This window comes from Anguilla rostrata, chromosome 13 (genome assembly GCF_018555375.3).
Source record: "Anguilla rostrata isolate EN2019 chromosome 13, ASM1855537v3, whole genome shotgun sequence".
Classification (NCBI taxonomy): Eukaryota; Metazoa; Chordata; class Actinopteri; order Anguilliformes; family Anguillidae; genus Anguilla; species Anguilla rostrata.
The window spans coordinates 38687041-38830112 of record NC_057945.1 but is presented as its reverse complement, the minus strand read 5'-3'; the positions used below and the strand labels follow the sequence as shown (position 1 = coordinate 38830112).

General features: G+C 46.3%; 3 protein-coding genes and 2 long non-coding RNA genes across 23 annotated transcripts in view; 3 read left to right on the top strand and 2 right to left on the bottom strand.

Moving 5' to 3' along the window:
- LOC135238073 (uncharacterized) overlaps positions 1 to 468 on the bottom strand; it is a 2264-nt gene extending 1796 nt beyond the window's left edge. Inside the window, exon 1 of the long non-coding RNA XR_010325005.1 lies at positions 253 to 468. This is a non-coding gene — a long non-coding RNA (uncharacterized LOC135238073). The remainder of the gene's footprint in view (positions 1 to 252) is intronic.
- Positions 469 to 4907: 4439 nt separating this feature from the next.
- LOC135238022 (uncharacterized) lies at positions 4908 to 13378 on the top strand. Its single transcript, XR_010324994.1, has 3 exons — positions 4908 to 5189; positions 11618 to 11915; positions 13180 to 13378. It is a non-coding gene; the product is annotated as an uncharacterized LOC135238022 (long non-coding RNA).
- LOC135238021 (cysteine and glycine-rich protein 1-like) lies at positions 7866 to 14270 on the bottom strand. The gene is made up of 6 exons (XM_064305649.1): positions 14114 to 14270; positions 11674 to 11783; positions 10232 to 10400; positions 9782 to 9911; positions 9193 to 9286; positions 7866 to 8629 (listed from the first exon to the last, which is right to left on the bottom strand). The coding sequence occupies exons 2-6, from the start codon at positions 11780 to 11782 to the stop codon at positions 8553 to 8555; spliced, it is 579 nt and encodes a 192-aa protein (XP_064161719.1). The 5' UTR covers position 11783; positions 14114 to 14270; the 3' UTR covers positions 7866 to 8552.
- Positions 14271 to 31677: 17407 nt separating this feature from the next.
- LOC135238640 (neuron navigator 1-like) lies at positions 31678 to 130561 on the top strand. Its single transcript, XM_064306761.1, has 32 exons — positions 31678 to 32564; positions 34735 to 35531; positions 36509 to 36600; positions 46598 to 47314; positions 62932 to 63034; positions 68334 to 68684; positions 95526 to 95664; positions 99655 to 99964; positions 103817 to 104615; positions 105398 to 105784; positions 107004 to 107045; positions 107622 to 107779; positions 108108 to 108284; positions 109066 to 109118; positions 109916 to 109939; positions 111114 to 111191; positions 114675 to 114758; positions 115886 to 116003; positions 117214 to 117335; positions 117667 to 117851; positions 118394 to 118556; positions 118886 to 119072; positions 119586 to 119683; positions 119937 to 120032; positions 120176 to 120344; positions 121742 to 121977; positions 122290 to 122444; positions 122538 to 122609; positions 123023 to 123219; positions 123554 to 123672; positions 124098 to 124295; positions 124917 to 130561. Exons 2-32 carry the CDS (start codon positions 34762 to 34764, stop codon positions 125010 to 125012), a joined length of 6495 nt encoding a protein of 2164 aa, XP_064162831.1. The 5' UTR covers positions 31678 to 32564; positions 34735 to 34761; the 3' UTR covers positions 125013 to 130561.
- A 988-nt stretch (positions 130562 to 131549) lies between these two features.
- LOC135238641 (myosin-binding protein H-like) overlaps positions 131550 to 143072 on the top strand; it is an 18265-nt gene continuing 6742 nt past the window's right edge. Inside the window, exons 1-18 of one of the 19 annotated variants that reach the window (XM_064306763.1) lie at positions 131550 to 131966; positions 132334 to 132408; positions 132832 to 132912; positions 133120 to 133182; positions 133718 to 133783; positions 133926 to 133985; positions 134203 to 134265; positions 134501 to 134560; positions 134767 to 134895; positions 135003 to 135062; positions 135531 to 135629; positions 136097 to 136165; positions 136342 to 136473; positions 137810 to 137977; positions 141095 to 141183; positions 142084 to 142279; positions 142502 to 142641; positions 142890 to 143049. In XM_064306763.1, coding sequence (XP_064162833.1) covers positions 131651 to 131966; positions 132334 to 132408; positions 132832 to 132912; positions 133120 to 133182; positions 133718 to 133783; positions 133926 to 133985; positions 134203 to 134265; positions 134501 to 134560; positions 134767 to 134895; positions 135003 to 135062; positions 135531 to 135629; positions 136097 to 136165; positions 136342 to 136473; positions 137810 to 137977; positions 141095 to 141183; positions 142084 to 142279; positions 142502 to 142641; positions 142890 to 143049 — 2026 coding nt within the window. In that variant the 5' untranslated portion in view covers positions 131550 to 131650. Of the gene's footprint in view, positions 131967 to 132333; positions 132409 to 132831; positions 132913 to 133116; positions 133183 to 133717; positions 133784 to 133925; positions 133986 to 134202; positions 134266 to 134500; positions 134561 to 134766; positions 134896 to 135002; positions 135063 to 135530; positions 135630 to 136096; positions 136166 to 136341; positions 136474 to 137809; positions 137978 to 141094; positions 141184 to 142083; positions 142280 to 142501; positions 142642 to 142889; positions 143050 to 143072 lie in introns of all 19 variants that reach the window. The other 18 variants (XM_064306764.1, XM_064306762.1, XM_064306766.1 and 15 more) reach the window with 18 other exon arrangements.

Genomic DNA, 143072 nt, shown 5'->3' with positions numbered 1-143072 from the left:
TGCCAAAGTTGTTATAGTAATGCAATGTACATCAGCTTATGAAGTATAAAGTCATATAAACTTGTATTGATTTGTTTAAAAAATCATTATCGCCCTCCAGAAGTTCTCAAGATGAATCCCCCCCTAAAGGTGGGTTTGGGGTCTCAAGATGAATCCCCCCTAAAGGTGGGTTTGGGGGTTCCAGCTGAATCCCCCTAAAGATGGGTTTGGGGGTTCACCCCTGAGCAGAGAGAGAGGGCATGCATGTCCTACCTTTCTGGCTCTGATTCTCCTGCTGCTGCTGCTGCTGCTGCTGCTGCGGAAGATGGAAAGAATGAAGATGAAGGGAAAGAATGTGTCCAGATATATAACCCGCCAGCCATCGTCCCCTCTGTCCGCCACTGGGAGATATTAATAGAACGCACACAAAGACACACACACGCACACACACACACACACACCAACACACGCACACACGCGCGCACACACACACACACACACACACACACCAACACACGCACACACGCACACAGCGCACACACACACACACACACAAAGACACACACACACACACACCACACACACACACAACACACACACACACACACACACACACACACACACACGCACACACATCCTTTGTGATCTAACACTTAAAATACCGGTGGAGACGACGGCTCCATGACCTCGTGTTGGTACTGCTTGCTTGTTGAGAGGGATTGGAGAGGAGATAAGGAAGACAGGCACCCTTCTCCAGCAAGGTTTCACTGGCCCTGGATCAGTACCAGAGGAGGGTCTGAAGAACAGAAGAGGAGAGAAAGGTCCTTTCAGCACACCTGCCAGTAAAGCGGGGAGGTGGGGGGGGGGGGGGTGTTCTTTCACCATCTGCTGTATCTATGTGGAGGAAGCATTTTTTAAAAATCTTTTCATTTTTCATTTCCATTACAGGAAAGGTTAAAGCAGGTTGTGTGTCGTTTAAGGAAAATGTCAGGCTTTATTCCAAGGCCATTGTGTTCTTGTCATTCAGTGAGTATCCTGGGTGTGTGTGCGTGTGTGTGCAACTACGTGTGTGGGTGTGTGTGTGTGTGAGTGTACGTGCATGTGCGTGCTTGTGTGTGTGCAACCATGAGTGTGAGTAAGTGTGTGTGTGAGTCACTAATCTGCATTTACATTAGGTGAATTTCACCTACCTCCCGAATTTGCTGAATTGAAATGGAATTGATCCAGCCCGTGTTTGCTGTGCAGTACACGTGACTGAATTCTCACTGTGACTGTACAGTATGGCTGACCTCTTACAGCTGCTTACATTTCTCACTTATATACGGCAGCCTGGTCCACCAAATTCAGTTCATTGCATGGAAACTAGAAGCCCTGTTTTTGATGTGAAAGCTGGGTAATGTATCTGTTATATAGTCCACATATTTTTTTGTGAAACCATTACTCCTTCCATTCATCCATCCATTACATCCAATTAATAGTGCTGACCAGTGAACTGAATACTGAAAGATAATTATTATGCAGGAAGTTAAACTGACTCCAATTTTCCTCTAAAAGTATTTTCCTCTGTATTCAGAAAGAAAGAGTAAAAAAAAACAAAAAAAAAAACATCCTTAACCATTTGGAATTTGAAAAGGCCAGTTGTGGGATGTACACCTCAGGTGTAGGACACCTTGGAGGGTTCCTGGCCAAAAAGGCTTGGAGGGTCTGGCCAAAGGTCAAAGGACAAAGGTCAAATAGAATGAACAAACCCTGGTCTGGAGTTGAGATATAGTACTTAAAAGCTGGCCATAACACAAGCCGTCAAGTCTTCTCTCATTGTTCCGTTGTAGTAAGAGTCCTGCTCTTTATAAAAAGGCTCTTTCTTTGCTAGCTGGCATCATCCTGAACGTGGCGCAGATTAACGTCATGCCTGTGTTAGATGTGAATGCTGCCCTGTCAGCCGCTCCAGACGTTTTGAATTCTCGCAGGCTCAGTCGTAATGGCCGCTAAGTCCAGCCGTCTGGGTCATAACATTTTTTAAGCCGAGGGGAAAATGACGGGCAAAAAAAATGAAATATGCATATTCATGCACCTCTGAGAATACCCCCCCCCCCCCACACACATAGCCCCAATCCCACTGCGATGACTGATCAAGCATGGCGTGTCTGTCAATCGCGCGTCGCTTCTGTCAGTCCGAACGACGTTGTGGAGGGAGGCCATTGCGACGTGTGGATTCTCTGGGATTAGCGTGGGCTTGGCCGTCCCGTCCGTGACCGGGCTATTCTGAGAGACTGCGTGGGCCTGCCTAAATCCAGACCCTGCGGTCCTAAGGGCCATTTTTACAGAACACCCCCTCTAAGTGGCTTTGGCCATCATATGCGTATGTACGTACGAACATCTTAATACAGAGCTTGACACTACTGTAGTAGGCTTAACGTTGAGATAGCGTTGATGGATGACAGAATAACCTAACGTGTCTCTGTGTTTATACCTCAGCTCGCAAAGCTAATAAAACAAGCTCGAAACTGTCCAGACCCACAGCGCAACTGTACTAACTGTATAGCTAGGCAGCTATGGAATGTTCTCACCTCTGTAACATTATTTGTTGTCCTCCGTGTGTCCATACATCTGTGTGCCCTTAGCTCCTACTCATGCGTGCAGGATAGCATCCGTACGCGCAACTAGTTAACTAAGTAGAGGATCCATACCCAACTAGGTACCTAGTATGCACCTATCTCTGCATCCCGAAACATGACGGCCACTTTGCCTTTATGCAACTACTTACTCCTAACTTAAACAACGAGCACCACCTGCACATGCGTCCTACTAAACGTCCCTCTCAGATCGTCCGTGAGTGAGTGAGTGAGTGACCACAATTTGCCACACATAGCCCACGGCGGCAGTTCCTGCACACCACGGGAAAAAGTACTCATGTTCATAGGCTTCTCCTCATGAAAATCTATATTTACACGAGACCTGGCTTGTATGGTCGATATGGATAATTAATGAGTTTATGGTAATGTAAAACTGCAATAGACTCCTTTCATGCAGTTCAGTGCGGCTGCAGTGCTAAATGCACAGTATTGCACAACACACCATCCACCGAAAATAAATTTCACTGTGTGTGCTATTTATCGGATGCAACGTCAGTCCAGGTGAATTCTGTACCACCACAAACGTAAATGGGCTGCATTTATATAGCGCTTTTATCCAAAGCGCTTTACAATTGATGCCTCTCATTCACCAGAACAATTAGGGGCTAGGTGTCTTGCTCAGGGACACTTCGACACGCCCAGGGCGGGGATCGAACTGGCAACCCTCCGACTGCCAGACAACCGCTCTTGCCTCCTGAGCTATGTCGCCCCCACTCCCTGCTTATAAGAGAGTGAAAATATAAATGAGGGTTTCCTTTGTCCACACACACCCGGTCAAGCAGTTGCATTTCAATTCAGTCAATTCAGAAAATGCAAAAAAAATTGAATTCACAAATTGATTTTCCGATTAATTAAATTTCAGTTTATGCCCTGAATGTGTGTGTGTGTGTGTGTGTGTGTGCATTGTGCATACATGCATACATACTGTAGGAGACAAGCATAAATATCCACAGATACCACGAGACTTCAAATTCAAATTTTTAAGGGGAAAACATTACGCGAATAAAGTGCAATGCAAACCATGCTTTTCACAGCAAAAGTGTTTATACATGATATTTTTCCTGTTAAACACTTTGAGCTGCAGTCTGTATGAAAGGTGCTATACAAATAAAGTTATTATTATTATTATTATTATTATTATTATTATAACATCAATATATGACAAATAGCCTACATATGTTTGTTCCTTCAAAAGTTTTTCTGCTGCTCAGGTCAACTCCTTTCAGTTCATTTCACTTTCAACAGTAGAGCTTCTCCCATTTCAGCCGTTTACAATTCAGCACGTTGTTATTTCTGTTCTGACTGAGTAAAGCTCTTCAGTTCATATACCGAGAGAATCCATTTTTTTCTTGGAATTCACATAAACTCTTGGGTTTCAGTTCAACCCGACCGCACCTATCAGTGACACACCCACTCCACCCACTATTAATACTGGCGGTTTCCTTTATTGTGGCCCGGTTTCTTTAACAATGTTCAGGAAGCAATCATCACAGATTATTCTTTGGTTCTTTAGAAGGACGAACTTCCCACTGTTTATTCAAAATATATATCTTAGCCAGTGTAAATGAACGTGATTTACGAAGTCGTAAAATAACCAATATTCCCACCCATCACATGATCGCTAATGAGATTATTACAGACAAACAAGACCGAAAAACAGAAGTCTTGAAGTTTAAATAAATAAACAAATAAATAAATAAAGTATGCTTAAGTTCTACATTATGTGGGTCAACAGTGGTTAAGGAACTGGGTTTACAATTCTAAAGTTCTTGGTTAAATTCCTCTCATTATTCCTATATAATGAACAGAGTATTTAATGTAATGTAAAAGACCATAAGCTTCTTTTCAGTGTCTACTAAAATCAAACCGTTACTAGAATACATCATCGCTGCTTATTAAACATAAAGATCACGCCTGCATTGTCAGTTAATCCTGTCAAGTCATTTCAATAATCATTGCATAGTGACGAAGGCGCAGTTAATTTTGCCTTGGAAACACAGGAGCGCTGGGACCAATTGCTTCAACTTTGAGGGAACTAGATAGCGTATTTTGGTCAGAAAAGGGGGGTGATTTGAACGGATCCATTCAGTTAATTGAATTATTATTTCCTCGAGAGAATTGTCGATTTGTTTAATCCAACTAATGTGCACGGCAACGGTCCGTGCAGATAACAACCGTTTGTAAACTATTTGACTTAATGAATAGTTGCATTCATTTTAGGTTCATGTTAGATATTGATCATTAGCGATCATCACTATTGCATTTTTATTGGGTCAAAGTGCATTTATAAACGCACGTGCAGGACGCGCTTATTAGAGAGTTTTGAAAAGATCAGCGGCGTCGGTCTACCGCTAGAGACCCTTGTCACGGAATTGAGAATCTCAGTAGCAAACAATCTCAACGTGATATATGTATTATATTTTAGAGTTCAAAACAATTGTTTGGTAATGTGTGGGTTTTTTTTTAAAACAACACAACTAGGAACACATTGGGACGTTTACAGGGGTCCACAAGCGGCTGAACCAATGTTTTCAATGGAGGCATCTGATGGCGTACTCCAGAGACAAACTAAGATAAGTCAAAGGCCGCCTGGTGCACGTTTAGAATAAATATAAAAACACAAACTTTTGCAGAACTACAGCTTTCTTTATGTGCAACCAAACCCTCTTCAGACTCCATCCCTGATCTCAGAACATTGCTCACAAATTGAAGCAGTAATCGATGCATCGTTGATCAACAACCAGAGCTTTTTTTTTTTTTTAAAAAAAAACACCCTTGGACGTCGAACTAGATGGTTAACGAAGAGGGTAATTTGGGGGATCGGATTTGCCCTTTAATGCTAGTTTGGTTGTTTGCTACCTGAAATTTAGGCTCCATCGGGGAAAAATAAAGTATTTTGTGATGCCAGGTAGCTAATTCCATTCAAACGATACACCTACATATAGTAGGCCTAGTATATGTTATTGTTTATTTTGGTGTGTATAAGCCTAGCAGTTTAGCATTAGTTTGGTGGTCTTCTGTAAAGGGCCAGATGCTTGTACGAACATAGGGAAACATGAGCATCACTGCTGTGGAATAAAAATTATGGCCTGTTTAGTTTCTGTGAAGCATATAGGCCTACTGCTGACATTTTAGTTGTTGCTTCACTCGGCATCTTTTTTTTAAATAGGCTATATAAATGAGTTAGAACGAAGACACGTGCGACATTTTATTAATGGATATAACGAACAGTGTTCTTTGTACTTTTTTTGTTTGTTTTTAAACCGCTTATCTTCTTTCAGCAGCGAACCAAATTAACTTTTTATGCGGTACTCGTTTTTCTGGCTAAGGCCCAGTTTATTTGATCCGCTAATGGCCTTTTCACAAGGATGTGTTTGTACATGACTGTTCGGAACAGGTTTTCCCGATGTCAGCCCAACCCTAGAACGTGATGGAAAAACTCAACAAAAAGAAAGGAAAGAACGGGAAAGGCTGATTGGAATGCACATTCATTTCTGTAGTGTATTTTTTAATTCTTATTCCGGGTTGTTTATTTAGATTTTCTGTGCACGGTTTGCAAATACAAAATGGTATAATTGTACAGTATTTGAACTGTAACTAAATGGCATTTTTAATTATGAGTTTGATAATTCGCACGTGCCTGTGATGTGTTCTGTGCGTTCTATGGTGGTGTGCATCAAAACGATCAAAACAGTGGGGACCAAACGGTGCTTTCGTTAAAAAGCGGTACATTTGGTATTTAATCAGGTTTTTTTTTAAATGGACTTCATTTAACCATTGTACCAAAGTAGGCTAGGGATGAGAGCCTACTTCTGCAAACATGTCATCATGGATCAGGGCGTTCATTTTAAAAACAAAAGAATGACATTCTTTTGTAGTCTAACGTGGTCTTGACACGCCGAAAGGGCATTTTGTGTAATTATACGCTTATTTAGGGCAGGTATTTCCGGTTCTTACACCTGTCAGTGAATGAAAGCCATGCCAAGTTGTTTCCACTAGAGGGCGCACGGCTGTTAGTTTCCTGCCTTCCAGTTTCGACTGAAATGACAGGAAAGTGCACAGAATTGTGATCTTCACGCAAAGAATTTCCTTAAAGTTTGTGGAAACTATGGATTAGGATTTCTTTGGATTTGTTTACATTTGTGAGCAACACTGACTTATCAAAATCCTTTAACTAATTTAGCAGAATTGTTTGGGGTGGCAGTGTAGTCCCTCCTGTATCCTAGCAGCCCTACACACAGGTATCTCTCCTGTATCCTAGCAACCCTTCTCACAGGTATATCTCCTGTATCCTAGCAGCCCTACGCACAGGTATCTCTCCTGTATCCTAGCAACCCTTCTCACAGGTATATCTCCTGTATCCTAGCAGCCTTACGCACAGGTATCTCTCCTGCCCAAAGCTCTATCAGTTTTCCTCCGTACAGCTCTCTGATAACTGCTATTAATCCTTCCTTTGACAGCTTTGACATTTGGCTCTGCTGTGCGTTTTATCTCCTTCTCCTCACACTGCTGCCTGATGTGTATCATAGGTCCAAACATCTGTGTCCTACAGTGTCTCGCATGCTTTCTGAGATGCTCCGATACCCTGTGTTTGTGTGCGTGTGCGTGAAGGAAGGAAGGAAGGAAAGAAGGTAGAAAGGATGGATGGAAGGAGAGAAGGGAGGATTGTTCCAGGCGGTGATGAATCGGTTAATCCAGATGTCTCGCTGGTCTTCGACGTGTCTGCGCCATTGTTTTCAGTGCCGGCTGGAGAGAGATGTTCAGCCACCAACCCCCGCCCCTCCCCCAGTCAGTGGCTTCCTTTTATCACCAGTGCACCCCCACCCCCCACTCCAAACAGTACTATCTCACTGCTTCAAGGACAACAACCCATTGTCTGATTGCGTGGTGCATTTGTTGTTGTTGTTGTTGAACGATCATGGAAACTGACCGGTCATAATAGCTTGATGAAGGGCGTTGCCATTTTCTGCTATTTTCACACTTAGTTAATCTTTCTCGATGGCCATACTCAGCTAAACGATTAGCAGGACTGGTTGCATATTAAAGTTTGATCGTTCGGTAGCATTCTGTTTTAGGACTGAATGATAATTGGTTCAGGATTATAATATTCCACCTTGAGCTTGTGCTGCAGTTACCTGGAAACAATTCATAACGTCAGTTTACGATGTGTTTATGCTGTGATAGTGCAGTAAGTGTTCTATATACAAAGACAATAAGACGATTACACTGGGCAATGAGAATATTTCCAGGAGATTTCTTTTTAACACATCGTTCAGTTTTATTTGGCTGTGTATGACATTTGAAAGTTTCTGCATGCCTGAAAAATTTGGAGAAGGAACAGACATAATAAATATAGTTATCGAAGGGGGTGTGATGATGGGCACGTCTAAAGTTAAGGAATGGACAGGGACACAGTAGCTCTACTGAGCTGCAGCTAAAACAGACGGGGGGTTATGGAAATGTGTGGTGTACATTATCTGTAAGGCTGTTTCGATAAGAGCAGTGGCCTCCAGACAAGCTCAGTGATGCAGAACAGCAGTCCTGTGTTAAACTTAAGATTAACTGTCCACGAAATGACGCTTGCTTTACATACTGCTATTGCTCTGCTGTTGAACAGACCGCCCATTAGTGGTAACATGGGGATGGCCAATTTTTTTTATTTTATTAAAATGCTCACACAGTATGTAATACCAGCACGGTAGTTATGAAAAGTATTAGATATTGAATTGAGCGGATGGTAAAATATGGTCGAAGTAACATTCTCTCACTGCTGATTGGTTGGTTTGGTTCACCATCCGCTACAGTGAGTCTGAGCTCTTGCGCCTTGTGTGCTGGTGTGACGTCATGTTCCGCAGAGGAATGCTGGTAGTGAGTGAAGGATGCTGGGAGCAGTAAAATCCAAGCGGGCCAGGCGTCCGTCGCGTTCTGTAGGTCCGGCACCTACTGGGCGTGTGCCAACGCCCCTGCACCCTGACCGAATCCAAACCCTTTGGGGCCGAAGTTTTTGGCATAGCATGCTATAGATTGAGAGGCAAGGGGAAAGCAATGTCAGATACATGCTGTGGTTGACATTATCACGAAACGTACATCTAATTGCATTTTCATGCAGACAAAATAAGTTAACGAGCTTACAGAAATTGGCTTTGGGGAAAGTATTAGGTGTTACCAAGCAAACGGTCATATTAGGCATATTTTCAAATGCTTGGGAAATCCAATCAAACGCTGTCCTGGGGTTTATACAGAAAGCCCTGTTTCTTTTAGACTTTTTTTTTTTTTTTACAATTACAGCAGTGTATAGAGCACACCAGTAGAGTTGGGTATATATGGCTTATTGTACATGCTCTACGTGTCATGTTTGTTCCTGGTCTAAAACGATGCGAGGTTCTGTGACAGGAAGAGGAAGTGGGGTGTGTGGCGGCACTGTGGGAGACAGAAAGAGGAAGTGGGGTATGTGGCAGACAGAAAGAGGAAGTGGCGTGTGTGGCGGCGCTGTGGGAGACCGAAAGAGGAAGTGGGGTATGTGGCGGAGCTGTGGGAGACAGGAAGAGGAAGTGGGGTATGTGGCGGCGCTGTGGGAGACCTTTGCAGTAGATTTCTCCGTCTCTGTCGGCCAGCGTGGTGGACTCCAGGCCCTTCCCGCAGTTGGCGCAGCGGAAACAGGCCTTGTGCCAGGACTGCGGGTAGAAGCAGTGACATCATCAGAGTGGGGGAGCAGGGCGGGGGGGCATGGGGTTTCAAAAATTGGTAATCGGCTGCATACGTATGTTTAAGGACTCGATGGTCAGCGTTTTGTAACTTGTACCTAGTTACCAAACTAGTGTCTTTTTGGCAGTGCGATGTATTGGGAAGGGACCTGGGCTTGTAGCTCAAAGGTTGTGGGTTTGATGCCCAGCTGGGGTGCTGCTATTGTACCCCAGTGAAAAGTGAGTTGCTTCAGTAAAATGTCCAGCTGTGCGAATGGTTTGTCAGTAAAATGTCCGGGTGTGCGAATGGTTTGTCTGTAAAATATAGGCTGTGTAAGACATCCTGTGTGAGAGCATGTGCTGAATGCTGAAATGCAGCATAACTGAACACTGCACTGCCACCCGCAGCCCTACTGCATGACTGGCGGTAGCGGGCCTGTTGCTATGGCAACGCCCAGTGTAGCTCGCCACGCCTCTCTCACTTACGTTTCCGCCCCCCACCACCTTCTCGGCGGCGTAGACGACTTTCCCGCAGCGGGGGCACACGTCGGAGCCTTGGGGCGCGAACTTGGATGCGTTGGGGTTGGGGTTGTTGGTGGGACGGTGTGCGGCCGGCCTGGGGAGGAGAGGGAAAAGAATGAGAAACAGTCCTGTGAAGTCTAGAGCAGTGGCTCCCAAACCTGTTCCTGGAGATCTACCTTTCAGCCCTAACATCCTGACGTCCGGTACAGCCCTAACGAAGCACACTTCATTCAACAGCTAGAGATCTTTTTGAGTAGAATCAGGTGTGCCAATTTAGGATTGAAATGAAACCCTACAGGACGGCAGATCTCAAGGAAGCAGGTTGGGAGCCACTGACCTCTAGAAGCTACATGCCATGTCGGGAGATGGAGCAAAAAACATTTACCAAAAAAAAGAAGGAATTGAGGGAGTTACTCGTCATGTTTGATTCCGAGCGATTCGCCCTTGTCCATGCTGAGGGTGCCGGCTCCTCCCCCGAACCCGTAGCCTTTTGGCCCGTACTTCTTGCCGTAGCAGGACTTGCAGAAGATCTCATCCATGTGCACTGCCACGGTGGTGCTGTCCAGGTTCTTCTTGCACACCACTGAAAGCCAACAGAGCCGCTGTGTTTATCGGAGTGAGTTTATCGGAGAACAGCGTTTACCAGTGGCAGATATCACAGTGTCTGTAAGTTACAGTACCTCCCTGGAGCTGCAGTTTAGAGACTCTGGCCAAAAGGATCCATCAAAATGCTGTTCTCAAAGTTTTTTTTTTAAATTTTTTAATCTTATCTACATCTTAGATTAATCGAAATAAGATGTGCTGTACTTGTGGGTGGCTGCTCCTTGACTTTCCTGTCCAGTTCATCCCAGACTAGCTTGATTATGCTTCACTTGTTGGAAAATGGAAAGAATTTGTTCATCTGTTTATTTTGCCAAATATGCTGTTTTTATTAACTCCAAAATTAGAGTTCACTATCATACTATATGTGAAGTAAAAGATTCTTTAACTGACTTCACTTTGTACCTTATGCCATTTTAGGATATTTACAGAAGTTGAACACCTTGAAATTAATTTAGAACAGTAAGTAAACCAGAGTAAAGTATACTAAAGCTTTTGACCTGTAGTGTCTTCCTTTATATGATGTCTCTGAAAGAAAGCAGCTGGATTTGCTATTTGAGAACATAAGGCAGTTGGACCTATCAGATATTTATAAACAAGCTGTACCAGGTCCGTTTGCTTGGCACGTACAGATGTAACTTTTTCCTCAGGCTTGCTCATGGAAATGCTCAATGACTCTTTTTAAAAAAAATAAATAAATAAATAAATAAAATGCTGAGCGCAGATATTTCAGTATCCCATTAGCCATGTCTCGAGGTGACCTTAAAATATGAATCGGTTTGATTAATGCCGTTCCTTTGGTTTCTGTTTCCGCTCAGTGTCCAGATAATTTCTTCCCGACACAAAGTACCTCCTACGCGGATGGTAATGGATCGCGTTTGTACGTTTTTACGTTGCGGAGAACCTTAATGTGAGAGGGCAGGATCTGCGTCTCCAGCAATGCTCACTTCAGTGATGCGCAGCAGCCAGACATAACCAGCTCACTGCCCAGGAGGGGGAAGGCAGGGGATTAATGAGCCAGGTGAACTGAAGTATGTTTAGATGCCTGGATTAAGAGAGCCAGGTTGGGAATTCTGGATGGATATCGGGGAAACCCCACCCCCACGCTTTCATCCTTTGTGTTTAGTGCTGTGGGATATTTAATAACCTGTAAACTGTTTAAAAAATAAATTTAAAAAAAAAAAAAAGAAATGCAGACAGCAGTCACATCATAACATTTCCTGCTCGTTCCCCATCCATAATGGAAGCACACTTACTGCAGAGGAAGCAGGACTTGTGGAAGCTCTTCCCCTCACACTGAACTTCCTCGGCGAAGTACACCGTCTTCTGGCAGCACCCACACTTGTTTCCTCCCCCAAACGGCATCCTGTGGAGACAAGGGCCGAAACTGCCAATCACCAAGCTCCAATCGCCAAGGGCCAATCACCAAGCTCCAGTCACCAAGCTCCAATTACAAAGCGCCAATCACCAAGCTCCAATCACAGAGCACCAGAATAAGGTCTGTCACACCGATTCCCCATCAGACTTTATTTGTAATTTTTCAGGAAGGGTGCCTTTTACAGCTTCCAGGGGTTCCTCTTTGAAAAATGCAAACCCTGGGAAAGGGCTTTATTGGCCAATAGAGTACTATGCCAACAACCTCAAGATGACATTACATTACATTACAGGCATTTAGCAGACGCTCTTATCCAGAGCGACTTACACAACTTTTACATAGAATTTTTACATTGTATCCATTTATACAGCTGGATATATACTGAAGCAATTTCGGTTAAGTACCTTGCTCAAGGGTACAACGGCAGTGTCCTACCCGGGAATCGAACCTGCAACCTTTTTTGGTTACAAGCCCAGTTCCTTACCCACTGTGGGGAAAAAAGCTTCCTTGTGTGTAATTTCCTGAAATGTTGTTTTTAATTTTTATTTTATTTAATAGCCTGATAACTGATTTAAATTTGCCTACAGTTTAAATAAGGATAAAAGTAAGTTCAGGGTAGCAAGCCAGTTTTCTTACAGACAATGCTCCAACTTTTGCTGTCCTCTAATTTCCAGAATCAAGGGCACGTTGAAAATTGAATTAGGCGGTGTTCAGCTGTGGCTGTTCCTGATGGCTGTACGGCTGTCACTGATGCCCCATAGTGGTGCTCAGGTGGTACTGCAGTGCAGCTCAGTATCCACTACACTAGCGCCTCCCAGCTGTACTCCCTCTCCCCGTCCCACTGCGCCCTCTCTTTAGGGAGGTAGGCTATATCAAACACCCCTGATATGCCCTTATATGGAGGTTATAGCCATTGCCTTGCCAAAGGGAGCCTGCTATCCTCCCACTCAGTAAAACTTGAAGTTCTGTGAGAACCGAATGAAATGTGCTCTATTTACAAACATCTTCATAAACGTACGTTGTGTGTGTATATATACAGAAAGGATATGATTTGTATCCACTGCCTATAGAATGCAGTTGTAACCTGGCTCAGGTCTTTAGTAAAGTGGCTACTCTTTAAACCATATTTCCATTGGCATCGATCGTTTATTAACGGCTATTTTTCTGTCCGTCACAGACGCCAGTGGCTGTAAAAGAACATTTCAGCTGAGTGAAGTTAAAAACGCGGGCCTTTAGGGAACTATTTCCAGATCTCACGTGGGATGCACTATTGCCACGGAGTATCTATAAGCTGTGAAACTCTCGAATGGAATTAGACGGCCGCTTTCCTTCGAATGTTTGAATGTGATGAAGGCTGTTGCTTTAGTGCTTTCCTCTGTGTGTTCAGGAAACTGCCCTCCCGCTTTGGTCTGGCGTGATGACTCGCTGTCCTTAAAGGCCTTGCGCAGATACTGCTGAGCCCTGTGGAAAACTGCTATAAAAGGGAAGGTATTTTCATCTCCCCGCACGAAAGAATGAATCAAACGTTGTATTCTGCAGTCTGGGACTCCTCACAGCGGCAATAAAGCTGCATTTTTATCATTTGATTGATTGGTACGGTAGTCAAATGGATTCTTTTATGAGCGGCTCGGAACAAAATGGCTTTTGTTTTGTCGTCGAGACCATTAGAGAACTCCTGAGCCGAGTGACGACGCCGATGGCTAGTAAGGAGCGTTTCTCTGCGGAAGTTGAATTTTGAGCTTTAACTTTCGAGCCGAGCTGCTTGTTTTCATCTTTTACAGTCATCTGTGCCCGACATTCTGCCAACAATTCATGATCCTGAGCACGGCCCGTCGTCACTCTCTCACACAGAAAGGCTCTGTGTCTCTGGGAGGCTGTTGTCTGTTGCTGAGGCTGAGAGGGGCACCAATATTTACAAAATTCAAGACTGTGTCCTTTCAGCTGATTGTAACCTGTCAAAATGCTTTGTTAAGCTTTAAATCCTCTCCTCTTGCCATTCACATACATTTATATGTAATCACTGTGGAAGCTCAGTGTTCATGTGGCGAATTCTGAATTTAAAATAAGAGCACTTGTTGTCTTAAAAATAATACCTTGTGGTGATGATCATAGACTGAGTTATGTTTGAATTCACACCTACACAACACATCTGTAGTATTGGAGTTGAAAAATAGTTGTTCAACTTTTTTAAAATTCATTTTTATGATTACAAATATTAGTACAATTATTTTAGTACTGTGAACTACATGTGTGCAGCTGCAGTTAGCTGTCATTCACAGGTGTGTGAAAGTGAGGGATTGTGGGTAATTTTGCCCTCTTACCTGTCTGAGGCTGTGGTCTTTGGTGTTCTGTGAGCTTGGTCTCAGTTGAGTGCAGATGTGATGGAGAATGGCAGCACACAGCTACTGCAGATCTCGGTTTAATACCGAGATACAGGGAGGGAGGGAGGGGTTGAGAGAGGGAGAGGGAGGGAGGCAGAGAGGAGAAGAGGGAGATGGGTGTGAGGGAGTGGCTTTGAACATCACATCAAAATAACTTTCCTTTTTTGTCAACACACTTTTTTTTTTTTCATATTTCTGAGTCTGAGTCCAACACCGATTGGATTTAGAGGGTTGGAGAGTGTGAGTGTGTGTGTGAATCTGACACAGGTTGGGTTTAGGAGGAGGCTGGTGGAGTGTGTGTGCGAGTGTGTGTGTGTGTGCGTGCGGAGCCAGACTTCTCCATAACCAAGTGAAGAAAAGCATTTCCAGCTGTCAGCTGCAGTAACGTGTCACTGTTCAGCACCTGCTTCCCGTCGCAAACATCCCCTTAGAGGGAAAGGCTGTAGTTCCAGCTCTTTTCCTCCAAAATTATTTAAAGTACAAAACACCCAGTTTTACAACCGAGTCAGTACAGCCAGGGGTAAAGCAGGCACTGAATACACACTGCGAAGGTGTGTATGGAGTTAGTGACATCATTGTGCAGGCAAATCATGGACTTTGCAGAAAGATAACCTGGCCGTGGTTATAAAAGGTCTCTTGCTCGTGATTGGTCATTTTCTACCTGTACGTCTGATGGCTGTCCAATGGCATGGCGTCTGCGCAGACCAGCTGAGCCTCAAATGAGATTACCTTCTGTGCCTGTATGTTCGCAATGAGGTGTTTCACAGGGCAGTTACTGCTAAATGAAGCGTGTCAGAGACACTGCTGAACACCCCCACCCCCCCACACCCCCCCCCCCCCCCCCCCCCAGTCACCACTGAGGGCTTGAATGGCTCCAGATCAGACGCATCAGTTTCCACCCCCCGTAGTTCCGCCGCTGTGCTGTGGAATGGCTTACTTTCCTGCCCGTCCCCATAACCATTTTGGTCATTAAATAATCTTTCTCTAAAATAGTAATTGTACCCCGTTGTGGGTAAGGCATGAAAACGTGATTCGGGAGCAGTATAAACATTTGCCCGTGTCTCTTGAACCTTGACTAGCTCGAGAAACAGAAGATCAAACAACATCGTCTTGCCCAAAATGGCTGAACCGCTGATTTCATAGCCATTATCATCGTATTTGCACAGATGTTATTTAAATGACCGATCGTAAAACGACTGGTCCGGTTACTTCAGCTGTGAGAACGGATGCTCTTTTGCAGTGAACCTACCCTGGATTAAATAAAGGTTAAATTAAAAAAAATAAATGCATTCAACTGCTGTGATGTTTTTTCTGAGAATCTTCCCAAAAGCTTTTCTCAAAAACATGAGTGATTTTAGCTGAATATTCTACAGGGGCAGTGCCTGCTGGGTAATACATTTTTTAAGGGGAAAAATCCCACTGTTCGCTGTAATACAGATGTAGTACACGTCTCGTCATTCTCTTACTCCATACGCCTGTGACGTGATCAAAAAAGTACACGTTGAAGTAGTTTCTTCTGGTTGCCTCTAAAAGAAGAAAACCAGAAGAAGAAGGAAAAAAGAAGACATTAGTTTAACTAAGAATACAAAAACAGTGAATGTTTCCACTCTTCCTCTCCCAGGATAGCGTTTTGGTCGGAATCACTGCCTCTGATCCATAAGGCTGTAAATTCTGTTGGAACGCTGCCTCGGAGTGTTGAGCCTTGGGGACGGCTTCTCTTCCTTACAAGGTGATTGTTATGATGAGCTGCGTCTGTGTTTCCACAAAGGATTACTCGCCCTCTCTCCTGGGAAGCATCGTTCAACCGACCCGGGACCGATCATAGTTTGCATGCGTGGACCACGGAAAGCAGATAGGATGGGCGTCTGATGTCATAGAACTACTCGGTGTGTTCTGACTTGTAGTGTAGTTTTTTTGAAAGTAGACCTAAGATAAGTATGTGTTGGCCTTCAGCCTTTTCCAAATGAAAATGTCAGTTGTGTGCTGTTGGTAATGCAGAGAACATCAACAAACGTACAGTCTTCCGTGCTAGTTGCATGGTAGGTCTTGTCCTTAGAGAGCTGCTTGTGTTTGTGGTGTTACCTGGAACACTATGCCACTCAACATTACCCTCCACCTGAGAGCTGATTTGAGCGTAGCTACAGCATAAAGTAAATTCATTATATGGCCAGAATACACAGGTGATTCCTGAGCACATGTCCGTCTCCTTTAATGGGTGCCTCTGTCTGTAGATTTGATGGCACTTGGTGCTGGTGGCTCCAGAAGCAACACATCAGTAGTCCCCAGGTCTGTAAATGTGGGAGGAATCAATGAGGTTAAATATGCTTCAGTATCTCAGTTACTAAGCATCATCTCACTCACAAACACCCTGTGGGAAGGGCTCAGAGCACCAGCCCCCTACCCCCCCTTGGGCACTCCCCATTATGGGCCTCCTCCATTTTTGTCTGCCTCTTGTTTTCGGAGAGGGCTGGCTCTGCTGCAGGGGTGTAGTCTGGGGGTGAGGAGGGGTGGCTTGTTCCTCTCTGGTTTTCCCCTGTTAGCTGCAAAACATACCAAGTCTAAAATTCAGGTTGTGCACTGCACTGTAGTGTGGAGTTTTATACATTATATATTGTTTACCAAAAAAAGCGAAGCCATTTGTGTTTGATCACTGCTAGTTACCATAACAGTTGTCATTGGGTCATACCCTTAAAGACTAAACTCACTCACAGTGCAGATTAACTATACTGCCTTTAGGCCAGAGGTTCATAGTCCCACTGACGAGACTAGCTTGATTTGGGATGGCAGTGTAGTATAATCGTTAAGGCACTTGTCTTGTAACCTAAAGATCACAGGTTCGATTCCCAGATCGGACACTGTTGTTGTAACCTTGAGCAAGATACTTAACTTGCATTGCTTCGTGATATATATCCAACTGTATAAATGGATGCAATGTAAATGCTATGTAAATAATAAAAAATAGTTGTGTAAGTCGTTATGGATAACTGAGCCTGCTAAATGCCTGTAATGTAATGATATTAATGATCTTTCATCCCTCTGTCACTATAGCTGCTTCAGTGCATCCAGTGAAACCACAAATTTTGGAGTAACGCTCAGAAGCATATGAGGTGATTTACTGTGAGCTATTTTATTGCATCAAGGTTGGCGCCATTTGTCATGGAGCCACGACAAAGTTTTACTCTCTGTTGTTAACGACGCTTTTGAGCCATTTACCGTTTTGAATTATGTCCTTGTTAATTCCTGAGCTGGTGCCAAGACCTCTTGGCACCGGTGGGGTTGCAGTTGGGTAGGATGGACAGAATTATTGCTTAGCCCATAAATAATTTCTGATGGAGATTATGCCGCCTACATTAATAAGACTGAAGACAGGATTGACAGCAGAAAGTTGTGTTGCATTTTTGATTGACGCCTCTATACTTAATATCTTCATATGACAATGACTTAGCCCTCGGTGGTGAAATATGTGGCTCTTGTTCTCTCTAAGATTCGGTGCGATTGGCTCGTTACCAACACAGTCTTATGTGGACACGCATGGCTTGAGAGGGAAATCCTGGGTTGACAGAGTGAGTTTATAACCAGTGTTGCGATACCAATTATCCCTGGTTGCCATGGTTAGGATTTATTGAGCCGGGTAACTTGGTCTTGGCTTAACTTAACTTAGGACGGAGTGTAGCACAGTGGGTAAGGAACTGGGCTTGTAACCAAAAGGTTGCAGGTTCAATTCCCGGGTAGGACACTGCCGTTGTACCCTTGAGTACTTAACCGAAATTGCTTCAGTATATATCCAGCTGTATAAATGGATAAAATGTGAAAATGCTATGTAAAAGTTGTGTAAGTCGCTCTGGATAAGAGTGTCTGCTAAATGCCTGTAATGTAATGTAACTAAGTCAAGCTTCTTTCAGGATACAGGCCCCACCTAAACAAAATGGTGGGCCCAGGAGAAGGAACACAGTGTCTGGAATTTAAGAAACTGCCGCAGCACAGAACAACCATTAGATGAGACTAAATTTTTAAATGTACAACTGGGGGAATAATAGACAGTCGGCCTCTTATTTTATTTATGATATCCAGATACCCAACCTGTTTTTACCGTGAGTTACTTCGTAAGAAATATAGCGACAATTGCAATTTAAAACTCAAAGGGCCAAATGAAGCCCGAATACTCGTCTCCCGAGACGTTTTCATGAATTTCTAGGGTCCTTGAGGCCTAGCTTGCACACACTGCTGCTCTGTGGCGCTTGTTGATAAATAATGAACACTGTTTCCTCACAGGCCGTGCGCTGAGTACCAAGGACAAGTCAATGCGTTACTGAGAGGAGTCGCTTGCAGTTCTAGTTCTTCACCAGAAGAGGGTGCTGTCTTAATGTCGTCATTTACGCAACGTCTTCATTTCTCGACGGTATTTGTGTTCGCAATACAAAAAACTCTCAGCGTATGTATAGTGTTTACATATATTACGGTCCTTTCAAAATGTGCATTTTAAACACAAGTCTTTTTAAACATTATTTTAGTATTTATGCCCTTAATTTTTGTGAACTAGTTTTTGCTGTTATTGTCTTTTGTGTTTTGTAAATTTGCAGAGCTTTGGCTATTATTTGCCCAGCCTTTAAGGGAAATGTAAAATTGCACACTAGAAATAAATTGGATTAGATCTATATCCTGAAAAATGTTCTACACAAAGTTTAGTGTTATTATTTAAAAATAATAACAATAATAATAAAAATAGTAGGAGAAAGCAGTGGTTTCTTCATCTTTCTAGTCTATCCAATGATCAGTGTTTACAGGAAATGTCGAAGCATGTCATCCTTTTTGCAATTGTTTAAGAATCAAGTGGAGATTTATTGCCGTCTGATCAATAGCCAATCGTAAGGAGTGTTCCTTGCCAATGGATCGGAGCCCCCAGGGACCAGCTGCCAGGATGGCTGGAATGGTTAATTAAATCATTTTCAATGACCCACTCAAGAGCTCTGAATACCCACTGCGTTTAAGGGGGTCGTGTGTACAGAGCCCCCCCCCATAATTACACAGAGCTAAACAGTAAATGTGGAAGTTCGTCTTTGGATGGATGGGGATAAACAATTGATATTTTTTCCCCTCTGTAGTGCCCTCTACTGTGGCTGCTCGCAAATAATTTTATTAATCTATAATGGACAGGAAATGCTGCAATATTGAGCGAATTTATGGTGACTGATGGCACTTACAGCACAGTGTGGGAATGGCTGGGATCAGACTAAAAAGGTCCAATGTCATTATAACTAAGCAGTATCAAAAACATCTACACCAGCGCCACCCGGCCTCCTGTGTCTGAGAGACATTACTGTGGAGTGATTAGGAACCTTTAGCCTGGCTAGTCAAATGGCAACCCCCCTCTCTCTCTCTCCTCCCTTCCTCCCTTCATCCCTCCCTCCCCTCCCGCACATAGAACTGGAGACATGCTATGCTGAAGTAGCTTATTTACAGCCCCTATAGAGCGGTGACACACATTCTCTTCCCTCCCCTTTCTCTCTGCGGGCTGTGAGGCTTTGCTAGCCGTGTTTGCATGCGAGCGATTGATCGATTGAATTTGGCCGGGAGACGAGAAGAAACGGCCGTTTCTTTTTCCCCCTCTTTCTTTCTTTCCACCACCTTCCTTCTCAGAGGCGTTCCCTTGTTTACACTACAGGCACGAATTCTGTGGCAGTCGCAGAATGTTCTCTTCCCGTGTCTCTCCCTCTCTCTCTAAGTGGACGTGAGTGAGAGTCGGCCTGCGGTTGGCAGTCTGGGGTAAGTCTCTCCTTGTTCTGGCTGCATGCCGTCTGTAAGCGGTGCCAAACTCGACCTTTAAGTCTACCCGCAGGTGCCGTAGATTTTATTTAAATTTTTTTCCCCAAATCGTCTGGTCGCAGGAGAGGAGGCCGGAGGTTCTGGGGAGGATGATAGCCCAGGCCTCCGCTGTTGCTTGGTAGTGAGGGATTTTGAACTGTCGCTTTTTAAAAAAAATGTTGCGTTCAGTGTTCTAGAACTCTCTTGCTTTCAAACTACCAGTAGTGATTGTTACATCAGCATTTAGAATGTTCAGTCAGCAACAATCTAATCACGTATTTGTGATCTTACACTTTTAAAGGGTTGAAAGGGTGTCTCTCTGTTCAAGGGGGCCATGAATGTGACTTTCCAGCCCCCTGCGTGTCCATGGCAGAGGTGTCCAGTCATGTCCGAAAAGGGCCGGTGTTGGTGCAGGTTTTTTGTTTTAACCCACCTGACTGAACTAAATAACTGATCGTCATCTGCAATAAAGAACTTGGTAAGTAGAATCGGGTGTTGTAGTGCTGGGGTAAATCATAAAACCTGGACCCACACTGGCCCTTTTCAGATAAGAATGGACACCCCACCTCTATGGAACGGGGTTTTGGTGTCAGCATTAGGGTGCTGTTAGCTCAGTGTATTCCTTGATGACATCAACAGAACAAGTGTATCCTTAAGTGAAGAGATGCCACACTGACTATCACTGTGTGTCATTACATGGTGTCCAATTTTACTTAACATATTTTGGAGTGTATCATTCTTTTCCTGTTCGTGACGTATCCTGTGACGTTTCATTTGTTAACTTCATCTCACGCCGGGTCTCTTGAGAAAATATTAATAGTAATAATTTGACTCTGTGACCCTCAGTGTCGCTTTTTCAATAATATGACTGATGTCTCCAATATCATGGAAGAAATAAACAGTGGAATTCTGAACCCTGTTTGTAGATGTGGAAGATCCATGTATTTTTTTTACATTGTTATTAATGGCCAATGCCCTTTTTCCTTATGTTTTACGTTTGTCTGGTGTGATTAATGCCTTTTGGTCAGATTTTAACAGCTAAAATGTTACTTTTAGGCTTTATATTTCATTACTGCTTTTATTGTTGCTATTTATTACGTTTTATCATTGTTTTGGTAAACAACGGTAGCAAATACTGCAGCGGCTGACACCTTACTTTGTGCTTTATCTAAATTGTCATATTAAATATTTATTCCATTCCACGCACAGAGTGTTTTTAAGCAGGTGTGTTTGCACTAGTTATTTACGCATGGAATAAAGTGAGTAGATCTGAATCGTCTACGTTTCTCATTTTAGGCATTTAGCTGATACTGTTATTTAGAGAGAATTGCAGTTAGTGCTCATAGAACAGGTCTCTGTTCGTAAATCAGCTGCATCTCAAGTAGCAGTTAATGAGAGCGCAATGGTCTGGTCATAACTCACTGGCGAGAGGTAGTCCTTTGTCACTAGAATTAACATGTGGAATGGAAGGTAGAGGGTTTTTTTTGGAAGGGGGGGGGGAAATCTACGGAGGATAGAGAATAATTCTAAATTACGAAGAATAAACCCAGGACAAGTGGAAAACGGCTACTTATCCTGGAGACGGAAGTTCAGTTCTTTCACTAATTACTCTACTTTGCATTGCATGACACCACTATACTGGCATGCTGGCGTTTCCTTTGCTGAATAAATTATGCTGTAGGCTTATGTGCTTGTGCAGTGTTGAGTAGAAGGGTTGATGCAAAAGCCTTTTAATTCCACCAAGGAAATGCATCCTGTCTGAGCTGTGAGTGATGGAGTCAGTGAAGGATTACTGTGTGTGATAGATCCAGTGAAAGATGTCTGTTCAGTGGAGTTAGTGAAAGATGTTTGTGTGTGGTGGAGTCAGTGAAGGATGTCTGTGTGCAGTACAGATAGTGAAAGATGTCAGTGAAAGGTGTGTGTGTGTGTGAGGTAGAGTCAGTGAAAGATGTGTGTGTGCGGTAGAGGCAGTGAAAGATGTCTGTGTGGCAGAGGCAGTGAAAGATGTCTCTCGGATAAATATCTCTTGCTAAAGATGGCCCTGTTGCAGGATGCGTCGTGGTGGGCTTGGCACTTCCTCCATTTTCTGCCGCTGAGCCGCCATTAGCGTAATGGCGGCCCGCATCTGGGTGACTCATCGTGTGGACGTTCCGTCCGCCCCTCCCCACTGGGTGGGTGGCGACGGCTCTGCGGCTTTGTCCACAAAGCTAAAATAAGCTAAAATATATAACGCTCTGTCTCGGTACAGCAGACCCTGAGCTCTGGGTTTGCACCCACAGCGCCACCACACACCTGCACTTCAGGTTTCATGCGTGTGAAAGCTGATTGGCTGAGTTGCCAAATTTGGTGAGTTCTGGGACTTACTCCATTTGCAGGTGGTGGGAGGCGAGTGAGATCGCGGACAGAGTTGCGACCAAGATTTTTGAGCAGGGGGGTGGAATTCCGATATAGTTTCATTTGGCGTTTGGTTGGCGTGAGAGGGTGAGTCGGAGCCTGTTGGCGTATGTTTCACGCCCGAGTAAGAGTTGGCAGCCCTGTGATTGGTCTGATTTGTCACAATGGTGCAGAGCAGTGATTCTCTTGATTGACCAGCAGGGGGAGCACAGTAGCACTGCATCACAGCACCTGCACACTATGTAGAAACTGCAGCGATTTTCTCTCTCTCTCTCACCCACTCTCCCTCTCTTCCTTTAAATTGTAATTACTGTGAGCAAAGAGGATCTATTTCTCCTGACTGACGGACTGACTGAGGCCGAGAGGAAGTGCGGAGAGAGCCATAATCGATAGCCTTCCGGGGGCGGGGGGTTGGTGAGGAAGGGAAGGGAAGGGAAGGGGGGGTCTCATGGCCATGGCAGCTGGGCTGTAACTGATGGGGACTGGAACTCAAGTGGGCTTTCTAAAAGTGAGGCCTGCTGGAATTGTGTCCCCTGTATTCTGCATGCGCCGGTTGTGCTTCTTGCCCTGTTGGTCACGATTGGGCAGACGGCCTGTCACATGACCTTTCAACGCCCGTGTGCACTTTTGCGGACCTTCTTTGAACATCCATGAGTTCCTGTTCCCTGTGAGGAATACGACTGTGCTGCAGTTTCGGGGTCTTAAAAATAGACCAGTGTTCATGTCCCTGCTTTTAGAGAGCTGTAGATTGAAACCTCTGTGCGGCTAGCCCAATGGAAGCTCTTAGAAGTATGTTTTGTGTATTGCTGTCTTCCTTTGATCTGGCCAGCCTACAAGTACTCCAGCTTTCTTAGGGTTCCTTTGGGTTCCCTCCAGGGTTCTCGATTGTGTTCTCTCCCCGCCTCACTTTAATGAGCCCACCCCTTCCTCCCCTGGTACAGGATAAAGCAGAACTCAAGGTCAAGGCATTCGTGTGTGTGTGTGTGTGTGTGTGTGTTGCCGCACGTGTTCACAGTGTTTATCACAGAGATTCATTGCGGATATAATTTAGTCATTTGGCAGATGCTCTTGGCTAAAGGCACTTACAAATGTGCATTTCGCTTCGTAAGCAAGCGGCACTGGAGGTGGGGAGAGGTAGAGTTACGATCACATTAGTGCCGCCATCACGGTGCTTGCTTTTTCGATCCTTTGCTGTGGTTTGCAGACCGTGTTTTGGCCCAAATTCATTGCCCCTGGATTCACCTCGACTCCTAGGAGGGGAATAAATGTAGCAGTGACCACGTGACAGAAGAGAATGAGAGGGCCCAGGCATGCTGGGGGGGAATCTTAAATATAGAACTCAAATTGTAGAGTGTGTCAGCTTGCCCCGTGAATTAACAAATCAGCTCGAACACCGCCTGCTAGCTGGGGAAACTAAACTCTCTGTCCCTTGGATATTCACTGTCCAAAAATATGTATCGATAGTTTCCAGAAATATGAACATAATTTTACTAGTGGCGGTCGGATGTGCAATTTGACTGTCCTGTAAGCTAATAATCAGCGGGAGAGGAGCAGCAGGAGCCAGCTCTAAGTGCTTTTGGCGCAGACGAGCTGAGAGCTCTGTGCGCTGCCCACGGCGCTAATGGTGCAGGTAGCTTCGGCCCGGCGCAGCCTGGTTTTTTTAGCCTTGCGCTGGACGGGAGCCAGCGCGTCCATTTGCGAGCGGAAAGGCGGCCGGTTGCAGTTCGACTGCGGTGGTCGCAAGCGATGCTTGAGGGGCTGCTGTAGGAAGACTGACACACAGCGTCGGGTGGGGGTGGTGTGGGGTGGGGGCTCCTGTCGATCCAACCAACAGGCAGCGAACGGTGGGGGGGGGGGGAGGAGTACTCCCGTCGCTGGATGTAGCATTGAGATGGTCGCCGCTGGCTAGTTCGTTAGCGGTCGTTAGCGAGCAGGTGCTCTCGATGAGCTGGCCGTAGGGCGAGGTCTGTGTTCGTAATCGTTGGTTTGATCGCTCCGGCTCGGCGATATCGAATATCAGTGACTCAGCGCGGATCCTCTGAAGGTCCCGGGTGTGTTGCCAATCAGCCGTCCTCTTCCAAAAAGTCTGGGGGCTCAGTTATGCCAACTTCAACCCCCCCTGGTAAGTGGGTTCCTGTTTTTTTTTTTTTTTTTTTTTTTTTTTTAAAACTTGACTCTGTTCAATTAAGGCGTTGATATAGCTACTTTTGTCGAAATGAGATTTATTTTATACTTGTGTATGTTTTTACTATGAATATGATGTATATATCAGTGTATATTACTGATACCCTGATGCTTTTAAAAACTATGATTGCGTGGCATAAGTCTGTTATTGTTTAATGAGGTCAAATTTTATTATTTTTTTAATGCTCACTTTTGATTGGCTACTTAAGGCAGGTTCTCCGTTTCCTCTGACGCGGCCGGAGAAACAGCTGGGTCCCAGACTCGGCCCAAATTCAGGAGTTAAGAGGCAGAGTTGGCCTGAATCTCTTTGTTTCTCCCAATAAGTTAAAATTGCATCAGCAGGAGTTCTTATCACTTTCTGGGAATGTTGAATAAGTCGAAGAGGTTCGACCGCAGTAAATGTATTTAACTGATGTTGTTAAAACTAAGGTCAAGGGGCCTGGTGCAGTTTGTGTACGCGTGTTTCATTTCTGTGGTAGAATATCATAGGGGACTGACTGCTGTTCTACTCTCAGAAGGAGCACTGGTTCTTGGTCGTCACTTGTGTATCTTGGTAAAGAAGTGCAGTGACACCGGCCATATCGGGCCATATGAATCTGAGGAGATGTTCAGCAGAGATTAGAAGATGGCAGGCTTATGATTGTTGTGGATTTAATTATGCTCTGTCTGTATCTGATATACTCCTGAATCATCAATCACTATCTGCGTTCCTGTTTTTCTGTTATCTCTTCTTTTTAAAAAATATTGTCTCTGAGTTCTGCTTCATGGTTCTTTTGTTTTCTTTGCCTTTGAAAAGAACCCTGTATCACCAACCATGTTGGTGTAGACTTGCTGTAGTAGTTTGGAGGGGGAAAAAAATGCACAAAATGATACTGCTGACGGCTAGCAGAACTGATTCAGAAAAGAGGATAAAGATTTAGCTTTTTAAAAGAATGGTAAAGAGATCTTGGGACGGAACTTAAAAAATATGATGATGGAGAATAAGTATGTGCTGCAGAGGAAGAGGGAAGATCAGATTATATCCGTCTTTAAAGTGGGGGTAAGCAACACACACACACACACACACACACACACACACACAAACGTGCATGCACAGACACACACACACATACACACAAACACACACTAACTTGAACACACACATGCACGTGCGCACACTCTCTCACACAGACACACACACACGAGGTGAATCCCCGTGCCATCAATCAGAAAGGAAGTACCGCTATTTACAGTACCAGTCGAGATCACATCACGCTGCTAAGCAGTTCTGTCATTGATTTTCACTGGCTGTGGAAAGCGTGATTGGTAGTTGCTCTTGGCCAGCAGCAGGTGGCAGCGGAGAGCCAAGAGAAAATCTCGAAAGCATCAGAGGGCAGGGTACTTCTGTCCTTTAGACCGTGTTGGAATTGCATGGACAGAGACGTTTTCTTTTCTTTTCTTCTGAGATCAACATCTTATAATGGAGCCGAAAGAGAACTGGAGCTGGCGTCCCCGCCCCGAGGCAGCCTGGCTAGCGGAGTTAGCTTCTCGCGCTCGACGCGAAACTGGAACGGACACTCCCTCTCCAGCCGACAGACTGGATTCAGCCACCCATCCCAGGGTAGAATATGGGGTTTTCACAAGAATTTGCTGCTATCAAGTACAGCAAATCTGTGCATCCAGGCGGCTCCACGACTGTCCTGCTGACTGGTTTAGTCCGGAGTGTAAAATGGCTGCCGTTGGTCTGATTAATCACTGGGTGGGGGGGATAATCGATTTGGGTCTGTCCCGTTAGAGGTTGGGTCCATCGGGGGGGGGGGGTGTGAGCTGAGCCCATAAGGGACTGAAATCCTATCTTTAGACTGATCTTTGCTCTCAACCTTGCTTACATTCCTTTTTAATAACAATTATCTGTGTAATCCTTCACTCTTATCTGCAGCATTGTCTTACCCCCATAATGTTAACACGGAAAAAATTTCGGTTCCGTAATAGTCATTTAATCATTAAAGTGAAAACTTTTATTTGTTCAGTAACTCATACTTAATTCATATGTTGATCATATGTAGGCATGACATAACTACTAAATAAGCATTTCATAAAGCTGTTTTCTTAATATGTATAGTATGTTATAACCTAAAGGTCACAGGTTTGATTCTCAGGTAGGACACTGCCATTGTAACGTTAAGCATTGCTTCAGTGTATATCCAGCTGTGTACATGGATGCAATGTAAAATGCTATGTAAGAAGTTGTGTAAGTCACTCTGAATAAGAGCGTCTGCTAAATGTATATGTAATGTAGACACTGTAGCACGCAGTGCCGGCTGCATGTGTGGTTTTATGAGCCGATCCTAAGAGAAATACTTTGTTTCAGCAGATATTATTATGTCTTATATGACATGGTTTTGGATGTGATTTAGGAACATAATTCTTCAGTCTTTATGCTGTTTATCCCTCCTGTAATGACATGAGAGGGGAGACGTATGCAACGGCAGAAGCTGCGTAGCCTGTAGTTTGGAAAGTAGTGATGGGTTTGCGGGCACCCGCTAAGCACACTGTAATCTCCCGGAGAGCAGTTTAGGAGGCTCTTGTATACGCACCAGCAGTGTAATTTATTCTAATGTTAGTCTTAAATACCGTTCCGTTTATTGCACAGTTGGTGTTCTGCGGGAAAAACGTTGCCGAGATTGAAACTGGCGCTCCCGAATTTCTTTGGCAAAATAACTTTGTAATGAGACCTCTCCTCTTCCTCTTCCTGCCCTCGTCACCAGTCACCCCACCACCTCCGCTTCCTGGTCGGTGTGGGACCTGCGCCCGCTCCAGCCACCCCACCCCCCCCCCTCAGGGCGGCTGGTATTGGTGGTTTTTTTGGGTGGAAATTTCCGTGTTGATGGCCGAGGAAGTGGACCTGTGCGTTAGCCTTGAAGGGTCTGATATAATTAGGCCTCTCATAATTAGGCCTCTTCAACTGGGGTCCCTGTCAGACTGATACGCGAGCGTTCACACTGACAAGTCCTTTTTTGGCCTGATGACAGCGAATCCCGTGGGGTCACAACTCGGTCATTAGTGGAGCTGCTGTGTGGATTTCTGAGGTGCTCAAACTGTTATTTATACACAGTGATGCTGTCGCGTAGGTCATTTCCTTTTAGTTTATGAAATCAACTTGATTTGGTTAAAATGTGTACTTTGCTCCATGGCCGTTTTTAAAGGACACTTTGTTAGAATGTTCGATTGATGGCTGCAGAATTGTTGGTTTTGGGGTTAATGGAGGTTGGAGATGGATGAGGTGAGACCACATTAACGCACCATAATGAGGTCATTTAGTATGTTGTCGCTCTAGATTTTGACTGCGTAGTGCACAGGACTAGTCCAAACAGGTAGCCGTGCTTGAACACATTTTTAGATTTTAATTTCCAGTTGTTAATGAGTCTATTGGATTTTGATTGCGTCTTTGTCACACACAGCGTTTTTGATCCTGTGCCTTGGCTGCGTACACAGGTTTTTCTTGCCGAGTGATTGAATGGTATCCCCATAATGTCCGTGGAAATGCGATAGTGTTAGAATGTGTGGGAGGGATGCTGGGAAGTCGGCCTGTGTGCGCCGAGTTCAGTTGTGGACACGCGGGGTAAACTCAGTCCAGCTGGTGCTGTGTTTGGAAGAAACACCAGCAATTCCACAACAAGCAAGTCTTTTATCAAAAAGAGAAGCTTCTAAAACTGTGTGGCTCCACACAGATTGTGGACCTTACAGGCTACAGCTCTGATTTGTCTTGGCCATTGTATTTTTTATTATATTTGGGTTTTTTTTTCCTTTTCAGGATGGGTCTGCTGAGGTGATTATTTTTGGCCTTTTCTGGAATATTCTTTTGGACAGTGAAGAAGATGCTAATGCATACGGCACAGTGTGTTTAGTGGTGGAAACGGCTCTGTGCTCAGACTGACTTTGGCTCATGTTGAAGGAGAATAGCATCTTGGCTTAAGGCAGCAGCAGCTCTGAAATGCTATATTTTCCCATGGCCGTCTTATGACCAGCCAGTGCGGGAGGAGATTACAGACTTTCAAACTACAGATGCGATGTAAGAGCCAGGGAATATAAAACAAAAATGCAGAAGACGAACACAGCCGCTTGGCCATTTGACAGACCAATCGGATACAATATACCTCTGCTTGGCCATCTGATGGACCAATTGAATACATTATACCTTTGCTTGGCCATCAGACCCAGCAGACGGACCAATCAAATACATTATACCTCTGCTTGTCCATCAGACAGACCCAGTTGACGTGCCAATCAAATACATTATACCTCTGCTTGGCCAGACGGACCAATCCGATACATCATATGTCTGCTTGGCCATCTGATGGACCAATCGGATACATTATACCTTTGCTTGAGCATCAGACAGACCCAGCAGACAGACCAATCAAATACATTATACCTCTGCTTTGCCAGACGGACCAATCAGATACATCATATGTCTGCTTGGCCATCTGATGGACCAATCGGATACATTATACCTTTGCTTGAGCATCAGACAGACCCAGCTGACAGACCAATCAAATACATTGTACCTCTGCTTGGGCATCAGACAGACCCAGCTGATGGACCAATCAAATGCATCTGCCCATTGGCTCTCTCAGCCAAGCTTATTCCATAGTGTTCCAGCAGAGGGCTGGTGATTGGCTACCAACTTCATCTCACTTCTTGGGGGGCGGGGGGGGATCTGAGATGAACTGCATAACCTAGGGGTATAACCTGAGCTGTATAACCTAGTGACACTGCTTCTAGGGGTGTTTAGCTATGCATTGATACATTGATTGGACCGAGAACCTGATAATTGGATTGAGAACCGGATGATGAAGACCGATGTGGTCGAAATTGGCTAAATAAATACTGTGTTTTTTGTTTTTTTTGGAGCGTCGAGCGAGTGTGCGAGTCTTTTCTTCTCCGATTCTGAAGACAGCGCTGCGCCTCGCAGGAGTCCGCTCAAAATAAACCTTTCACCTCCCGTCAAACGACACGACTGTGTAATTCCCGTCAGTCAAAGGAAAGTACCCGCCTCTCGACCCCTCAGTCAATCAATCAATCAATCAATCAGTCAATCTATCTGTCAGTAAAGACTCCGCCAGTTTAGGGCACAGCGGCGTGACTCCAGAGAGATGATGTGATTGGACGTGCCGATCTGTGGCTTGCTTGCCTCGCCGTGGGGGGGGGCTGCGCTGAATCTGATCTCGCTCCGTTGACCTACATATCTGCCCACGTCCGCCGCCGCGGCTGCAGCTCCTACGCCTCTCAGCGCCGGCGCATGCAGGAACGCGGCCCCCCACGCCTTCCGCATGCGGAGAGAGAGAGGAAGTGTGTCTGTTGCGTAACCCGATGACTGGAGGGGTCCTCCAGTGCTTTCGGTGATGTCAGAAGCTGGCAGGGTGTCACCTTCGTGTGGTGCCTCTGTCCTCTATCGCAGCCTGGGCTGTTTTATGCTTCTCTGGCTGTCCTCCCGCGAGGAGCTTTCATCTCAGTGTCTCCACGGAGATGTAAAATATGTTCCAATATAAAGTTCTTTTTTTTTTTTTTGTTTTTTTTTTAGCCTTTGAAGAAATAAAAAGAGGTTTGAACCACAAGAGAGCTAGTTGTGTTTAAACGTCAGCACTCTGAGAAACTGACGAGAAATGTAGAAAATAAGTCTCCACTTTCTAGACTTCGCCGTATAGCGATTTCATACAAATGGCCCATGTTGAAGTTTTATATTGATTGGCAGGAGGCTTTCATTGCGGTGGTAGGTGACTCCCTCCACCTCTGTTTCCTGTACCCAGCCCCACTAGTGGTGTGCTTGGCATGTGATTCTACCTCAGTGGCGCCCCCTGGGGGGAAGGTAGGGAGTTACAACGTCCCCCCTCTAGCCCCCCCTCTCCAATAATATAGTGTGATATTTTCTTCTGGTATGATGCCCCCGGTCCCACCTAGCAGGTTGCAGCTCTCAGGGTTTATGCATTTCAACCCCGGCAGTATTAAAACTAAAGTTACACCCTCCGGTGTGATTCATCATATGGTTCTGTTCCTTATGTTCTGTACATGGGCCTCAGGTATTGGGGTATTTTGATTGGCAGATGAGGCCTTATTGCTGTGCTTCACTGTGGGGGAAAAAAAAAAAAAAAAAGATCCAATAGAAACAACAAACCACAGTATGTATGTAAATGCGTAACCCACCCCGTTCATACAAGATTGTAAAAAATTAAGTAGCAGAATCATGGCCCGTGAAGAGTCGGATGGGCGTGCGTGCGTGCTGCATCTCCATTATTTCTCTGCCTCATAAATGAGCACGCAGCTCTTGCGCGAACGGCAATAAATTCGCTTCGAAATGTTTTGTTTTTGTCCCGGAGTCAGGCAGCTGGCGTGCGATTTTCAGCACGGATCTCACAGCTTAAACTAAAAGCAGCTGTTTACAGCGCAGCGAAACCATCTCCTCCCGTCGCTTCTTTTTAAAAATTTTATTTTTTTATTTATCGCCCCTCGCAGAGCCTCTGGAAGCCGCGAAGGGCGGGTGACCCGCGCGTTCTTTACGCTCCGCCGTGCTCCCGCTGAAAAGCCCGCTGAGGAGCTCGACCGCGGCGCGAGGCGGGCGTGTCAAAGCAGCACCTGGTGCTGGAGACGCAGCTGCGGTCTCGGGCTCTCTCCCAGATCGCCGCTCTCTCTCCCCCAGATCGCCCGCTCTCTCTCCCTCATCACTGCTCCCTCTCCCAGATCGGCCGCTCTCTCCCTCTCCCAGATCGGCCGCTCTCTCCCCCTCCCAGATCGGCCGCTCTCTCCCTCTCCCAGATCGGCCGCTCTCTCCCTCTCCCAGATCGGCCGCTCTCTCCCCCTCCCAGATCGGCCGCTCTCTCCCTCTCCCAGATCGGCCGCTCTCTCCCTCCCCCACATCGGCCGCTCTCTCCCTCTCCCAGATCGGCCGCTCTCTCCCTCCCCAGATCGCCGCTCTCTCTCTCCCAGATCGGCCGCTCTCTCTCTCTCCCAGATCGGCCGCTCTCTCTCTCTCCCAGATCGGCCGCTCTCTCTCTCTCCCAGATCGGCCGCTCTCTCTCTCTCCCAGATCGGCCGCTCTCTCTCTCTCTCCCCCACATCGGCCGCTCTCTGTCCCCCAGATTGCCGCTCTCTCAGGAAGGACACGGGGACTCGCCACTGCTGTGTCATCACTGTTCAGAGGGAGGAGTGAAGCAGGGAGGGAGAGAGAGAGGGATGGAGGGAGGGAGGGAGGGAGGGAGGGAGAGAGAGGGGAGAAATCTGCGGGGATTAAATCTGTAATGTTTCAGTAATTCTTTTTTTCACATTCTTGTTTTGTCGTCATTCCAAATGAAAAATGTGCCCACGGGTCATTTTAATGAATGCCCTGTGCGCTTTCTCTGTGCGTTCATATTTCTTGGAGCCATTTGATACAGAATGTGCTAATGTTGAAGTCTGGGTTCGTGAATGATATGCACCCCAGTCCTGTTTGAGGAAATGTTTTCTAAACCTTGGGAAATGCACTTTTTGAAACTATTGTGATGCAATGGAAGGTATTCAAAATCTGAATTAACATCATACTCTATCACTTTTTATCACTGAACAATGGCATAAATAACCAAACCTAATAATTAACCTGTATATGGTGTAATGCCGTGGGAAACTGGGTTTTTACTAATTATTGCTTGGTGATAAAGGGTATTTATAAGGACTTCACAAATGTGTGAAAAGGAGGTTTCCATTAGAACTGGTGTAGGTCATCTCCTATGGCTTATAGTAACTCCTGGCCTCCTGCATTGGTAGAAATAGCTCTGGGTGATTGCAGTAAATTTCTGTTTATACTGTAAAGCACTGGATATTTTTTGTAAAGTATTTAATGTAGCATTTTCAGAACTTTAACTGTATTTTTAAAGAACTGTCCGGACAGCTTTTATGTCATATGAATGTATTGCTTTTTCGATTTTCTCCTTGTTCAGGTAACATCATGCATTTTGTCTGAGAGCATTTCGACACCCCACCAGTTAGGCCCATTTTAGCGGTGAGTAGGTCCTGCTAATCTGTTGCTTTTGTTTTTTGAGCATGCACATGCGTCCATGTCTGTGTGCGTGCACTTCTGCGCATGCATGCAGGTGTGTGAGCATGCATTTCTGCACATGCATGCATGTGTGTGAGCGTGCATTTCTGCACATGCATGCATGTGTGTGAGCATGCATTTCTGCACATGCATGCATGTGTGTGAGCGTGCATTTCTGCACATGCATGCAGGTGTGTGAGCGTGCATTTCTGCATATGTGCACGTGCGCATTTCTCTGCATGTGTGCATGTGGATGTGCATCTGTTTAGGTGTTCGTTCTAAAACTGTCATTGTAGTCTAAAGAACACCATTCAAACATTGCAGCCATTTGAACAACGTCCGATATCTTTGCAGTTAAATGCTATTCAGCTGTTGTTTACCCATCTTTCCTAAAACTTGTGTGGTTGGCATGGAGATGGTGGAGACCCAAAAGGGCGCATTGATTGCCCAGTGCTGCATGTGTGATGGTATATTTCAGAGTTATTCAATCTGAATTTCATAATATTTTAATGATGTTCACCTAATAAATAAAAACACTAGATGTGTGGAAGGTGTTCTGCAGCCTTGCTGTGGATTCTATGCAGCAGTAAGTAAAATTATATGCAAGTAAATTGCATTGCTATTTCTGGGAAGCCAAAATGGCGTCCAGTTAACGGCTTAATGCAATTTCAGGGGAAACTGAACAACATTTGCTTTCATGAAGCAAATAAACCCAAAAGCTGGGAAAATGCTGACCTTGCATGCTGAATTGGGTAATGCTCAGTCTCGCTGAAGTTTCCTCAGCTTATCTTCAGATACTTCACAGAAGGTAACTAAAATGTCCCAAGCTGTTTGATTGGATGCCAAAATAATGGTTCGGTGCAATCCATATTCTTTGTAACTTCATTTTAACATTCTGTGGAGCACTTGTGAATTGCATTAAGAAAATAAACTTTTTTTTCTAGCAACTGCTTGTACGCATCTCAAAAGCAAGTGAATAACCCACTGATATGACTTATACCATCACATTTTGTATTCAGGGTTCCCGTTTCAGGGTGGCTGTCCAGTCTTGCAGTCGTTCCCCATGCAGAGATCTCACATGCAGGCCTAGTGTGTGTAGTTACTGGCGGCCAATCACATGGCCTGAGAGGCAGATGCCCACTGCTCTGTTAGCTCTGCCAACAGCGGTATGCTCAAGAGAGAATGACGGGCAGCATTGCCATGGTCCCAAGTGTGGAACTTTGGGGCGTGTGTCATCTCTTTGACTGCTGTATGACATCATAATGGTGTTGGCCCTCCACACCACCGCATACTTCCCTCAGATGCAGTGATACCTCATTACTTTGCACTCGTTTGACGGACGTAGCAAAGCATGTGAGTGTGTGCACCGACGCAGACACACACACACACATGCACCTACACGCACGCACGCACACACACGTGCAAACACCCACACAAAATAGCCCCCCCCCGCCCCCCAAAGGGACTCGGAGACCAGGTGCAGACTGAAATTTTGGCCCGTGTGTCATCTCTTTGATGACCAGTGTATGACATCATAATGGTGTCATTACTTTGCGTTCATTTGCCGGACAAAGCAAAGAATGTCAGTGCGTGCAATGGGAATTAAATAACATCACATTGATGGCACACACACACACACACACCATACCCCCCAAAGTGACTCGGAGACCAGGTGCAGACTGACACTGTGCTATCGTAGCCTCAGTGTTTGGACATTGCTAAAATCTGACCCTCTCCCTGCTTGTACTGACCTTCTTAACCGTGAACCATCTCATTGTTCAGAGGGAACGGATATGAGATCATAAAACCATATTAGATGTACCAGGAGAATGCGTACAAAATGGTGCCCATATATTTTCTGTGCAGATTATACATATGAAGATTTGCTGCAGTATAGACCCATATTCAGACTTTTTTTTTTTTTTGGCACAGCGTGACCCGCGGCATGCTAAGTTTAGAACTGATTTCAAGGCTCTGATTGCTGGAGCTGCTTCTGTGTGAAGTTGGGGTTATTTAGCATTCGTGACTTTAAAAGTGAGAGTATTTAATTTTTTTTTTGTCCTGTTATGCGGTTATGGGAGAGAGCAGAGCTGGTCGTCGCTCACGTTGGCGCCGTTGGCGATTTCTCTTCCAGGAAAGGTGCGGGTGACGCTGGTTAATCATGGACGGTGGAGTGAACGGGAACACCACGGTACGACCTTTACCTGGATCTGGCATTCCAGCCCCGCAGAGTCTGCTCAGATCCTCAAAACTCGGCCTCAAACACCCGGACAGTGGCCTACGTCCGGACGCCACGCACCTTCCTGCCTTCACCAGGGTCTCCTCCTCTTCCTCCTTCTCCCGAGGCCCATCCAAGCCCAACCAGCAAAAGAGTGGCCCCTTCCTAGGTGTCCCCTCCTACAGAGCTGCCAGTGGGTCAGAAAATGGGAGCCAAACCCACCCGGCCTTCAGGAAGGAGGTACCCAGTGAGACCCACCAGGCCCCCCTCTCCTGTGGTGCCGTGGGAGAGCTAAGGAGGGACGTCAATGAAAACTGCCCGTCGGGCTACTCCGGGCACGGAGGGGTGGACAACGCTGCCTCCTGGGGGTCCGACGGACTCGGCACGGGGGGACCACCCCGCTCCGGCGTGAGCAGATTCGGGGAGACCCGTCCCTCCGGGCTCGGCAACCGGAACCGGACGTCCGCTGAGCCCGCCTCGTCCCGGCCGAACGGCGGTCAGAACCGGGGAGCCCGTCTGGGGTCCCGCGAGGAGTGCGGCTGCGTCTCGGATGAGGAGATGGGCAGCCCCGGGGACGCGTCCCCCGAATTCCGCCCGCCCCCGACCGCACCCCTTCCCGCGGGTCCGGCGGGTGCAGGTGTCCTCGCCGGCGGGCACAGAGCCGCACCCCCACCCCGGGTAAATATGGCGGCTGTGGCACCTTTCAGGCACAGGTGAGTGCTGTCGTCACCGTGTACTTACCCACCGCCGTCCTGATAGTCAGCCTGTCACATTCATATTCAACCTGCTTAACAGCGATTAGCATGCAGACAACAAGAATACACAGAATAGTTTCAGTGTATTAATAAACTGCTTATTTATTGATCCGCTGTTTATCATGGCACTCTAAATGAAAGAGCTTATGAATGTCTGAAATCTGAAGAGCATATTGTGAATATTGCTTCTATTTTTTCCCCCCATTGCGCAGTCCAAGAAAAATGTTTTCATTTCAGTTTTCCCTCACTCAAGATAAAAATAAATCTGGAGAATACTCTCATCAGCGTTCGGTTCTGATTTTCTACTTTCTGTTTTACTCTGTGCTCACTGGCCCTGTTTCCCACCCTGAATCTCTCAAACATTAAGCCAAGAGGACGTATTTAAACTTTTTTTTTATATAGCTGCTCTAGGCCATTGCTTTCCAGCAAAATAAAAACCCCTTTGTTCCACAAAACAACTGCCAGCTGGGTTCTGCCAGCCCATATTTCAAATTTTCCCTGTTCAGATGAGAAGAGTGCTCCTTGATTTGTAGGCTAATTGGCCTGAAAGAGTTGTTCTCTTTTCTCAAATTGCAGATTTTTGCCAAATCTTAAATCATAAACCGCTTCTCTAAAATGTGGGGGGTGGGGGGGTCGGGGGGTCGGGGGCTGCTGCATATAAAATTGGCTCTAGTTCCTATATGGACCCGCCTGATATGGATGTAAATACACTCAAACTAATGCTGACAATCTCACATTCATTGTTTTATTTCAAATCCTAATGTGCTGGAGTACAGATCCGAAACAACAACAAAAAATTGTCACTGTCCCAGTACTTCTGTATTTACCTGTACGTGAGGCTAACACGTGGAAAATGGGATGACATCAAAGTCGCGTTGGCGGCTTTGGCTTCAAATACAGTGAGACTCGGGTTGAAGGTGTGTGTGCTGTCTCAGGTTGCAGGTTCGAGGGACCGGTGACCTTTCAACCCTGAAGGAGCTCACTGAGCCCTCCTCTGTTGCCATGGAGACCTCCTGTAAGGACCTGGGTGAGTCACACTTCATTTCAATCTCAAAGGGCACAGTAAACCCAGGTAGAAATGTTGAGTCCGATGCCTTTAGCATTTCTTAAGGCCTTGTCTGAATCGGCCTCCTTACTATGGTGTCCTCTAAGTATGCACTGTCATACTGTGTACTGTTCAGTGCGTACATATGAGCAGTATGCTAGAAATTTCCTGCGTACTTATTTCCTAACCGTTCTGTGGAAGTGTTGTAAGACGTTCTACCCTTGCTCGGCCATGCGCGTGTGTCGTGGTCGTTGCTGAAGGAAGACGTCAGTGAAGTGGCGCCTCGTTTTAAAAACAAAGCTGCATTTTATATACTATGTGACCAAAATGGCCATTTACTTCCTGAATAGTATGCTCCGCGAATCTCCAAAAATAAGTATATCACCCTGGGATTTTAGGCATGCTACATTTAGTTAACCCACTTAATTTCACCCACTTAACAACTTTTTTGTACTCAACAAATATGCTCAATAGTAGGCAAGTGCACTGATTCTGACATGGCTTAAGTCAACTTTGTATGGAGCCACTGAGTACATGGCCTATGTGTTTTGGGTGTGTCAGACTGAACTCTGTCTTCCTCTTCCCCATTCTGAGTTTATCCATGTCTGTGAGTGACAGACATTCAAGTTTACTTCTGTAGCACCTTTCATACACATGGAAATCCAATGTGCTTCATACAAAAAAAAAAATGCACTCTTGCGCATATACATACACAAAATTAAGTGTAAAAAAAGATGCATAAAATATACATAGGAAAGCAAACGCACACTTGCATTTACACATTTATAAAATAAAGAGCTTTCAATTCAGTGAAAGCTCTTTGGAAGAATCCACAACTGCATTAACAGTCCTGCCGATTTATTACTCTATTACGGAGTTTGGTCTTGTCCATTCCTGTATAATGCAGTAGCATATTCTTATTTAATTCTTCATTTCCCATCGGTGTGCTACAGGCTTTTTGGTGCGATTATCTAAAATTATAACTTAGGTTTAATATTCTGCTTATGCTCTGGAAATTTGCTCACACAAAACTGCAGACACTAAATTGTGTTAAATTCTAGTTTTCAGAAACTGCCATAAATGTACTCTATGAATAGCCTGAGGTCGCATTCATGTAAAACACATTATAATTGCTTTTTTTTTTTTTTTTTTTTTGCAGAAGTCGAACCTAGAAACACACTGATAGCCTACAGACAGGTCCAGGCTAGGCTGCAGCATTCATAAGGATTCATAAGGATTTTGGAATATTTACGGGGAGTTACCTGTTCCTTAGTTGTTGTGGCCATCCCGGAAAATCCAGCTTTCCTGTTCTGGATTTTGGATTTAGGCTGCTGATTTGCCTAGGATCTGCGTGCGGAAAGAATTGGGAAAAGCTTAAACTTAAACATGTGGATCTCGTCCAAGAAATCCCGTGCTTATCTCACGATATGACAAACTGACAGGGGAGATTTCTCTGAGCAACTGCAGCGAGATGTTATCCATCTTTGGAGCTTCGGTGATATAATATATGAACTATAATCCAACTTTAGCCTTACTCTGTATTGCCAAAGAAAGTGATGTCATGTTGGGGGGGATGGGTGACAGGGCCGGGTCGTATAGTGGTTAGGGAACCGGGATTTCTACTTAAAAGATTGTAGGTTCAATTCCCAGCTGGGACATTGCTGTTGTATCGTTGTGCAAGGTAATCTAGCCGTATGGCTTCAGTCAATATCCTGCTGTGTTAACCCTTTGAATAGTTGTTTTGGAATGTTTTAAAAAAATTCCCAGGCAGTGTTCTAGAATAGCATTCAAGTTACCAGCAGCATTAGGATGTTCAGTTAAGAACATTCTAATCACATATTTGTGATCTTAAACATTAAAGAGTTAATGGACTGTGTGTGAATAATTTAAGCTGTGTGAGTTCTGGATAAGAACATCTGATGAATGTGTAAAATTACAGTAGAACTACAGTCTACTGGGACACTTGTGTTTCATAACCTGCTTATTGAGGAGATGTTTGAGAACTTGACATTCAAACGACAATTATGATTGAAATTTTCTTTAATGGCAATGTCTGCTTGAATGCCAAACCAGTGAGTCAGTCGGGAGCAATGTTCTCTACTCTTCAGTGGAGAACTGTCAGAGAGCGCATCAAGGAGTTGCATTACCTTTAACAAATTCAAATTACAGTGAGTTCAAGAATTAGCATCGATTCCTTAGCAGCAGAATATTGCTCCTGATCCGAGACAGAGATGTCCTAATATATAATGCTTACAGAGTTTACACAGTCTCGTATAAATAATTCACTCTGGAGAGGAAACTCCACATGCCTGTCCTCTTCATTTCACCCGTCCCGAGATTTATCTCTCCCCGGGAAATCAACGGTGAAATTTTTATTCCATTCTGCCTGTTTGGCGCATTTGAGAACCTCCGGTCACGGCTGGCTGTTCTTTTTTTTTTCTTCTTTCTTTCTTTTTTTATTTCTTCGATTCGCTCGTTTTTGGGTTATGAATCACGCAGCCCTCGCCTCTGGAGAGACGCACGGTGTCCGTCTGCAGGCCCCGGTGCCTGGAACGGGACCTCTTTCTCCCCAAACTGCTTCCTCCCGCACGTGCACGGGCCCATTGCGGGCCGAATTTATGCACCTGTCCCAGCCTCAGCTGGATCTGGCATTAGGGCGTCGCTTCACGGCAAGAGGAAACTGCGGAATTCAGAGCTGCAGTTCCAGCGCGCTCTTCTCACACACCAGTCAGTTCTGGTGTTATTTTATGGTCTGATAATAACAAGACTCACACAGCACACTGTCCTAGGGCTTGGCTGGCAAAAACCCTGCTCCTGGAGATCTGCCGTCCTGTAGGTTTTCATTTCAACCCTAATTTGACACACATGAATTCTACAAATTAGCAGCGCAATGAGATCTCTTGCTGTTGAATGAGGTGAGTGTTTTTAGGGTTGGAGTGAAAACCTACAGGACGGAATGATCTCTAGCTGTTGAATGAGGTGTGCTTTTTTAGGGTTGGAGTGAAAACCTACAGGACGGATTGATCTCTAGCTGTTGAATGAAGTGTGCTTTGTTAGGGTTGGAGTGAAAAATTACTGGACGGTAGATCTCGGGGAGCAGGATTGGGCAGCCCTGTCCTAAGGCATGGATACTCAAATCTGGCCCTTGAATTCAAATCCAGCCCTGGTTTTCTTTTCTCCCAGGCAATGAAGTAGGTAAGTAGTGCTGCTGATTGGTCAGGCTGTCTTCACACCTGACTCCCAGGTGAAGGGAGGGTGGAAAGCCAGCAGTGCTCTGCTCTGTGATTTAGGGTAACAGGGTCCCAGGGCGTTCGGTGGCGCGGTTGCCCCTGCGGTTCCCTGCGATGTCTGACGCAGAGCCGATGTAGAGCCAGTCTTGGAAACGGTAGCAAAGGAGGAAGGGAAAAAATAGCTCCCGTCTGTTTTTTCCTTTCGAGGTGCGGACTCAGGTGTGCAGCTCACGGGGGGGGGGGGAGGTGGCGTCATGCCGACGCTCGAGTCCTTGCAGTGATGGGCCCTGAGGCCGGGAATCATGATTGTGCCTGTGCCCTCTGTGCCGACTGTGGCCAGGGCAGTCTGCACCCCCCACCCAAATTCCTACTCCCCCAACCCTCCCTTTTTCTGGACACTGCACACCCCCATTACATTACACTCTTTTCCATTACATTGCATTTTGGTATTTAGCTAATGCTCTTGTTGGGAATGAATTAACCAGCTCACATTCTGTATATACAGTCCATGTATGCAGCTTGTATATATGCAGCTGCAACCTCTGATTCCCCTTACCACTGTTAGTCTGCGCTGTCTGCACCCTGTGATGGGACAGGCCTCAATATAATCTATCTGGTTAGAGAGATAATGGGTGCAAAGGAAGAGGATAAAAGTATAATCATAAGGGATAGATAAGTGGTTTCAAAGACAGCAGGCGAGCCCGCAGCTTCGACTGGCCTGTCCAGCGACGCTGTTGGACGTCAGGAGCCTGAATAAGCACTGAAGCTGGTTCTGAAGCTGCTGCTGCTGCCAGGCTGTGTGGGTCGCGAGCTGCTCTAATAACAGTCATTTTCAGACGGGCGAAAATAAGAGCGGCTGAGAAGAGCACACGAGAGAAAAGAGCTGGCTGGTGCCGTGGGACCTCCCTGCTGGGATCTAGTCCTCAAACCTGAGCTCGGGATCTCCCTGCTGGGGTCCAGTCCTGGGGAAGCAGTCGAACCCGAGCTCGAGATCTCCCTGCTGGGGTCCAGTCCTCAAACCCGAGCTCGGGATCTCCCTGCTGGGGTCCAGTCCTCAAACCCGAGCTCGGGATCTCCCTGCTGGGCTCCAGTCCTGGCGAAGCAGTCGAACCCAAGCTCGGGATCTCCTACCTCTGCGTCTCGCTCCATTGATGACACAGCCGCCGTGGAGCCGTTCGGTTCCGGAAGGCGCGGAATTCCGCGCTTCTGCTCTGGCGTATCCGACGGTATTCCAATATTCCGGGAAAATTACAGACCCCGGCGTTCCAGCTCCGGAGTCACTGGCCCCCCGGGGACGGGAGTAATTGCGGGAAAGGGAGTTAATTTAGACTCGGTGACACGCCCAGCTCGTACCGTGCAGAGCCATGTGGCTCGGAGTTAAACACAGCTTGTCACAGCTCAACCGCTCTGTGAGCCGCTTGTTTACTGTGTCACACTTAAGTGCGCTCTGATAAACGGGTCACATCGGCGCGCTGCGGTTTTTAAATACACCGTCAAAATGCGTTTTTGGCACATTTGGTGGCGAAAACTATTCATGAAAGGCATGACATAAGTCGTGTTCCCTTTTTAATTTCCATTTATAAGTCCTCAGCATTTGAATCGTTGCACATCGCTGCAGTTTCCTGCCAGTTTTCCTTCTGTGAACGTTGGCTAAGAGCGGCAGATCTGGCCCAGAAGCACGGCTGTGTGTCTGTGTGTCTGGATCGGGAGGTGAGGGGTCGACACGCTTAAGGGGCTGAAATGCAGAGGGCTGAAGTGGAAATGGGCTGGGTCTGGGACTGGGACTGGGACTGGGACTGGGTCTGGGTCTTGGTCTGGGGGGCGATTGACGGGGCCATGAAACGGGAGTGGAACAGAAATGGGTCCAGCAGCCTGAAGGACAAGCTGTCGTATCTGACGGCTGTTTTTCGAGGGCGGGTGGCATGGCCCCATAACTCCCGGAGGCACTCATTTGCACCTTTTTAACCCCAGAATGGAGTAACGTATGGGAACTCCCCCAGGGAACGTGCGTTGCGGTGTTGAGTGGAATACGGCATACGGTGGACAGGTGTGGTCTGTGGGGGTTAAAGGGTGTGGTGCATGGATCAGTTTTCACTCCCGGGCACGTTCTCTGTCCTGGGAGAACTGTCCTGGGTCTTTGCCCAGATTTATGGTTTTGTGGGGGTGTAAATACAGATGGGTCCTGTTAGGGACCCAGTACCTTGGGATTGAAATTTTGACTTTCATGCATTTCGTGTTTAAACCGCTGGATGTTGTATGTTGGCCATTTCATCTTGGAGTATGCGAGTATTTGGTGCAAAATTATAGCATTGGCCTTTTTGTTTAGGGACGCATTCTGTGTGTAGTTCTGACTTAGCAGAGACACAGCAATGGCCAAAACACTAAGTGGTCTTCGTAAGCTGCTGAGCCTCTTTTCTGAATCTGGTTATCGACCCAGTGAAGGTTTTCTTTTTTAGAAGGAAAGAAATGCGTACTGTGAGACTTGCGATGCAATCTGTGCGTTTGGCTTCCAGCCACACGCCGAGTTCACCTTCAGATACTTCCTGAGTTTCTCCAGACGACTTATTAAGTTCTTATCAGGTTTGCATATTGCATGATTTATCTTCTGATGATTATGTTTAGAAAACAGCCGTAGGTGCCCTTTAATTTGAACTGATTAGGTTTCTCTTGATGTGTCCAAACAAACGTATTTTCTCATGAGTACGATTAGATCGCTTTTTTAAAATGAGTGCAGGGGAGGATTGCTGAGCATCAGGTCTAGATTATAGGATGACAGAGAACTACGCTAACATTCATGTTTGGGACAGAGAAAAATGTTGCTGTTAATTTTTTTTTTTCCTTTTATCCTGGGGCTGTTTGCTCGCAGTCAGTTTGATGCAGTGGTTTGTATAGCTGTTCAGAATCAGCCCTGACAGATGTGCAACCTTTCCAAAAAGTGTGTCCTTTCGTACTCTTACTCATACACAGACACACACACAAGAACTCAGAGGGAGGGATGGAGAGAGGGAGGGAGAAGAGGAGAAGGCGGCTTTATTTGTCACGTGCATATACAGTAAAATTCGTCCTCTGCATTTAACCCATCCTAATTACTTAGGAGCAGTGGGCAGCCACAGTGCAGCACCCGGGGACCAACTCCAGTTCCGAGGCCAGTGCCTTGGTCAAGGGCAACGGCAGGAGTACACCCAGGGGCAATTTAGACTCTCCAATTTACCTAACCTGCATGTCTTTGGACTGTGGGAGGAAACCGGAGCACCCGGAGGAAACCCACGCAGGACACGGGGAGACCATGCAAACTCCACACAGAAAGGCCCGGACGGGGGCTCGAACCCAGAACCCAGAGAGAGAGAGAAAGAGAATATATATATAATACTAGCGCTGTATTATAATTTTAAGGAAGGGGAGCTTATGTGCACACATACATCTGATTGGGCTGCTAGTATGCACAGTTCAGCAAGAAAACAATGCATAATGCAATTCAGTTTTCCTGATCATGGTGATGGCTATTGGCTAGACAACCCAAGTTCACTTAAGCTGGCTTGACTATTTATTTTCCCCTCATATAGCCAGATTTCTAACTAGCTATAGCTATTAATTCCATCCTGCCTGCACCGGTAGATAGGTTCACGCTCTGCACTACTTCCTGTTGTGTCTGTTGCCTGGTGTTGGAGGTGTCAAAAAAGCATGGATACCACAGGGCATGGATACCAGGGGGAATCTGATTCAGTCCAACTGCAGACTGGTGCAGTGTCATCAGTCTCACGCCAGCAGGCATGGCGCCGTACTAAACTATCACACTCGTCATGCGTTTATGGATTTCAGCAGGCTGTAGTGTTTTTTTTTTTTTTTTTTTTTTAAGAAAAAAGAAAAGGAAAACTAGGCCTGTTATATTGAGTTGCCTGATGCCTGGACCAGAATACTGGAATGTTTGGAATTCAAATAATTTTTGCACAGGTCCAAGTTGGTGGTCATGCGATACTATAGTGTCTGGTTTGAGTAATTGTTTAAAAAAAAAAGATTGTTGGTTTGTAATGAATTTGCATTGTAACCACCCCCCTGGTCAGTGATCCGTTCTGACAACACCACCACAATGCCCCCTCCCGTTCCTCCAACAGTTTCGACAGCTCCTTCCCGCCTCATCCGAGATTAAGCTTCCAGCTTGTCCAGTTTTCTCAAATTCTCAATCTGGCAACCCTTAGTCAGAGGTTGCCAGGGCTCCGGGTTTCAGGTTGCACTCCCAAACTGCTTCCGTTGCCCATTTAAAATGAGCAGTAGCTGGAATGCTGAAATTCCCAGAATAAATAACCCCCATTAAAATTTGATCAGTTGTGCGGTGCGGTGCATTCCTCCCGCTGGATGCGGCGTGGACAGCCCCTTCACCGTCATAATGCGCCGAGAGAGATGCAGGCTGCAGGGTTTCCATGGCGCGCGCGGCTGCAGCAGGGCATTGTGGGATACTCCAGGGAGAGGAGTGTGAGGTGTGTGGAGAAATAGGCTCAGTTATAAGGGATCGTGGTGAAAGGGATAAACCACCACCCTTCACGTCTCACGAATATAAAAAAGATTAAAAGTAAGGTTTTTTTCCTCATTGAAAACATGATAACATAATTACAGAGCCCTTGTCACCACACAGCTTGTATAGCATGATGGGGAGTAAACCACCACAGGCTGAAGTGCCTGGTTTTATAAGGACTGCACAGTCCCGTTTGCTCCTAGTTAAATGACCACACACTTCTCATTGGGCCTAACGTCATTCGCTCTGCCCAGTCCAGTTAGGGTGCAGTTAGCCGGTTAGCCATAGCTGACATACTTGTGAGTTTTTCGCCATGTGAGTCTAGCTTTAGAAAACACTGCATTATTAGTAGTTTAACTAGGACTGACCTAAAGAGGAAATTTGACTCATTCCTTTCTTGTTCTAAGGCTGATTAATGTCGCAGTGCCAAATGCTGTTAAAGTCCCGTGATGCATTTCCACTACCCTAGGTAATTTCACCCCCCCCCCCCCAGCCAATAGTAGCAGTACACATGAATAAACTTGAATGAATAAACATTAATCCTAAATACTATCAATAGGATTGCCAGATTTATAATTTGTGAAAACAGTGGAAGATTCATTACGAACTAGCAGTCAAATTTCAGTTGCTTAGTCAGGCTGGACATTTACATTGTCCGTTCAGGACCACAAACCAGGCCTGTACAAATAATTTGAAAAACCAGACATTTCGTCTGGCAGCCCTAACTGTCAATGTGACTGAAGAAAGAATGGTTATAGGTCGTTTTTGCTAAAATGTCACTGGGTCGTGTGCTGTGTGTGAACAAGAAATGGATGTCAAGAGCTTGGCAGACAGAACAGTTTCATGTGGCAGGAAATACTGATTTCCTAAACAATAACACTTCATGTTTTTCTGGGAACGTGTCTGATTTTTATGAACCCTTGTGCAAACATTCGAGATAAGAATGGATGTCTGGCTTTGTTTCGTAACTGGCTATTTTGATTAATTTGGATGATTTAAATGGTATTGCTTCCTTTAGTAAAGCTTGCAAGTTCCTCTCGTTCTCACGACACTAAGAAGAGAGAGGTTGAGGTTTAATAGCGTTGTGGCTCATGGTCTGTGTCTGCATCTCTGTTCAGCCACTCGTTAATCGATCAAAAAATAATTTTATTTAAAATTAATAGTTGCCGTGTCAATCTGCGGGGTGAGACCGTGATCCCACTAAATTGGAGTCCAAAATTAACTGAAATCTGAAATTGCCAATAAAAATATTATGTTACTAATGCTGCTATTGTGGAAGATTACATTAAAATTTATTGGTTGAGGTTAAATATAGTGACTGAAAATCATGAGAGAACTGCCTTTATCTGTAACTGAATTCACTGAATGTGTATATGTACATCATCTAAGATGGGAGAGGGAGAGAGGACCAGAACAAAGGGATTTACTGAGAAAAAACAGAACTGTGGGAAGGAAAAAATGGGGTATGTGATGGTGCAGTAATACACTGGAAGGTCTCCAGTTTTTACAGGAGGATTGTAATTTATCACCGGCCCCTTAGGGTTCACACTTTACACTGTGGCGCTGAGAAGCATCTTTATGCGATGCAGAGAGAGGGAGAGCGGAGCGGAGAGGAGAGGAGGGGGTGTGGAAAGGGGGAGGGAACACTGCTGTCTCTTTCTCCTCTGTCATTTGGCTGCGGAGCAGTTCAGCGGAAAGGAGGGTCCAGTGAAAGGAGGAGAGAAACGGAGCGGGGGATAGAAAGAGAGAGAGAGGGTGGGAGAGAGAGGGCAGTGCAGATGCAGCAGCAGCAGCAGCTGTAGCCGTCTCTCAGCAGAGCAGAGGAAGAGAGGGGGGGAGCTGGACCAGCAGAACGAGCGGAGCCAGAAACGAGGGGATTTACAAAAGAGAAACTGAGCTGAGCGGAGCTGATTACCGACGTCTGGCTCCTCCACCGATTTACATCTGTCTGCAGCAGTCTGTCACTGGCCTGCTGTCCTCCTGACAAAGAGGAGGAGAGAGGGAGAGAGAGACAGAGAGAGAGGCAGTGGGGTAGGTGTGAGAGACAGAGAGAGAGAGAGCAAGAAGGAGACAGTGAGAGGGAGGGAGAAACTGTAGAGGAGAAGGAGAGACTGTGAGTGAGCGAGAGGGAGAAAAAGAGAGAGAGAGAGAGAGAGAGAGAGAGAGAGAGAGGGAGAGATTGTTGCTGTTGTCTTTTCCCCCCGGCTCCGTGCTGATGCTGTGAAATGGCTGCTCGCAGGGCTGCTGCTCAGGACTAGCGTGCGAGGCCGAGACCAGGACCTGAAGACGGACTCCGCGGACGGATCGAGGACGGAGGGCAAAGCACCCGCCATGGCGGCCAAGCGGGGCAAGCCGGGGGTGCCTCAGGGGGGCGCCCCGCGCGGGGAGCTGCGGGTGTTCCGCGCGGGCAGCCAGGAGGGGCGCCTGCCCGTCCCGTCGAACCTGCGCAAGCAGAAGTCGCTCACCAACCTGGCGGTGCTCACCGACGCCGAGAAGAAGATGCAGCTGTACCAGCCCGAGTGGCGCGACGACATGGGCAAGCCCGGCACCGGCTCGCTGCGGGCGGGCAAGGCCAAGGCGGGCGCGGGCGGGGGGCCCGCCCCGCTGTCCCGGAACCTGTCCAAGTCGGAGCACTCGCTGTTCCAGGGCAAGCCCCGCCCCTTCAGCCCGCTGGCGGCCCCCGCGGCGCTGGGCAAGCAGAGCCGCATCCCGCGCGCGCCCTACGCCGAGGTCAAGCCCCTCAGCAAGGCGCCCGACGACGGCAAGTCCGACGACGAGATCCTGTCCGGCAAGGCCAAGGCCGAGGACAAGAAGCCGCCGCTGGCCGGGGGGGCCGGCGAGGGCGGGGCCAAGGGGCAGGGCGGCGAGGGGGACAAGCCCTTCCTGAAGGTGGACCCCGAGCTGGTGGTCACGGTGCTGGGCGACCTGGAGCAGCTGCTCTTCAGCCAGATGCTGGGTGAGTACTGTCGCCACGCCCCCCCCCATCCCCAAACCCTTCCCATCCCGCCGGGAGGGTGTCCGCTCATGACTCCCGCTTCTCTGTCCGTCGGCCGTCGCCATGGCTGCCACGCCCCCACCCCCCCCCCACCCCTCCTCCAGCTGTCCCTGCAGACGTCGTCGCGGTAACACCAGTGCCTTTTGTTCCGAATGGAGCCGATCTTGTGCCACCGTGATTGATGAAGCCCCCCCCCCCCACCCCCCCGGGTTTATAAATAGCCGTTTCTCGCCGTTAATATTTCACGCCGTGCGAAATGCCCCCCCCCTCGTACCACCGAGGCGTCGTCTGCTCTCGAGATTCGACCGCTGCTCCCTTTACCCGAAACGGATCTGCAGTGGTCAGACTAGCGTGGCTGTCGTGTAATTTGTGCATTATGCATTAAGCATTCAGTGTGCTGATATAGCCCGTGAAACGTGATGAATTTTTACGTGTGCATTTCTTTTTTTTTTCTTTTTTTGATCATCGATCCGTCCCCAGGTTCAGCCGTGCTGATGCGATGCGCTTGCTCCATGCACCAGACTGCAGAGGGGGCGCAGGATATGTATTGCATCGTTTCCCAGGAAGCGGGGAGGCATAACAATGGATATTTAAAATAAATAAATAAATAAACACACCCTCCCCCCCTGAAAAAACAGGACCCGGAGCGCTCTGGCTTAATTTCGGTTGGTGACATATTTAGCCTCCCCTCATAATTGCGTTCCTCCCCTGGCTGCTGGCAGCTGATGCCCCGCCCCCCTGCCTTTTTGCAGGGCATCGTGGGAGAAAGCTGGCCGTGGTGGGCTTGTCCGTCTCGCAGGGATCTCAGGCAGCATCCCGCTGCGCCGCCGTTTTTATTAGCGTACCGGGTTAGCCTTGTTTTTCGTTATGGGGGTTCGGAACGGCTGCTCCATAGCCTTCTTTCTCTAGTGGAAGGATAGTAAGGCTGGGTAGTATAATGGTTAGGAAACCGGGCTTGTAAATCAAAGGTTGTGGGTTTGACTCTGATGAAATGCTGCTGGTTTACATTTGGGAGGCAAATTCTGCTAAAGACAAAATCACTTCCTATCCGCAGTTTACAATCCGTGGACAGTAGCATACTTGTGACAGGGGGGTGATGACTCAGTGGTGTAGTCATTACTGTAGTAAAGCTGGATGACCTGTTTTGCCGCATTTCCACAGTTTAATAACAGAATCCACCGCTCATGGGTTTGCATCCATTTGCTCCCTTGCAAAAACCCCATAATCTCCTTTTGAGTGAAGGACAGGTGCAAATAGAGAGGATTATAGTGCCATTCATAAATTCGGCTCAATTGACTTACTGTACATCCCAAACTAATTTGACACGTCCGTGCTGATCTTGGGTCATCGTTTAGTTTCTGACCCTTTACCGGTTTTTGTCCCTCTCTGGGTTTTTCCGTGCGGCTCTCTCTCTTTGTCCTCCGCGCGTTTCCAGTGCGCGTGCGGTTTGATTCGTCCCTGTCCCCGTCCCACTGCAGTGACCAGAGTCGCCGACGACGCACCGCGACAGACAGGACGCTAACGGTAGCGCCGAGCCCTGGGCCCTGAATTCCGGCCTCTCCTGCCTGCCTGGCCGTACGTCTGTGGGTCAGCAGGTTAATGAATCCCAGCTCTCTCTCTGCGTTTCTGCGCTGGATCATCTCAGCCAGATGGCTTCCATTCAGCCCTGCTCCGCTCCCTGATTCAGTAATGCCCGTGTGATTCACATATTGGGGTTAGCCTCGTTTGCTGCTGTTAGGTTTCAGGCTTGCCGCTACACTGCTTTTTTTCTCAGCTGGACAGGTAACAAGGTTAGAGAAACCGGGCTTGTAACTCAAAGGGTTGCGGGTTCGAATCCCAGTGAGTGTTCAGCTGTTGCTCGGTGAAGGCCCCTCACCTGAAATGCTGTATCTTATGAACTGAGCAGTGAAGCTTCATTAAAATATCTAGCTAGAAATGGATTGAATGTTAAAAACAAATAAAGGAAGAACGATCTGTGTAACTTGCTCTTGATGAGGGCATCTGCCACGCCCTGAAACGTATTGGTGTGTAGCGAATGTTTCTTCCAAAGACGAAAGATGAGCTTGTACTTGGTTCCACATTCCATGCAGCTCCATACCCACATTGTGATCTGAATATGATGAATCAGTGCCGACTGCAGTCAGCATTATTCTGGGTGTGTGGGATGAGTTGCTGTCTTCAGCTGAAGCGTCTGGTTAGCCTTTCTCATCAGTATCGGAGCTATTTCCATGTCTTTTGATGCCTCTCATTTCTGGAGCCTGCAGGAATACTGTAACTGAGATTTACTTCTCTTCACGTCTTGGAAGAGGCGGCTGATTCGAGCATAAATTATTGGAGACTGGGAATCCAGATTTGAACCAGCATGTTATTATGTGGATAGATCACTTTCTGGGTTTAAAAAAATTATTATTTCAGTTTTTGAATCAGTTTTTAGATGGGCCTAGACAGTTTGTGTGTGTGATGAAGGAAATTTGAGATATTTACACAAGTTTCTGGTGACTTGCTGGCTTTACCGTGGCTGGTATGAGAGCACTTTGGGGTTTGTGGTCTGAAGAAAGAAAAAAGAAAATGCACTACATGTAACTCCAGAGCTGCTTGCTGAGTGGCGTTTTATTTCATAAGGCTGTACATATGAAGTTATTAATTAATGTAGTGTTTATTCACAGTTATAACTATGAGCTTATAAACTGGGCTGGTGCTTCCTCTGTTCAGCACAGTGATGTCAGGCTGCTTGTGTACTAGGACAATAACCAGAAATAATATATAAAATATTGTTTTTTTGAAGAGTACTTGGGCAATATACCGAAGAATGAGATTATACTAAGAGAGAGATCCGTGCCTTCGACTGAAACCGGAAAAGTACTTTGTTCCTTTAAGCAGCCTTTCATGGAAAACAGCTGGTTTCATGATGGATCGAACTGGGAAGATTCTTTAGAGCCTTTTTTCTTTTTTTTTAGCTGAAGAGCCATTGGCTGAGACATAGCTGTTAAAGGCTGAATGTGTGTTCTCACACAAGGAATATTTTGTAAAATGTCTCCATTTGACTTAATTTCCTTGTTATTAAGGCCCACGGATAAGAAATGTTGGCTGACCTTTTACGTTTGCGGTTTAATGTGGCCTTATTGTTTGCTGCTGGGGGTTTCTAAGTCATGCCAAACTGTCTGCCCACTACAGCTGATTTACTCTGATATTATCATCTGCTTATAATGATATGTTTGTGTATCTCACATCCTCTAATTGATGGACTTAATGTCTAATCATTAAATTTGAGTGGTGCTGCAGGAAGATTCTGAAATGCCATTGCTCAAGGCTGCTAGCTGTATTATTATTTTATTTGACCTCATTAAAAGATCATTTTAATCTATCCCTGAAGTATCTGAGAGGCTGGACTGCACCCAATCATAACCTGGCTAGGGCATGATTAGTCTGTACCCCCCCATTATCGGTGCCCCCTTTGTTCACCATGCATCAGGTTAGCAGCCCATGTCAATAAGCACAAACGTTCACAGACATGCTTGGCGTTTTGTATAGAAAATTTGTTGTGTGTATTTGAAAATACACGATAAAAGGGGACTGTGTTGACTGAACTCTCACAGTTCTTGTGCATGTGTACAGCTGGTAGAAATGCACCCCATCTGTCCAAAAAGGTATTTTATCAGAGTAAATTTTACACTAAGCGTTCTGCTGTGTAGGCATGCATTTGCATGTGCATTGTAGCAGAAGCACGGATGGACGTGCGTCTTGTTACCAACGTTTCATCGTTTTTCAGAGAGCCAGATGTAGGCTATTTGTTCTCTGACGTTGAGGTGCACCGATGAAGCCTCTGCTTTGTCTTGCCGTTTGTCATTCTGCAGTCGCTGAATGTGTAATGCAGTTATAGCCTTGGCTAATGTCACTTAGCATGCGCACAAAATGCTAATTTAATATTAGCCCCTCAATCTAATTTCCCTCAGAGCTCAGGGAAGAGCCCGGCGAAACTACGGCAGAAGCCAGCGCTCTGTTTACGGTGGAGACAGGAAACCCATGGCCTGCAACAGGGCTGCCCAACTCTGTGCCTGGGGATCTACCATCCTGTAGGATTTCACTCCAACCCTAACAAAGCACACCTCACTCAACCACTAGTGATCTACCATCCTGTAGGATTTCACTCCAAGCCTAACAACACTCCAACTCATGCCTGGGATCTACCATCCTGTAGGATTTCACTCCAACCCTAACAAAGCTCACCTCACTCAGCAGCTAGTGATCTACCATCCTGTAGGTTTTCATTCCAGCCCTAACAAAGCCCACCTCATTCAGCTAGAGCTAAAGTTCTCATTGAGCTGCTCATTAGTAGAATAAGGTGTGCCAATTTAGGGTTGGAATGAAAACCTACAGAACGGTAGATCTCCAGGAACAGGATTGGTCAGCCCTGTGCTAAAGTCTGCATCCATCCCTTGATGATGTGGAGTTAATCTGTGACAGTAAAGAATCTTGGTTTATGTTATAATTGTTATCAGTGCAGAACAATGCTATTCAACTGTATGTGTTCCTTTGTAAAATCATAAGCTGTTTTCTTCCAGTATAGAATAAGGCAAGCGTATTAAATGCAGACTCCATTTCAGTGTTGTTAAAACGGCAACAAAAGACCTCAGTTCCTGGATATAGCCGCAGAAAAGTCTGCTTCATTGTGGTGTATTTATTTATTTATTTATTTCTGTGTCAGAGTTTTTCTAGCTTCCCCCGAGTGCCTAACCCAAGCCTCAGTGGTGTGTTTTTTGAACAGAAACACTTCAGACTGCTCTGAAGGTCATTCGGTGCTGTAGCTTATTTGGTTTTCTGCTCTCGAAGATCTGTCTCTGAACGGATTTCACTTCACACATTGCTTTCTTAGAACTACTGGTACGTACAGTTCAATGTCAGGTGTACATGTGCATGCAAGCTCCCCTGCTTTAAATTATGATGCAAAAATATGATACGACCCGAATACGTATATGTTAGAGAGATGGATAAATTAGAGAGAGATTATATTTTATGTCTGTCACTCTAACGCACTCTTTCGCGCTCTGTTTTTCTCTTTCTCTGTCTACATAATTTGAGATGTGTGCGCGGCACCTAAGATGATTTGACCTCCTGAGGTTAATTTGAAATTTAAGTGGGCGTAACTGCCATTGGCCTCAATGGCTGGCCCAGCAGCTATCTTTTAAATTATGGCCTGTCAATCTCAGAAGTGGGCGGAGCAGTTAAATTGGTCCACTTAAGGCAGTAATAAGTTGCCGGTGGTGGGAAAGGATGGCTGGCCCTTGGGGAATAGGTTTGGACACCACTTGATTTGTGTTTTAGGTTAGTTACGACTACAGTGTCTCTGATTGTGAAACCTCTCCTGGGGATGTGGCATACACACAAAAACAAAAACAAAATAAAGGGCCCCCAGTGTTCTGCCTTAAGACGTCATGGTAACCAAAGACACAGGAGGGTCAGAGGTCAAATATGTCAATCACGTCTGAACGGCAAACAACCATCCAGCGGTGAATCTCAGGACTGTGTAGATGGTTCCATGACCCATATTAGCCTGGGAGATGCTCTTGACTGAACTAATTGCTTATTAAACTAATTAATTTGTTTGCTACATAGTGTGTTATGAGTTTGACAGTTACCAAAGTTAATGAAGTATGTAGTATAGCAAGTCCTGAGAAAAGATCAGTTCAAAAAATCTTGCCCTTATTGTGTTGACACGTTTTTCCAGTACTTCGTTTGGTTACCCACTTCATGTAACAGCCTGCACTATTGCCAAAATTAGTTTAATTGATCATTTTTTTGTTCATCCGGTTTTGCATTTTGATTGTCAAGCAATCCTCCTGTTCCTTTTATTCTGTATGGGCTTATGGCTTGTCACTGTGGCTGATAGGCGTTGAATAGAGCATTGTGGTGCTCCCTTATTTAAAAAAAAAAAAAAAAACATTCAAGGACTGAGGACACCATATGATTTCCTCGTGGTTGGCAGGGAGGGGGGTGTCCTGCTTTTTTTTTTGGATACACGTCGGGAGTTTACTTAATGTGTCCACTACCCATAACAACAAGCTCACTGTCACCACTCTCATTAAAACATTTTAAATAAATAGCCCCACTGTGTCCACACAGGGAGTCGTCTGTTTCCCTCCATACAGACCCTGTTGTGTCACGCAGCTCAAACCAACATGGCCGCCCCTCCCATCGCCGTCTCCAATGATGTCCCTCGCAAATACACCATCGTATGAAATGCAGTCAGTCCGTTCAATGAGGTTAATCACGGAACGGGAATATAATGAGATCCACTCAGATACTATCCCTGTGGGGACAGAAAGGGAAGCCCCGTATTGTGGCTAATGTTACCTGATGCTGTGTGGGTGGGGTTGGGGGGTAGCTGTGTATGACTTCTGTTCAAGCAAGCTGGACTTATATTCCTGGCGTACACGCATATCCCTGGCATACCATCTACCGTCCTCATGCTCCATTATAATAGCAAATAATGACTTTTTAGAGATGTGAGGTAGGGGTGGGGGTGGGGGACGGGGAAACTGAAGGCTCTACTTCATGACAAGCCCCTGACCCACATCGGGCTTCAGCCGAGTGAGTGTCCTGCCTCTCGGCCTACTGCACGTGCCCAGTGCGGTCAGTAATGAGACGTCCGTCTCTGCCGCGGTTTCCCTGAGCCGCGATACAGCATCGCGTGCGAAGGAGGGTAAACCCCGTCTGTCGGCCATGTTTTTTACTCCAGATCTTTACTCTGTTTAACCTGCCGTGGCTTTAAGCGGGCTTGTATCCGCCTGAAACTATGCCTGTGAAGACCAGCGGACTCGAACGTGGGCAAAAAAATATTTAGAGAAATGATTTGTTTCCAAGGAACAGATGTCCAACTGACGAGCTCTTCTCTGTGGGTGACTTGATGAATCATTTTCCTTTGTGCAACTTTGCTTTCATTTCCATTTTGCTGTACACCATCAGAGATTATCATCAGAGTCTTGGGCAGCGCTGTTGTATGGTGGCCAGGGAGCTGGGTTTGTAACTCAAACGATGTGGCTCTGCTGTTGTATCCACTGAACACAGTGCTTGACCTGAATTGCTTCAGTGAAATATTAATTTTATGTAAAAAAATAAAATCCGTCTCAAGTCGCGCTGGGTGAAAGTATCTGTAAAGTGCAGGACTGAAACAACACGGTAGACAGAGGGACAGCGGGGAACTGGCATTAATGAAGGAGTTTGTCCTGCTGACGTCATCCCCATGAACCCAATGCTCCGGGACGTTTCTCTGCTGTTCACGTGGAGATCACATCCCGTAGAAATCCTTCTCTTCAGCTCCCCCCCGTCCCCCCACGGGGGCCCAGTACCGCGACGCTCCCCGGGACAGAGACGCCGCTTCTCTGCGGAACTGCTAATTTTGGGATAATTTCGGTTGGTTCCCGTCCAGGTTGACCTCACGTGTGGTCAGACCCAGTCTGCTCCGCTGTTGATGAGTACACCACGGCTCAGAACCAGTTAGGACACGGAGACGCTAATGCTCATGTGTTTATCTGGTCACTTATTTGGCGGATTCTTCCATACGGGGCGGATTAGCGGGCAAGCCTGTTTGCAAAGCCCTCCACCATTGAACTTGGAACCAGGCAAGCAATGCTGGCTAACTTCATATCGCATGACAGCTTTTCCATTGCATTTTTGCTGTCTAAGCTGTGTAGCGCGTGTCTCAACGACTGTAGCACTTCGGACATTTTCAAGGGAGGACTGTCCACACTTTTCCGATGCTGGAAAATGGGTGTCTGATTGATCGAAAAGCCCAATTTCTTGATCACAGTCAGGACATTCTTAGGAAAGAAAAGATGTTCGCATTGGCAAGAGTAGTATTTTTATCTGTGTTGTTCCAACAGACATTGAAAACAGTTTTATGCAGAATATTTTCATTTTTTAAAATTTGATCTTATGACGTGCTGTTTATCTGATGAGCAGCACCTCCAAACTAAGATTAGAATTTACCTCCCAACTACAGCATCATACAAGACCATCAAAATGTCACAATATCAGAATTTTTCTTGATTTGTATGATGTATGAAACTTTTCTGCAACCTAATCACAAAGGAAAAGGTTGTAAAGGAAGTGTCAGAGGAAAAACAGCTTTAATGGTTCAAACCATCATAACGGTGAAAATCAACAGACCCTGAGGTTCCTAGGAGACGGGAGTGAACTCAATTGCTTTCAGAGATGACTGACGCTTGCTGCTTGCTGCAGTGAACTGTGGTCTCTTACACAAAGGTAGAACATATGGAAAACTGTGCTTGACCGGTTTTATGTCTCTCTTGAATAGCACCGCGTCTCCTAGTTTATTACGTACTGTACTGAAACAGTTGGCCTTGGAAAGCAGACATCTTTTCCAAGAAGACCTTGTCCTGATACACCCTCTCATAGGGTGTCTTCATAGACAATGAGTTAACTACTGCCTTTCTGATGTTTGGGTGGTGGGGGAGTGTATTAATACACCTTGAGGCCTTTACCAAATTTATTTTTTAAAAGGCAAGACCGTACCCTGCTTAGGACAGGAGGAAACCATCTCTCATTGGTTGGGACGAGTAGAACAACCTTCCTCACGCGAGGGTGGAATTTTATTTTTTTTTAGGCTTGCGAACTGCACTGCAGTCAGATGCTGCAGTCTCCCATTTTTGGCTTTGTGCATCTTGGCAAGGCTTTGGACAGTTATTGTGGATGGGAGCTGGGTGCTTTCTCACAGCTTAAAGTCTTTGGACTATTTTTCCCCCCCACCCTGTTTTAATTATATTGTACTCGACACACCGAAACACTCACCAATGGGCCAGTAATAGGTCACACTACAAGCAACTTGGCACCAGTACAGAGCAGCCGTTTCTGATCTTAAGGGAGCGTGTCTCTCTAACAACAACAACTGGCAACCTGTAGACACCTAGCGAGTGGCTGAAGAGGCAACCGCAGCAGTAACCAGGGTAACCGCAGCAGTAACCAGGGTAACCACAGCTGTTACTAGGGTTACCCCGGCTGACTTCAGCTTGGATTTCCCTGGTTGAGCGAAACCCACCATGGCTGTTTCCTTTCACTGCAAGCATCTGGCCATGGTTGGCTGATGACATAGCCTTGGAATATCGCTCTGCAATTACAGAGAGAGATATTGAAGATTATTTTAATGCTTCGTAATAACTGGTTATGCATGAATTATTGCTGTAAAGATTCAGCAAATTTCTGGCATCTCGAAGCTGAGTAAATGAAGAAAGAGATATGTGGTGTCTTATAAAAAATATGTGTCTGTAACAAGGATTTCTGCAGGAATAAGGGAATATAGACTGCTGCTGTTTCACCAAAACCAACTGGACATTTAGAAATGGTGATGTGCTTTACCGATAATCCTGCACTTCAGTTCAAAGAATCAATTTATAGCTGCGGAATATTTGATCTCATTGCATTTCAGGTTAATTTAGGGGAAAAAAGGTAATTCTGCTCCCCCCTAAGTTCATTTAAAAAAAGAAGAGATTTCACGTCCTTTGCTCCTCACACTCCTTGGTCTCCAGTGGCACAATAGGACGCATTTGCACCGAGGCGATTTCTAACCCAGATGTGGGGAAGAGACGGCCATGTGTTCCACTTCCTGTCTGACAGAATGCCGAGGTTTCAAGGGCACTGCCTAGCAACCGCAGAGGGGCGGGGAGGAGGATGGCGGTCGGAAAGCAGGAAGGCTTACCGTGGCGATGAGCTGTCAGACTGTCGGTGTTTTAGAACCCTGTTGTTTTCATTTGCCAGCAGCGATTGTTACGTCAGCGTTAGAATGTTCAGTTAAGAACGTTCTGATCACATGTTTGTGACCTCACACCTTAAAGGGTTAAGGCACTGGAATGACAGTTTGTGTTTGCACATCCTCTTCAGAGGTGGCATGTGTGAGTCTAACATGCATCTGCGTTGCAACTGAGATCGCACGCTTGATCCTTCTCAGCCACGTCACCGACACAATGCTGCCGGTGGCCTTTGCTAGCGGAAGGTCTGTTTTCAGCAGAACTGGCAAGGTTTTTGGACGCAACTAGGTGTCTCAAAATAGAAGCACGCAGTTTCCATGGCCACATGAGTTATTGTGTGCCTTGTGGTGTGTTATCGGTTAAACAGGGAGCACTGTTCTGTTGTTTCGACTGGTACGATGCAGGCGGGGCCGATGTGCGTTTTGGCAGCTCTCCTGCTTCGCTGTGCTGGAATTAACTCACTGACACGGTCCGCATCTGCGCCTGGTGCATGACATCAGTGCTGATGAAGCCGTTTCACAAATCACAAAACACGCACCCAAAATGTGCTTTTTAAATGGAGTTTCCTAACCCTTTTCACTGACCCTGCCCTCCATTATAGTTTGGTTTATGTGGCATGCAACTATGTGCTGTGCTACGCAACCAAAATGACACATCAGTGGTTGGTTGTGATGAGATGTATAATTGTATCCTGGTCGACGATGCCGATAAGAGCTTGAGAACGCTATAATATTGTATTCTGACAAGAAGTGTTAAATAAAATATATCCTATACACTTTATCACCTTTAAAATGTATATTTTAAAATATATTTTCCATATATTTCCCCTGCACCAGAGGCTTTCCCCTGGCAGACTGAAGACATCATGATCAGGCTGACAGACTGTGAAGTCTGGGCTCTTCTCTGAAGACTGGAATATCCTCCTGATATGTTATTTAAGTCGACCAGACAAGCTGTCAGTATAACTTTTGCTCATAACTAGGCCAGCAAACCATTAAGTTGTCCATCTTTTCCTCAAAGTCACCCAGAAGTTTCAAAAAAAAAAAAAAAAAAAAAGTTTAGGTAAATACAGATGTCTAAGCTGTCTGCAAGTGTCAAGATATTTGAGGAGTCTCCATGAGTCTTTGGATATATTTGTATTTGAATTCTGGATTGTATCATAAATGTAAATACCAGCGATAATTTAGTTAATTAGTTAAGACAGACAGCACACGTTAGCTGGTTTACGTCACAAATTAAATGCGCTGTGAGACAACGCTAGAGGTAAGGGTATATGGTCAACTAGCAGTTATTTAGACCCCTTAGAAAGTAGTTTTTCTGTGTCACTACTCTTAAAATATGACACTTGTTATGACTGTTTTGAGAACTGTTTAAAAAAATAAATAAATAAAATAAATGAGCAAAGAATGTTGTATAAAAAAACTATAGTGAGCTACATTCTCAAATAATTGGAAAATTATATTATTTTATAAAAATAAGCTTGTTCAAACCTGGCCACAATTGGATCTCTCAGCGAGATTATTGCAAACGTTCTTCAAAATGAGTTCTCAAAACTGTGAATCACAGAATTACAGCTTTACTGTCGCCATCTCGGCCTCCAGACCCTGAACCCAATCAGATATCTGTGGCTTCAGCTGGAGTCACCTGACTTCCTTTCCAGGTCTCTGTCTAAAAAAAAAAAAAAAGATTCTCGACCTCTAGAGATATCCTGGTTATAAAAATGCTGAATAAAAAACTGTCCATGCACCTTCGTCACAAAAGCAACAAGCCTTGAGAGTTTGCATGGCGGTGTGGGTCTGGGCTGTCTGCCAAGCGCTGCAGAACTTTTTTTCAAAATTTATGATCTGTGAGACCTGCTCTTGCCTCAGGGATGTTTTAAGGCCAGCACAAACATCTATGCCATGTAGGCTATATATATTACAGCTCAGCTGGTCTGAGTAAAGGATTTGTGAAAGTATTTATTTGCAGTATGTGAATGTATACACTCCAAAACGCTAATGGTGGTGGTAATGTTGAATAAAATGAATCTTTTGATAATTTTCGAGCGATTCTCCAGAGGGGTTATCGGTTACACGCTGCCTATAAGCGAGATTCCACTGTGACCGATTCTGTCATTAATGACAGGATTTTTCCAAGTTGATGCAGTCAAGCTGTAATTCAGGTATGTTTGAGGTCAAGTCCTAAAAAGTGTGACTCTAGTCTCAAGGATTCCAGACTCAAATCTCCACCTCTGATATGCAGTATAGTCAAAGACCAATATGGTTTTTTTTTAGTTATTGCATTGATGCACTGCATTTAACCATCCTTAGAGTTGAATGTCCATATGTTGTTCAGAACGTAGGATGTCTTTCTGGTGTGGAAGGTTGCACCTCAGATGATGTGAAGATGGTTGCTCGGCAGTTGGAAATTTTCGTCTTATGAAAAGAAAGAAAGAACTGTGGCAGAAGCAGTAAGACTGCTGTCTTTCATTCAGTTTCTCTCTCTCTAGCCTTGTTTGGATTAGAGTCTCAACACTCCTCTTGCGGGCACAGCGTAGGTACGGTCCTAAATGTAGCCTTTGATATTCGCTGTTAGGACCTCCCCATGCGTCTCCCACCTGGAGTTTAACCGTGGATATCAAACACTTCATCTAATCATCAACACTTCCTGTGGGGCCCTGACCCTGTTCCTGTTCTCATGTTCTCTACAGGGATCCCTCCTAGTGTTAGCTGTGTGTATCTAACATTTTATCTCACTGTGAAGACCTATCAGGATCTGTTCGTTTCTCCTGGAGTCCTCTGCAAAATCTAATAAACGGCCTCATTAATGTTTGGGGTCTTTGTGGAATGGTGATGCTGTTAATGGGGGGTTTTGTACTCTTCTGCGATGGTCTTTGTAATAAAAACACCCGCAGTGCAATATCCGCTGTATCCTGCTTCACCTGCTTGGTTTATTTCTTAAACCAAATTTCTATGTTTATAGAACAAGCTTGATTCCTTTTCATAAGCCTGTAATGTTTTTTTTTTTTTTTTTTTTTTGTTCTGGTGTGCTCGGCAAACCTGGTCATCCAATTTGGCATTGCTATGCAATTCCCATCATGCATCTCACCCACATCTCTCAGACTTTACTGTCAGACTGCAATTGACTATGGGAGCTTGAGGAAAGGTAAAATGGAAATGGCTGCATGCACCATCTTTCGTTTTGAAGTTTGAAAGATGTGAAAAACGGTATTGACGCTCTGATATTATCAGACCCAGTGTATCTGCGCATCTGGGAAATATGTGCTCTCTGTCTCACACACTTTGGATGGCTAATGAGCAGAATCATGGTCTTCAGTGATTTAATTTCTTTCACCATTACTTTCCCTTGAACTCCTCTCTCTCATCTCATAAAGTTTGATTGAGAGATAGAGAGACAGAGAGAGAAGGAAAGTGAGAGTGAGAGAGGGAGGGAGAGAGTGAACATTGTCACTGCTGGAGATCTGACATGTTCTCTTGGGGGTTTTTATCGGCTGGGAAGATTCTGCAGCTCACCTGACACCCCCCCCCAGGTGGAGATCACCCTGATCCCCCTTATAGCCCGAACCTTATAGACATGGGCCCGTAGAGGGGAAGATCCACCCATGATCTCCCTCATACCTCCAAAACGGTGCATATCTTCAGCTGCAGCCCAGGCACTCGGTGTAGACATGCCCAGTGAGCTTAACCTGCAGACACGGCCGTCACCGTCAGCTCACAGCGCCATGGCAACAGCGTCCCCCGCTGTGAGCACAAACAGGCTGGTGTGGATGAGATGGGGGGGAGGTTATTGCTCTGGAGTGGAGATTGTGATTGATGGGCTGTCTGTGAAACCAGGTTAAGGTGATGCTGGGATGCTTGTGCGGGCGATTTGTCGATCTGTCAATAGGAGATTTCTGAGCTAGAATTTTGTATTATATTTAATAGCACCTCTTGTCTTTGCCTCACCACCACTGTGACTTGTGGGTCTAAAATGAGCAAAGCGCTGTTTTTGCTTTGTTCTGTTTCGTCCAAAAGCCGAGCATGTCTGGTGAGCTGGACGCTGGATGGAGAGTTTCATATATAGCTTTGGTTTCAGTGATTATGGTGTGCTGTACGTGATCTTCCCTTGACCTTGGTTCTGCAACGTAGCGGACCTCAATTTGGCTGCTTTTTTTTTTCCCCTCTAAAAAATGAATAACTAAATAAATGGGTGCAGTTTTGTGTGCAAACCAGAGGTTCAGAGCTGTAGCTGCTCACATAGCCCCCCCACCCCCCACGTTATGGATTCCTATCGTCTGCTGTACAATAAGAGATGCTGAGCTGTATCCTCAACCCCGCCCCCCACACACAAATACACCCCCCCCCCCTTTTATTTTAGGGATTCCAGCTGTTGCATTAAAAATGTCCTCCTTCTGTTGGGAAGCCGCATGCGCCGCGGCAGCTACCGACCGGCGGCTGTGTTAACGAGCCGCAAGACGAGCGAAGGATGTATACGCGCTGCTGCAGCAGCTAGCACGAGGGGGAGGGTGGCGACGGGTGAGGTGGGGTGGGGGGGGCGTTGCCATGGTGACGCTCCGCACACGATCTCCGCGCAGCCGTGTTTGTTTTGTTTTAACGGCCGCTCACTCGCTCTCGCACCATCGATCCCGCCGGGCTGCGGACGCGGTGTGGCCGTGAGCTGTGAGCTGTGTGATTGGCTCGGGAAAGGGCCAATTAAGACACAGCCGCTCCACTGCCGATGAAGATGAGTGTTTATTAATAGGGTTATGGTTAAATGCGATGGAATATGCTGCTGTGTTACTGTTGTTATGTACAGTACAGTACTTAACTCTAATTTTAATATTATTGGACGGGCTGAGGTTCTTTTCTCATCAAACTTTAAACGCACTGTCATCATAATCAAAGGGATTCGTTGTTCTATATTAATATTCATGATGTTCCGAAATCTTTTTTCAGTATGACGAGATAAATATTACAAGCGATTAAACCAGGATACTGCGCGTGTTATGAATATTTTTAGCTTCAAATGAGCGTGGTTCATAAAACGCGGTGTGCTTTATAAAGATGATGATCTCATATCTCTATTAAATTTGAGTGTGTTTTGCATGCATCTTTGATTTACCGGGGATATTCTCGTTGAGATAGAAGTGTACACAGCATGCAGTACAACACAGCGAGGTACAGTAAATACAACAACCATGAAACAGAGTGAGTCTTAATGGATTTCGACATCTGAGGAACACCGTGAGAACAGTCAGCTCCTGCCGTTTGTTGTTAATGCAGTGGACATGATTTATATGATTGACTCCAGTCCTCTTTCCAGCTGTGACCATAATTCAATCTGTTCCCTTGACAACACCCCTACACAGAACCCCCCCCCCCCCCATCCCCTCTTAGTTCTAATTCATAGACGCCCAAACCCTCCCCAGCCCATTACTCTCACTCTGGGGTCAGATCCCTTGTTCCTTGTGGCCTGATAGGTAAAACATGTTCAGATCACATTGTACTGTACGTGCTGTGCACTCATGATTTAGGACTAATGCTTACTGGCCATGACATCTCTATTTATTTATTTCTTTATTTTTGGTTGTGCACTTTAATTTCGCTTGAAGTGGAATTATTAACTTTATTATTATTTTATTATTATAAAATGAGCAGTTATCGCTATCATTCTGAAGTTATTGCATGAATAGAAGAAAATAAGTGGATGCATATCCATGGCCGCAGCTGTGAATTTCATGACAAAATATATTGGGTGCGTCTCAGTGTCCCATGTGTCCCCCGCTATCTGCAGCCCTGTGTATGACCCCCCCCCCCCTCTGAATGGTCTCTCCCACAGACCCGGAGTCCCAGAGGAAGCGCACCGTACAGAACGTCCTGGACCTCAGGCAGAACCTGGAAGATACCATGTCCAGTCTGCGGGGGGCGCAGCTCAGCCACAGGTGAGATGCGTGATGCGCTCCTGGTTTCGGGTACCAGGTTCACTTGGGTTTCTGATTAGCTGGCGCCATGGACACCAATGACAGGAAATGTTCCTGTTTTTTTTTTTGTTTTTTTTTTCATTTTTGTTTTTGGTTAAGCTGTGAATTCCAGATTTTCTCCCCCCCCCCCCCCCAATTACGTTTTGATCCCAATTTTGTGGGCTTATGTAATGGAGGGGTGTCCATGCCTAACAGCTCCCTGATGTAATGGGGGTTTTTTGGAACAGGGCCAGGAGGTGGGTTTACAGCCTGTAGTAACTGAAATTTGTAGCTGGGTTGTTTTGCTGCTTAGCCTGGGGCAGCTGGTTGCTCTTCCCTGCACAAACACCTGATTGCAGCTTTCACGATAGGCTCCTGGCAGATACAGATTTGCTTTGTGTGTTTTGAGCTTTTCTTTTGTGACATAATGCTTTTGATTCCCCCCCTGTGCGCGTGTGTGCGTGTCTGTGTCTGTGTGTGTGTGTGTGTGTGTATGTGTGTGTGTGTGTGTGTGTGTGTGTGTGTGTGTGTGTGTGTATGTGTGAGAGTGTGTGTGTGTGTCGCCAGGCCAGCTGCACATCCCTGCTTTTGTTGCACTGATGGGCCTGTTTGCAGGGTCCCCATAGAGACGTGCTATAGGCGTCTGCTGTATACACAGTGCAGGCTTTATGCAGTAAATGCAGAGCGGCTTGGGCTTGATTTCCAGCCATTGTTTATGCTGTGGTACCATTTCCACCTCTTGTTCTGGCTCTCTGCTCATTTTCACTCAAGCAGTACTCCGCATAAAAGAACATAGTGTGTCCTTTCAATCGTTCTGCTGGGCCAATAGTAGAATTATTACTAACCATCTGAGGGGTAGTTTTTTCCAATGTTTTCTAATTCAATGTTCTAGAACTCCATTGTTTTCAATTACCAGTGGTGATTGTTACATCAGCATTAGAATGTTCAGTTAAACTACATTCTAATCACATATTTGTGATGTCGCACCTTAAATGGTTTAAAACCGCTGACATTTGCCTGCCTCTCTGCAGTCACCTGCAGTGGATGGAGGCTGACAGGTGGAAGATTTAGCTCTGCCAATAGTGAATCTGGTATCTACCCTTAACTTTATGTTAGGGCCCAGGTAAATAACCACAGTCAAAGACATTTTGGTCAGAGTTGGGTAAATCAGTGGTGTAGGGATACGGAAATGGGCTTGAAGCTCTCTGGTTGCCGGTGTCCTCCTTCACGCGTGAACTGCCATTGTGGAAATGCCCTGACCCTGACTCGCTGTAGTACATATCCAACTGCTGAAGCTGGAACTCTTCAGCCGATCTAGAAAGTTCTATTTAGGAGCATCTGCTATGTGAGAAAAGGATGTAGTGAATTACAGTGTCTGTCACCTGGAGTGACATGTAGAACATGTGGAATTCACTCACCGTCCTCCTTATGATGCTGTGCATTTCACAGCAATGCTGAAGTCACTGTATCTCAACGGTTGCGCTGGAAAATGAATAAGGTCATTGTGAAAATCAGGTCACTGTTGAGGTTTCTGTAAAACCACGGGGCTGTTGAGCATGTAGATTTGACCTGATTCAGGTAACGGCAATAAATAGGGGGAGGATAAGGAGACTAAATCTCTGAAAATCATACATTGCTGCTGTTAATTATTGTTATTTGCAGCTCGCTATGTAGGAGTACATTCAATTCTCCCTAATGAATTTGGTTGATATTAATATAATTACATAATGGAATATTGAGCAGCTTTACATTACAGTCAAATTACAGCCCAAAAGTATATTAACTTATATTGTATGTTTAATGCATGGTGTGAGTGCATGTAAAAAATTCTGTATTTTTTAGCATTGAAACACCAAGAATGTGATTGGGTGCTGGCTACCATATGACACAGTCGCTGAATCATCAGGACCAATGAAAAGGCTTCTTCCCCCCTGCAGTGTATCTGTGGTTTGTTGAAGTCAGCGAGTCAGTAATGTGCAACAGATCTGGGGGGCCCATGAAGCCTTACTCTCCCAATGCTTTGACTCGACGTCCATAGTACTGCTTGTGTTCAGAGCTGGGGTTTACCTGAGTCTGAATAGCCTATTCAGAAATTCGTAGATAATGTGTATATAGATTTTTTTTCTTTCCAAAATGGTCCAATGATATTCACAAGAAGAGAAGTGGGGAAAAGTGAACACTAAGTGGAAAATTAGACAACAGCAATTTGTTTGGCGCGCAATAAAACATCAGTTTTACTGCGTTTCTCCACACAATAACAAATAAATGTATTAAATATTAGTGCAGGATGGACAGGTCTCCCCCCCCACCAATCCCGTGTGAGAAGTCTCTGCCCCTCCCTTACTGACAGACAGGCTTCAGACACGCACAGTGTTTTCTCTGCTTCTTCAGAGATGCACAAACACCAGAAAACATAGACAAGAAATGTCAGCAACTGTAACAACGGCAGAACCGCAGCCAGACCAAGAGGACGGCATCTGGCTGCGTTTGTGGTATTGACAGAGAGGAGGGGGGGAACAAATATTTATTCAAGGCCTTTGGAACCCGGGGCCTGCATCATGAAGCAGTGTTAGCTGGATAACTCGGTAAGACACAGAGCATCTCTTTTTGCTTCGGTCCTTGTGCCAGATTTGAGCCAGTTCAATCCATGCAGGTGTGCTCTCTGTTGAAGGAGCACTGTGTGTGTCAATAAGAAGCAAGATCAGAATGCTGTAAATCTATAAATCGATTATGCTTGCACATAAATGGGTCGCAAGTGGCAGGTATCTCCAAGCTTTGAATTTCCCGTTTCATGCAGGTCTAAAAGGGGTCATGTGACCCAGATATGTTCTCTGTACTGCAAGTTTGACACGTTTTTGTACTGTATCCATGTTTTGTCTCTGTATAATGGGTGAGACAATAAATCTTCATTTTGTAAAATTACAGTCCTTGTAATGGGAAGAAAATCTAATTAAGGAAATTGCTAAAACATGAGGAAGTCATTTTGGGAAAATTTACTTGGCATTGTTTATTGGGAAAGGTTATTATCCCAGTGTTAGCCTAGTACATATATGGCACCAGTGGATTATTCTATTAGTTGTAATCTCCATCTATTAATGGTAAAATTGGCTTCTCCCTCCTCACATGTATACGCGCATGGGCTGGGCTTCCATTATTCGCTTGGGTTGCCACATCTGCTTATATAATCACCAGACTCAGCAGAAGAGCCCAGCCGTGGGGTGCCAGAGCAGCAAGCCCTAAACCACAAAACCAGCCAGCATGCCCTGCTTTCTCTAACCAGCCAGCCCTGCTTTCTCTAAAACTTTCCACTTCAAATCCACATTCACTGACTTTTTTTTTTTTTTTTTCTCCTCTTCAGTCCCTAGATCCTCGTACCCTGCGTTGAATATTACCAACAAGATTTTATGTTGCTGTATTTATTTTACCTATAATACCCTGGTTACTTAGCATTGATAACAGTATATGAAATGTAAACTATGAGTTTACGGTATACAGCTAGATATTTGCTCACATGGATAGTTCACTTCCTGGGTTGTTTTTGTATCATTTTGGTTTTAGTGTATGTTTAAATTGGTTCATACTTTTTAATGTGCAATGAAGCACATTTGAGATGCTTAGAGAAGTTTCTGATGACTTTGGCGGTTTTTCTAATGGCTGGTAATGGGGCATTTGAGGACTCCTGGTCTAAAGTAGGAAAACAGACTTAGAAGCAGCAGCTTGTGCAGAGATGAGTCTAGACTAGTCTGTGCCTCCAGATGCTGTGATGATTTTTTTTAAACTGGAATGATTTTTTTTATACTTAAGTCGGCTACAGTGAATGCAGGATAAGATTAGAAGACTACATTACATTTATTTGGCAGACGTTTTTTTCCAAAGCAAAAGTGCATTTCATGGTCATAGACAACTACAAAACACAATAAGATACAATACTTATTTTGTACAGCTATTTCTAGCCAAGAACACAGTTTAGTTCACACAGTGAACACTATTCTGACCTAGCCTCTGCCAAGCCAACTAGGCAGAAGAACAAGCTACAATATTAGGACAAATACAAATTACCAAAAAGTGCTGGAATGGGGGCACATTTAATGAGGGTCATGAAAGGGGGGGGGGATTTAAAGTGAAATATACAGAGTGGTGGCAGTTAGTCCAGGTATAGTCTGAAGAGATATGTCTTCAGACCACGGCGGAAGATGGGTAGTGAGGGGGAGGTTCGAAGAGGGACAGGGAGTTCGTTCCTCCACTGGGAAGCTAGGGTGGAGAAGCTCTGTGATCCCTTTACTCGGGTGGGAGGGGGTGCAAGGCGCCCTCTGCTGCAGAGCGGAGTGGTCGAGCAGGCGTATAGGATCGAATCGCGTCCTGCAAGTAGAATTGTGGCCATTTTATGCGTACGCGTGCACGTCTTCGTGAATTCAGCCGAGCTCTTCGATCAAGGACGGAAAAGTAAGCCCGCGGTGGCTGGGTCATCCCCCGCTCATTACTGGACGGGATGTATGCTCGATAGAAAAGGGCTCTGTGATGTGTGTACATTCGTACCCCCCTGTTTAGTTAACCTCTCTCCCTGAAGAACCGCTCCTGTCCCTCACCCTCAGAAGAGTGCCCTTTACTGAGCGCGCTCAGATGTGTGACTCTGTCCTAGCCGGGAGCGGTGGATTTGGCGGATGATATTCGCCGTATTTGCTCAGTAGCCGTTCCGTGGTGTCGTATGAAGTCATGCGATTCGTCTGGTCCATCGCTTTATTTGAGTCACATGCGCGGACCGCACGGTCACATGGGTAAATATTCCCCGCTCTCGTGGTAATAATTCTTGGCCTCTGGCAAACGGCAGCTTCCTGCTGGTGCAGTTAAAGGTTCATGATCGTCCTCTGTGGCCGTTAGGCACGATGGAAACACGTTAAGAGGACGACAGCCAGTGACAGGCGTGCGGATGTCTGTGTGCGTGTGTGTTTCTGATTTGTGTCTGTGTGTGCGTGCGTGTGTGTCCACCTGTGTGTGCGCGTAGCGTACTTTAGCGGTTTGGGAACTGGGTCTGCAGCTCTGGGGTTGCAGGTTTGATTCCCAGGCAGGGATCTGCCATTGTATCATTGAGCTGAAACTGAACTGCTTGAGTGACGATCTCGCTGTGTGACTGGGCTCTGTGTGAACAATGTCAGCTGTGTAAGTTTCTCTGGATAAGAGCGTCTGCTGTAAAGCCCCTCTCCCTCTCTCTCCCCCTCTCTCTCCCTCTTTCACCCTCTCTCTCTCTCTCGTTGCCCGTGGCGATGTCTTTTTCCCCGCCCAGCTGCATGGAGACGGGCGTGTGCTACGACAGCGACGAGACCAACGCGCGCAGCGTCTCCAGCACGTCCAACCGCTCGTCGCCGCTCTCCTGGCGCTACGGCCAATCCAGTCCGCGCCTGCAGGCGGGCGACGCCCCCTCCTCCACCGGCGGCGGTTACCACGGCGGCCAGGGCCCCGCCCAGTACGCGTCCCGCACCATGCCCGCCCGGAACCCCTCCCGCCTCGGCCACGCCTCCCGGGGCCAGCTCATCGAGGGCCCGGACGCCGACGACCCCGACCTCAAGTCCGGTTACCTTAGCGACAGCGACCTCGTCAGCAAGAGCCTGAACGAGGACGACGACCTGGGGAACGGGTGAGGACTCTCGCTCCGACCCTTCCCTAAAATTCCGCAAGCAACACCCCGCGTCCTGCACGCAACACCCCATGCCCCGCAAACAGCACCCCCACACCCCACTGCCACCACCTCACACAGGTCATATAACTCCGCTCATTAAGAAGTGTGGGGTTACATGTGAAGTGCATGCAGAAATTAAACTAGCCTTCATCTTTCAGACTAGCGTTTATTGATGTCAACAAAAAAGAAATCGGCCATTGATATCATTTGTCTAAAAGCTTAGTTTATGCTTGTGCACATGACCTCCTGTAAAGCATTGTCACATGTTACCCTTCTGAGTAAGCACCGCAATTTGAATTTATTTATATTACTTTCGACTTGCAGGGACTTTGGAGTGTTTTTGTGTGATTGTGTGTAAAGTAAATCTAATCTACTGATCTGGTGCCAGCAAGTCCTTTCTGCACACAGTGTTTATATTGATTAGATGTCAATCAAATCACGAGCATCATATTATTCATTGTCCGTGCTCGTCTTTTCTTTTGTTGCATGGAAGCCTATCCTGCAGTGTATTAAAAAAAAAAAAAAATTCAGAGCAGTTAAGATAATGACTTAAGCGCTGCTTTGGCGCATTGGGGTTGCGGGTTTGAGTCCAGAGTTCAGGTTTGTTCGCTCTTCTGCAAAGCTGATTCAGCTGCTTTCTCCTTCTGCAGAAGAGTGCGGTATGTAAATCGCTGCCGCTTCGCTTTGATGCTATCAGCTCTGTCCTCTGCGCCAGCACCATCCCGTTCAATCCCATTTAAATCCCTGTGAAATGGGTTCTGGGGGAGAGATGACTGTGCAGATCAGCAGGTTTTAAGCGTTTGATGGGAGCTCTCTGTTGGGACCGAGAGAACTTCGAGTGCCCGGACCTGAATGTTTATCGTTGTTAAACTGCATGCAGGGTTTTAAAGGCTCACGAAAGCGTGCTGTTCTGCAGCTGAGGATCCGGATAAGGTAGGCAAAAGAGAAATCTGGAGAGACGGTGTTTATCTTAGGGTTCTTGGCAGTTCCATGAACATCCACGTCACGTTGGTATCGCCTCACTTTAAAATACATTTTTAAGTTCCTTAAAATTTATTTGATTGGTGTGTCACCCCTTTGCAAATCTCCCCATTAGAGAACTGGTAGAGTTGTCTGGCAAGCTGTGATACTCTGTGAAACTGGAAGCTATTAAAAAAAAACACTTTAAAGCATAACTGATCAGTGTGGTATTAATTGCAAGTTTCATGAGGTCCCCTGTGGAGCTGACAAGATCAGAGGCAGCTGCAGTCCCCCTCGTGGAGCTGAGTTTCTGGTCAACTCATGTGGCTGTGCGTTAGGCCCCCTGCTGGAGCTCTGTTTCTGGTCCCTTGTGGAGCTGTGCATTAGGCCCCCTGGTGGAGCTCTGTTTCTGGTCCCTTGTGGACCTGTGCATTAGGCCCCCTGGTGGAGCTCTGTTTCTGGTCCCTTGTGGAGCTGTGCATTAGGCCCCCTGGTGGAGCTCTGTTTCTGGTCCTGTGGACCTGTGCATTAGGCCCTGGTGGAGCTCTGTTCTGGTCCCTTGTGGAGCTGTGCATTAGCCTGGTGGACTCTGTTCTGGTCCTTGTGGAGCTGTGCATTAGGCCCCCTGGTGGAGCTCTGTTTCTGGTCCCTTGTGGAGCTGTGTGTTAGCCCCCCTCGTGGAGCTCCATTTCTGGTCTCTTGTGGAGCTGTGGCGCAAGTCACGGAAATTAGCTTTGGGGCCCCTCGTTGAGCTGCACTGCAGGGCTTGTTTAGCCACCACTGCTTAATTAGTACATTATCCAGCCAGGTTTTTGAGATTTACTCCCCTAATTTCCCTGTGCAGTTCCTGCTTCTGGCATGGTTTGCAGTCATGGTCATTGCATTAAAGGGGAAGGGAGAGGAGTACCTTAATTAACAGTAATATCAGGCAATGATCAGTTGTAAATGCTTTTGCAGTAGCCGTTTATTAGTGCCTTAATGCTGAAATAGTCCTGAATACTGAGGGTTGCACCACTGCAGAGAAGCTTGGGCAAGACGAGGGAAATGTTTTGTTTTGTTTTGTTTTTTTCTGGAAAGACTGCTGCTATTTTTTTCTCTCTTCACACATTTGTGGACCCCGCCCTTCAGCGCTCTATAACAGCCCTGACCAGCAGGCCCTGTTCTGGGCTGAGAGATGGAGGAGTCCAGGCTGGACCACCTGAGCTGGAGGCCCTCCCCTCCCCATCTACTGTAGCAGGGCTGCCAGACTGAACTGTAGGGAGAGAGGGAGAGAGTGAGAGAGGGAGGGAGGGACTGAGAAAGAGACAGGAGAGCAGAGTGAGAGAGAGAGAAGCAGAGTGCGAGAGAGAGAACCAGAGCGCCAGAGAGCGAGTGGTAGAGAGAGAGAGAGTGCTGAGAATGCAGAGAGAGAGATAAGCAGAGTGAGAGAGAAGCAGAGCGCGAGAGAGAGAGACAAGCAGAGAGCGAGAGCACGCATTCGGCTGACCTGCAGGGGGCTGCTTACGGGATTAGGAGGGGCGAGCGGTGGCGCTGGTCCCGATCCAGGCCGTTCACACCCCTGCAGTATGGGCCGCTGAGATGCACCAAAGCGGGTTAAATCGACCGCGATGCGCGGTCTTCCACTGTGCCTGCTCTGACACACAGACCTCTCTGCCAGCAGAGTCACTGGAAATCTGACCTCTAACACGCCGTTCTTTAATTTACCACAAATAACCCGTTCTACAGAAGAGAAGTCACCTTTTTATTTTGTGCAGCAATGATGTGCCCCGTTGTCCGCTAGCCAGAAGTAGGTTAGCTAGGACACCACGACATGATTTCAGATTCTGTTGTGCTTAACTTGTATTGGTGTTCTGCTGCCTAGTATCTATGCGTGAAAGTTAATGATGTCACACGTAGATTCTCTGTAGATGAAGGTGCATTATGGAAACCAGGACAGATGACAGTAATTGATGCTGCGCAGATGGAAGCGTTGCTTGCTCTTATCCTTCGCTGTTGTCTCTGGGCGTCTCAGGCCACCCTCAGCAGTAGGGCGTACTCGGTGGGTTTCGGGGAAAGAATAAAGGCTTGTTCCATTATGGTATGGAGACAGTGGGGACTCCCACATCCCCCACTGTCACCATCCCCACCCACCCCCCACATTCACCTCGTGGCTTTCTCCCCACTGTACTACCTCACATCTGGCTTTGATTACAGTCACAGAACCGGCCAACTTCTGGCCTACGAGGATAGAAAGTCATCGGCAACCCAAGGATCCTCACACTATAGTTTACACCAGTGAGAACCAACCCTATTCCCGGTTATCTACCATCCTGTAGGTTTCATTTCAACTCTAATTTGGCACACCTGACTCTACCAATTAGGCGCTCAATGCGATCTTTTTGAAAGAGGTGCACTGTGTTATGGTTATGGAGTGAGAACCTTTGTGTCCGGTTGCATCCGTTTAGAATTTTGTAGTGTCCAGAGAAGGGCGGGGCCTCTATCAGTGGTCCAGTTCTGCAGGGCAGGGTTGTCACGGCAACAGCATCCAGAGCAGAAGCTCAGAACAGCCTGCTGTGCATCACCTGACTGCAGGTCATTCGTCAAAAGAATTTTTGATCCCGATCCCACTTAGAACATCAATCCATTCAAAATGTCATTCTCTCAAAATATCAGACAATTGATTTTTCTTTTTGATCGTTTCAACTTCCCCCATCTTGAAAATGTCATTGTGCAACATTTTTATTATTGTGCAGGCATGCAGTGCCTGTTTGTCTGTGCAAAGCTGTGTCAATGTGTCTAGTACAGTAACTGAATTAAGCATTAACTGAATTAATTTATGAAGTGTATTAAGTTAAGAGGGTCATCGTTTTACTGAAATAACTTGACCTAGTTTCATGTGTGCAACTCACCCCCGTTGGTTCGTTGGGTGCCTTTTAAAAAACCATAGGTTGGTTATTAAGTCCAGTGTTTACCATGCAAAACAATAGGCTCAGCATTGCATTTAAGTAACTCTATCCCACAAATGCATACAGCAGAATCTGCCTTTAGGTCTGTTTCGTTATTCATTTGCGCATTCGATTGGACGGTTGTGCCCAATGATAACGAGCTAACCCACGAAACGAGGAGCAGTCCACACAAGCCCCGCGCCTCATTCTCACTGATGCACAGTGACGTTTCAGAGAGATGATAATCTGTGAGCTCTCCCTCTCGCTCTCGCTCTGCATCGCCATGGAAACGCGCCGCGAGGGTAACGGAGGAAATGGGTGCCATTTTTTTTCCAGTGCCTTTAACCTTCATGCTTCAGGCTTGTTTGTTTTTTTTTTTTTTTTTCCTTTTTCCTGACAGCATTTCAAATGGTACGGTTGTAACAGAACCAGCAGAGAGAGAGAGAGGAAAGCCGCAGAGCTTCACTTAGGAGAGACGGTCTCTTGAATAGAAATGAGAGGCGGAATGCTGATTAAATGGGAAAACGAGCTGCAAATCTGGGATAAGGGCCTCGCGTGCATCCCCAGCTCGACCGCAAGCCAGAGATCCTGCCGTATTATTATTGATTCAGCTCTGCACTTATTGCTCACGGATTCTTACTGTTTTCTTTGTCCCCGAATAGAGGTTTTTAGTAGAGCTGCTCTACTATTCGTACACTATATTACAGGCATTTAGCAGGCGCTCTTATCCAGAGCGGCTTGCACATCTTTTTACATAGCAGCTCATTTACTGACGCAATGCTGGTTAAGTACCTTGCTCAAGGGTACAACGGCAGTGTCCTACCCGGGAATCGAACCTGTGACCTTTCAGTTACAAGCCCAGTTCCTTACCCACTGTGCTACTACGCTGCCGCCCTATTCTTCCCGTCTCTGTTGTCTCTGAATGCAGGTTTTCAGTAGGTCCCAGTAGTTTATGCCGTTTTGTCCCTTCCATGCCGTGGCGGACGCCCAGTCGTTCGGGTTCCCATGAGGCCGAGCGGGACGGGGTCTGTCAGGGTGTGTTTAGCGGTTTCGCGCTGATGTCCCCCTCCTTCAGTTCTGACAGTGAAATGACTCCTGATGACTGTGGAGAACCGTAGTCAAACCGCATTGCTCAGTATGAAGAAGGCTCTTTTCCACTGCAGGCCGTCTTTGCATTTGGGGGGGATTGCGGATTGTGTTGCACGTTGTGTATTTTCGCTGACAGGCGGACTTATTCAGGGTGACGTGCCTGCTCACATTTGCTTTTCATTTATAGCTTCGTGTTTCTATGGCCGTCTGCGTTTCGGCGAAATGTGCCGTTGCCTGTGTTGCAGTGCGCTGTCTGCACCAGCCTGTTGCATGTAGAGGGGGGTGTTCAGTGTCCCGTATGCAGTGTGGTGTTTGTTCACCCCCGTTTGGGAGTGGTACGTTCTGTTCCGTTCCCAGGTGCGGTGTTGTATAAGACCCCCACGGGTGCACCACTGAGTCCGATCTCCTGAGGTGTGAATGCTGGCGCGTGTTGCCGAGCGTAGGCGTGCCACTGAATCTGATGCCCTGTGGTGTAAATGCTGCTGTGCGGTGGGGAGTCTGGTCAGTGGGGTTTCGGTTCTGTAGGTGGATCATGTGACTGCGGTAGTCTGGCCTGTTTTGGTTCTGTAGGTGGGTCATGTGACTGCAGTAGGCTGGCCTGTTTCGGTTCTGTAGGTGGGTCATGTGACTGCAGTAGTCTGGCCTGTTTTGGTTCTGTAGGTGGGTCATGTGACTGCAGTAGTCTGGCCTGTTTCGGTTCTGTAGGTGGGTCATGTGACTGCAGTAGTCTGGCCTCTTTTGGGTCTGTAGGTGGGTCATCTGACTGCAGTAGTCTGGTCTGTTTTGGTTCTGTAGGTGGGTCATGTGACTGCAGTAGTCTGGTCTGTAGGTAGGACATGACTGCAGTAGTCTGGCCATGTTTCGGTTCTGTAGGTGGGTCATGTGACTGCAGTAGTCTGGCCTGTTTCGGTTTGTAGGTTGGTCATGTGACTGCAGTAGTCTGGCCCAGTTCTGTGGTGGTCAGTACGCATATTGGCCTGTTCGTTCTGTAGGGTCATGTGACTGCAGTAGTCTGCCTTTTCGGTTGTAGGTTGGTCATGTGTGCAGAGGCCCCTGTGGGCCATAGCTTGGGCGCTTCCACTGTCGTGCCTGGAGATGTTGCATGGCACTCCTCGTGACCCTGGTGCGCTGTTGTGTGTGTGTGTTAAAGTGGTCTTTGTCGTGTGTGTGTGTATATGTGCTTGTGCATGTGGGTGTGTTTGTGTGTGCGTGCGTGTGTATATGTGGGTGTGTTTGTGCGCGAATGTGTGTATGTGCTTGTGCATGTGGATGTGTTTGTGTGTGCGTATGTGTGTGCACACGGACGTTTGTATGCATGTGCATGAGTCCTGTTATGTCCCAGCTTTTCCGTGTGACACGCATACCGCTGAATTTCATTTTAGCGCATGATGAGGTGATTTGGCCCGATTCCCCTACCCTCCCCACTGCATTCAAAGACAGCGGGAAGACCTTCAGAAACATGTCTGATCCTTAATGTTATTTTTGGCCTTCGATCGAGTGCTGCTCTATCTCTGATCTTCTTTTTTTTTCTCCCTGTAATTGATTCCTACTGGCATGAACCTGATGGCACTCCTGATAGTATTTCCAATGTAAAATAATGCACTGAGGGCACGATGACAAAATGTCTGCGACTGCGCATTCCATTGATATTCAATTCAAGATGGCCGGTTATTTTGACAAGGTAGACAGGACACAATCAGCAGCGAAATGCGTTACCATGAAGCAGATGTGCGCTATAACGGTCCGTTCTGCTAGTATAATACCATTCCCAATTACCTCCAGCTTGCTTCTAAATCTAATGGCATATGAAAGCAAAACGGCTGTTGATTTCACTGCATAATTGGAGAGCAATAACATCTTAAAATAAAATATAAAAATATGGTCTCAGTGCCTAGATTTAGTCTATTTCTAACCATGCACGTTTCCATGGCAACGGTGGCAAAGCATGCTGGGCAATCAGAATAGCAACCCCACCCCTCCCCCAAGGAGTGAATTGGTAGTTGTGAAGGAAGAACATGGTTAGCATGTTGGTCAGGAGGCGGGCAGTATTTCCCTGTTCTTCAGGCACCTGAACGTTTGTACAGGTTGGGTTAAGCCTAGATTGAGAGGCCATCCTGTTGTCAAACAGATTTGGGCATAATCGGCTTGAATTTATCAAGTGCGAGAGGTCATGCAAGCCGATTCTGTGTTTCAGTTCCCGTTGACCAATCAGAAGGTGGCTTCGTGTATGACGTTTTGCCCGCTGTGCTTTCTGACTGTGACATCATCGGATCTGGTCGGGAGCCCATATAGTCGATGCTATCATCTGACCTGTTTTCACAATCTCAGCCTCTCTCATCCTGACATCGTAACCCGTGAGGAAATCGTAAAAAATGTACGCCCGTCCCAACAGGATGTCCAGGGAGTCTGTTTCCCATTACTGTCTCTAAGCTGTGCCGTGTGTACAAAATATCATTGTGAATATTTTGCTATTGCGATATGTCTCCTGATATGAGGTGAACACTTGCCATTTCCTTGTGGTGCAGTGAAAACGTGTTCAGTAGGCCTACTTCTAAGGTGGGTCACAGGAATTAATATTACTGCACTATACTGACTGGATACAAAGATGAATAGAATCCATTTCTAACATTATGCTATTCAACTTTTTTTTAATATGATTTAAGCCGATCCTTTGAACTTAACAGTACAGCTGTAATTTTCTGGAATGTAAATTACTCAGCATAATTAAAATCTTAAATAACTCAAAAGAGAGAAGTCATTCAGTCAGAAAAATGTATACTTCTAAAGAGGAGAATGTACCTAAATTATCCCGTCGTTTAAAGCGTTTTATTTCCGGTCTTTGTCAGTGTTTCTGCTTTATGGGTTGGCACACGTTCGTACGCTGCGAAGATGAAACTGAAGTGTGCCGTAAATTCAGTTTTACAGATTTGCGATATTTCTTCAGCTAGCCGAAGAATCAAGGATCACGGCACAAAGGAGCCTTCAGCCCGAAAGAAACGGCGTTCCCTTATCTCTTATCGCTCGAATTCTCTTCTCGGCGCGACAGCGAGGGCGTCCGTGTCTCCGTTCGCTCGGTCACACCGTCTGCGCAGAAACGGGCTATGAATCACTCCGAACGCAAACTCAGGGCCGTGGCTGTCCTTCCCATAAGAGCGCTGCGCGGACGGGAACGTGCAGTGTTAGCCTGAGGCTGTCTGGTCTTATCCCAAAAGGGTTGGTGTGCACGTAGCTTCTTTTTTTTTTTAGCGCAGCGCTACAAAACCCCAGTGAGCTAATTAACTAATCATGGGCTTCAATCAAGACCTTGATGAGTAGAATGGGAGTGGGGGGTGGTTGAAATGTACAGACTCCGAAATCTGCAGCCTGCTAGAACGGGTCTGGGGACATGCCTTAATTTTATTTTAATAACAATCATTACGATGTACGTCCATTTTCTGGTTGTAATTTTGGGGGGGGGGGGGGGGGGGTCAGATGAGCAGGTCCCGCCTGTGACCCCGCTGTTTAAATTTAAAAGCCCTGCTGTGATTCGCTAACGCTCGTGCACTGTGTCAGCACTTGGGCCGGATCTGAGGCTTGTGACTCGCTCTCCCCTCAGGGCTGTAAATCCCTCCCAATCAGCAGAAGCCTTTCAGCGATTATTAACCCATCAAATGCCCCCCCCAATCTCACAGCAGGCTGCCCCGGGAAGAGAACATGGCGGTGTGGGGGATGACCCTCATTGGGCAGGAGCTCTGGGCCGTTAATTTGCCTGATAGTGTACAGGCCAAAAAAAAAAAAAGTCAGTTTCCCCTGTTCATTAAGCAGTGTCTTTTGCTCTGAGCTTAGTGTGCTCCAGCTTTCCTTATTTTATTTTGGGTCTGTCCCAGTGAAGTTGTCCGGGTAGGACTGGGTCAGTCCCAGTGAAGTTGTCTGGGTAAGGAGTCCTTTACCAATGTACAGGCAACAGTCTGAGAGGATATTTAACTGAATGTGGTGATAGTTGTTTGTGAAAGAGAGGCTTTTGCCCTCCGCTTACAGCAACATGGCTTGATGCTTACATGACTACGTTATTGTCTGTCGAGTGGGGTTTTTTTGCGGTATTGTGAAGGAATTCTCTTGCAAGCAGGGACCACCCGTGCAATCATTTCTAAATGTGCTTGTGGCCATTGAGAGAACATTCCTGGTATTGCGGTCAAAATATGTTCTATGTTAGAATAGACTTTGTTGAGAAGTTTATAACTGACTAAGGCAGTGGGTGAGGGTGGGAGTTTAGATACATCTCTGACTTGGAACCAGTGCTGCACTGGACTCCAGTTCCCAGGTGTCCCTTTGTTTAACTGTCACATCACAGTTTCCAAAAACTCCCAAGTGCCCAGCGGTGATGCGATCAAGCCCTACCGCTCACATCAAGCTTTCACAGGGAGCATTGGGGCTGAAGGCTCAGCCAGGATATCTCATTGGCTCAGACATTTTAAGCGTGCCTTCCCATTGGTCAAGAAGGAATTCACCCTCTCCCAAGCCATGGTTTGGGGTGCTGTTTCACAGTGACATCACTGACTTTTTTATCAAAGACCAGAGACAGCTGCAGTGTGTAAGCATGCTGGCAGTCCGTACAGACCTCCAGTGCATGTTTACACAACCTCCCAGCTGTGTGTGTGTGTGTGTGTGTGTGTGTGCGTGCGTGCGCCAGATATGTGACTCACACCTGGGTTTCGGCCACCATGTTGTCTGTTCCCTCACAGCAAGCAAGACAAATTTTCCTGGGGTCTTATTGCCCTCTATCATGGTTCTGTAGCTCTCGGGCTGGTTCTGTAACTCTTAGTCCAGTTCTGTGTGGTTTTTCTGCCTCTGCAAACCCAGTAACACATTCAGGATGAAAAAGATATGAAAAAGAACTGGGGAGATGATGATGATGATGATGACGGTAATGTTGACCCACCCCTGAAAACCCCCCACTTCCTGGTTTCATGCCAGAAACGCTGCTTTCCTTGCACTTCTGGTTTCTCGGTTCACAGTGAAAGGGCATCACATGCAATGTTTTGCACCTAAGAACCACCCCCATTCCCCCCAACTCCATAACTGCCCAGCTTGGAGAGGGGTGTGTATAGAGCAAATGTACTCCCCTCAGCCTGTGCCTTTCTGTGCCTCTGCAGGCTCCTTGCACCACCTGCTGGGGGAATGGTGCAATTGCACTTTCCAGTTGGTACTCATGCATCTACAGGAGAGTTGACAGATATCACATTACATGGTGTTACAGCAACATCTGGCAGACATTCTTATCCAGAGCCACTTGCACAGCTTATATTTTTACTTACAAAGAAGTGTTAATGGAGTGCAGTTGGGTGCCTTACTCCGTTATTTGCCTGACCTAATTGCACATAGTCTAGTACAGCACAGCCATAATCACTTAGGCACTAGATATTGCAGAGTCCTGTTTGCGGCTGTTTGTGAATGTGTGTTTGAGAGAGAGCACCCGCATTTCACTATCACAGGTACATTGACAGACTCTCCCACACACATACACAAGTGCACACATGCACACGCAAACACACGCACACAAATTCTCACACATGTAAATGTGCCTATGCATGCACAGACGTACATGCCCTTATGCACAGACACACACAAACGCACGCGCACATGCAGACGCGCACTCACACACGCACTCACACACACACATACATACAAACTCTCACACACTCCCTCTCTCTCTCTCTCTCTCTCTCACACACACACACACACACACAAACACACACCTTGTACGGCTGTGTTGCAGTGGTTGTGTAAAAAAATCACTCCTTTGCTCTCACCTCCTCTTGTACCTCCTGGTTCATAAGGAGGAGGAGTTTTAAAAAAACAAATACATTTATACTTTCCGTCTTCCAACGCTGGGGTGAGAGATTTCTCTCGACTGACTTTGTCTCGTATGTGGTAAATCTGTCAGGAGCCATCTGTTACTTTTTATTATCAGTCGTTCCACCGCGCTGAAAAATGAAGTGTTTTATCCTTAGCATCATTTATTATGAGAATGTGCTTTTAATGATCCGACGATGGATCGCCGTACGATGACTCGCCGAACGAACCCCAAGACTCCCACATGAAAGCTGGCTTTTTTTATGACTGTGCGTTAGGGTCATTTATTTCAAAAGGCCCATTTAATAATGTGAGAGTTAATTTCCTCTTGTGCGTTCAGCTCCTCACGGATCATCTCCTCTAATAAAGCGTCTTTTCCTCGTCCTGCCAGCAGGGGGCCTCGTATGCGACAGGGCCGCGATCAAACCGCACAGTGCTGGAGAGGGTCATTTAGGCTTGGATGAGGGGGTATAGAACTGAACAATCTCCATTCTCCTTAAAGGTCTCCCGTCCCTTTCTTATAGTGTCTTTATTTAGGGTAGGTCAGAGGCCGCTTTGCAGAGCATCGGTAATGTTTTTGTGTATAATGAGACGGATAATGAGCTTGTGGAAGACGCCATTGCAGTTTTCCTTGTTAGCTTTATGTGGGTGATTTTTTATTTATTTATCTGCCGCTAACGGACGGCTACCGCGCAGAAAGCGGGGAGGCAGCGTGCCTGTGTGAACTAAACTTCTTGGCTAGAAATAGCTGCACAAAATAAGTATTGTACCTTACTGAACCTGTGTTTAGCAGTTGTCTATGACCATGTAATGCACTTTTTGTACGTCGCTTTGGATAAAAGCGTCTGCCAAATAAATGTCATGTAATGCGGGCTCTTTTGTTTTCTGTGGAAATCGGGTCTCTTGAGGGCCCGGGTTCGCTCTTCTCCTGTTTCTCCGCTGCGTTTCATTTGGTTTGGTTTTTAATTTCCCCCCTGAACTCGCAATCAGGAACCCACTGCATAAAATTTGAATAATGAAGTGGATGAAATTTCAGCGGAAGGTCCCATGCACTCGAGCACTCATTTACCCTCTCTCTTCTGTAGGAACACGCTCGCGTGCGCACAGACACGCACGCACTTGAGCACTCATTTACCTTCTCTCTTTTATAGATACACGCACATACTCGCGCACACACTCGCTCACATACATTGACTACCAAACGTAGTAATGGATTCTTATCAAGAGTGACTTAAACAGCTTATTTCTACTTTAAAAAAAAAATGTGTGGATGGCTTATTCACTTTTCACCAGTTGTAATTGCTCATACAATCTTTGTGCAGCACATCCGTGATCAATGGGACTGCCTAAACCAGTTATCTCGCATGCAGACATAACTGCTTACTCTTTATAGCTTGTTTTTGGCTTGTGAGACTTAAAGTTAAAACACAGTAAATCTGAAGGTGATTATGTTTTGGCATAAGAGATCCTTTAAAACCATATGAATGTAATTGCCTGTTTTAAATTTCATTGTGTCCTGAAAGGCATGCACTTGCTCACTTGCTCACCCTCTCCCTCACACACGCGCGCGCGCACACACAGAAAATAGTTACAATCACCCATGATGTGAATTCTAATCTAATGGTCTTATCTGGGTTTGATAAAGTTATTAGTGTAATGAGAAATGTCAGACTGCTATTTCTCATACATGTTGTATATCTGTTAGATTTCTCTACTGGGTAGTTTACAGTCATGGTTTAAGCCGTTTGCAATGGAGGTCCTATTGGTTGTAGCTATGGCAATGTCAGTTGTGGCTTACCTGGTCATACATAGTGGTGAAATGGTTAGCTGGAGCGTTGTAGAGTTTCTCTCCCTCTTTCTCCCTCAGACTCTCTCACTTTGTCTCTCTCTCCTCCTGCTCCCTCACATAAGTGAAAACAGAATTTTTTCTGAGGCCATTATCAAGCTCAAAAACCCTGATGGCAACCCCATGTTAATCTCCATATTCATTTTCCAATCATTAAAATAATCCATTGAAATTTTTTTATATATGAAAGCAGTTGAAGATGTGATTGACCTCTATTAACCTCACCTCATGAGGGTTTCAAATTTATGAAATGGCCCCCAGAAAAGGGTCGTTCTAACGTGTCTTTGTCTGCCTTGTTTTTGCTTTGTCCCTGTGCTAGATAACAATTTAGGCGGACATTTAGTGAGCTGTAAACCAGCTGATTTGCGAAATTGGTCAAACATGGCCGAAGACGTCAGTTAGTGTCTGCTTGTCGTTTATGTGTTTGTCGTTGAACAAAACAGTCGGGGTGAGGCAGGAAAGAGGGAAGTACTGTTTTTTTTTCTTCCTGTTTGGATAAGGTTAATTTGCATTCTGCCGTTTAGCAGATGCTCCAACGGTCTCTTTAGTTCAGGGCTTTAGAATGACAGCAGGAAGTGACCTCGGTCTTCCTGTTTGACACCCTGGGATATGCGAGGGGTCACGTTGCTGGTGAGCCGTTCATCCATGTAACAGCAAGCAAAGATAATTGTGTTCTCTAAGAAGGTTGTGAGGTCAGGACATGTTGTTTTTTTTGTGAATGGCCAACTTTTTCTTTTTTTAATGACTAAGAATGTCAGGCATTACTGCAGCCTGAAGTCTGGTTTTATTCACAAAGAAACAGCCTTACTCAACATTCATGTGCCAATAATAATATAATATAATTCCTTAGCCATCCCATTTTCCTAAGCTGAATAATGGCCTTATGCAGTGAGCCTGATAAAGAATCAAATGTTATTAAAAATGTACATTTCATTCCAACAACCACTCTCTTCAGTTTCATTGATTATTTTTTATTTGTACAACACCAGCACCCCTAGATTAGTTTGTCAGACTGCTATTTCTGAATGTAAGGATCACTATCACTCAGATATTTTCCAGTTAGATCCATTTGAAAGGAAAGTTAAAGAAAGGAAGTTAAAATGCACATTTACGGTTTGTCATTGTTTTAGCATTTCAGTTGTTCACAGTACTAAAAACGTTCAGTGTAGAAACCCAAGTATGTATTGTGTTCGTATTTTTATACTTTAATTTCCATCATTTATGTTTGGAAAACACCAACATGGCTGTTTCAGAGTTTGCAAAGGTCTTCAACAAAGCGGAGAAGTGTCACTGTAGTTATACTGTGTACGAAGTATGTGAGGGTGCAGTACTTTGTCATGGCCTTTCAAATATGGAATCCAGTCTGGGAAGGTTGTCCCTGGCGCACGGTCCAGCACAGACTAATGCAGTATTAGACCAGAGGACAGGCGAGAGAGGATTGTCAGCGTCTGCTGAATTCTTTAGCATGGCCACAGTCGAATATGTGTTGACAGCGGGGTTAGCCTACCGCTCCGTGGACAAACACTGATCGTATTATTGGCTCAAGCACTCTGCACTTCTATTGACCCAGACGCTAGGCGTGCCGGTCCGCGCTGTGGTACTCTAATTACTGCCAGATAACTCATTTTTTTCTTCCTTCTCGTTCCATCTCCCACTTCACGGGGGATTGTGATTGTTGTTTTTAAGGAGATATAGGGGGTTTGAACTCCAGTGAATGGAGTTGTTTATGTTTACTGTGGTGTTTCTAAAGCTCTAAGAGCAAACAGCTGTCAGCGCTGTTTTCTTAAAGCAGCTTATTGTGCACACACACACACACAAAATAAAAACAGTTTTACAAAATTGTATGTTTAACAGGTACTTAAGGTACTTGCCAATCTGTGCATTTGTTGGTTGAGTATATTGACAGTCAGAGTTACCTGACGCAGGGGTGAATTTACTGATTTGAGACGGCAGTAGTGAACCATGCTAAATAGAGTCTTTGCCCATATTGATGAAAGGATTATAGGACATAAATGTATGTCACTGTGGCAGTGTCAACAATGACATCTGCTAGACCCTTGTTTTTCTCTTGAAAGAGAGTTTGTTCACAGTGCATCATTTGCCTTTACATCACCAAAAAAGTCTTTCATTTGAGCAGCGATGTCCTTGACTGGTCCCGCAAATGGGCGGACAGAGTTAATTAAGTTTTGCAAATACTTTTGATGTTTGCGTCTGTGGAGGATAGGTTTGATTCGTCACGCGCTCATTAGATTTGTTGCTGAATCAGAGTTCATTTTAATGTACAAAACATAATGGAAACAGTATGTAAAGTAGATCCAGTGTAATATTACTGGGATTTGCGGACAAGCCGGACGAATAAGTCCGGCGGCGATCCTTTGTTATGATTTCGAATATTTGAAAGCCATTTGGGATTTTGCCCGTGGTGAAACACTATGACTCTGCGCGTGCATGGTGCGGTTTGCTCGCGGCACCTTAAAACAAATCCATCTGTTTGCGGTCAGGAAGGGGGTGGCCGGCCAGAACTTGGGGTGTTGCCCATCCGTGTCTCCGTCTTCTCCAGGAGGGCACGCTGCGCATTTTTACTCAGGCTTTTTGAATCTGAATAAAGCCCACCCCCTATTTGGATGGTTTTGAGTACAGAAAATGATCATAGGAGTTGTGTAGTGCAAAGCGGCGCGAGGATGAGCGGACGCGTTCTCAATGGTAAACCGCTGCCGCTGCCCGCTCGGAGAGTGGGAAAGACCATGCTTTTTATTTCAAGGTAAGAGCAGGCGTCGTGCGCTCCTACCGGCGGCTAGGCATATTCTCCGCAACCGAACATAGGGCGTACCTTAACCGGTATTTGGCTGCCTTAGTGAGGTTTAAACGAATGAACTGACGAACATAAAATATGTTACCGTAAAAAGTTTAATGCTTCAGCGTTCCATGGCTATGAAATTGCTTGCCATGTTGGAGAATTAGGTAGAGTAGGAGTAGAGTTAACAAAGCATTGGCAATGCATACTACGGTTTCTTTTTTCTCCATCCTTTGGTAGCTTATTAACGATAATTTCTGTATAGATGCTTCCCTCGTCCCATTCGCGTGTTATTTTTATGGGCTAGTCAGAATTCAGGGGGCTAAAACGTGGAACGGATCCAATCGCTATTCACGAAATATCTTCGATCAGTTGTCTTTAATTTTCAGAACGAACCTCGCGTTTACGTTGTTTTTACGCATGAATGCATGTCGTTTTATAAAAAGATAATTGATTTATTATACTAAAAGTGATTTGCTTGACACAGTCCTTTCTCTCTCTTTTCGTTTTGAACATTTGACATATCTGGTGAACATTCATTACAGGTAGAGTATACCGTAGGCTATTTAGCTCAGCTTAGTTCAGTTCATTGAGTGGAGTTAGCTTGAAACGTCAAAACGATTCTGCTTTACCGTCTTCATTGTGTGCACAGTTTTATATGTGCTATTCAGGTAGCACGCTGCTTTAACTTGCACGCTGCAAGGAAACGGCTTGAAGAGCCGGAGAAAGTGCTCCAGGGTCAGGATGTTGGCACTCGCAGAAAATAGTAGGGCGGAATGATGAATGGGGAACGAGGGAAAAGGGCATTCAATCACTCTTGTCGATTCATCCCCAGGGGCTCTTTGAACAAACTGTGCATTGTGACAAAGCCACTCTGGCAGTTTGGCAATGAGAGAACCAGTCAAGTGTCCCCGCCTAGCAAACGTCTCCCCAGAGTCTTTCTGCAAAATATTTATGTTTGTGTTCTCCTCGATACCTGTAGCCACGCGCGCACGCGTATTTGCGGTGACTGGGTTTAAGACTGTGGCTGATGCACCGGCAAATATTTCCAGTCTTAATTAACAACAACACAGTACATATGAGTGCATTAGGGCCCGGATGTATTCTGCAAGGGTCTATTGCGCAATGAACATTTCACTGTGTATCCAGAGGAACAGTGTTGTTATAGGCTCTTTCTTGATATCAGATTTTGAGATCTTGCTGCTGTTTGTTCACAGAAGGAAATTGACCTGTCAGTCATGTATTTACAATTTAAACTTACATCTGCTTGTGTTGACAGATGCAAGATTAATCTGGGCAATATTGAATCATTATGTAATTAAATTACCCGAAAGGTGTAATGGGACAGTATTTACCACAGGGTAATGAGTAGTTATGAGATGTTTATAAATTGGTTTACACGCTGAATCATGGAACTGAAATATTTGTTTGAACGGCAAACGTGACTGAGGGGATTATTTATTTATTTTAAATGCTGGAGAACATTTTTGCGCATGCTCTCCCCCCCCCCCCCCTTTTTTTAAATTTTTTATTTTATTTTATTTTTTTTTGGTTCAGCAGTTTAATTTATTCGGCCTAGCGTATACCTGTCCTTCAGCCTAGTGATGCGTGCTCAGAAAATAAATACATGTTCCAGGATGCTGCCCCTCTGGAATATATCACTAAATGACCGCATCATTCAGAGACTCATTCAGGACTGACCGGTTGGATGCACACACCCCTTCCACTCTGCTGCGCAGTGTACACGTAACATAATTTCGTTTTATTTTTATTTTTTGGGTGGAAATGTAATTCACAGTAAAATAACTGCACAGTGTTATAAATTATTTTTTTAAAACCCAGGACAGTACATACAGGACGGCGCATATAGCAAGGCACAAACAAGCACGTAACTCCGCCCACATTATGGGGGGGGGTAAAAGTGCGTTTCAGTCTGCGGCTAATACCACGGCCCGAGCCAAGCCCATGCTGAGCTCTGATTGGACGGCTGAATCACAGAGGAGCCAATTCCCTCAGCTCGTGGTGGTGAAGTATGACGTGCAAAACGATCACACAGATGGAGAGTGAGTATGGGACACATCATCTTACTTAAATCTGTTGTGTTGGTTCCTCCTTAAACACATCTGTTTCCCCCCCCCCCCTTTTTTTTTAGTCGAGTAATAGTGATTTAAATAGTAACATCACCCACATGGTAAAACTGCATACCTGTTTTACATGAATAAATTCCAGATACCTACAATACATGGTATCTTTTACATTGTAAAAGTAGAAATGGCCTCTGTTCTTTAATGGGTCTGGTTTCCTGTTTTTTTAAGTACTTGTAAAACTTTAACTGGACTTGTATCAGCTGGTGACTCATGCTTGCTCTTAGGTCCTGCTTTTGGGTCGGGTTTTTGTGCATGAGAGTAGTTGCCGAGCTTTGATGAGGAATAATAGGGTCATTGTTATATGGAATACGGCCATTATTGTATTACCATCTTCTGTTTGTGGCACGCGTGATGGATCTGTTCTGTTCTCGGTGGACTGGACCATCTTGAGTGACCCTTTTCTGCGTCCCGTTGATTGATCTGCAAGCGTGTTTTTACATCACCAGGTGATGTCATGAGTTTCCCGTGGAGAGCGGGATGACTGCTGCCTGAGGTGAGGCGCATTGCACGGTTTATTTTTCCTCAAAGCACGCTGACTCGGACCAAAGCAGCCTTAGAGGTAGGCCAGCGTCACCAGTTTCCTTCAGTCTGGAGCAGGGGTTCTCAACCTTTTCTGATCCAGGGACAACCATCGTAAGTTAAGAGGTTGTATTTAAAATGTGTTTTTGATTGGGCCAGTGGTTCCCCAACCCTGCTCCTGGAGATCTACCCTCCTGTAAGTTTTCATTTCAACCCTAATTTGGCTCTCCTGATTCTACTAATTAGCAGCTCAGAGAGGATCTCTTGCTTTTGAATGAGATGTGCTTTGTTAGGGTTGGAGTGAAATCCTACAGGATGGTTGATCTCCCGGAGTGCGGTTGGGAGCAGTTGGTTTAGGCTGTCGCAGAAGGTCATGTGCCCCATCAAGGTTGGACAAAAAGTCGACATGTAATGCTAGCAGCTAATAAAATACATTGATGTCCCCCACTGAGAAGTCTTTGAGTGAGTCCTGTGTTTTTATTTGGTGACCGCTCCAGACTTATTAAACTTGCTTTGCCAGCCAGGTGACTGACTTCACAGACAGAAGCACTGCTCAGTGAGTTTTCTTTACCCCTTTATTTAAAATTGTTTTACAGTAGGTTAGTCGATGACGCTCAGATGTCGACTCAAGTGCCTCTAAATCATAAAATAATCCAAGAAACGCAGTGTCAGCGCTTCTTTGGGGAAAATAAAGTTATTATAATATACAAAGAAGGTGCCTAGTTCATGGAAATGAACATAAAGCTGTTAAATATACTTAAGGAATATGCAGCACTCTTCTTGGGAGGTATTTATTGATTCAAGGGGGGCGGGGGGAAGACTGACGTTTTGGAGTCATCTGTTGAAGGAGCTTGTCTCCAAGACTGATTGGGACTGTAGACTGAAGAAGGATCAGTCTTTCTTAACCCCCTTGATTCAATAAATATCTCCTGAAAAGAGTCCTGTCTAAGTTTATTTATTGGCTCTAAAGCATTTAGTGAACTTTCCTGAATTTTTATAAACACTTGAGTTTAACATTTAAATCCATCCTTAAGTTTACATTAATTCTAAAAAGTTAGAACAATGAGATTCTTATTGAGTCAGCACTGTAAGACCATACAACGATTAATGTACAAAGATTTTCATTATTCCTTTTTTGTATTCCCTTGAATTGTGATCTTCTGTGTTTTGGAAACGTACCTTTTTCTTTTCTTTAAAATATATGCATTATATTAGAGCGGTTTTCCTTGTTATTTGTCACGCGTGCATTGTGATCATCTGTGTTTTGGAAACATGCCATTTTCTATTTCCATTATAAAATACATGCATCGTGTAAGACTCTGCATATGATTTCTAGTTCTGCACATTTCTGTGCAGTGATGTCATATTCTGTCCGCTCTGTCCATTCCACTGAAACTAAAGAAAGAGTGGTGTATAGGACCGTGCATATAATGCATACCCTGCCTGTTAAATTGGCCTTTCAGCACACAAAGCGTATTAATAACGAAACAATGATCCCGTTTTCCCCCGAAGCGTCTGCCTCCTATGTTTCTCATTCCTTGCTTGATTTCACCGGTTTCTTTCCCAGATGTCTGTTTAGTGTGCGCGAAGAGCCGGTCTTCCAGCTGTTTTGAAACAGCTGTATTGAGACACGGGCCCAAGCAGGGGTGGAGGCCAGCACCCGTCCCACCACAGCTGGCTTTAGTTTGCACCGTGCGTGGCTGGGGGGTGGGGGGGTGGGGGCATGAGATGTTCAAACTGCAAGGTTTCCACGGCATCGGAAATTCGAATAATAACAGGCGCACCTAAATTAACTGCCGAACTTGGAACGCCGACACAGAAAACGAGAACCTCCTGTTGGCCCCACGTCCCGGCCTATGGCAGGTTCTGCCAAACGCCGTATTCCCTAGTCGGGGCTTTTTGAAGCACTGGCCAACATAAAAGAAAATTCCCTGGGGGGGGGGTTTTACCGGGGTCCCCCCCCAGCCTCCCGCTTCCTTGTGTGTGATTCTCCATACTTCATTGTGACGCTGTTGGACTACGCCTCCCTTCACCATTTAAACATCACTCCTGTGGGGAACGGTTTGTTTGGAAAGGCCTGTCTAAATATTTGAAGCCCTGGGGAGTGTATAGGATTTCAGCCTCTCCTGTCTGAACCTATTGGGCTGAGTTAAACACAGATCATCGCTTCGCAGACCTTTACCTGCCGACAGCATGGAGAAATGATCTCATTAATATTTGCTGGCACCGCTGTTCTTGATTTTTAGATGACCACATTTTTGACAATCCTTCCCACGAGCAAGGAGTTTCTTTAACCTTTTGAAGAGTAGGTTACCCCCCCCCCCCAAAAAAAAAAATTCTAAGTCACTGTTCTAGAACTCTATTGTTTTCAGTTACCAGCTGTGACTGTTGCATCAGTATTAGAATGTTCTGAACTGAACATTCTAATTGCATGTTTTTGATCTCACACCTTAAAGGGTAGACTATTCACAACTTTTTAAAGCTGTAATTTTCCCCAAAAAAAAACATTATTTGTTATTTTTTTGGTTTTGTTTCCTGAATAATCTAAAATAGTTTGCTTTTATTGAGTCAACCGTGTCTGGTCAGTAGTTTCAAACGCTCCGCTTAATTTAACAGACACCCCTTGGGGGGTGGGGGGGCAGGAGGAAAGGCAGGAAGCGTGAGTCGTAACACAAATGAATGGGTTTAACAGCCAGAGAGGCGTGGGCAGCGTACCACCCAGACTTACAGACCACAGGGACGCGGATAAAAGACCTGCAGACATCCGACAGCAGAACTTCTGAGCGGTCCATCACCCCCAGGAGTCTGTCTGAGTCTGCGCTCGTATGGGACGCTGTGCAGTCCTGTCCTGCGCAAGACTGAACTGTTCTGGAACTGAATCTGAATCTGAGTCGCATTTATTGGCCATGTAAGTAAGTTTGCACATACTAGGAATCTTTGTTGGTTTGGCTCACATACTGTAGATCACGTTAACACAACTAGAGACTGCAGCAGAGAGACTAGGAGTCAGGCGAGTTTAGCAAAAGGAAATAAAGCACATTAAATGGAAATGAATCTAAGTAAAATATGTAAAAATTAAACGAGATGTGAAGTATATAAAGTATCTTCTGAGAGGTCATGATTCATGTGTATTCGTGGGTCACTGGGCCGAAGACTGACTTTAGTGACCCCGCTCTCCCAGATCTCCTCTGTCGCTGATTTGTGTGCGAAACCCGATAAAAATGTGGGAAACTTTTTTCACAGCGCCTCTCTCTGAGAAAGTTGGTGATGACAGCTGAAACAGTGTGTCCTAATCCCCCTCTGGCTGACTTAGCATGTGAGGGAATTGTAGCCCAGACTTATTTTACCCTGTAAAAGAAAACAAACTGAAAATTGAATTTATTGCAGGTGAGAGAGGGGAAATGGGGGGGAAAAAAGTGGTTTGTCATAATTCAAAGGGTCATAAATCAGCGATTGCGGCAGTGCTTTACCATGAGTGTGATGCAGTTTCCTTCATAGCGAGGGTTTCCATGAAGAACGCGCCTTAATGATGCGTCTCAGAGGTAAAGACATTCTTTGCAAATGAAAAGGCCTGCTTCCTGTATATAGCAGAGGTGAGGAAATGGCTTGGCTTAGACCAGGGCTTCAGTGCTGAAGACCTCCGAGCTGCACTACCACAGGGCCCGTTGCTTTGATTAGGGTCTGCGCAGGTGAAGCATGATCCTTCAGCGCAGTCCTGTGGGCTGCTGACCCGTGCCAGTGCCGACCGTGACCGGCAGCCCTGCGGGGACGGCACACAAGTAGCTTTTCTGCATCGCCCAAGGGGATTATGGGAGGGATTCGGTCAGCGGGGATAGCGGTGTTTATTGCTGGAGTCACCCCCTTTTGGCCATCCGGGCACCCGTAGCTTGCTCTCTGCCTGCTTGTACCTGCGCGTGTGCGGCAGAGAACTCTGAGGTCACTCTCCCGAGCTGGCAACAGGGGGCGTATCTGAGCACACTTGCACACAGTTCATGAATTTCAATTTGGGTTGAATTGTAGATGCCAAAAAAAGACCGATGAACAGTCGCTGGTAATTACACAGCCATTAGTCTAGCCTGATAAGAAATCCTCAGGTAATTTCCTTTGTGCAGGAAGATTACCTTGGTTTGATAAATCCTGGACACCAAAAATATGTATATGTTACTTTGTTTGCTTTTTGTTTGTCCATTGTGAGAGAGCGGTTATGAAAACAAATAAGTTTTGCTCAGTGAAAGCCTTCCAGTAATTACAGCATCCGCACTGTCTGCTGGGTCGTTGTAAATGATATTTTCTGCACATATTCCTCTGTGAAAATTAAGTTATCTTGCAACTCGAGAAGGATGTTTGTGTTCACCAGCCTTATAGCAGTCCGTAAGCACCCACCTTAATCTCTGCGAGTCTCTTGGGGTGTAGCATTAAGTTTGGCGCTAGCACATGCACCACTGAATGTTAGGTTAAACAGTTGTGTTTAGCATGCTGTGGTGTACTGACTGAATGTTATGTAAACAGTTGGGTCTAGCATGCTGTGGCGTACTGACTTGTCTATTGCCGGGGCCGGTCCGCTGTCTGAGGCTCAGCTGGTGATGCAGTCTGTCACCACACAGCGTGCCCGTCTGTCCTGCTGGGCATTTCATGCCCCATCGCGCTTTTGCTGCTCGATTGAGCCCCACTGGTCATTGCATGCTACATTGAATGAACTCGCACGGCTTGTGCATGCGTGCGGCACGTATGTCAATACCAGCCCTCGTATGCATCACAGTGGGCCGAAGCTGTCTACATGCCTTTAATACCGTGGGGACTTTTTTGTACAGTGTTAATGTGAGCAATCCATCCATTTTCTAAACCCCTTACTCCTGGTCAGGATCACGGGGCAGCTGGAGCCAATCCCAGCATGCGCTGGGCAAGAGGCAGGAATACACCCTGGACAGGTTACCAACCCATCGCAGGGTCCACACACTATTCACTCGCCCACTCATACCCCAAGGACAAGTTAGACTGTCCAGTTAGCCTAACCTGCATGTGTTTGGACTGTGAGAGGGAACCGGAGTACCCGGATAAAACCCTCGTGGACCCGAGGAGAACGTGGTATCTGTGGTGATATCTCATGAAATGTATGTCACAGTCTCTACATTACAAAGTTTGGATTCTACTTGATTGTCCCCAGTTTTCTCATAAAATGCACAGGAGCATTGCTTCACCATGTACTCTCTTGTTGCACAACATTCGAAATGGTTATTTTTCCAGTCATATTTCATTAATTCACTTGTTTATTGTCTCTCTTTGTTAACTTTCAAAAAATCACATACCAATGTGGAGCAAATCCATATGCATGCAGAGATAACTCCTGTCCACGAGGTCTGCATTAGCGTGCTTTATGTCCAGGCTAATTAGAGAGTTTAATGAGCTGCCTGGGGCTTTGAGCACCAGAAGGTTCTGAAAAGCCCAATTAAGGTGTAATGGCATTTTTATGTAGCCGTCTGAGTGCTTGGATGCATTAGAAGCTACCGGTGGCATAAGCACTGCTGAGCTTATGGAACTTTTCAGTCTCCTGAAGTGGCACAAAGCTGAACAAGCGACATTTCTCCATCGCGGTTGTAGTTTTCTGTATCGATCTGAATCAAATTTGATTCCCACTGTGTTACTCAGACTGTGATTAGGCATGTTTGTAGGGTTTTCATTAGCTGCTAAAAGCCAGTTAATTTAGCTATGCGTGGCTGTATCTGGCTCAACAGGACCGCTTCAGTGTCAGCGGTTAGCAGACACCCTTATCTAGAAAGGCAGGCACAGATTGCATTCTTTAACATTCAGTAAAGTCTGGCAATTTTACTGAAGTAATTAAGGTTAAGTAGCAAGCTCAAGGCTACGATGGTAGTGCCCCAGCTGGGAATCGAACTCGCCACCTCTTGAGTCGGCACCCCTTAATGGGTCAACTTCAAAGCGATAAGGCTGCACCTGATTTTTTTGGGTGCCTTTGGCCCAGTAAGCACATCAAAAGAAATTTTCTGCAGAAACTCATATCAGCTTTCCTTTGAAGCGAATGCGTTGGTGGAACCTTGCGCTCATGCTAAAAAGATCATTTTTCTAATGCTGCAATTAATATACACCTGCAGGGCTTAATGATATTCCAGAGGTTGTGAGTCTGAGGGCTTCCCTTTCTGGCGTCTTAGAAAAATGTCTGCGGATGAATTGTTTTATATTCCAACAAGTCATTTCATGTCTTTCACAGTCATTCCAGAAGTGGGAGGTATGTGGGAAAATTAACAGAGTAGATGTACGGAGATTGACCAGTGTTTACAGGCCAGAATGCCTGGCCACGTTGCTGTATGAAAATAAAACACTCACGTCACTGTTGGATACTCTGCAGTGAAGAGTAGGGTTCAGAATGTGTGTTATAATGCTATCTGAAGAGGAGTTAGTGCAAAAATTAAGCGTGCGGATCTCGTAGTGTTGTGGCTAGTTGTGCCCTTGAGCAAAGTGCTAAACCTGATTTGCTTCAGTCAATATCCAGTATATCTATAAAGTTGTATATACAGTAAAAGAATATAAACCGTGTAGATTGCTCTGGGTGAAGAAAGCTATGAAGCAGTGTCTGAACATGGGTCCAAATCGGTCCCATACTTCTCTCTCCGACCGAGTCACAAACACAGCTGCCTTCACTGTGCACTGATGAGGCCTGTGTTCTCAGTCTGGTCTGGCAGTTTGTGATTCACATCATTAGACGGCTTCTCACTCTTCATCTTCAACAGTGACGTGAGTGTTTTATTTTCATATAGCAATGTGGCCAGGCATTCTGGCCTGTAAACATGGGTAAATCTCAGTACATCTACTCCCTTAATTTTCCCACATACCTTCCACTTAGGGAATCCTGCAGCATTTACAACAACAAAAAAACGCAATGCGATGCCCTGCCTGAAATAAGCAATAAAGTATTGATCGCACACAAAACCTTTAGTCGTCGCTGTGCTTGAGTTTTCTTCTGTTTTTAGTCTAAATATTTTAGAGGAATGGGGCTGTTGGCAGTGCAGTGTTGTAAAGCTGGACCTGTAACAAGGTCTTCGGTGCCCGAAACACAAGGAAAATTTGGCCCAACCCGAAGGCATTCTGTGGCTACTGAAGGCAGCCGTCGCCATGGTTTTTACTGTTCTGCTCACTTGACATACATAAGTCATAAGTCACTTACATAAGGCACTTCCCTTCCCTAAGGCATTACAGCTATTTAGCAAACGCTCTTATCCAGAGTGACACAACTTTTTACATGGCATTTATACAGCTGGATATATACTGAAGCAGTGCAGGTACCTTGCTCAAGGGTACAACGGCAGTGTCCTGTCTGGGAATCGAACCTGTCACCTTTAGATTACAAGACCAGCTCCTTACCCATTATACTACACTGCCGCCCTACTACCGGACACTAACTGAACTGAAAAAAGGTCTGATAAAGCTAAACACTTGCCAGTTCCCTGTCCCGAGTAGACCTCGATGACCATGGTTACCAAGTGCTTTCCTATAGGCAGGTTGCAAGCCAACCGTAAGCTTAATTGCATCTCGCAGTGCGCAGGAGGTCCGACTCCCATCGTCACCGGCAACAGACTGGCTCCTTTTGCTCAGACAGATGGGTGAACATCATGAAGTGCATGAGGTAGCCTATCAAAAGCTGACCTCTCTGACGAGACCTGAGCCCGTTTCACAGCGAGGCTACCTCTCCGCTTTCTGACGCCTACAGAACTCCAGCTATCATATAAATGCATCTCTTGTGTGGGCCCCGATATTACATGAAATTTAATTAAAACAAGACATTTAGCATGGGAAGAGAGAGCGAGATTTATAGTCACATACTTTGAGGCCTGGGACATTATACTGCAGTATGTTCATAAAATATGGTTAGTATGTGAGCGTGATGGCACCATTGCTGTGTTAGAGAGTGTCAGGTGGTGGCATTGAAGATGAACAGTACGCGTATTAACTCAACAACCAGATTAACTTGGGACACAGATTGGCTCAGTACACTCAGGAAACATCTTAATGTAGGACACAGATTTGCACAGGGTGCAGATTAATTTAGGAAGCAGATTAACTCAGGACAGAGTTGAACTCAGGACTCTGGTCGACCAGATGGTTCCCCAGCAGTGTCAGGCCGTACATCTTTCTGCACTAGTGGCCATATGCACATTGTAATATGAGCCTGTCTGTGCGTTGCATATCCATCGCAAGCTTAACTGTACACCACCATGCCAATAGAAGATTTTGATATAAATATTCACCTGGTAATGGTTGTGAGGTGAAACTGTACCTTTTGGCATGCAGCACTGTGGATGGTGTATATGTTCAATGAATGTCAAATACACATGTGCAAGGAGAAGATTAATGACATTTTTCCTTAAATCTATTGAACCTACATTTAAGAAAGGTAAAAGTTGAAAACTGGTGCTTGAGACATGAAAGTACGTGAAAGTAGTAGGTGCTTTCAGCGCAAGTCTTCTGAGTAAAGAATTGTATTTTTTGGATGTTTTGTGTGTTACCCAAGCTGGTATTTCTCTTTTTGTGGAGCGCAGTTTTATTGTATAGGAAAATTCCTGCGAGTATTCATCACATTGTGGAGGTCTTGTTTCCTCCCCGCTGCCCAGCTTCTAATGGTTTATGTTTCCCACAATGCACCGCTCTGACCCTCTCTCTCCTGTGTCGCCCCAGGTGGGACGAGAGCAGCTCCATCAGCAGCGGGCTCAGCGACGGATCGGACAACCTCAGCTCGGAGGACTTCAACGCCAGCTCCTCCCTCAACTCCCTACCCACCACGCCCGTCGGGTCGCGACGCAACTCCTCCGTTGTGGTGAGCGACGGTCGTGTTTATTACAGATGCAGTTGTTCACGACAGCAACGTTAACGGCATTAGGAGCAGCGTGAGGTGTTCTGCAGTGCATTTCGAAATTCTAAGTCAGTGCGTTCTAGAGCTCCATTGCTTTCAGTTACCGGTAGTGATTGTGACATCAGCGTTAGAATGTTCAGTTTAGCAACTTTCTGATCACATATTTGTGACCTCACAGTTTTAAGGGGGTTTATGCAGGGTGTTTTTCTTTTTTTTTTTTTTTTTTTTTGCATGAAAATCATTTGGCCGACACACATTTATTGAGTGATGAACAGTAGTGGAGAGCATTAGTTTTACTCTCAGGAATACAAAACTGCAGCATCACCAAGAAGGCAGAGGCCAGTTTAAAATCAGTAAGTGTAATATTAACAAACAACAATTTGTATTGTTAAAAAAAAAAGAAGGTACGATTACAGATCTTACAGATACCTATATGCCTTTTTGGTTTATGTTAGACGTCAGGTTATAAATTTAATTAGTGTTTCATTATAATTGTAAATTTAACCACAGATTTTTACGAAAACAGCGTATAGCCGTTATCTGCTTATTTGTCTAATGTTCACTCACTGTTTTGGGTCATGCTGACTACCCTAATATATGCAAACAGGTTGTAGGCCTACTTGTAAAGTCTGGAACACTCTGAAAATGCTGTACTTGTGCTCTGTCACACAATATCACTTGGGTGTGATTTCTTAATAACGATGGATCTTTGGCCTTGGTCCAGTCACAGTATTCCTCTGGACCTCATTCCTCCTGATGTCAAGTTTTAGTTTTATTTTTCTAGTTTTGTCCCTCTTGGTGCCCTGTATTGACCTAAGCAGTGAAGATGAGTTGAGTGTCAAACAGCAGCCAGACCATCAAAAACAAATTATTTTTTCCACCCACAGGGAGAGCCGAATGTCTGTAACAGATGGATTAATCTGCCGTGTGCGCACTAGTTGTTGCATTCAGTTCACACTTTTACTTCTTTGTTTTGCTACATTATCACTCTTGCTACTTCAATGATTCTATATTTTTTATAATAATAATAATAATATTAATGGTGGTGGTGGCAATAGCAATGGTGCTAGTATTGTTATTTTAAAGAACGGGTTCCTTTTTTAAATGAGTTTAGGCACGATAACCAAGACTACTCCCTTAATTCAATAGGTAATCATCATTATCAGCTGCCACATATACAGTGTCATGTGGTGGTGCTGACTGTACAAGTAATTTTAAGTACCTTGTTAGCAGTATTTTGCTGTATTGCTTTTTGCGCTGTTGGGTGGTCTTCGTTAGTAACCCTTCTGTAGAGGTCTGCTTGTTACGCTTCACGCACTGTGTCATTCTGTCAGGAGTTTTATGGCGTATGTGCAGTCTATTCATAGGCCTTTCTGAGAGTGCTAAACCTGACACTAGACAACCCGAACCCGTGAGTTATGGAAGGGGTTAGGAAATAGACCAGAGCCATGCTAGTTAGCATCAGGGCCCTGGATCCTGCTAACGACTCTAGAGGCCAGATGTGGACTTCCTCGTTTTCTTCATCATCATCCTCACCATCGTTCTGACAGCATAGTGTTGTGGTTAGAGGACTGGGACTTCACACACAGGTGTAGTTTGGATTCCCAGGTGGGGCGCTGCCATTGGTCCACGGAGAAGGGCATTTAGCCTGGACCGCTTCAGTGAAATGCCCAGCTGTGTAAACTGAATGCATGTACAATAACGTAATCTGTGTACGTCACTCTGGATGAGAGTGCCGGCTAATTGGCTAAAACGTGGAATATAAATGTTCCCTGGCCTGTGGTTTTTAAGCTCTGTGGTCATACATTGAACACCCCCCACACTCGCCCGTCCCAATCCCTCCCCCGCACCCTGAGAGTGTGTGTGACTCACCCACCTCTCTTAGCCCTGTGTCATTTGTGCTCAGGCCTCTTAAAGTCAAGTTTGGTAGAGCATGCCGACACAGCTTTAACAAGCACGCACGCACACACACGTGTGCACGCACACACATGTACATGCGCACAGACACACAGACACACACACACACACACACACACACGCACGCATGCACGAACACCCACGCATACAGACGCACAAACACGCAAATGAACAAACCAATAAACAGCCATTAAAACATGTCTGTTTGTTCAGGTCTGATTATGGAGTTGGCCTGTGCAGCATGCCTTGGCAGGCCATTGAACTGCATAAAGTCTGTCGTCTTTCGGTCGGACGAGATGAACATCAGCTGTCAGCGAACAGCGATTTAATTCCATGTATAATTACATGGCACACATTGAGACATCTGTTCAAATTTATACATTCTCTCTCTTGTGTAAATAAGACTGGGACAATTGCACTTCCTTCGGGGAAAGTAGTACCGGGCTTTTGATTGGCTGTTCACTCTCTGACCCAGTAGTGCTCTGTTAGAGCTGCAAAGAAGGTACAGTGCTGTCACGGCAACCCCTTCGGAGGATGCGACAGTTCTTTAAACTGTCATCTGCAGATTTGCATCATATTACCTGGAGAAAATTGCCAGCAGTCTCCCCCACTGTGTACCCCTTCTGCCCACCCCACCCCCCCTTACCCTCCCCCCCCCCCAAACATTAGACTTGCCATCCCTTCCTCTTACCCACCGAGAGCCCAAGTGTGTGCCATCTGCTAATGACACTTCTCATTAGTATCAGTCTGCCCGTGACGGGACGGGGGATGTATGGCCCAGACCGTTTTGAAGAGGCGCGTGAGGCGGCTGTCTTTTTAAAAAAAAACTGACGTGCACCGGTGACAGCGAGGGGGCGTGTCCACGGGGTACTGATTGACAGGGGCACGGCGGGCGGCTGGATGTGTTCAGCGGGCGTGGCGTTGTGCCCAGGTGTACTTTCTGATTCACTGGGGGCACAACGCAGGGCGCCGCTGTGCTAATTTGTAGCGCAGGGTGGAGCTGTGCTGACACAGGGCTTTATGGGGGTGCCCGGCTGTGGTCCCTGTGTCGTGTTTTACACACTGTTCTGTCCCGCCCGTCCCGAAAAAAGACCTTTCCAAAATAATCTCAGGTAATGCCCCAAGAAAAAAACTAAAAAAACAACCCATGCGCAGACGAACAGGATAATCACCTTCAATCTGCAGATACTGGCAGGCATTCTTCAGACTAATTCATCAGTCCTGTGGGGCTGTTGATTTTAATAAAGAAAGCATTTTACATGTGATGCGGGGGTCTGGCTCTGTGGCTCTGCGGATCATTCAGTGGGAGGAGGGCGGTGCCGGAGCCTCTGGCGAGGATCTCTCTGATTTTATTAAAGTCTACAGAACTGGGCCTCAGTTGTGCTCCTTTACGCACAGCTCAGCATACCTGCTCAAAGTGGCCATATCACATACTTTCACAAAGCTTCTTTTATTACATTTCTCCCTGGGGTGTTTTTTATTTATTTATTTTTTTTATCAGTTCCAGTTAAAGTTGAATGTCTAGGCCCAAATTTTTTTTTGTTTTGCCCATCCTTATGAGATATTGCAGTGACAATTAGATGTCTTGCTTTTGAGAATTTGCGCAGTTTCTTGTTGCTGTTACAGTAATCACTGAGGAAGAAAATGGGTTTTCCTTTTTTGAATAAGCAGGAGTGCCTTATCAGCACGTCCTCAGTTTTGAGTCTGAACCGAAGGGATTGTGATCCAGGCCTGACTGAGCGGGTTAGAGTGAGTTATGGCTGGCAGGTGTCCAGGGCTGGCGGAATGTGCTAATGGCGGCGTGTGCTAACGGCGGTATGTGCTAGCGGCGGTATGTGCTAGCGGCGGTTTGTGCTAGCGGCGGTATGTGCTAGCGGCGGTATGTGCTAGCGGCGGTATGTGCTAGCGGCGGTATGTGCTAGCGGCTGTATGTGCTAGCGGCTGTATGTGCTAGCGGCGGTATGTGTTAGCGGCGATATGTGCTAACAGCGGTTTGTGCCAACGGCATTAAAGGCGGTGTCCCCCTTGTGTCCACAGCTGCGCACGGACGCGGAGAAGCGCTCTCTGGCCGAGAGCGGCCTGTCCTGGTACAGCGAGGACGGCCGGGCCCCCCGAAAGGGCGAGGGGGGTGGCGGCTACGACACGGGCAGCCTGAAGACAGAGTCCTCCGCCAAGTGGAGGAAATGTCGCCCCCTGGAGGGTGGCGGGGAGGATGCGGAGGGCAAGGCCGAGCCGAAGAAGCCCCAGAGCCTGGGACAGCCCGGAACCTTCAAAAAGAGTCGCAACCCCCCCGTGGGGGTCACCTCCCCCATCACACACACCTCCCACAGCCTGCTGAGGGTGGCAGGTAAGGGTTAAAACTGCGGCACACAACACACGCACACACACACACACACCTCCCACAGCCTGCTGAGGGTGGCAGGTAAGGGTTAAAACTGTGGCACACGCACACACACACACAACTCCCACAGCCTGCTGAGGGTGGCAGGTAAGGGTTAAAACTGCGGCACAAGCACACACACACACACCTCCCACAGACTGCTGAGGGTGGCAGGTAAGGGTTAAAACTGCGGCGCACACACACACGCGCACACACACCTCCCACAGCCTGCTGAGGGTGGCAGGTAAGGGTTAAAACTCCGACACACACACACACCTCCCACAGCCTGCTGAGGGTGGCAGCTAAGGGTTAAAACTGCGGCGCACAAACACACACGCACTCACACACACACACACCTCCCACAGCCTGCTGAGGGTGGCAGCTAAGGGTTAAAACTGCGGTGCACACGCACGCACACACACACATACACACAAGCATGTCCATGTATGCACACACACATACTCATGCCCACATACACACACAAAGCACACACACATGCATACGAACACACTAACACTCATCTGCTCGTCAATTTCCTGGACTTTCAGCATTGTCCTTAACCGCATGAGTCATTTTATATGCTGCATGGAAAAAATGTATGACACAGAGGAGATTTCTTTGGCATCCCTAAAACACGTGGATGATGGCTGTGTGTTTGGAGGTGCAGTCCTTCGGTAAAAATGGACTTTATCAGGTGAAATGTATGGAGGCAAAACCGGTGCATGTAGCTTCAATGCAGACTGACACCGAGCTCTTTAAAATGGAACTCAAGATGAAGAAAACACACATCATCTTGACCCGTTATTCTGAATTAAAGCTGGTTCTGCCTACAAGGGGGGGGGGGGGTGACCTTCTCCATGACACCGTTCGGTACCTTACAGGCCCCCCGTCTGAATTCCCTGTCAGGAAATGCAGAGATATTACAGAGGAGAGAGGCTTTTGGGTCTTTTAATGACTCTGCTGTTTCTCAGTCTAATTTTAGTTAACCTCTGGGGTCAGATATTGCACTCAGCTATGCCATTAAAATGCCACAGGCAGGCAGAACTGCCCCTGAACGTCCAATTAGCCGAGCTGGAGGCTGCTTTAAAAGGGGATGCATTGCACATGCCCGTTGGGAGAGATTTCTGCGATGGTAGTTATTTGTTTTTGTGTCAAGTTTTTTTACATTTTTTTTATTTTGAGTCCCACGCTTTCACAACAAGAGTCCACCTGGATCTGCTTGACCTGTTAATTAAGACGAACTAATTCACAGCTTCGTTCCCGAACAGCGTTGCCAGTGTTAAATTAAATGATTTTAGCATTTTTAACAACGTCAACATTGAGCGGTTTATTAGCATATTACTGTTTTTTTTTCACATTCGCAATATGAAAATCAAATGAACCATTTTAGGTGTCAATGGGACGGGTCAGATTAAAACCATGCTAACTGGGCCAAAGCAAATGGCAGTGGGTTCTTGTAAATGTAGCGCCATCTGGCTTGATCAATACCGTCTACCACTCTGTCAGACTGTGCTCTTATCCTTGAAGAGATATTCCATGCAGTCTCGGAATGAATATTTTCCAGAGAATAATGGGAAAAGAGCTGGGGTGAGAAGGTTGTGTGTGTGTGTGTGTGTGTGTGTGTGCGTGTGCGTGTGCGTGCGTGTGGTTTTATCTGTGAGCGTCTCTCACTCAGGCGACTGTGTTAAACACACACTCAGCGCCCGTATGCGGGTTGTGTGAGGCTGACTCCAGCGTGTGTGTGTAACTGTCAGTGTGATGACTGCACAGCTCTGCTAGTGGAGTGAAAGGATGTGGAAACTGGCCGAACGTTGCCGGATGCGATACAGCTAATGGTCAGGGACTTGGGCTTGTAAACAAGTTTGCGCCTTTTCTTTGATTCTCTCCTCCTCTCTCTCTCTGTCCCTCCATCCATTCCTGTCTCTCCTGGTCCCTCCTTGTCTCTCTCTTTCCCTGTCCCTCTCTCTGTTCCTCCTCCCTCCCTCTCAGTCTCTCTTTCTGTCCCTCCTCTTCCTCCCTCCCGGTGTCTCTCTTTCTCTCTCCCTTTCTCTCCCTCCCAGTCTCTCTCTCTGTCCCTACTCCTCCTCCTCCTCCCTCCCAGTGTCATTCTTTCTCTCTCCCTTTCTCTCCCTCCCGTCTCTCTGTCTGTTTCTCCTCCTCCTCCCTTCGTTCCCTCCATCCCTCCCAGTCTCCCAGATTTGGGACAGCCCTTCTCTTGGTCATGCAGACCTGGGTCTGGCCCAGCTCCTGATCTAAGCATTATGGCTTGTTGTATCCGTGCTGCCTGTGTCTGTTTTTGCTGAAATGCACTGAATGACAGACAGCGGATTGAGATTGAGCGTCAGCCTGTGATTTTCTGAAATTTCAGTTGTTTCCGAGAAAGATTTTTTAACACTGATGTTCCAGCACCGAGGTGGGCAATAGGGGCAATAGGCCATTTCTGTTTCTGGATTTCATGCCACCTTCTGGTCTTAATTACATAATCAGCCCTAAATTTTGCACTCGTTTATGGCTACATTTCTTGATAAGAGCATGAATGACAGCCAAAGACTTGTGCTCTTGTGTTTCTATATGAGACGTTTCACTCTGACCTGTTCTCAGAGTGAATCAGTGCTCATGTGCACAGCCTGTTGACTCATTTAGCCGAGTTCATTGGTGGATACACATCTGCATGCGCACCGGCCCCCCAGGACTGAATTTGCCCACCCCTGTTCTGGCATGAACTGCATGTTTCTGCTAGAACAGGAGTGGGTTTTTGGTGTGAAGCCACAAAAAAATAGAGTGGCTTCACGTTACTTTGTTTTATAGTCGACTATATGGCATAGACAAAATTGGAAAATGCTTTCTCAGTGAGTACGACTGTTTGAAGGCGTAAAAAAATTGCTCATGGTGCGGATTGTCCGCAGAATGAGGTTTCCAGGATATGAAGGTCAGTGAATAAACATTCCCCTGAGATCAGCGACTGTTTGTTCATCCTGCTGCCCAGCCAGGAACAACCTAATATCTCTCAGTGAATGCAGGTGGGGCTGTGGCAGACTCAGATGTGGTCTCTCTCGTAATCGAAATCACGAGCGGCTGCTTTCATCCGACCGCACTGCGGTGTTAATCCGTCGAGTTTTGACTGTCCCTGTCACACGTCACACGCTACACGCTAAAATGCGCTCTGTGGGTTACCCGACACCCCACGCCGGTTTCGTTTCACCACAGGAAAGGGGGCGGCCGCTTTGTTCGCCGTCCAAATGCGGCTTTCTCAGTTTCTATCACTTCGTGAATCAAACACACTGCAGTTCTTTATGCGGAACCACTGTGGCAGGATGTGGTGCGCTGCCTTTGAACAGAAATAAGGGTGGGGTTTTTTTTTTTTTTTTTTTAACCCACACATTTTACTTTTAGCAGTCTGCTGCTTTTGCAGACATGCGCACACACACACCTTTTACTGCGCAGTCATCTCAAAGTGCTTTACAATAGAACTGGGGTGCAGTGATTAGAAGTGCAGTTATTTTCAGTCCTTAAGGATTACACAGAAGAACAAAAAAGAGAAATCTATTCTCATAGATATACAGTATACATTTATACATTCACACACATGCATATATATATACACACGTACACACACACAAATATACACAAACGCTCAATGTAGCTGGAAGAAGTGACCGAACACCTGCTTCTAGTTGTCTGTACAATAGACTGCATAAAATACATACAAAAAAAAAACAATGATTTTTTTCAGGCAGTCCCAGAGTCCTGGCCTAGTGAAAGTCTCTCTTTGAGTCTATGAGCTGTCTCGTCATAACAGAACTGCTGTTCTGTTTCCAGCTCAGAAGCCTGACCAGAAGCCTGTGGACAAGGCCAAGGTGGCGGTGAAGGCTTCGGGGCTGCAGCGCTCCTGTTCGGATGCCGGACGGGATCGCGGGAAGCCCCCCTCGGGCCTGGTGCGCCCCACCGCTGCCGGGTCCTTCGGCTACAAGAAGCCGCCGCCCGCCTCCGGCACGGCAACGGTGATGAGCGCCAGCGGCGCCACCATCTCCAGCGGCTCCGCCACCGTGGGCAAGACGCCCAGGTCCTCCGGCATTCCCATCAAGCCCCTGGGCGGCGGCGGGGGTGGCGGCCTGGGCGGGGACAGCCGCAAGAGCAGCCTGGACGTGTCCAACCTGGAGCCGGGCTTCCTGTCGCCCAGTGCGCGCGGGAGCATCCAGTACCGCAGCCTGCCCCGGCCCGCCAAGTCCAGCGCCATGAGCCTGACGGGCCGCCCCGCCTCCCGGCCCGTCAGCAGCACCATCGACTCCGCCCTGCTCGGCCTCAAGCCCGCCCCTTCCCCGGGCCCCTCCCTCAGCCCCGCCGTCAGCCCCGCCCTCAGCCCCACCCCCTCCTGCAGCACCAGGATGAAGGAGCTGGGCGGCGGCGGCGGCAAGGCCAACCGCGCCAGCGTGGGCCCGGTCAACCAGACGGACCGCGAGAAGGAGAAGGCCAAGGCCAAGGCCGTGGCGTCGTCCGACTCGGACTGCGGGTCGCTGAAGGGCCTCCTGGCTGCTGGGGAGGCCAGCGCCAAACTGCAGGGGCTGCGGCAGTCCAGCGGGAGCAAGTACTCCGAGCTGTCCTCCCCTGTCACCCACAGGTACCCCCCAAACCCCCCCGTCCACCCGTTCAGTATTGTTCTACCCCAGAATTAAAGTGAGAGCGAGGGAGGGATAGACAAGGACAATGAAGGGAAAGAAATGAAGGATAGAGACATTGAAGGGAGAAAGAGGAGGAGAAAAACAGAGAGATCGACAGAAAGAACAAGAGAGCATTCTGCAGTTTCAGGGAGAAGCCACAGTAGAATTACAAATGGTTAAATGCCTTTCATAGTTTTCAGGGGAAAAGATGGCCTTTTGGTGCAGGTTCCAATTGTGCCATATTTGTTGAAAACTGCAGTGAAAGTGCTTAAGTAGCTTAAAAGGGTTTGTCTTGTGGGTGCACAGATGGGCTCAAGGTGAGGTCTGTCATCCTGGGACAGAGCAGCCATCTTGCTCTGTTAAGAGACTGAAAGATGCACTTCATTTGCATCTCAGTGGAAAGGCTCTGCTTCTCCTGAGTCTGTCTGTGGCGCCGTGCTTCTCTGGGAGTGTTAGACTCCATTTCCTGTCAGGAAACATGAACAAAAGTACACCTCTGAGCTCACTGAAGCAATGCATCATGCTTCTGAAACCTTTCCAGACCCACTGAAGAGGCTTCAATATGCTTCAGAAGTTTATTTATTTATTTATTTTTAAATGAAGGCTCTGTGAAATTTTTTTTGTGTTATAACCAGTATCTGACATTCTGTTGCTGATGTTTATTATTCATAAGACTCAGATTCCCAGCTGGCCCTGGCGCTGTCGTGTCGTTTGACAGTTGGCTCTGATGTCTGATTCACAGGGCGCTAGGCAGCAAGTCGCTAGGGCGACCGCCCAGCCTGGCTCACGGCGACAAGGTGAACAGCCTGGACTCCTGTTTGGGCCTGCAGGACCTGCCGCCCAAGGTGCCCCCGTTCTCCAAACTGCAGGACCTGGCGGGGTCGTGCGGGACGCCCCGCCTCACCCCCAGCCCCGCGCCCGTCCTGCACATCGACTCCCCCGGCTGCTTCTCCGGCTCGCCCCTGCTCTACCCCCGGCTCTCCGGGATGCACCGCAGCCTGGAGTCCCTGCCCATGCACCTGAGCGTGCCCCCCAGCCCCGCCAACCGCCAGGAGGAGCGCGAGGAGCGGGGAGGTGGCCCGGGCGTATGGGGGCCTGGCAGCAGGACGTCCATCACTCTGCCCGACAGGTGTGGAACCGCGGCGTTCGCCGAGCATGCGCACGAGCGTGTGTACACACTCAAACGTGCACGGGCACATGCGTACATGCACAGGCATGCACACGAACGCATTTACCCACACCTACATGCATGGTCACATGCACTCATACAGGCATGTGCACAAGTGTGTGTGCGCACACAAACGTGCACGGGCATCCTCACATACAGGCGTCCACAAAAGCTTAGAAACATGCAAGGGCATACATGCATGCACTCTTCCCACTCCAGACTTTAAAAAATTTTTTTTTAATGTTATTTTATTTTTTTAACCTCACTTCCTTTTGTGGGGGTTCAGGCTTGGCTTTTGCCCAGTTTTCCTTCTTTGTCTCACAGTTCTCTGTAAAAGAAGTCTTATACAATCACATAGATTTGATTTCATTTGGACTCATGGGGGGGCTGCAGGAGTCAGGGTCCCAGTGAGTCATGACTCCCAAATCCCCCCCCCCGGATCCACCCCAGTCTTCACGCGCCAGCTCCCATGATTCATTGCAGCGGTGAAGCATCGCCCCTCGCTGAGCTGGGCGGGAGGTCCAGCTCTCCTGACACACTTATGGCTTCCAAAAAAAGATCTGGAAACCCTCCCCCCCGCCCCACTGCTGGAAGACATTATTCCGCAGTCCATTGAACAAGAAAATGCCTGTGAAGGTCTTTATCCACACTGTGTGGTGATTGCGTGCTGAGGATATAAACCAGCGCTCTTCGTGTGCGCTTCCCGAAGTAGAAGAGCTTTACGTTTAGTCACTCGTGAGTGAGTGTAAAACTTTCAGCAACATACAGCTAATAAAAAAACAGAGATGAATAAATGAGGTCATTACACGGTAATCGCCCCCCCCGCCCCGCCCCTACTTTTTTGGGCGTAAGCAGCCCAGTTTTTCACCGAAAATACGCCCACAGCCACGTTTTATCTGGCTCTCCTGTTCTGCAGCTTAAACCTTTTTTGCCGTTGCTCTCTTATTTTATAATGGTGCTGAGCTCTAATGGGGACACGTCTGAGACATCACTACAATGCCGAAGGCTCCCCCTGTTGGCCTGATAAAAAATGTCCCTTTATGTTTCTAATGTCTCTTGCAAATGGCTTTATTTCTGTGTTGCTCACAGGGTTTAAAAAAAAAAGAAAAGAAAAAAGGCAGGCTTATTTTTTCTTCCGTTCTGTCAGTTGTTTAATAATATCTTGTTCTCCTGCTCTTAGCTTGCAAAGGGATAGGAACACCCTTCCCAAGAAAGGACTGAGGTAAATCTTTTCTTTTTCATCTCAGACAAAGACGGTCTAATGGTACAGTAAACATTACCTTCAAAGACAACATAATGGTATGGTTAGCATTGATTTCACACTACTGTCGTCATTGCATTCTCTTAGCCGATGCTCTTATCCAGAGCAGCTAAAAAAAATTGGGGAACATCACTGCTAGTCTCTAGAAGTGCTAAAGTGCAATATCACCAGGAAGGCACTGAATGCCCATTTATAAACAATACGTTTAAAAAGCTGCCCAAAAGAAACCAACAATTAGCATTGTAAACAAAAGTAAATAGTGCTGCACGGATAGCCTATCTGTGTCCCCCCCCCTCCCCCCACCAGATTATATCTATAAATTGCTATACTTATAGCTAAAGAGAATTGCTAAAGATGATCGCTAAAGAGGGTAGTTGAAGACAGTAGCTAAAGATGGTAGCTAACGACAGTACCTAAAGTGGGTAGCTGAAGACGGTAGCTAAAGAGGGTACCGAAAGAGGATAGCTTAAGAGAATGGCTCATGAGGGTAGCTAACAAGCGTCGCTAATATCACCCGCTGCCTTTCTCTACCCGCAGCCGCTACAGCCAGCCTGAGGAGGAGGTGAAGAAGGAGGGCAAGGAGAGGAGACACTCGCACACCATCGTCAGCATTACCGACTCGGAGAGCCCCCCGCGCCTGCCCTCCCCCCCCTCGGCCTCCCTCTCCGTGGGCAAGAACCCCCCTACCAACGTGGGTGAGTTCCCAGAATCCTCAGCTCAGTATCACTGAGTTGCCCAGATGCCAGATGTTTTCAACTGGATTGTTCAGTTTTTGAATTTTTTTTGTACAGGACCGGTTTGTGGTGCTAACCAGACAATATAATGTCCAGTCTGAGTAACTGCTGTGCCTGTTGCCTGGTTTTCACAAATGCTAAATCTGGCAACCCTGCTTATCAGTGCGGTGCGGAACCCTGCAAGAATAAGCACCAGATTAACCTAGTCTGTCTGTCTGGCTGTCGGTGTAGCGGTGTAATTCATATCACCAGCGATTGACTGATCGGTGATCTCGCCTGTCGCGCGCAGTGGCCCCCACCCCAAACGGCGGTACCCCGCCCCGGATCACCCGCTCCAACAGCATCCCCACCCACGACTCCGCCTTCGAGCTGTACGGCGCCTCCCCCCTGGGCAGCAGCCTCTCGCTGGCCGACCGGCCCAAGAGCATGATCCGCTCCGGATCCTTCCGCGAACCCGGAGAGGACGGTGAGAGAACCTGGGAAACCCCCTCCGTCTCCCCCCGTCCCCCCCCCCCCGGGGTGAAACGCTGCAGCCCCTCGGTGGGGGAGGGGGGGGGTAAACTTCCCTCGGAAGCCCTGTGCAACTCAAACCTCAGAGTTCTAAATAAAGAAACACAGCAAGCTCACCCCCTAGTGTTGGCCAGCGCCTATTAATTTTGTGGGTTGTCGTTAATGCAAAGCCCACACGTCACCCATTGTTTACCTCATTGCTGTAATTTACAGTAATCTGCTGTGTCTCCATGGTCTGTGTTTGTGCAAGTACCCGAGGGTGTGTCTTCTATGAAAACAAAGGGAAAAGGAGACATGTTGTTATGTATTATCAGCCTTACACAAGCGCACACATATAATGTGAATCAGTTAAGTTTACATTATCTCTGTCTACGCTCACATTCTCAGGTGCTGCTGGGGTCGTACACATGTAGCAGTTGTTCAGTAAAGTGTTAAAACAACCGATTGCAAACTGTGCCTGAAATTGGTTACGGAAAATATCTAAAGTGCAGTGGGGGAATTGGAAGATTGTAGAAAATTGACTGTAGAAGATTGTGGAAAAACATTTTTTGCTTTGTGTTGGGATTGAGAAGAAGCATAGGTGCACAGCAGTGGAACGGTGTGCACAGAAGTTCACACTTCCTCTCAACAGTCGGAGTAGGCACTTTTAAAATATTAAATTTATTAACGTGCTCTTTTTGTTCCACCACTTTCTATCTCTCTCTCTCTCTCTCGCTCTTCCTCTTTGTCTGATGCAGTCCACGGTTCAGTCCTGTCCCTGGCGTCCAGTGCTTCGTCCAGCTACTCCTCGGTGAGTATGAGCTGCAGCCTGTAGTAGAGTCCGGAAAGTTCCGCTGCACGCACCAGGAGAGTGCAGGGGGTGTGTCTCCAACGTGCCTGACTGCTGTCTGATTACTGCACCACAAGCCTGAGGCACACAGCCAGTACATGTGTACATATACCATCCAGATCCTGTAAACTCTCTCCTTCGGTAGATGTGTACATAGTCCTTGTGTTGTTGAGACGCTTCTGAAGTTACAGTTGAACTCCAGACATATCCAAGTACGCACGCACACACACACACACACAGCTTTCTTAAATCATTCATTTGATCGTTTGTACTTTTTGCTTTCTGACATGGCATAACCAACTGTCATTCACAAATAAATCACACAAAACGGTCATAATCGATCAGAGTAAGATCAGCGATGAATAGTTCAGAGGTGTGGGGTAAAAGGTCTGTAAGGACAGGGTGTGGAGAACACGGCGTGACTTACAGTAACAGTCACTCTGATAGCCCCCCTGAGAACGTCCAGCTGCCCTGCGGGTAAACCCGGATTGGGTTTGGGTGGGGGAAGGTCATTTTACGTGACTGCGCCCGTACGAGCTGCAACAAGTGTGTGAGACTCCAGCTTGGGCTGAGCTCGGAATAGCTCCCACCTGTGACTCCTTTTAGCCTGAGCTCCACCCCCTCCCCCTCCCCCTCCCCCCCCCCAACCCCCTCTCCTTCAGCCTTCTTAGCTGCTGTGTCACCCTCCTCCCCCTCTCGCTCGCCCCCCCCTTGGTTTGCTTATCCTCTTTCTCTCTCTGTCCCTCATGCTTTGTCAGGCTGAAGAACGAATGCAAGGAGAGGTAAGTGCCCCCTGTACACCCCCTCCCCCCCTCGCCACATTCCAACCCTGGTCTTTATTCATTCTGGCTCATTCCGTCTCCCACCCACCCCCTCCCCTATCTCAATCTCATCCAGTTTCTGATCCCTTTGCTCCAAGGCGGTTCACCCTGTTACTCTAAAGAGTCTTGAGAGTTTGTCATATTCACCCCTCCCCCCCATCGCTCATAACCTCCAAGTAACCTTCTCCGTGTACCTCGAAACACCCGATATCACCGTCAGAGTACCGAGTGTCTCACATGCAACAAACGAAAGGGTACAAAATGTGAACTACTTCACGTTGTACGGACATGAGAAGTTATACTGTAGCACAGGGCGTCTGCCACTCCAGTCCCGCAGGGCCAGTGTGTGTGTGCAGGGTATCGTTGTCACCAGTTACACTGGCCACATTAAGCAATTAGCTGAATACACTTGTGCCTCTTTAACCCTAATTCAGAGCACGATAAAGTGTTTCTTGTTGGGACACAGGACCCAGTCTTCAGCTGTCATTTGTGAATTTTTCTAGAAATGTTGCCAAAATATAATTTTCTAAATGATTGGTCTAATTAAGTAATTTGGAGCAGGCATTGGCCCTCCTTACCCACCCCTGCTGTAGCTGGTCACTACCTCAGCTGTTGTCAGGTAGGGGATGTCCCTCCAGGTTCACTGGTGTCGGTGGTGTACCTGAAAAGCACAGGTGACGGTCGAAATGTTATTGGCACCCTAAAATTTTATTTGGCAGCAGCGTGCTAAACAGTTTGCCTGTACTTATTTCCTGAACTACCTCTACTAAGCAGAACATTTTTAGAAACTCTGCGGTTGCCAAAAACAGGTCAGCTACTTAGGTTAATTAAAGCTGTCTCTGTCTGTCTGTCGAATAGTCAGCTTATCCAGCAGTGTTTACCCTTGGTGCGTGTGTGTCACTGAGGTATATGATCTTGTGATCTGTAGCGGTGTCAATGCTATAGCATCTCACTCAGGCACGTTGTAATACACGAGTTTCCCATCCGGTATTTAAATATAGGTGCCTAAAGGCCAGACTCCAGTACTCGGCTTCACCTGTAGGCCACACAAACAAGTCCTCAGGATTCGGGCCACTTTTTTTTTTCGGGGGGGGGGGGGTGTTCAGTGTGACTGATCTGCTCCTCCTCATTTCAGCAAATCCGAAAACTGAGGAGGGAGCTGGAGACATCCCAGGAGAAGGTGGCCACCCTGACGTGTCAGCTGTCCGAAAATGTAGGTGTCCCGACGTAGCCCTCGTTGTCCTCCACTGTGTATCTGTGCCCCCCCGCAAAAAATGTTAGAACTCGAGCTTTCCTAGGGTGGTGGTGGTGCCCCAATGTGAGGTCTTTCCATGGGGCCCAGAATCCCCGGTGGTGTCCCTGTGTGTGACGGTCACATTTGATCCAGCCCTTGTGATCAGAAGCCCTATTAAACAGCGGTAGGCAGTTCAGCTGTGAGCGGGGCTCAAACGGCATTAGAACAGTGTTTGAGGTTCAGATCAAGGATGGCGGTAACGACGGTGTTGTGGATCGGCAGCTGTGCCTAATCACTAATCCCGCAAACAAATCCGCTTCTCAGATGTATCTGCCTCATTGTTTGGTTCTGTATGATGGATAAGATGCTCTGCAGTTCACACAGCTCTATCACTGGGTCAGTTGAGGCAAACCTGGCTTATGTTTACAGTATTCCTGGCTCCAGGCAGCCATTTTGTACCTGTATTATATTACGTTGTTGATGTGCTGAGCAGAGTCCTTTACTCTGGTGAATTACATGACTTGCTGTATTGCGTGCAGGTATCATCTGTACTGAAGAGGTTCAGGCTCTGAAGTGTGTTTTAAAGGTTATGCACGCAGGGCTTCTTGTCAGTTAACCTTGATAAACTTTGATTTTGAAAACTCTGTAGCTCTGATGGAGTCATTCAAATTAAATCAGTAAAAAAAATTAAAATAAATAAATATAGAGGTCACCTTCTGATGCATTTTCATAAATTTGTTTTCATAAATCTGATGTGTGAGATATGTTGATAGAATAGCAGATGGGGAAATTCCCTGCAGGCATATTACTTGGACAGCTCACTCAAGGACCCAACAGTGTCTGGGAATCAAACCTACAACCCAGCAATCTTAAATCCCCCTTCCCTAACCGCTGCCCCACGCAACTAGTCCTGTTTTACCAAAGCGAATATGTGTGTCCTGACACCTCTGTTTTATCATCTTACACTTGTCACATGTCTGTGACCCATGTTTTAGGCCAGACTAAGCAGGATGCCTGCGTGCGTGCGTGCGTGTGCCCAAGCCACATGCATTTTTGCTTGGCATGCATTTTTATATTGGCACAATAATAATAATAATGATAACGATGATAATTATAATACAAGTTAAACACCGAAGAGCTAAGTTCCTGATGCAGCCATGTTTGTAGTCTGATATTAAATGACTTCAGGTTAGGGAACTTTCTCAGTGATACAGCAGTTAAGGCCTACCTAGAGGTCAAAACTGCAGCCAGCTGCTTCTCTAACCAGCAGGGCTGTTGTGTAAGTAAACATTCGCCGTTTGCAGTTATGTCCGCCAGGTTAGACTCTCCCCTGGAGATGCGTCTGTACTTTGGCAGGGAGTAGTTGGCTCGGATGTTTTTTATACATGCCGAGCATTCGATCCGGCCCGAGCGTGCGGCCCAGAGGGCCTGTTCTCGGATGCCTGGGAGGGCGACACGGGAGGCGAAAGGCTCGAAAGCCGAGAGGAATGTCAGCCATCCGTGGGAAAGCGGCGGCGCGTGGACCGTGAGGGCCGTCCTGCGTCGCGGTCGAGCCGCCGCCGACGCGCGCGCCGTTTGGAATGACAGTTGGCCCCAGAGCAGGCTTTGCAGCGATTGAAAGTCTGCCTGACGCAGCGCAGTCAGCTTTCCCCCAGCCGTGGTGTGAGTGACTGTAGAGCACCTTCATCTCAATGGACGTATGACATTGGTGACATGTTTCCTTCATCAGCTTAGCAGCAAGTGGTATGATGTGAGATTCGTGACCTGTGTTCCCTCTCCATACCTGTGTGTGTGTGTGTGTGTGTGTGTGTGTCTGTGCATGTGTGGCTGCGTGCGCGCGTGCCTGCCAGCATGCGTGCGTGCGCGTGTGTGTGTGCGCGCGTGTGCCTGCCAGCATGCGTGCGTGTGTGTGTCTTTGCATGCGTGCATACATACGCGTGTGTGTCTGTGCGTGCATACGTACGTGTGTGTCTTTGCATGCGTGCATACGTACGCTTGTGTGTCTGCGTGCCTGTGGACAGATGAATGCTTAAATATTCAGTGTGTACCTTACTGAGGTTTTCCATTTCAGGGTCTGCAGCCAGCTGAATTCTTATCTTTACTTTCAGTTTATTTTTTTTCATCCACCTGTGAAGTGAAGTTTAATGCTGATTTTGAAATTGTGCCTTTAATTAAAGCCATTCTCTGATACTGACCTTATCTTCTGCACTTTTTTCCCTGTCACCCTGTGTGAGTAATTTGGGGGGTCTTCTCTGTGTGCTGTGTTGGATACCTGACCGTGAAATTGGGGTTGACAGGCCTGGGTTCAATTGTTTATACCCATAACATTGACTAGATAAGTATCTTTATAGAATAATGGCAATCTGCTGAAACGTGCTATGACTGAAATTTAATTGGCAAGTATGAAATTAGTCTTTGGTCTGATGTAGCTGATATATGCTGTATGTATTCAGTGTAAGTTCATTAAAAGGACCCAGGTCTGTTTGAAGGAGGGGGGGTGGGGGTTGTTGACAGTTTTGTGAGTTTGTGCCCCCCCCCCCCTTCCCACCCCCACCCCTCCCTAACACTGTCCATCTCTCCCCTCCTCACTGTTGTTTCAAATGACTGCTGGAACACGCTGCCCCTCCACTGGCCGTCCGCTGATGCACCTCCGTCTGATGTTGGGTGTAGCAGTTAGGCCAGGTTCGTTGGACTCAGGCCCCGCCCCCTGTTTGTCGCATGACTCCGCCCCTCTCGCTGACGACGTGCTGTAGGCTGAGAGAACCTGGCTGTTACAGTCATTTTAACTGCGCTGAGATTAGGTCTCGCACTGGGCTGGGCTTAGATCAGGTAACAGTCGAATAAACACACACTCGCACACACATACACACACGTACTACACTCATACATGCACATAACAAATATGCAGAAGACGCCACAGTAGTACGGGATTGGATCTTTTTTTTCTTTGTGTGTGTGTTTATACGTTTTTTTTCTGCAATAAGCTCCAACACAGTATTTTAACCTGGTAAAATTATCAGGGATTACAGCACGCTAGCCTACACTGTGAGGTGAAAGCATTAGTTTCCGTCAGATTGCATGTAGCCATCTGTGGACCCAGTCTGAGAGACATCATCCCTATCGATCATTCTACTTCCTCTCGTTTGACAGACCCCACGTCCGAAACCAAACCTCATGTACCTTCTGCTTTCAGCGTCAAAGTGGTCATCCCAAACTGCCCTCATCTCTCCACCCCCTCCTCCGTTTTTCCACAACGGGCTCTTCCATCCATCGCTGCTCATTTCTCCCCTCCTTCCTCCTCCTGACCTTCTCTACCGCTGCTCGCACGGTGATTGGAAAGGAAGGGAGTGTTTGCCGTGCAGTGATGTGGCCCTGACGTTTCTTCTTTTTTATTTCTACACTGAGAAACTCCTCTCTCTCTCTCTCTCTCTCTCTCTCTCTCTCTCCTGCTTCTGTGCACAGGCCAACCTGGTGGCTGCATTCGAGCAGAGCCTGGCCCTCATGACATCACGGCTGCAGTCCTTGTCCGTCACCGCCGATCAGAAGGTAGGCCCAACGCGTACCGCTATGTCACAGCCAAACACATACCGCTATGTCACAGCCAAACACATACCGCTATGTCACAGCCAAACACATACCGCTATGTCACAGCCAAACACATACCGCTATGTCACAGCCTGACTCATACCACCATGTCACAGCCTGACTCATACCGCTATGTCACAGCCAAACACATACCGCTATGTCACAGCCTGACTCATACCGCTATGTCACAGCCAAATACATACCACTATGTCACAGCTTGACTCATACCGCTATGTCACAGCCTGACTCATACCGCCGTGTCACAGCCTGACTCATACCGCCGTGTCACAGCCTGACTCATACCACTGTGTCACAGCCTGACTCATACCGCCATGTCACAGCCTGACTCATACCGCCATGTCACAGCCTGACTCATACCGCCATGTCACAGCCTGACTCATACCGCCATGTCACAGCCTGACTCATACCGCCATGTCACAGCCTGACTCATACCGCTATGTCACAGCCAAATACATACCGCTATGTCACAGCTTGACTCATACCACTGTGTCACAGCCTGACTCATACCGCCATGTCACAGCCTGACTCATACCGCCATGTCACAGCCTGACTCTTACCACTGTGTCACAGCCTGACTCATACCGCCATGTCACAGCCTGACTCATACCGCCATGTCACAGCCTGACTCATACCGCCATGTCACAGCCTGACTCATACCGCCATGTCACAGCCTGACTCATACCGCCATGTCACAGCCTGACTCATACCGCCATGTCACAGCCTGACTCATACCGCAGTCACAGCTGACTCATACCACTGTCACACCTGACTCATACCGCCATGTCACAGCCTGACTCATACCGCCGTGTCACAGCCTGACTCATACCGCTATGTCACAGCCTGACTCATACCGCCGTGTCACAGCCTGACTCATACCGCTATCTCACAGCCTGACTCATACCGCGATCTCACAGCCTGACTCATAGCCATGCGTGACTCTAGTGCATCAGGGAGGACTGTAGTAAAGTCCAGATGAAGGATGTGTTCTGATGAGACTGGTGCTTACAGGACACTGAGCTGTTGGTCCTCAGATTAAACTTGTGTTCTGATGAGGCTGGTGCTTGCAGGACACTGAGCTGTTGGACCTGAGGGAGACCATCGAGGTCCTGAAGACCAAGAACACGGAGGCCCAGACGATCATCCATGGGGCGCTCAGCACCGCTGACCTCACCCCCAAAAGTGCAGGTGGGTCAGGGCCTCACAGTGCCTGTTAAATGGCTCACAATGAACCAAATGGCAACCCATGCACAGGTAATACCAAATCTCTTTGAGAAATACTTTGTATTTCATTTGCAAGGTGGTTTTAAGCTGATTACATACTGAACTGCCGACATGCTTTATAGCTTTGCTGTTTCGAAACTTTGTCCTTGGTTTTCCTACCAATGACAGCGCAGAGCATGTGCTTGTGGATGTGCCTGCCAATGAGAGCGCAGAGCATGTGCTTGTGGATGTTCCTGCCAATGACAGTGGGAGTAATGTGCTGACCGGTGTGTTGGCTGCCATCCCGTTATGCGCTGCCTTGACACAGCTCTGGACTCTCCTACCGAATGATGTCTGATCCCATACTGCTTTACACATCCACTCTGACTCCTCCTATTTCTCTGCCCTTCCCAACTCCTCTCCTTTATCTCATACAGTGTAATGGCATCAATTATAAACACATTAACACAAATACATGAGCTTAAGAATAATATTAATAAAACAACAAATGACCATTCATTAGAATTTCGTAACATTAAGGATCTGTCCCTCGGGCTGTGGCAGGTAGCTATGTGTCGTGCAGTTAAATTTTGGCCGCACCTTTCCTCTCCCAGGAGAATTTGAATTTTATGTGATTCAGGTAGGTTTGGGAAGTTTGGGACTTGTTTTGTGAATTTTGAGAAGAAATGTTCTCTAATTTTTCTATATTTCTCACAATTAGTAAAGTGCAGCTCTGTCTCTACCTGCTCTTTGTTGCAGAGGGAGCACAGCCTCTCCTCCCTGGGCAGACAGGTCTGCCTGTGTTGGCCTGTCTCTTTTGCCAGGCTGTGCTCACTGAGTCTGTACTTTGTCAATGATGATTTTACACTGTGTTTCAGAGTCTGCCGCAGTGTAATCTCGGTTTTGGGCCAAATGACATGCCAACTTTGATTTTTTTGTTTGAGTTTGCCAATCTCTCTCTCCCGCTCCTTCTCTCTCCCCCTCTTTCTCTGTCCTCCTCTCTCTCTCCCTGTCCCCCTCTTTCTCTCTCTCTCTCTCTCTCTCCCTCACCCCCTCCCCCCCACTCTCTCTCTCCCTCTCCCTTGCTCTCTCTCTTCCCCTCCTCCCCTCCCTCGTCCTCTCTCTCCCCCCTCTCTCTCTCCCCTCCCCCGACTCTCTCCCTCTCTCCCCCCCTCTCCCTCTCTCTCTCTCACAGATCTGCGGATAAAGAGGCAGAACTCCTCAGAGAGCATCTCCAGCCTGAACAGCATCACCAGCCTCTCCAGCGTGGGCAGCTGCAAGGACGCCGACGCCAAGAAGAGGAAGAAGAAGAGCTGGGTGAGAGGAGAGGAGGCGCTGGCTCGGCCTTAAAAGGGAAATGTCCCCCAAGTACTCACACTCTGCATCAATATCAAAGCAGGCACCAGCATGCTGGTTTAATTGGTCCAGACTGCCTTTAGTCCACAGCTGAGGTTCACCTCAGCAGGATTCCTTCAGGAACAGAATTCATCATTTCTAAATCACAGGGTTGATCTGTGCAGTTGCAATGTCCCTGTAGTGCCTCCTCTCCTCTGGTTCCGGATGCATCGTCTCTCAAAGTACGGGCTTCCTTCACATCTCCCTCCTCTTCCTCTCTTCCTTTTCTCACTCTTTCTCTCTCTCTCTTCAGCTGAGAAGCTCCTTCAACAAGGCCTTCAGCATCAAGAAGGGCCCCAAGTCGGGCACCTCATACTCGGACATCGAGGAGATCGCCACGCCCGACTCCTCCGCCCCCTCTTCCCCAAAACTGTCCCACGACGGAGGGGAAAACCCCCCCTTGTCCCTGAGGTCCCCCACCTCTGCCTCGTCCTCTGTGTAAGTTCCCCTTGCGGAAGACTTCCTTAGGTTTGGAACGGGAGCGTTCACATTTAGCCTGTCAGCAGGACTCTCTTAGCCAGAGCGATGGGCACAGATTACAGTCTTTGCATACCATCCGTTTGTACAGCTGGATGTTTTTACTGAAGTGGTTCAGGTTGAGAGCCTTGCTCAAGGGCACAAGGGCAGCTCCCCAACTGGCGATCGAACCCACAACCTCTGAGTTATAGGCCCTGTTCCCAAAAATATTATACCACACTGCACTGCTGCACAGGTGGCAATGGGGTGAGTGATGCCCCACAGACCCCAAATTCTGCAGAGCTGTCAGTAGTGATTCACACATTTGAACCAGTGGAAGCGTTCTGCCGTGGAGGGCAAAATCTTTCGATTGGCTCCAGCGAGCCTGTAATTGACCAATTATCGCTGCACGGTACCCCCCCCCCCCCTCTACAGAGGCCATAAAGCTTCACTTTTTCCTGTCGCTATGGAAACGTACTTCATCAGACTGGGTTAGCCGATCACAGGCCTGCTCTGCCCCGCAGGATATTCGAGGGCGCCGAGGAGGCAGAGAACGATGAGAAGGTGGTGTCGGACCTCCGCTCCGAGCTCTGGGAGAAGGAACGGAAGCTGACGGACATCCGCCTGGAGGCCCTGAGCTCCGCCCACCAGCTTGAGCAGCTGCAGGAGGCCATGAACAGCATGCAGGTGTGCAGACGGGCCCAGAAAACTGATCTCGGATCAGTGTTACACACTGTCATTGGCATTTATACACTGCTCTGGTTCCCAGTCCTGCTACTGGAGATCTGCCGTCCTTCAGGTTTTCATTTCAACCCTAATTTGGCACACCTGATTCTACTAATTAGCCTTTTAATGAGATCTCTAGCTGTTGAATGAGCTGTGCTTTGTTAGGGTTGGAGTGAAAACCTCTACTCCAAGTTTCTTCCTGTTAGCAGACAGGGAGTTTGTAGTATATCGCCCAAGCATACTCAAGCGTGCTCGTAACCCCTCCCCTCTGGCCTCTCTGCTGTCCGCAGATGACCGTGGAGAATCTGAAGGCGGAGAATGACCAACTGAAGGGTAGTCCCGCCCCTGGCCCCGCCTCCAGCTCTCAAAGCCACGCCTCTGGCCTGACCCCTCTGCTGACCTCCTCACCCCGGCTTTCTGCAGCCATGTCCCTTACCAAGTCCTTCAGCCTGAGCCTGAATGAGGGCAAGGATCCAGGTAAGGCTGCTCACCTGGGCTCAGGTAAGTCTGCTCACCTGGGCTCAGGTGAGTCTGCTCACCTGGGCTCAGGTAAGGCTGCTCATCTGGGCTCAGGTAAGGCTGCTCATCTGGGCTCAGGTAAGGCTGCTCACCTGTGCTCAGGTGTGGGGAGGTGGGGGACGCAGCAAGGGTTGTGGTGTAGCAGGTGCTTCAACCCCGAAATATTACACATTGATATAAAGATTATGACTCTTCCAAAAAAAAATACACAAAGAATGTATGCTGTAGTGAGTAGTGAATGGATTTACAACCAGTTTAAATTACTCTCCGCAGCTCTGCAAATTACATGACTCACCTCACACATTCTCTTTGCGTTACTGATTGAAGGCTTTGGTCGAGGGTGTGCCACTCGCCGTTTGGTCAAGTACCTCATTTGTAAGAAGCAGGATTTTTGTTGTGTGATCACTGGTATTTCATTTCACAGTGCATTAAAACTCGCTCTCCCTCCCTACCTCCCTCCCTCCCCTGCAGACGTAACCCCCATGGAAGCCGTGAGCCACCCGGCTCACAGAGACGATGTCCGCCTCCGCGTGGTGGTCCGTCTGGGCGACCAGCGGGTTTTCAAAGATGTGAGTGTCTCGTTCAAAGATGTCAAACTCGTAGCACGGGCCTTTGCGAGGCACTGGTCTGGACTTTAAGTCTTGCATACTAGATGCTGGTCTCTGTACAGCTTTGTTTCTTGTGAGGTCCTGTTCATTGTGAATCTCAAGTACTGCTGTAAAGCACCCAGTCCCTCCTGTTAGAAGTGTACGGATCTGAGTAATTCCCTCGTCTCTTGTCTTTCGCTGGCGTTCTCCCTGTTTGATGCCTGACGCGCTACAGGAGGTGAAGCAGCTGGAGTTCTTCATCGGATGGGTGAGGATGAATGGAAGGACGGACTGGGCCACGCTAGACACAGCCATCAGCCAGGTCTTCAAGGTGAGCTTCCACACCCAACGTCCCAGGTGCTCTCCTGCATCTTCAGCCCAAATGAGGCCACACCCAACATCTCAGGTGCTCTCCTGCATCTCCACCCCAAATGACGCCGCTGAACCTCTGTTCTTCTTCCCTCCTGTCGCTAGGACTACATCGCTAAGGTAGACCCCACCTCCAGCCTGGTCCTCTCCGTAGACTCCATCTACTGTTACCACGTCAACCACATCAAGAGAGTGATGGGCGGTGAGGTCCCTGAGGCCACACCCCTCCGCTGCCTGGGCAAGAGCCCCTGCTCCGTTTCTGTCGCTCTAAAAGGTACGTCACGCAGAAAATGAGACTTTTCGGGCTCCTGTCCTTGAATTTGACTTGCATTTACTCATACAGACTGCTCACATTCTTTACTTACAGTTCCACTAATACAGCTGAATATTTTGCAGTAACGGTTCAGGTTAAATACCTTGCTCAAGAGTACAACTGCTGTGCCACACTTAGGAATCAAACCCGCAACCTCTGAGTTCCAAACCCAGTTCCCTCACTCCTAACCCTTACACTCCCACCTATTTGTCTACCACTCCATATTACTGAGTGCAAATGTTTAACTGTGTCATTATAAAGGGTGCTGTTAAACCACTCTGGGGTGTACTCTCTTTTTCGCCGTGCATGTCCGGCTGGTGTGCGCAGTCAGGATCTGTGGGGTTCGAGGTGCGCTCATGGGGAATAGCGGCGTGCCGAAGGCAGTCCGTAAGGGAGCGATATTCCCAAATCCTGGCGTGCCCGGGCCCAGATGGATAGATGGGCAGTCTCTCAGACAGAAATGAGCCCCAGAGGCCCCAGGCCCAGGTTTCGGGGGGATGAAATGTCACACCGGCCGGGAGGAACAGCCCCCCCCGCCCCCAATCCTGTTGGTCTGGGTCTGTTTTTAGGCCAGACTGTCCACACTCCAGTTTGTTTACGAGCGTCATGCGATACGGGGACAGTGGCCTCCAAGGAACCAGCTGAGCAGCGCGACCAAACGCGACTCGCAGCTCCTGCTGCGTACAGGCCGCCTGTGGCTTCCCCTCGCGTTCATCTGATACGGACTACGGACTGTCAGCCAATTAGCACCGGGTATCATAGCTGTACAGTGCTATGTTTCTAGGGTTCACTCTCCCCACCCTCCTAACTTCAGTCATCAAACTTGTATTCTGGCAAGTAGTAATTTTTTAGGAGGCCTACTAGAACTGCTTAATTGTGGGAGCTGGGAGCCAGACCCTGGGCTCATGCTCCACTCCACAGCAATGTTATCACATTGTTAAAAAGTGTGCGATTGTCAGCAAAGGTCCTGCATCAGAATGCCTGTACTGCTAAACAGCAGTGGGCATGTGTGCAGTGGGAAGTAGTAGTCTATTTTCAGTGAGTAAAGGATAAAACATTACATTACAACCACTTGGCAGATGCTGTAATACAGAGTGTTGAAACAGTAGTGCAGAACATTCTCTCTGCAGGACAGGGTTGGGGTGTAACAGTAAGGTTCTCTCTGCAGGACAGGGTTGGAGTGTAACGGTAAGGTTCTCTCTGCAGGACAGGGTTGGGGTGTAACAGTAAGGTTCTCTCTGCAGGACAGGGTTGGGGTGTAACAGTAAGGTTCTCTCTGCAGGACAGGGTTGGGGTGTAACCGGAAGGTCCTCTCTGCAGGACAGGTTTGTAGTGTTACTCTCTGTGTCCCTATCCAGGTATGAAGGAGAAGTGCGTGGACTGCCTGGTGTTCGAGACACTCATTCCCAAGCCCATGATGCAACACTACATCAGCCTCCTGCTCAAGCACCGGCGCCTGGTGCTGACGGGTCCCAGCGGCACGGGGAAGACCTACCTCACCTCCCGGCTGGCCGAGTACCTGGTGGAGCGCAGCGGGCGCGAGGCAGCCCCGGGCGTGGCCGTCACCTTCAACATGCACCGCCAGTCCTGCAAGGTGAGGGTTAGAGCACCGCCATCACCTTCAACATGCACCGCCAGTCCTGCAAGGTCAGGCCGCCAAATCTAGATCCTGGGGTCTCATGGAGCTTAAAGATTCCTGGGCCTGCAAGGGTCTGAAATGTATTTCGTTATTCATTTTTTGGCATTTTCTGGGCTTGGGAAAACAGATTTTGGCACAATTGCTATGTTTATTGGTATCTCTTTGAAGAGTGAGCTCTCATCGTTGAGTTAAATAAATTTTGTTCCGTTTCATTTAGAGGTGGTGTCTGGTTTATCCATTTTGTTGCTGTGTTTCTTCTGCTTTCAGGATCTTCAGCTGTATCTGTCAAACCTGGCCAATCAGATTGACCGAGAGACCAGCACTGGAGACATCCCATTGGTTGTCATCCTGGATGACATAAGTGACGCGTCCTCAATCAGTGAACTGGTCAATGGTGCCCTTACCTGCAAATACCACAAATGGTGAGCTGGAGGTTATATGTGTGAGTCTGTTGTGGTTGTGGTACCACTGGCTTTGGTTCTAAAAATGTCTGCTGCATGGCTTCCTCTTTTCAGCCCATACATCATTGGAACAACCAATCAGCCCGTAAAGATGACGCCGAACCATGGCCTACACCTCAGCTTCAGGTGGGAGTCTAAACCGTGAAAGTAAGAAATGCTCAATTAAACCAGTGAGAAACGAGAAGCAAGAGGGTCAATCTGTTCTCCTTATCCCCAGTTGTCAACAGGGTTGTTAGGGAAATGAGCTTGTAACTCCATGGTTGTAGGATGCATTCCCAGGCGAAGCACACACACTGCTGTTGTAACCTTGAACAAGGCACTTAAGCTGAATTGTTTCAGTAAAATATCCAGCTGTACAAATGGTAAAAATAGATTGTAATAGAAAAATGGATGCAAAAGAATGTAGTAAGTTGTTCTGGATAAGAACATCAGTTTGACCTAAATATTGTTCACAAGCTGTTGTATGAGGGCACTACGGGTTATATGAGCACACCATGTACTGGATGTTTCATGACCCTGTCCTATCATTTTAACTCAAGGATGGTGACCTTCTCCAATAACGTGGAGCCTGCCAATGGTTTCCTGGTCCGGTACCTACACAGGAAACTGATGGAGGCCGAAAACGAGGGGAGCGTGAGCAACGATAACCTTCTGAGGGTTCTGGACTGGGTTCCAAAACTGTGGTACCACCTTCACACCTTTCTGGAGAAGCACAGCACCTCAGACTTCCTCATTGGTACACTAGCCTTCACACATTCTGACTACACAGGGGACGCTTTGTTTGGGGCGCCTGGGTCTGTGGGGCAAGATTGAAGTTTCCGTTATTCTTATGCAAGCTGGCAAGATACTGCTCCCAGTTTTCTGGAGTGGATTTGATGATCGTGGTTTAAAATGGGGCTGTCAGTTGATTAATTTGTTCATGCTTGTGACTATACTAGATGTTTGGGTATGTCAGTGGGCTCATATTGATGTACTTGTGGAAGTGGGTTTATAGCCGATGTTCTCATCCTCTCTAGTAACCAGATGTGTGTGTATGCCTGTGTGTCTGTCTTATGCATGTCTCTATGCAGGACCTTGCTTTTTCCTGTCCTGTCCAGTCACTGTTGAGGAATTCCGCTCCTGGTTCATCGACCTATGGAACCATTCCATCATCCCTTACCTGCAGGAGGGTGCCAAGGATGGCATCAAGGTGAGAGACATGACCTCCATGTTAAGAAATGCAATGTCGAGTGTCTTTTCAGAGAACCTGCTTGGTCAGGGCTACCCAACACTCTTCTTCTAGATCTACTGTCCTTCAGGTTTTCACTCCAACCCTAAAAAAGTTCACCTCATTCAACACCTGGAGATGTCTTTGAGTTGCTAATTGGTAGAATCAGATGTGCCACATTAGGGTTCAAACGAAAACCTACAGATCAGGGTTGGGCCCTGTGCTCGGTCGCTTTGGAAGGGCCCGATAGTTGAGGAGGCAGTGTACTGTCATGGTTATCTTGTGGTCCATAGCTGCCTGTAGTTGCCTGTATCTTTGCTTTGGCGCTTGTGCTACAGTGTAGAGTGGATGTGGAGGTCCTGTGGTCCATAACTACCTGTATCTTAGCTTTGACTCTTGTGTTGTAGGTCCATGGCCAGAAGGTGGCGTGGGAGGACCCCGTTGAGTGGGTGAGGGGTACCTTACCCTGGCCTTCAGCTCAGCAGGACCAGGCCAAACTCTTCCACCTCCCCCCGCCCAGCACAGGTCCCGGTAGCCCAGGGCAACCCATCGAAGAGAGGCCCAGCAAGGAGACTCCGCCCAGCTCCTTGGAGTCTGACCCATTGGTGAGTCGCTGTATCACCCCTGAGTCACCCCTTTTTGCTCTAGGAGTCGTTGGGAGATCTTACTGTAATCATAGTAATGTTGTATCCGTTGGTTGTGTCATCATCGTCTGATGTAGACTTTGCTGGGGTGTAAAATAATAATAAAATAAATAACCTGAAGCACACAAAATGGCATTCATATATGTGTTTATTTATATTGAGCAAATGATAGCCATAGCTACTTGATGTGATAGTCATATTTCCTGATGAGTCTGAACACTTCTAAGTGTTAACTCCATTGTTAACATTGTAAAGGCTTTGAGTATGTGCAGTTATCAGGAGACACACGTAATTTTGGTAAAAGTGTTTTGTTCCACATTTTCTCTTTCTCCCCCCACCATCAATCCCACACTTTGTCCCCACCCTCTCTCTTTCTGTCCTTCTCTCCTTCACTTTCTGCCCCTTCTCTCTCTCTCTTTTTGCCCCTCATCCCTCTTTCTACTCCCTCCCTCACTTTATGCCCCCTCCCTCTTTCTGCCCTCACACTCTCTCTTTCTACCCTCCCTCTCTCTTTCTGCCCCCTCCCTCACTCTCTGCCCCTCTTTCACACTCCCCTCCTCACATCCCCCCTCTCCGTCGCAGATGGCTATGCTGTTGAAGCTGCAGGAGGCGGCTAATGTTATAGAGTCTCCAGACAGGGAAACGGTGACGGACCTGAATCTCAAGCCAACGCTTTGAGCTTTGGCAGGAAGCTGGAGAGGCAGACTGAGCACTTTGGATAGCTGTACATTGTATTTGTGATCCGTGTCAGCTTTGAAGTTTGGTATTATGTGGTTTTTAAAGAGCAAACTAACTTTCAGACGACTTGATCTGTACCTTAAGAAGGTACTACTAAAGAAAACTCCACCTGTGAATTTAAGGGAACAAACTGTCATTATTAATTATACTAAATCTACCGATGCATGGCTACCATCGCAACAAATTTAAAATGAAAAGTTTTGATTTTATGCCACGTTTGTTAATTTTCTCAGTCATCAAAATAATAGCCTTTTTAATTTTTAATTTTTTACTTTAGATAGTAACTTTGCTGATTTCGAAACCTCTGCTATTGAACTACTTCCCTACGTGCCACTCATGGAAATAGGAAAATTGGTAATGAGACCGTATTCTAACACGTGATTGGACACTACAATTTGTGGGTGGAGACAACAGCAGAGACATGTAAAAAGCACATATATGGCAAGGGCAAAATAGACGGCAAGTATCCACAATGGTTATCTGACTTGAATCTAAAAACTGTGCTGCTCCTACTTTTAAAACGGTGAGGCCATGGATAAGATGGAAAAGACAAACAAACAGCCTGTGTTAAACTGCGGTCTTGACATATAAAATCTTCAGAGTAAGGTGGAAGTGACCGCATTGTGTTCCTCATGCGGAATGACCCACTGCTGTCTTATGGGGTCCTATTATAAGGGCTATAAGGCATGGCCCAACCAAACCGTATGCAATTTTTAATCAATGCTCTTTATGAACCATGGTGCTCAAACAAATGCCTTAATCTGTCTCCTCACTACAATATCTCATAGGATTGAATGACGTCAAAGTTGTACATTTTCAGGTTCGATAGAAACATATCCTTTACTGTTATGATTTAGGGTATGGCATATGGCATGTACAGATTTGACGTCTTCAGTTTGCAAATGATTCAGAGATAGCCATACAGCATTTTAGTTTGCTTATTACGTAACTGAAGTGTTATCTGTTTCTAGTTAAGATGCACTAGTTAACTGATTTTCCTTTCTTTAGTTAATCAATAAGGGATTCCTACAGGACGTGAGGGTAAATTCACGAAATCAAAAATGTCAGACCAAAAATATTGATTATTTTAAACTCATCCTGCAGGGGGCAGTATGCAAGCCCTTTACACATGCAAGTCTTTGCTTCTCTTTCTTTTCTTTACAATATGAAGTACTTGATGTACTCATTGCCATTGTCTGCAAGCATACTTCTCTTCACCAGTGCTAAAGAATACAACTCATTCGAATGGCCATGACTGAAATTCCCATGGTTTCATTTAAACTTAAGATACCACATGTGCTATTTTTTTTTTTTTTTTTTAAACTGTTGTCAGTTTAGAGAGAAATGCTGCAAATAAGGACAAACTTGAATTTCATTATAACCGACCGATTTCCTGAGATGGCTATCAGCGTAACGTCACACAAACGCTTGTCTAATCAACATTAAATCAAATTTGACTTTACCGATTTTTACCGGTCTGACAAATAAGCTAATGAGAGTAAAGAAGTGATATTCTGCCTCTCAATTAAATCTTTCATTTTCCCGGCAAATTTCAACAGAGGTCATGGAATGGTTCATTGGGCCGTAGTCACTTAAATCACCTGGACGAAAGGCCCTGTCGTATGCAGACTGGTCCATTTTGAGCGTTTGTCTGAAGTGCGCCATATGTTCATATCGACTGTTTACCATGGAAGGGATTATTGACGCATAGAGGACCTGCATTTGAGCACTGGCTGGCACTATTATTAATACCAACAAATTTTAAGGTGCAAATATCTCTTATGCTGAACCAAATAATTGAGCTGCATTCTGATGTAGTGGCTACGTAATAAGATCGTGTTTAAATAGGGTTAAAAGGAATGTAAATGTAACACTTGCTCGAGTGCAATGCCTTGACACAATATCATATTTTGTTTCGTTTTTTTTTTTTTTTTTTTAAATCCTGAGAGCACAGCCTTTGTATGAATTTGGTGCTATCAGACTTTCCCCGTGATGGTTCCTTTAAAGAGCTGGCCTCATCCACATGCGCAGTCAGTGCAAGTGTTGAGGTAACAGAATATTACTGACAATATAACAATATTTCTGATTGACGGGACACAGTTCCTGTGTTTCAAGAAGATTTCAGTTCATTGGGCCCTGGCTTGAGATTTGGGAATGTAGCCCTTAATATTCAGCCATACACAAACATCTAGCTGCTAATGGTGCTACATTCTAATAGATTTAACGGGTAGTTTTCTGGTTTCTTTTTTTTTTTTTGGCCTTTTGAATGAACCCCACAAATGTTAAGAACTACGCAGATGACTGTATTTTTAGTGTCCGCTGGTTGCACACAGTTTCTTTCTTTTTTTTTTTTTTAATTGGCAACAAAACAACAATTACTAACTGGCATGTCACCCGCCGTGATTCTGTGAAATTTCGTCAGGTCAGAACGAAGACCCATCATGCGTAATGCAGACACAGTTTCAGAACAGAATGCCTGCGAAGAAATAAGAAAAGCATTTGCCATGTGAGCCATTTAATAAGGCTTTAGAAGAGCAAGTTCCACCGTATCCTATAATATGATGTATCGGAGAGATTCATTTCTCGTACTGTTTGTACTGCACCAACAAGGCAAAATCCCAGTTCCAAAGGCACAACCACAGACCAGCTCGCTCCCGTTAAACAGTGTGAAAATAAAACATTTCAGAAGTTGTACATTTAAGCTGCATGAAAATCTTTGTACAGAGGGATCGGGTGGGGAAACAATGTGTTAAAAAAAAAAAAAAAAAAAAAACATCTCAAATTGTGTTTCGGAATATCCATCTCACAGGAATACATGCCAACTCTCTCTCCACTCTTCATATCATTGTCAAATAATCCTCTGAGATTACAATATAAGAACCAGTTTTATATCTTATTTCTGAGGTCTTAATAGCAATGCTTTCTTATAAACAATGCCATCTGTATATATGAATGCCGCACCACCTTATTCATAACTTAAACACAAAGGAGTTTAATATTCCTTACTTATCACAATTCTAAAATTCAAACTGCATCTGAAAGAAGATTAACTCTCAATTTTAACTTAAAGAAGCAAGTTACCGCTCCATGTCTGTTGTACATTCAGTACATTTAGTACAAAATGGCTGCCATAAACAATAAATTATTATGAATAATTTATTGTTTATTAAATTACTTTTTCAGAATCTACAATCACCAAAACAATTTTTTTTCCTGTAAACTTTGTAATACTTCTGTGTTATGTGCACCACTTTTGCATCAAAGTGTTGAAACTGATCCTTTGCTGTACTTTGCAAGCTTGGACTTGGAATTATGACCTTGCAGTTAGTTTTGGGAGGTATGCATGTAACAAAAGCTATTATTGTCCTAATAAGTCTAGGAAACTGTAAACTACACCCCTGTGAATTAATGAGAGTAATCTTTTTGTTTTTGGATGGGTCCATCCATATGATTTAAAACCTTGTATGGAAATGTGACAGATTTGACCAAAATGCAGAGATTTAATTGGTGCATATCTCAAAGAAGGAGGGATGATGCTTTCATTCCAAAGCTTTTATGCTCACCTAAGTAAGGTTTTACTGAGATGACTGGACAGTTCTGTAAAAGAAACCTTGATTCCTGATGTAAAATGTTTGTAGGAATTTGACTGGGGGGGAATGCACAATGGAATACTGAAAACAATTGAGAACCCGGGCTTCACAACCTTCCGTCTTTGTGAGCATGCTGGAGCCAGCAGCCCTATCTTTACGAATTGGCCCCTTTCCGTGCGAAAGCCCACAAGCTGTTGTGCCTGTGTTCTGTGTGTACAGTACTGTGCTAGAGCATCTGTCTGTGTAAGAGGAAACTATTCAGCAACTTGTACTGGCTTTTTGGGATGCGGAAAATGCCAACTCAAATGGCACACTTTTCGGAAAACCTAAATTCACCAAGCAGATGGAGATAGTGGGTCTGTATCCATCCAGGGTTGTGGCTCCGTTTTAGATTAGTGTTTTCCGTAGCTGTGTGAGGTTATTGTTGTTGCGGTGGGCGGTGCGTGCGGTAGATCGGTCGCAGCCGTATCGAGCCTCAGTGTGATGTGAATTTCACCTGTGTTGGATTCAGAAGCTAGTGTCTTGGACCCTGCGGGCCTTAATTCGCCACATCTGAGTGGAACTTTGAGATTCCGACTTCGGACTCTGTCCGCCAGTGAAGGGGTTGTCCCCCATCTGATGCCGTTTGGGTGCGCAATTGAGAAGTGTGGTGAGGCATTAGAATTTTTTATACAACGGTTAATGAGGTGACTTGTTGATTTGAATACTTTTGGGTGTTTGGCATTTAACGTGACGTGAACTGAGGCATCACCGTACTTATGGGGGTACTCCAGTGTGCCCCACTCGTCTAATCCTGTTTTAAAGCCACACAGTGCAGGATTTTTGCAGTGGTCTTGTGTTTGCAATCAAAGGAGTCTCCAACTCCTCCTTCAAACCTGCCCACTCACCCCGAATATCCCGCCTAATGTAGCTTAGCTGGACAGTTAGAGGTAACGTTACTTGCATGTCCAACAGGAAACAAGCCAAGTCAACCTAATGGTAATTAAGTGTGTTAAATGGTAAAATCAATGAGTGATCATCTTATTTACCTTTAACACACACACACCACATCAGGAGCATGGTCCTTACAATGGAGGTTCCTGTAACACAAACACACTTCACATCAGGAGCATGGTCCTTACATTGGAGGTTCCTGTAACACAAACACACTCCACATCAGGAGCATGGTCCTTACAATGGAGGTTCCTGTCAGCTGAAAGCAACCCCTGCTTTATGCATTACATAGTAACAGGGAGTCAGTGGGTGTCTCTGAAAACCAAATGTGTGTTGTGACAAGGACTTGAGGGAATTCTCAGTTATTTCCCTAAATCTTCAGGGGGATTTGAAGGGAATAAAGTCTGAATTAGGTGTTTATTTAATGTTTTCTCACCCTGGGGCCAATAAGGGTTGCTGAATAGTTATACAATCTTGCAAAGCTTGTTCTTAATTTTTTTCTTTTTAAAAGTGTAATGATGGTATCTAACGTAACTGACGTGCAAATTTGATGGAATTCTAAATGTTGTAAATGCATGTCATGTTGGTGTGTTTGCAAAGCCTTTAATTGAACTGGATTCTCTTTATTTTTTCATTCTTTTTTCGGGTGGGAAGTGGGTATTTCTATCATTGATTTTTTTCCCCTTCTTTTTAAAATAAGTCATGCTTGTTTTAAACCTTTCATTCTATTTTGTACAGGACAATATAATTGTAAACTGTGTAAATATTCAACTCATCTGCGACAACAATCATTTAAGGAGAAAAGAAAATGTAAAAGGCATCTGGCAGTAAAGGCTTAGTGAAGCCTTTGCTTTATGTCGGTGGGGCCCCTTGCTTCGGGGATAATACAATGGCCTGTTTTTAAGATCACACATCCATCTGTCTAAATATGTTAATTTGTCTCAATAAAGTCATACCATACGGTAACCGAATCCCCATCATTATTTCAGAGAAGCAGGAAGACCGCTGCAAATGTCAAAGAACTAAGGGTAGAGGAAGCCACGTAATAAATATTTAATGTCTATCACACCCTTGGTAATCCAATGACAACTATCCGGAAAACTTAAGTTACAGTTGTGTGTGATTGGCCGGTATCCTGCAATCCGATTGGTTCTACCAAGTTTTAGTTGGTATTATGTTGAGTTTGAATTTTTGCCTCTAATTGGGATCCAATTGACACACGATCATGGTGCACTTGTTTTTGGTGCACAAATTTTCTAGTTTAAAATGCAAATTAAACAATAAGTTAGGCTTTTTAAAATAAGTTGTTTCTGCTAGTGCTCTGTGCCACTGGTGTATAGTAATATTATAATCTACAAAATCGTATTTAAAGATTTAAAAAAAATTTTTTTAAAAACACAATGCGCTTATTGAGAGACCTTAACACAGCCCGTACCAAAGTCTTGCTTCACCGCCATCATTGTTGGAGGGTATGTCGAGTCCTAAGATCATTTGGGGGACCTTTGATACATCTGATTGTTCTAACTCTTCGTTTTATAGTAAGCCTCGAAAATTTGTTTTCATTAAAGTGATTTAACGTCCTCGGTCTTCCCCTACAACAATAACTGTGGATTCCCTTACTGCGCCAGAAGACCAGGACAAATCACGTGTGCCCCGAAACCAAACAATCGGTTTAAAGTTTGTCTCGTTCTCTCTCTCACGCGCATTGCTAGGCCAAGTTAGTTATATTGTAGCAGTTGATCACAAGTGACTTGCAGACCTCTTTCCATGTTAATTTTTTATTGGGATCATTTAAATGTTTGTACCGTAGCCCTGCCTCACAGTATGTGCGCCCCAAGTGGCATGCTGAGATGTGTCTGTCCCCGTGGGGTATGTGACCAAGGTGCACTGAGAGTGACAGTGACACAGATTTGGCGCTGCGCTGTCGCATATAAAGACGGGGAGGGTGGAGTCCCTTGCTTTCAAACCCAGTCGCTATATAAAGTTGACATCCCCCAGCCCCCCGGGAGACACTTTACCCTAAAGGCGGACTGTCATTCCGGACACTCGAGCAACATGCCAGCCAAGCCTGTCATCAAGAAGGCGCCGCTGAAGAAGGCGCCGGCGAAGAAGGCAGCGCCGGCACCTGCTCCGGAGCCTGCGCCCGAGCCCGCACCTGCCGAGGCTCCTCCGGCCGAAGCCCCTCCCGCGGAAGCCGCGCCCGCAGAAGCCGCTCCAGCCGAGGTTGCTCCCGCGGAAGCCGCTCCAGCCGCCGAGGAAGCTCCTGCAGCTGATGCTGCTCCGCCGGCAGAAAGCGCTCCTCCCGCAGAAGCGGCTCCTGCCGACGCTGCTGCGGCTCCACCCCCTCCTACAGAACCAGCTCCTCCAGAAGGTAACGGGGAGCATAAAGTATCAGCAAGGGAGCACAAACGTTAAACGAAAAAACCACGGTGCTTCATAAAGCTCTCAAATGTTGAATACCCGATATTTATTTCCAGCGTGCTAAGAACTCGTTTGGGCTACTCAACTTAATTAAAATACCATGCTTTATATGTAGGTGTTTTATTATTCCCAGCTAATCAAATAATTTCAGCATAATGGTTGTACGGAGTGCGCTAATCTGTATGGTAGGCTACTTACTCTTCTAATTGTTAACAATCTCTATTTTCCAGTTTGTAGCCCTTGGATGTGTACTATACTTCTTTCCCATTAACATCTAACTTTCCCAATATATATATAACATTAACATTTAACATCAGCTGATGCCGCTGCCGCTCCGGCTGCTGAAGAGGTCGCTGCTCCCGCGCCCGCGGAACCAGAGAAACCAGCTGACGGTAAAGCTTGAAGCCTGGCACACCAGCGCTTAATTACGCTCACAATCTCTTTATACGGTGTATATAGACCGTGTTCCTTAGACCTTGCCGGCTACATTTTAACATATGTTAAGTGTTAAATCATCTTTTACAGAGTACATATGGTACCTGTTGGACTCGTATGTATTTTAGAGTTGGATTAACACTAAACGTTTTCTATTCCTATTCGTAGTTGTCGACAGAGGTGTTCAGGAAAAACTGAATCGTTTTAGATCATATTCTACGGGACTCTTCGCATCAATTAAATTTGGCTGTTGAATTTGCCCCGAAGAGAGGCAATCCCCACATTGTGTGAATTTTTTTTTTTAAACGCAACTGTGTTGCCTGTGGATAATCGAGTTTTTCCTGAGCACCCCTCATTCATAACCTAACTTTTAACATCAGTCCCCGAGGCTCCCTCTGCTGAAGCAGCCAGTGCCGCCCCGCCTGCCGTCCCCGCGCCAGAGGCACCGGCTGAAGCCGAGGGTACTTCGCCACGCATTTTGCATGTTTATTAATAGCCTATAGCCGACATGTAGGCCCAAATAGCCTATTGCCCACATTAGTAACATTTGTGCTATGTGATAGATGCAGTTCTATTAACTGTCAGTAGCTTAAGTTTCATCAGTGTCGGCTATAAGTAAGAAGCGTCAAGAGTGTCATTGAACTAACGACATGCAACGTCATCAGCCGCCGCTGAACCCGCAGAAAAGCCTGCTGCTCCTGCTGCTGCAGAAGGCGAGACTCCAGCCGAGGGTAAAACACAATGGCCTAACAGACATGATTAGCATAAAAAATAATGTAAACGTAAGCCTACATGCTTCATTTAAGCAATTCGTTCTTGTCTGTTAATTCATTTCATGAAAATGTAACACATCCCATACGGAAAAATGATATACGGGAAAGTATGGGAACTTTCAATGTAGGCAGACATATTTTTAATATTCATTACGCATGTTTTTGCATCATATTGCATCTCAAATATATTATGAAAATATTTTAAATGTTCAAATTTAGCTGCTTTTGTTATTTATGAGATGTTCACAGATATTTAATACCTAGCCTACATTTAAATACACGTTGTTAATTTATGTATTTCATACACACATTACACAGTATATTTAAATAGATTTTCAAATTTACATCAATATATTTAAATATTACTTTTCCGTAAGGGATCACTAACACTAATTAAGATGGTCCCTCTGTATATTCCTTAGAAGCACAGTGCATCCAGAAGCATAGCACACCTATACCCTATTGTTCACTAACATCTAACGTTTAACACCAGCACCAGCTGCTGCTCCTGAAGTACCTGCTCCACCGGCCGCTGCTAAGGGCAAGGCACCAGCCAAGGGTAAAGTTCACGTGGGCTAGCTTACCAAAAAAAAAAAAAAAACCGTCAGAAAACATTCTTATAATTAATGTTCTCTCTTATCCAGAAGTGCATGCGTGGCAGACGCCCTACTGCTTTGTTTTAACATTTTAACGTTTACCAGCCGTAGCACCCGCTGCGAAGGAACCTGCTGCCGTTGTTGCGCCTGAGGCTTCGGCTGAGGGTAAATCATCCTTCTGAGGCAATTCTAAATTGACCTGGTAGCTTTTTAGTTTTTTTGGTTTTAGATTTCCCGCGATATATTTAAATATACTTTTTACGTAAGGGGTCATTAACACTAATTAAGATGGTTCCACTGTATATTCATTCGAAGCACAGTTGAGATCAGTATTGAACACCTGTACTCATACTGTTCGCTAACGTCTAACATCTAACACCAGCCGCTGCTGCTCCTGAAGTACCTGCTCCACCGGCCGCTGCTAAGGGCAAGGCGCCAGCCAAGGGTAAAGTTCACGTGGGCTAGCTTACCAAAAAAAAAAAAAACCATCAGAACATATTCTTATGATTAATGTTCTCTTTTGCGATATTTTCAAGAATTTATGTTTTCCACAATAGCTGATGGTAATTGCAGCTCGATGAGCTCGTGTCTGTCCATTGTCCGTTGGACATTTCATCCAGAAGTGCATGTGTGGCAGACGATCTACTGCTTAACATTTTTAACATTTTAACGTTTACCAGCCGTAGCGCCCGCTGCGGAGAAACCTGCTGCCGTTGCCGCGCCTGAGGCTCCAGCTGAGGGTAAATCATCTTTCTGAGGCAATTCTAAATTGACCTGGTAGCTTTTTGGTTTTGGATTTCCCGCAATATATTTAAATATACTTTTTGTAAGGGATCACTAACACTAATTAAGATGGTTCCACTGTATATTCATTCGAAGCACAGTTGGGATCAGTATTGAACACCTGTACTCATACTGTTCGCTAACGTCTAACATCTAACACCAGCCGCTGCTGCTCCTGAAGCACCTGCTCCACCGGCCGCTGGTAAGGGCAAGGCACCGGCCAAGGGTAAGGGAAAGGCACCAGCCGCTGCTAAGACCAAGGCACCAGCCAAGGGCAAGGCACCAGCCAAGGGTAGAGTTCATGTGGGCTAGCCTCATTTTCCGTTTGGACATTTCATCCAGAAGTGCATGTGTGACAGACGCTCCACTGCTTTGTTTTAACATTTTAACATTTAACAGCCGTAGCGCCCGCTGCTGAGGAACCTGCTGCCGTTGCCGCACCCGAGGCTCCAGCTGAGGGTAAATCATCCTCCTGAGGCAATTCTAAATTGACCTGGTAGCTTTTTGGTTGGTTTTCCCTCCAAGTTTAGTTTTTAGAGGGGGAAATCTAAGGTCCCGTGTTGGCTACACTTTCAGGAAAAACAAAGGTGGGGGGGGAGAGGCAATCAAGGTGTAGGCTACAAACTCACTGGAATGATATCCTACTAGTACGTACATTGTACCCCTAGCCAGCAATACATAATTTATTTGTACCTTTTTTTCTTGTAAAAGGTAGCCTGGTAGTACCTAGATAGAACATTATATTATACTTTCAGGGTACATTTGGGAAATTTGTTCCCAAGAGTGTACGTTAACAGTAACTAACACGCTAATGCGAAACTCTTCCCCTTCCTCTTCATCGCTATTTGACGGTGACCATTTAGGATAGGCTAATATTTAACCACCAGCGCTATTTGAAAGAATCTAACATCTAACGTTTACCGTTAGCCGCTGACGCTGCTGCCGCTGCTGCTCCTGCTGCTCAGCCCCCCGCTGAGGATGCCGCTGCCCCTGCCGCCCCGGAAGCCCCAGCTGATGGTAAAACATGTTTCAACGAAAAATTGACATTGACCGTTTTTCTTTCTTCCCCTCAGAGGCGGGGAGAGAAATTCCAATAACTAAGCTGAGGGTAGATACTCCTCCCTAGCCTAGGCTATTGGTTGGCTATTTTAAAAACAACATTCCATTGCAATTCCTTAAATTAACCCTTTGAAGAGTAGGTATTTTGGATTCCCCCCTCCAAAATTTTAAGTCAGTGTTCTTGAACTCTATTGCTTTCAATATACTACACAGTGGTGACAGTTACATCAGCATGAGAATGTTCAGTCAAGAACGTTCTAAAGGGTTAAGTGGTTTTCATTTCAAAAACAAAGCCAAAAGATTGTAGTTTGGGACCTAAGTATAATTTGTAATGGAAATTGTGGAATTCCCACACCCCCCCCCCCCCATGCTGTCTTGTCCGCTACCTGTGCCGTAATGCCACTGGTGCCACCCTAACGCAAATTTAACACCAGCTGCAGCTGCTGCCGCACCGCCAGCCGAAGAGCCCAAAGCGCCTACGCCGCCACCTCCGGAACCGGAAGGTATAGCACCTGTCCGACGATAGCCTGGTCCGACGAGGCTTCCTCATCTTCCCGCCAAAAAAACCCCTTCGACCATCGTTACGAACATTATACGCGTCACCAGTTTCACACGTTTAACTCCTGTGTGTGTGTTTTTTTTTCCTTCTTTTCTTTTTTTTTCTGGACTTGTGGTTCAGTGCCCACCAGCGAGCCTCTTAATGTGTCTGTGGAGGATGTCAACGATACCTCAGTCACGATCAAATGGAGACCCCCGGAGAAAATTGGCTCCGGCCTTGATGGATACGTAGTGGAGTACTGCAAAGACCAAAGTAAGTTTTTATGTAATGCTCGTGTGAGTCTAAAGGTTCGTTTGAGAGGAGAGAGGAAGGCGCAAACAATATGGGACTCAAATTAGCCATTAGGATCTTGCAGGTACATTGAGCAGTGTGATCCTTGCTCAGTTAACTGTCCGTATGTAAAATATTTAATTTATCTGTTGAGCATTGTGGGAGAAACCGGATTTGCGTAATAAATGGGAACTCATATTTGTCCCCTTGGTTTTTTTTTTTTTTTTTTGAGACACCCCGACTGAACTAAATGCATCGTTCTCCTTCCACTCAAGCTCCATGTGGAGCAGCGGGTGGGTACACCAGTCCAATCTGGTGCCCTCAGCTTTCTTCGTCTTTACATAATAGTGTCAGCTGTATTTGCAGAGCAGGCAAATGGCCTGCACCTGCCCCCAATGTGTCATCAGCAGATTTACCCCAGCGCTGCCTTCTGCCCCTATTAGGAATGAGGAATTTTTGTCTCTCTCTCTCTCTCTGCTGCGGTATCACTGAAACCTGCTTTTAGAACGACATGTGGAGCAAGCGTCCTCGAGGCACACTTCCCTGATCGCCGTGTATCAGCTTAAATTAATGCTAATTAATTTTTGAGATCAGGTTTGCGTTTGTGTAAATCTACCGAATTCAAAAAAAAAAAAAGGCTTCTGTTATATTGTAGATGGCACGGCAGTTTGAGTTTGATGCGTTTATTTTAAGCCTCTGGGTAAGGTTATATGGGGTTAAATGGGGAAAAGACACCACCTGCTCATAGTCTGACAAAATGTAAATTTCCTGTGAATACGAGCTATAACCAGCCAACGTATACAGTAACTGTAGATATTTATACACTCGTGTGTGTGTGTGTATATATGTGTGTATATATATACACACACATACATATATAGGAATTCAATGTGTCAGCAATCACTGTATTCTAATTTGTATGCTGCGTTAATGCTAATTGATATGCAGATATGCACTATATGCAAATGGTATGTTTTGGACTTAATATGCTCATTTTAGCCATTTTCACATCATAGTTTTATAATCATTGTAGCACCTCAGATCAGTATGAATTGATCTGTGAAGTGGTTTTGTTAATCTTCCATTTAAGATCCATTCCATTTAATCTTTCAGGAGGGATCATCAACAAAGAGAAAAATGTTATGTTCCCAGCAGAAGGAATGTGTAGATAATGGACGTGATGGTGTAAAGTCATGGATGTGTAGATGATGTATGCGATGGTGTAGTCATGGATGCAGATTTGTAGATGATGGATGCGATGGTGTAAATTCATGGATATGGATGAAAAGCGTGCGTTCATTTTTCTCTTCCTCTTCAGCGACTGACTGGATTGTTGCAAACGCTGAGCCCACACCAGCCAACCGCTTGGTGATCAAAGACATGGCCACCGGGGACCTCCTGCACATCCGCGTAGTTACAGTCAACCCAGGAGGCCGCAGTGCCCCTGGGGCCCTAGCTGAGCCCGTGATTGTGCGCGAAGTTGTGGGTGAGTGTTGCGCTCTCAATACCGCTGAAGCTAACCACCCCCCAACCCCCACCCCCGCCCAGCCTGTGCATGGTTTGCATTATGCACAAATGGTATCCCCACTGAAAATGGGCACCAGTCAGTCCTATCAAATGTCTCTCAAAAGGCATCGGCAAACTTTCGACGAGGAGTTGGCTCAGGTTGCGCACCGAGGTTCCTCAAAATCGAGCGAACGAGACTTGGCGAGGCCTCATTGGTGAAGAAGCTGCGCTCCTGCGCTCCTGTCTTCAGACACAATTTACTGAACGCCACCATTTGCACATGAACCAGGAGAAAAGAAGGTAATGGCTGTGGAGGCCTACAGCCCGGGACCCTCGAATGGATTTTCAGTCTATGAAATGTGATCCAGTTGGCTCCTGCTAGCACATGCTTTCACACCCGTTCATGTATAATTATACAAACCCCAGGCTGCAGTGTCACTCAATGTGGTTTCACAAAATCTCCAGACTGACGTGGCTTTCTTACGAGTTACTCTACACCCGGGACATCTGTACCTGTAAGGGGTTACCTTGTCCCAAACAAGGATGTCAGTTCGGCCCTCCCACTGCTTATCCTCAACTCTAACAAAGAAATTGTCTTTCTGAGAGTCAAAAAACCCAATTTTTTGCCCCGACTTTGGACTCTCGTAGACGTCGCAACATCAGTCTCCTCTGTTCATTAACAGTGTCTTTTGCTCTGAGCTCAGTGTGCACCAGCATTCCTTATTTTGGGGGCAGTCCCCTGTGAAGTTGTCCGTGTCAGGAGTCCTTCTGTATTACCTTCTGTGGAATACCTTCCAGGGATCTCCATGGCCAACCTTCAGAGAGCCTGCAGTTGAGTATTTTCAACCTCAGGTCCCCTTCATAAGGCATTAATTATTTAGTGGCCTTTGCAAAGAATTTTCCTCATCTGTCTGTTTACCTGTAGATATTTGTGCGGGAGTTTGACCCAGTCAAGTAACTTCGATTGTATTATTACCTTTTTTTTGGTGGGGGGTTGCAGTTGACAGCATTGGTGGGATGTATGACATGTTTTCCCATCTTGTCTTCACTTTATGCTCAAATCAGGACAATCTTGCAATCTGTTACGAGGACAAAGGCAAAAATTAAACTCGAGTCAAGAAAACCTGAGCGGGATCTAACGAGACTAATAATCAGGTCAGCGATAACGGACATTCGAAGTTGCTGGAAACGTAATTGGAGACTAATTGAAAGATTCTGGGCTGAGCTCTTTGGCAAAGCCAACCGGCACTGTTCGCACACCTGTGGCATATCTGTTGGGCCCCACAGCTAGAAGCCCAACAGATTTGAATTGTTCCCAAAAGAAGAACCCGAACCTGTCTTCTGGAAAACTAGTGGGAAGTCCCAGCCGTTAACTGGGATTAAGGAGGAAGAGGGGGCACGGAGCCTTGAATCTGCTGATTTAACTTTTGCCAGACCACCTGCTGTGTTCAGGGGAGAGCGATAGGGACAAGCCAATGTGTGGAGGCTGGGGTATATGGATGAAATTCCCGGGGGGGACGGGGCACGGGGCGCGGGGGTTGGTTGGGTTGCCAGCTCATGTGTCATATAAACGCTTTGAGCTTTCCAGAGATGCACTGTTTATCTTCAGGCATGCCAGAGGCTCTGTCATGCCATACTTGGTTTAGGCCCCGCACAGATAGGAAGGGGGGTCAAGTCAGGACACAACCTCTCAGCCTCTCTTTTCCCGTTTCCTTCGCAAGTCTTCGAGATGTGTTGCTGTCCATTATTCTCCGTCAAGCTCTTTGTAGGTGACCTGTTGAGCAAACTCCCACTTAATGGACCTCAATGTGGTCAGAGAGGTGGCGGGTATTTCAAAAAGGTTGGATAAACTGGTACAAATGTGAAAAGCCATATGCCGTAGCAGAGGAGCCCATTTCAAAATGAATGCGGCAGTTAATTCATTCAGCATTTTTACCATATTTTTCTTGTTTTGACAGGGTAGTGAACATAGACAATCAATCGCATATTGTTGAGGGAGGTCCAGTAGTCCTAGCTTACACCAAGAGTCATGAGTATGGATGTACCGTTAATGTATTGCACTCCCGTAGATGTTGGCACTTAGTCACACTGTCAATCTTGATTAGAATTTGATATTGAGATTTGAATGCCCTCCTCGGGTAATCCAGCAGGTTGCTTATACTGGAAGCGGTTATGCAGGCGTCTACGGTATCATCTGTGTGATTGAGATCTGTGAGTGACGAGTTATTTAATCAGCAATTGAGCTTGGTGCTTTACATAGTTATTTTTTCCGTTTCATAAATTTGTCCTCGTTACATTAGGAGCTCACTGAATTGAGACATATTAGTAGCTCTTAAAGGAAGACGCAAGATCAAAGCCTGGATTCAGCTGTTAGTAGAATGTATTAATGTGTCGGCATTAAGAACATATTAAAATCCAAGTCTAAATCACCTTTTTTTTTTCCGATTCACATTATCTTGCCTGAGAAGCTATGTACTTCACCTGCAAGTTGAGAATCCACCCTGGTTTTGGATGGCGTGTACAAGTGTATATTTGTGTGTCACAACCCTCTGTGTATAGAGTCTTACTAATACTGTAGCCTTTTGGGATGGTGTGGGGTTGTGCGTGGGGCACATCTTTGTGTCACGTGACATTATCTCCTCACCATATGTTTGGAGGAGAATGGAGTGTGAGCCATTCTTACAGAGACTGTAAATTAACCCAGTAGCTCCATTCTTAGTGGGTAAGAATTCTCACAATAGATGCTCTTTGACAGTGTAAACCATACACTTCCATAGTCTGAGGGTCTTAACTGCAGAACAGTGGAAAGATTGTGCCGTTTCAATTGAATCTCTGTCTTATTCAGCTGATTGATAAATAGATTATGCTTTTTCCCCCAAGATCATACAATAATTCCCCTTTGACCTTTGTGCAGGTATATATTTTATGTAATATTTTATGGTTTCTTTAGCAAGTCACTATGTACTGGTATCAACACTGTCCAAGGGGGCCTGTTTCTTCTGAAAGGACAATCCTGTGATGTCACTCATTGGCGGAATTGTCGCCTGTCCACGAGCGAGCATTTACTTTCCCTGTCCTCCTCTTCTCCTCCGAACAGATCGCCCCAAGATCCACCTGCCTCGCGTCCTGAAATCGAGGCTCGTCAAGAAGGTCGGCGAAAAGGTCAACCTTGTCATCCCCTTTTCTGTAAGTACTTTACAGCAAGTGTGAAGACGAAGACCTCTTCACGGTGAAGTTTTGTAATCATTTAAATTTTTGAAGGTTGATGGTTTGAGATGTCTTCTCCTTAACACATTCTGTTATAATTCCAGTCTCCCTTGAACTTCCCGTAGTCCAAAAAGCTGTGACTGACTAAGACCATACCTGCTGGTGATAGCAGTTAAAAGCATGGGTTAAAAGCTGGTGTGTAGGGAGGCCATATTAAGAAGCAGGGTTCAATTCTGTTCCTGAAACAACTGCAGTTTCCCTTTGTTTTTTCAAGATAAATACATTCCCGTAATACTCCTTATTGCAATCAGACTTTTAAATTTTTTAAATCAGACTTTAAGACCGAGCAGTAGCTGACTTTGTCACGACAAGCCCGGACTTCATGCTCAGCGCTTCTTCCGTTCTTTAGAAAATGAATTCTGGCTGTAGCTGTTGTGACCTGGCAACGGAAACTCCCTCAACAGTGTGTCCCATCCTGAATGACTGGTTGATATAAATGATTCTATACACAGCCGTGACGATTGTAACCAATGACATAAGCAGATTTTTATAAGAACGGAAATTGTGTTGGTTGAGCAATGTGGAACAGAAGTTAAGGTATAAAATATCTTGTTAATACTGATTCAATCATGTTTTTCAGGTGTGAACCAGGGATATGGATTTCTAAATTTTAGATAGATTTATTAAATCTAAAGATTTATTAGATTAAAGCCATCGTTTAGTCTGTTGGAGCTGTCTTAGCTCAAGCTGCATTTTCATTGAACTCTTCTCTGGCCCTATAGTGTTAACCGTTCGCCATAAAAACGAGTAATCACGGAGATGGTAGATCAGACCTCTGCTTAACAGTGCTATTCATGCAGGCCCTTCTCCCACCTCCAGGGCAAACCAAAACCAGTGGTGAGCTGGACCAAGGACGGCCAGGCTCTGGACCCCAAGACCATGAACATCCGCAACAGCGACAAGGACAGCATTCTATTCATCCGGCAGGTGGAGAGGAGCCACTCGGGCAAGTACGAGATGTCCGTGAAGGTCGACAGCTTCGAGGACAAGGCCGCCATCATCCTACAGATTGTCGGTAAGTGTGATGGGTTTTTGTTCTTTTTTTTACGCTATAAAAATTTTTTTTTGTTCTTATCCACGTGTCGCTATCTGACCCTGGACCTCAGTTGTGTCATAATATCATCAGTTGGGCCATTGCATATTACTGTACTTCTCTATGCTCTCATAGAGTATAGATCATTACAGCGTGTTATGTCATTTTAACAGTGGTAAAGTGAGTTTTTTTGGGGTACTTCAGAACTTCCAGGTCCCCCGACCAGCATTAAGCTTGCGGACACCTGGGGCTTCAACGTGGCACTGGAATGGACCCCACCCCAGGACAGTGGCAACACCGAAATCACGGGGTACACCGTCCAGAAGGCGGACAAGAAAACCGGGGTGAGTGAGGCCTCCGTGCCTCCACTGGCCAATCCCAGAGTTCGGAAGTGTGCCAAATTGTCAGCTACTTTAATGGTCTGGTCTTGCAGTGATGATCAAGCTTGAGTCCAAGTCAGCCGCACAGTTTATAGTTGTCTCGTAGCGACGTGGCGACTGTTTTAGCCTCTTGCGCCGTGTCTGCAAGTATCGCCCACGCAGATTAAAAAGCCCAGGTCCTCCGGGTTGGTCACGCTCTGGGCTCGTTGCAGGACTGGTTCACGGTGCTGGAGCACTTCCACCGACTCAACGGCACCGTCTCCGACCTCGTCATGGGCAACACTTACTCCTTCAGAGTCTTCGCCGAGAACAAGGTCGGCCGCGGAGAGGAAGCAGCCGTCACCAAGGAGACGGCGCAGATCCTGAAGCAGGGTGAGCTGGCCGCCGCCTGACGC

Bases quoted from the DNA above. Each gene is read 5' to 3' on its own strand.
- LOC135238021 (XM_064305649.1), bottom strand. From the start codon at position 11,782: ATGCCGTTTGGGGGAGGAAACAAGTGTGGGTGCTGCCAGAAGACGGTG. The intron at 10,401-11,673 runs GTAAGTGTGCTT...GTTGGCTTTCAG, and splicing joins CAAGTCCTGCTTCCTCTGCA to TGGTGTGCAAGAAGAACCTG. The intron at 9,287-9,781 runs GTAAGTGAGAGA...TTCTACCCGCAG, and splicing joins AGGTGGTGGGGGGCGGAAAC to TCCTGGCACAAGGCCTGTTT.
- LOC135238640 (XM_064306761.1), top strand. From the start codon at position 34,762: ATGGACGGTGGAGTGAACGGGAACACCACGGTACGACCTTTACCTGGA. The intron at 118,557-118,885 runs GTGTGCAGACGG...TGCTGTCCGCAG, and splicing joins AGGCCATGAACAGCATGCAG to ATGACCGTGGAGAATCTGAA. The intron at 123,220-123,553 runs GTACACTAGCCT...GTCTCTATGCAG, and splicing joins CACCTCAGACTTCCTCATTG to GACCTTGCTTTTTCCTGTCC.